Here is a 121343-nt window from a genome sequence, read left to right as displayed (position 1 = left end):
GGCAGCAGCCAAGAGCTTACAACTGGATCTCTGGTGGCTCAATAGAGCTTTCTATGGGTGCTTCCTTCCTTTGGTGGGTTCCTCATTGGGGTCCCTAGCCCAGGTGAGGGGTACAAGTTCTTCCAACCTTTACACCATCCACAGGGGTAGCCTCACTGAGCAGTCAGGCCCCATGAGTCAAGGCAGTAGGAGAGACTCAACAGAAGTTGTATGCAAGGAGGGAGAAGTCACCAGAGGTTTTGAAGGCTGATGGATACAGAGTCTGGGTTCACATTAGGGGATCGATAACACCATGGTTAGAGTCAGGGCTTAGAGCAGTGGTTCTCAACCTTCTTGATGGTGCGACCCTTTAATACAGTTTCTCATTATGGTGAACCTCAACCATACAATAATTTTTGTTGCTACTGTAAATATATAATATGCAGGATACCTGATACATGACTCCTGTGAAGGAGTGGGTGTTTTGACCCCCAAAGGAATCGCAACTCACAGGTTGAGAGCCACTGGCTTAGAGGTTAGTGGGTATATGGACTCCAGCATAGCGGGTACAGGATAGGATCTTAAGACATCTCTAGAGTCAACCTCAGGCTCCTGGTGCATACATAACTACAGCTATTTACACTTAGGGCCAGCATAGCCCTCACATCAATTTCTTGGCCCAGGAAATAAGGGCCACCAGGCGTGATGGAACCAGAGAGATGGCCTGTTCCATCTTCAGCCAAGAAAGTTAAGCTGGTTTTGTGTGTCAACTTGACACAAGCTGGCATTACCACAGAGAAAGGAGCCTCCCTTGAGAAAATGCCTCCATGAGATCCAGCTGTGAGGCATTTTCTCAATTAGTGATCAAGGGGGGAGGGCCCTTTGTGGGTGGTGCCATCCCTGGGTTGGTTGTCCTGGGTTCTATAAGAAAGCAGGCTGATCAAGCCAGTAAGCATCACCCTTCCATGGCCTCTGCATAAGCTCCTGCTTTGACGTTCCTGCCCTGTCCTGACTTCCTTTGGTGATGAACAGCAGTGTGGAAGTGTAAGCTGAATAAACCCCTTTCCTCCCCAACTTGCTTCTTGGTCATGATGTTTTGTGCAGGAATACAAACCCCAACTAAGTAAGACAAAGGCCATAGCCCATAAGAGACATACAAAATCTAGGACCACATCAAAGACTGAAAGGATGCAGGCTGTGGTCTTACTGCATCTCGACTGAGCTCTACTGTGTGGGATCTGATGAACCAGAATGGTCAGGTGTTAGATCATCCATCCCAGTGACAGATGATGATGGATCACCCAGGCTGGACCAATGGCAGATCACAATGGATTACCTGGCTTAGCTCAAAGGCAGGTGATGACAGATCACCCATCCTCGTCTAAATGGCAGACGATGAAGGATGACTCTGTCTACCCTAGAGGCAGGTGGTGGTGAGTAACCTGGTCTAGGCTAGCATCAGCTTCGACTCACCTGCTCTTGCAAGTGTGGTGCCCAACGGGACGAGGTCTCTGTATCCTTGCCCGTGGGCTTCCCAGACCCATCAACAGGAGAGCCAAATCTGTTGCTTTTCACTGTGAGCAACAGCAGTGAACGTAGCCTTGCTGGCATTCGCTCCTCTTTTCTGTTATTCTGTCCAGCCTCCGAGACCACTCCCGGTCTGCACAGAATCATATGAGTCAGCTACATGGAGCTTGACCTGGCAATGTTAGTGGTACCACAGTAGATTCAGAACTGTGTGATGTCATCAGTAGACCCTAGTGAGAGATGCCGAGCATGGTGCATTTAGGACCGGGAACAGTGTTCTGCTTCCCCACTGGAAATGGAAGGCTCTGGTCCACCGGGTCTGCCCAACACAGAAGTGATTGGTGTCCCCCTCAGAGCATAGCTGAGGGGATCCTCTCAGAGGCAGGGGTAACAACTGTCCACTTGTAGAGACAGCTTACAGGTTAGTGCCACAGACTAAGGGATGCTGGTGGCAGGCTCAAAGGACGGTGCAGGGGACTGGGAGAAACAGAGTTTATAAGGGTGGCTGCGAGATCTCAGTATGGGTACACAGTATGGGCCTTGAGTCTGTGCCTGCTGGAGAATACAGGCTGGCTGAGGGAGGAGGCAAACCAGGGTGCCAGAGGTCCTGGGACACACAAAGAGGGAAGATGTCTCCTTGTAACAGTGCTTACCTCCTTCCCCATCCAGCGCTTACCACCCAATGGGAGAGGGAAGAGGCCAAATGTGGGCTGGTTTTCTGGTCTCCCCAGGTCATAGGGTGGGTGCATAGCACAGGTAAGTCCTGCAGGAGGCCAGGCCAGGGGCAGCACAGGTGAGAGCCCAGGGAAGGAGGGAGGGCTGCAGGCACAGCCTAGAGCATCTTTCTGAGTTGAGAACCCCATCCTCAGAGCTGGTTTTGTTCTTGTCAGGTCCTATTTCTAATCTTACTAATAACGAAGTTGATTGGCTGTGCCAGGAATTTTCATCTCAGTCGAGCTCCCTGGCATCTCCAGTCTTTCTGTATGTCTGCAGCATACATAGCCAGTCAGGCCATTTCCACAGGAAAGGTAATTTAAAAAGTGGCCCGGGCAAGACCCCTCTGAGGGCCTCTGGGGAATAACAGTTGACAGTGACAGCCACCGAGAGGACTGTCTCCAGGCTGTAAAGGCTGCACAGGGAACAGTCAGGGCAAGATCCAGGAGCAGCAGGAAGAATTTGGTCCTGGGCAGAAGGTATAGACAGCTATGCAGGGCTTTGAGGCTAGGACATGGGGTGAGGCTGGGGGCAGGGACCTGGGCTACACTTCTGTCTGCTAGAAAAGGAGCTCTTCTACATGCTTTAGGAGAACTCTCTCTCTCTCTCTCTCTCTCTCTCTCTCTCTCTCTCTCTCTCTCTCTCTCTCTCTCTCTCTCTCTCTCTCTCTGAGACTGGCAGGCAAACCTGGGATCCTTTGTTGGATGTCACAGATGCTTCGCGGTGGTCTGCTTTGGGTCCCACATTCCCTGAGCTTCACACAGGGCTCGACTCTACTCACTTATAAAGTAGTACCCAGGTGTACTTATCTTTGGAGGCAGAACACAGGGGCAGCCTGAGGTAGGGTCACTTCGGACAGTGTTGTAGGCATCGTATCCATGTACATACAGGGTCCCATGGGAGTCACTTTAAGAGCTTCTTATGCAAGTCTAACTGAGCGGAGGGGGCTTGCTCCTTTATGAAATAGTCGTAAGTCCTCTTGGTGCACAGGGGAAGAACTCCAGATGCCAGTCAGACTCAGGACAGAACCACCGTCTTTGCTGGTGGCAACAGACAGGTATGGCACTGCAGCAGGTCTAGTGCATTTGCCAAGCTTGTAGCTGACAGGTGTACACACACTGCTTTATGCTGAGCTCACAGCTGCTTAGCAGGTTTCTCCTTGTTAGTGTGTCCTTCTTCCCAGGGTTGGGGGGGGGGAAGCCAAACGAGAGCAGGTTCAGGAGAGTGAGGACCTTGTGCCTCCTGCAGGTGTATGCACACCCAGGCAGAGCTGAGAGCAATGCTTGGCCCTTGTCTGATGCTCTGCAGGCAATAGGCTTTGGCCTCCAATTTGCAGGGCATTCGTTTTAGGGACCTGTGGGGGAGTGACCTCGAATAGTTATTCAGATTTCTGAGAATTAGATGATAGATTTGCTGGGGGAAGGGACTGAGGACTATGAGATCACTTGAGTGTGGGAAACACAGGGGAGATATCTAGATCAGGACACGTGCGTGGGCTGTCTGAAGAGTCTTTCCCAACCTGGCTCACCATGGCCCTCTGACCACATCTCTCTGGTCTCTCCTGGCTGTATGCTCTCCTGTGCCATGTTCATGCCCACTCTCCTTTGTGCAAAATGTCCACGTTATTCATCCTCTCAGATCCCTTCCTCCTACGCAGGTTTGAGGGGGTTCAGCAGTTCCGTGGACCAGGCATCCCTGAGCGGAGGTGTCCGCAGATGTTAGCTCCATCCTGCTTTCTAGCTCTGGCCTTTCCAGTCCATGGCACTAGTTCCCTACCCAGAGTTCCATGCTTCCATCCATGTCCTGGCCCCTGCTCAGGCTCTGTGTTGCATGAGGCAATGCTTGCCATATAAGCAGAGGCTACCCACCGCCTTTGGGTCTTCCATGTGGTGGAGGGAAGTGCCGGTGCCGGTCAGGTGACAGTTAACCTGCTTTCCCAGGTGCGCACCTTGCGGCCATCCTCTCAGTGGCTGACGTGGCCGGTGGGATCCCACTCACGCATGGCTGTGTCTGGAACAAAGCCTTCTCAGAGCACACGTGGAAAGAGTGGCTGACAGAGGGAGGAGTTATTTAAGCTCACGATTTCATAGGTTTTGGCCCATGCTACGCTTGTTCCACTGTGGTAGAGTCCGGTCTGAGTGTCACAGAGGAGAGGATGTGATGTGGCTGAGCCGTTCAGGTCACGGCAGCTGGGAACCAGAGACAGAGACAGGAGGGGGCATGGGAGAAGACATACTTCTTTCTCCAGCCAGGCTCTACTTGCTAATGTTCCCACCACCCTCAGTGGCACGTTACAGAGAAAGCGATTCGCCTTGGTGATTTAGTGACTCTTCATAACTATTCTCTGGGCTCTGCTTCATACATCTATAGAGAGAACTTCATATTCAAGCTACAGCAAAGTGTCCTTTAAACCCAAAACATCAGGACCCTGGACTACCTGGCAGGAATAGAGCCCTGCAATGTCCACTTTCTTTATCTCAGTGTTTTGACCACATGGTCATGAACCCACAAAGATCCTGTTAGAGCCAGGGGCTTCCTGGGTGCTGACTACACAAAAACCTAGGTTTCAGGAGCCTGAGAGCTGATGGCACTAATTAAGTTCTAGACTTTCTAGTTGCCAGAATAGGGACTATCATATAAAATCACCACTCCATGGGAACTGTGCACTGTCTGTGCAGAGTTGGCCGTAAACGCAGGCAAGGAGGGAAAGAGGCAGCTTGGAGTAAGTGTGTAAGGGGGAGTTTATAGCTCGCCATTTGAAAAAATAATGGAGTCATTAAGAAAAATACCTTTTCAGAGCACTAAAATTAGAGGTGGATTGATTCTGTGGTAAACGGCTGGGGTTCCCTTTTGGGGAGTTATTTAGCGCTTTAAGGCTGCACTCTCCATGTAATAGTGTCTAAAAGCCTAGCTGTTGTGAAACTGTCACCTTCCATAGCTGGCTCGTCCCTCTGGGAGGCAGGACCACGCTGTGGTGGTGGTGGAGTGGGCTGGAGGGAGAGAAGCCCAGGAATCCTGTCTCAGGTCCCGACAGGGATACGCAGGCTGTCCACTGGCATGCCCGTGCCCAAGGTCTCATAGAACCCTGGCAGATGGGGGCTGAGCCCAGGTAGGGCTGCTTCCTGAAGCGGCCTCCCACCTGTACACCTGCCTGGTACTCCTTCCTTGCAGGGTACACAAGCCCATTGAGTTGTACATCCATCCCACTTTGCCAGAGTGAGGCTGATACTATGAGGGAGGGGCAGTGTCACAGCTGCTGCAGTCATGACTGCCATAGCAAGGCGGGTCTATAGCGTGCAATGGGGGTACGCCCCAACTGTGAGCATGTAACTGAGTATGCAGCAGTGCTGGGTGGGCTTCTAGAATGTTCCCAGGGAAGCCGGTACCTGGGAGCTTAGTGCAGGTAGCACTTGTGAGCAACAAGGTCAAGTCTGGGTCTCCCTGGCCGCGTTTACCTTGTAGAGATCCTTGGCAGGGCCTGGGTGAACTTACCACGACCTCAAGTAACCTGCAGATTCTGTCTATACTCTGGGGTGGCAAGTACTGATGACTTCTGACCTGGCCAGCCTGTCCTTCTATGTCAGGCAAGTATACAGGTAGAAAGGCCTAGGAGAAACAGCACGGTGACCTGGCTTCCACCTACAAAGGTCTCAGTCTATAATGGGTGTAGTGGCTATTCCTGGTTGTCAACTTGACAATATTTGGAATGAACTACAATCCGGAATTGGAAGGCTCACCAGTGACCCTTATCTGGAGGCTTGGAGATCCTTATCTGGATCTTGGTTTGAAGATCTTGAGCCACAGTGGCTATGGATTCCAGAAGATTGAATCTCCGAGTTTAAGGAACACACCTTTAATCTGGGCTACACCTTTCATCTGGGATTAAAGGTGTGGTGGAACACACCTTTAATCTGAGCTACACCTTCTGCTGGAGACAATATAAGGACATTGGAAAAAGGGAGTCTAGCTCTTGCTCTTGCTCCTTTGCCTGCTTGCTGCGTGAGACTGAGTAACTGCTAGATCCTTGGACTTCCATTCACAGCTGCGACTGAACAATTGTTGGGAATTCGGCTGCCGACTGTAAGTCATCAATAAATTCCTTTACTATTTAGAGATTATCCATAAGTTCTGTGACTCTAGAGAACCCTGACTAATACAATGGGTGTCACTCAACAGCATCTTTGTCCAATCCCCTACCCTGACTCCAAGCAGGTTGTTAGAAATAAAACCCAGTGGAAGGCCGTAGTGGGTGTCCTGTCCCAATCTTACCCTCCTGCCCCCTGCACCCCCATTAGTCCGGTCCACAGCTGGGAGGATGCTGTGGTGGGCCGCTGCCTTCTGGCCCCACTCAGAGTTTATCTGGAGCTCATCTTCACTGAGTTATGGCTCATTTCTGCAGCGAGGGACGGCTCACTTTATTAGCCCCATATCGAAGGATCGTGCATTTTAATCTCCGTGGCGGTTGGGAAGGCCGCCTGATGGATTTCTCCTGTCCTATCTTTGTGTGTTTGCCTCCTTAAAGGGAGCGTTGCTCAGCTCCCACACACGCCATCATGAGGTGGCTTTTAAGGAACATGTGGATTCCAGGCTTCTTGCGGGAGGGAATTGGAGCCCAGGGAGGTAGACTTGAGTGGCTGCCCTGCCTCTCCCTTCCTTACCAGCCTTGGTTATCCCTCTGGTTCCTAAGCTGTCTCTATCTGCTCTACACCCTGGGCCTGGGCCACCTTACTTAACACTGACCCCCACCTCCAGGCTATCCCCCACCCCCACCCGATCCTGCTCACCCCACAGCAGCACTGCGGGGCCCGCTTTCCTCCAACTCTCTCCGTTCCACTTCCTTTTGGGACATCTTTTCCTGTAACCTTCCTCATCTGTACCCCAGCCCCAGCTCGGAAGAGTAGGCTGTGGAGTTTGGGGAATGCTGCGTGCTCAAGTGCCTTCGTTGTAGGAGCCCATCTGTGCTCAACTGGGGTGGAAGAAAGGAACTAGCAGGGGAGGCCAGCCAGGCACCTTAACACATGGCTGCTGGTCCACAGCTGGCTCTGTGTGACCCAGATCCCCATCACAGACCTTCTTAAACACGTTCCCCACCCCTACCTCAGGAAAGGCCATGCTCCACTCAGACTGCCCTCTTCCCATTCTGACATCAAAGCTTCCTGCATTTGCAGAGTACAGTAGTCCCTCTCTGAAGACTGCCCCCAGCTTGCCCCTTATAAGGGTATGCTGGCCCGTGAGCCCTGGGTCCGACAGGTAGGCATGCCTGGAAGATTTCTCTCTGTTTGGGGCTCCAGTTTGTGTGCACTCAGAATGGGTGTATGGGACAACTGGTCCCCTCTCAACAGTCACACAGAATGTCTGAGGGCCTTGTTTGTAAGATTGTGAGACCCAAAGAACACCTGCTAGTTTACATCCCACAGGGCCCTAAACACCAGCACGTTCACACCTTGTATTTCTGCAGTGGTAGTGGCAAATGAATGCAGATTGTGGTGGCCCTTCAGGGTCTGGGTGGAGGAGGAGGGTCCACACGTGCCCTGAGCATGCTGTTGGTTCTCTAGAGACACAGGTTTCATGGGCCCTAGGGGCCCATATACAGCAGTCAGAGGCTTTCCTTTCAAATAGCCACTGGCTGAACTACTGACTGATGCTAAGACTCTGGGTGGCTCAGCAGTCACTCTGAGACATCCTTCTCTTCCCAGTTATCTCAGATTTGCCTCTGCTTGAGGTGAGGAACAGCGTCTAGTCCCCAGTGGCTCTCTGGGTTGGACTTCCTGTCATCTGTGGTCTCCCTATCCACCTGCTCAGATCTGCTGCCCTGCAGTTGAGGTGCTCCAAGGCGGCGAAGATATGCTTGGCGGCCAGCAGTCTGTAGGGGGTGTCCTTAGCATCTGGGACAGAGCCAGGTTGTCTGTGGTGATATTGCTGCCCAGGGTGCCCACAGCTCTACCTGTGGCTGCTTCAAGGCATGTACAATTCTACCTGCTTTTCATACAGTTCCCTCCAGCAGCTGGGCTCTGTGGTGTGGGATCAAGGCTCATAGATGCCAAAAGACAGGTCAGGCAACGCTCAGGGCAGGACTACTGCCAGGAACTGACCTGAAACCCATTATTACCATCATGCTTCCTGTGAGGCCCTGAAGGAGAGGGCCTGCGCCAGCCAGCTTGGGTTTTGCTTTGGGCTGTGGTACTTGCTCAGGGACCCCATCAGCCGGTTTTCCCATGATCCTCTCAGCATTAGGTTTCTGCTCCTCACTGCAGGAAGCTAGACTCTCTGGAGGTTCCCTAAAGAGCTGCAGTGGGTGCTGGGTGTACCGTCACCTGAATGTCAGCCCCAGCCTGTGGCTGCCACCTGCCCACACCTGCATTCTCCTCTGTGAGCAGGTGGAACCCAGGTGAGAGCCTGACACAACGTTGACCTGGGACATAATGATTTGCCTTCAGGTAGTGTGGGTTCCTGAGATGGGCCAGGATGGACACCGGCCATGGGCTCTATGGTTTTCATGTCCTGAGCACAGCCTGCAGGCTGACTTGAGACCTCACTGCTGGGCCCTTAGCTGCTTGTTCAGTCATGTGTCCGCTGGCCTCCCAGCTGTGTTCCTGTCCTTCCAGGTGAAACAGGAAGCCTGGGTGAGCTAGGACAACAGCAAGTGCTGACATCAGGACACCCAACTTTTCAAGGGCCCCTGGTCCTGGCTGCCACAGTAGAAGAGTGTCTATCAATAACTACAGCCGCAGGCCTCATTTTTAGCACATCAATAGACAGCAAAAGCAATGAGGTTGAAAGGAGGCGGGCAGGGCCTCATAAAGGCCCCTCACTTCCCCTGGACCGCACAGGAGGAGGCAGGCAGCATGCGCGACATTGCTGTTTAAGACCAGTGTTGATTAGAATTTTTATAAGTTTTTTTTATAAGAGTAATAACAGCTCTTTGGAGACAATAACGTGGCTCAGGCAGGGTTTTAAAGAGCTTCAGGAATGAGGATGTGATTAGCAATCAGGGGCAGCTCTGCCTGGGCTGCTGATGTCTTGCATTTGTGTTTATTGTCATTTGCCCTCTGGGGACGGAGCTCCGGTGACAATCAGGACTCCTCAAGAATGAAGGTGATGCTTCAGAAACCAGCTCAGTGCCCGGGGTCCCTCGGTTTCCTCAAACGCTGGCCTCTGCCCATGTCTGCAAGGCCAGTGAGAAGGGTAGCCCAGCCTCGCAGGGGATGGACCTGCATCCCTTGGTGCTGCCTTTCTCATGTATGGAGTTCACCACCAGGTGGCGATGGAGGACTGGCCAGAGAAGGTCAGGCTGCATCCTTAGCTGGGCTGGCTGGAGGCAGCTGTCCCACAGCTGGTGGGGCTATTCTAGGCCATCCTATGGTCCAGGAACCCTTATATCAACAAGGAGAACCCTGTGGGGACAATACGTTACTCAGCGTCTGGGCCCCCAAGGGTGTCTTTCAGGGCTGAGGGGAGCCACACAGTTGCCTGGATCAGAGCAGTCTTTGCATTGGGAGAAACTACAAACTCCCAGGTACTATACTCTGGGGGCTTACAGCCTCTGGGTACAAGAGTGGCTTGGTGCCATGTGCTTTCTCAAAGGCTTAGGTCCTGCTCTGGAGTACCAGTATTCCTCCTACCTCATCTGAATGGCCTTACCTGGTTGGGATAAAAGGAATGAATAGTATAAAGCCAGGGGTCTCCCTAGCAGGGGGCTGCAGACACTTCTGGGAGCCCTGTGGGCACCTAGTCTGCAGGGTTCTGGTTGTTGTCCTGTGGAATCCAGTGTCAGAGAAAGCTGGGTTACACCCAAGCCCATGTTTGTTGGCCTGGGTCCTCCCTCTCATCACTAGCCAGGTATCAGGCAGAAGCAACAGAGCCCACACTTCCATATCTAGGCATCTGGGCTGGATCCCCTCCTGTCAGCTGACGAAGGCCACTGGGGTTTGGAGAACGCAGCAGCAGCCTTTCCACTGCCTGCATGACTGTAATAGTCACAGCACACCCTTCTGAGTCAAGGACTTTTGGCTCAGTTTGAGAATAGCCCTATATCCCAGCCCATGTGGATGCTTGATCTCAACTCAAAGCATTTGGATCTCAGCCTTATATTTGAATCCTCATTTTTTTTGTAAACTTGAGCCCTGATCCCACCACTAACTGAGCCCTGATCCCACCACTAACAGCCCTGATCCCACTATTAACTGAGCCCTGATCCCAGCCCTCCTGGAGCTCCACACTTAGCCCACAGAACCTGGCTCTAGGCAGAGATCTGAGGATCTGAGCGGAGAGACGGACATTGTGAGGTAACACATCTTTCTGCTGAAGGTGGTGGTGACCTTAAATGTGTCTGGAGGGGACATTTAGCTTCTTTCCTTGCTTTGCTCCTCGTGGATATGGGGCCGATGGCCTGTGACTCTCGGGGACAGAACACAGCTTGAGCTCTGGGCTCTTGTCTGGGTATTTGAATCCACCATTAGTATGTCCTCCCCATGCCAAGTGTTGCTTGCCCACAAGGACATCTGGGAAGGTGGGAGCTAGCCCCAGAGGTTGTGCTGGGGTTGTGTCTTGGCCTGTTACAGTATGAGGCTGGGTATTTGCATAATCTGCCATGTGGAGCCCCAGGAAGACCCCTGCAGGGACTCTCTGCACCCTAACATGGCCAGGCTGATCACCCACCACCAGCAGCCTCATTTCCAACTCCACAACTGTCCCCAAGATGACAGCACTGTTACACACTCACCCCATCTCAATTCACTCACTCTCCACCCCGTCCACGGTCCTGCATAACCACGCTGCTGACTGCGTGTGAGTGTGGGGGAGTTCTGAAAAATTACCTGCCACCAGCGCTTGTTTAAATCCCGGGTGATTTATGAGTGTGGACAGTTTTAAGGCCACCGTGGAGCAGGTCCTCAGCCAGACTGCTGAACTGACAGTTTCCAAAGTGAACGCAAAGGCACCGGTGGCCGCTTGCTGCCTGCCCCTGCAACACAGACCCAGCCCACTGCAGTCATGGCCGGGCCATGCCTCCTGCAAAGAACCAGCAGGTCTCAGCAGGGGACCTGAGAGTGTCCCCATAGAGCAGTCTGCCCCAGGAAGGAGGAGCAGGGGACACAACGTGACCCTACAATGTTGAATGGCAGGTTTGGGTAGGGGTTAGATTATTCCAAATCTGAGAAGGCTAATTTGGTGAGTCGGGACCCAGGTGAAGTGAACGGCTTTCTCTTTCCTTTCCTGAGGACATTGGTGGCAAAAACGGGTGTTTCATGGAAGCTGGGGTTTGGTATTTTCATGGGTCAGCCTGGGACACAGGGGTGGGTAAGGAAGGAAGACTTAGAAGTCTAAAATAAGGTTCAATGGCCATCAGGGACACAAACAGATCACCAAGGGTGGAAGAGGAGGGGAGGGAACCAAACAGGAGGGCTTATCTGAGCTTATAAAAGCCTGTCTGGTACACCCGGCTCTGCCCAGCCTTAGACTTAAGCCCATCCTACCCAACACTTAATCCTATATTTAGCAGTACATAAAACCTTAAACCTAATATAAACCTGTTTCTATTTCTACTTATAAGCCTAACCAAACTTTAACCTAGATCTACACATTGCCAGAAACCTAACCCCAGTCACAAGACTAATCCTAGTACTAGCTCCAAACCTTCTCATAACTGTAACCTTAACCCTAGCCCTAGCCCAAACTCTAGCCCTAACCCTGACCCTAGCTGTAGCCTTGATTCTGTCCTAGGCCAATTCGAGCCATAGACCACTAGGCTGGCCCTGATCCTGTTCTTAGCTCCAACTCTAGCTCTGACCCTAGCCTTAGTCCTATCCCTAACCCCACACTTCTCTCTAGTATGGATCCTAGACCATTCCATGGCCAGTGATCTCTCACTATGTCAAGTTGGGACCTCTGTTGCTGGGTGGGGAAGGTGGAAACCCCTCTCTGGCCAGGACACTGTGTGGTTAAAGCAGGAAGGCACAGTTGTCTGGCGCCCTGGGGACTCCTGCCTAGCCATCTCTTCTTTATATGTCAGGGCCAAATCAGAGAGTGTAGGTGGCCTAGGAACAAAAGAGGCTGCTAGGGGCTGTTAGGAGTGGGACCCAGGGTGAGCTGGGACTCCCTGCTGCAGGCAGGCAAGGTCTCCAGGCTGTGAGTCTGGACCATGGGGATACATGATGATTCAGCTCCCAAGGGTAGAGTAGAACCTGTGTTATCCTGGAGTGGGTCCTCATGACACCAGGGATAAGAAGTTCTTTGAGTGTGGATGGCACAAGAGTTCTGGCTGTTCATTGGAGTCAGGTCCACAGACCCCAGGGCAGCCAGCCTGGGGACAGTTTTAGTAAAGAAAGAGGCATTCGATGGCCTAGAGTCCTCTGGCTTCCTTTGAATAATCAATAGCAAGGACATGACCTGGACAGGGCATCTGAATTTTTGGAGGAGACATGAACAGTAGAAAGGAAGACCAAAAGGAAGACATGAACCTGGACGATCTTGGTCTTGGTTGCACGTCAGAGCAGAGAGCAGTGAGAAATTCTGGGACCTGGTCATTGGATGTGAACCCTTGGGGTAAGGATGGGAAATTGGGGTGGGGGCAGGGAGATGTTGGGTTAGCTGCTGCAGGTTAACTGGCATCTGGGAGCTCAGGAGGGTCCCAGACTTGCCTTACAGCTGCAGCAGCCCTAGACAGCATGAGCTGGACTGTGGTCCGTGTTGGTTCACTGCCTGGGAGGTAGGTAGCGCCCACTAGGCAGTGTGGAAGACCTTGGACAGTGCTCTCAAGACCAGCACCCCATGTGCCTGGACCTGGAGGGCCACAACTGCTGCCCTGCACAGAAATGAGCAGTGGGTCACAGCTAGTGAATATTTAACATCTCCTAACAAAAGCGCATGCATAATTAACCAGGCGGCAGAGGAGCTGGAATAATTTGTCTTCTTAAAGGGGATTTGGTAATTTGTTAAGCTGTTTTGAAATCTGCATTCTAGCTGCGGGAGCTGCTCTGATTTCTAAATTAATTTGTGTGATTTAGAAAGTGGGAGCCCCCTGGTTCTAGAGGGGTTGGAGGCGCGGGGCCATCTCTGCTGGGCTAGCTCTTGGGTTTGCTGTGTTGACCAAACGACCGATGCTTGTGTTGATGGAGAACCTTGCTGGGTTCTGCCCTGGGAGCCCCATTTCTGCTGCCCCTCTGGTTTCTATTATCAGGGCCCAGTGGCTGCCACTTCCCAGCGGGTTCCTGTGCAGGTGCAGAGGTGCTGTGGGAATGTGGTCTGGCTTCCCCCTTTCCTACTTTGTCACGTGCTTCTTGCTGTGTTGACTGGGCACCTCTTGGGCGTGAAAGGGAGAACTCTCTGTGCCCTGTAAGTAGCGAGCTGAGGTGGGTTGGCCCATCTGTGGGTTAAGGACCAAGCAGAGAGTGTCTACAAAGTGAGACCTGACTTAGGGAGTCATTGCAGGTAGCTAGGAGAAGCCTACCCATTTCTAGCCTTAGGTCCCAGACCAGGAATACTGGCTGTGGGCCAGAGCTGGGGGTCCTGCGTCACATTCTGCAGGTTCCTATTCACCCCTGTGTGGCATTTCTGCACAGTCACCATGAAGCTGGTCTTCAGAGGCCATGATGCTGTTTCATTGAGCGGGATGGTGGGGGAGGGGTGTATGTCTTAGTTCCTTTTTCTCATTGGGCTAAAGCACTCAGACAAAAGCAGCTTAAGGGAGAAAGGGTTTGTTCTGCCCAGAGTTCATGGCAGAAGTCAAGGCAGCAGGCGCTTGAAGCAGCAGATGACACTGCATCCAGAGACAGGAGAGGGGACAATTCGCGCACACCACTCATTTCTCTTTCTCGATGCCACGCAGTGTAGGATCCCACTCAGGAAACGGCACTACCCAAATTAAGATGAGTCTCCCACAGCAATTAACACAACCAACATAATCCCCCACAGGCAACGAGCCTGCATTTATTTATCTTTTCTAAGCCTGGCTCCACTTTTCCAGCTAAGGCTGAACTCATTGACCCTGCAGAGATCCTATGATAAACTTGGTTTTTCTCCTGTGCTGAGCCCCGGTTCATACCCTGTGTAGAGTTTGAGTCTGTGTCTCTTGCTGGGCCCCATGACAGTCCAAGTGAGAGGGGCCCTTGCTGATTCCCAAGCACAGCTGTAGAGAGCCAGGGTTTATTCTTTGGGGTTGTGGTAGCTCCTTAGGAGACCTCACACACCGAGTGAAGCACAGAGAGTTGGGCGACTCTCACCATCGAGTCTAGCTATGGGAGCAGTCCTCAGTCTTTATGGTCCACTCCATGCAGGCCTGAGACCCCCGATCTCTGGACTCCACCTGACGTCATCTTGGTGTACACTTGTCCCTGGAGGAAAAGTGTGGGTCCTTGGCCTCTGCATCACGTCCCTGACAAGGTCCAGGGATTATCAGGACCACCTTCCACCTGGCCTCTTCCAGGCAAGACACCAGGATTCAAGAAGAGGACGGCAAGCTCCCCAACTCTGCTAATGGAAGGAGTGTGGGGCAGGAACTCCCAGGGAGCTGATAGCTAGCTCTGGGTCAGAACTCATGGACACATTTGCATTTTTTGTTTGTTTTGTTTTTATTTTGTGAGATTCTTGGGGAGCCAAAGGGTCAGATGTCCTCTCTGTAGAGTAAGTGACCAGCCACAGTGAATAAAGTAACTACATCCTATTGTGACCTGCCTCCTGATGCTGGGCAGGGAGGTCATGCTTAGATTCCTGCACACTCTGGGATCCCATAGACCCTGGGCTCTGGTAGAGTCTGGGTTCCTGCAGACCCTCGATCCTGCAGACCCTCTGTGGCCCTTTATTCTGCAGACCCTGGGCTCCCACAGACCCTCGGTCCTGCAGCCCCTCCATCCTGCAGCCCCCCTCCTATTCTGTAGCCCCTTCATCCTGCAGCCTCCCCCCCACCCCCACCCCCACCCCCCCACCCCTGTTCTGCAGTCCCTCCATTCTGTAGCCCCTTTATTCTGCAGACCTGCCTTTCACAAGTTACCTTTCCTTCCTCCATTGTTACATCCTGTTCACTGTGGTTTGTGGTCATGTCTTAATGTGGGCTTTCTTATTACCTGGGTTGGGAAGCTCTTGAGGGAAACCTTTAGGCTTCTTCCTGTCCTTGAGAGAAAGACCTGGACACCTGCTGAGTGCCAAGAGCCCTTAGGGTCAAAAGTCAGTGGACCCAGGCAAAATAGCCACTTCCTCCAGTCTCTGAGGTGAGGCTAGGCAGGAATCTGCTTTGAAAACTGTGGCAAAGGCTGGGAAGTGGAACCCCAGCTTGTGCGTGGCACCTACCATTCCTGAGGTGACCTCCTCATCCCTCCTGGGACTCAGGACCTCCTGTAGGATCATAGATGAGGAATGGAAGCTGGCATGTCTTGGAAGCATCCTGCTGTAGCCAAGCCGTGGCAGTCTGTAGCTTTGAAACCATACCCCAGTGGATCCTGGATCTCTCACTACCAAGCACGCCGTTTTCAAGCCCTGGGATTCACGGGTCCTGGTCCTACTTCTTCTAGTCTGGTAATGATGAGGGGTGCCAGTGCGGGGACCTCAGGGAGGAGCCTCCCCAGCTGAGCATGTTCATCCAGGCAGACTCCGGACAGCACAGCAGCCTGGCCCTCTGAGAACAGGACTGGACACTTGCCACTGCCACGGGGAAGGGTGGGGCTCAAGGCAGAGCTGTGAGCCCAGGGCGGGGTACATTCCTCAGGGGAAGAGTAGAGGTGACCAGATCCCAGGAGCATCTCCCTCCTTAAAGCTTTGTGCAGCAGGGGAAACTGAGGCTGGGAGGATCTCCAGGCATCGGAGTAAGGGCTGTCATCACGGGCTGCCGCTTAGCCCTCTGTTACCCACCTCGGTAAACCCTCCCTGTTCTGGTAAGGGGTCTCCCCCTCAGATGCTCTTCACCGGAGCGGCCAAGCCTCTAGCCTCTCTTTGTTCCGCCCCCAGAGCCCTTCATGGCACTTTCTCCACGGCTGGGTGGGTCCTGAAATTCTCTTTCCATTAAGAATAAATGCCCCATTTTATCTGCCTGGAATGGCTCTGCTCTGATTGTCTTTTCCATGAGGCTGTATATGGAGAACTATAAAATCATAATACAACTATTAATCCCCTGTATCTGCTTGTACCTAATTTTTATTAAAAATATCCTGTGCTCCAGCTGTCTTGTAAATTACAGCAAGTGAAGGAGAGAGAGTTGAGCAGCCAGGCTCGTTCCAGTCCTAGGCTGTGCCCAGGTGACCTAGCATGGCCCCAGGACCTTCTTGGCTGGGCACCACTCAGACCCCTGAGACTCACGGTGCCTGTCCTCCTGCTCAGCATGATTCCCTGACTCCAAGGGGTCAGACAGGTATGGAATCCAGGAACTCAAGGGTCTGACAGGCCCAGCCTGATGCAAAGGGGTCCCATAGCCAGCTAAGGCGGGGGGGGGGTCTGGCAGAAAGCTGTTGTGTCATCTGACTCACAGTGGGCAGTCTGTCCACTGTAGGAGACACCATGGTGAGCAGGGACAGATGCACAGATCTTAGGGGTTCAGGAGTCATCATGGAGACTGGGATGACCCATGGCACCTACAGCCACCAGCAGCATGGGAAAGCAATCCCTGGGGGTCCAGGCCTTGGCTGCAGTGGCAGAATGGGGTTCAGGGGTAGAGGGTTGTTGAGCATGGGAGTCCTGAATGCCTTGTCCTGCATCCATATGTCCTTGCATACCCAGGATTCAGGAGAACACACACCGTGGCCTCCAGGTGAGGCACCACGACACACTCAGGATTCAGGTAATAACCAAAGCCCGGCTCATGGAGTCGTGTGGCTCCATGCTCTGTGTGTGCCCCCCCCAGAGTGAAGTCACACTATGTATGGTGCCCCTCATGGAGCAGCTGCACTTCCAGTCCACACCAACTGAGATTCACGTGTTCCACTTTGCTGTTGGCTAGGGGTGCTTTCTCTGAGGTACCTCATTTATGTTGTAATTTCAGTTGGCTCAAGGCGTCCGCCAGCTCTGCACCAGCAGGTTGGACTGGAACGGAAAGTACTGAAGACACACCGCGTTCGTAGGAACACCAGCAAATTTTCCTCATTGTCATTATCTCACATCGGTACAGAGAGATAACCCAGGACAGAGTTCGGACTTTGTGCCAGGTGCCCTAAGGCCTGAGGATATGATAACGTTCTAGAAGGTTAGGGGTGTGAGCAGACGCTCCACCGGAGGAAACTTGAGTTTCTGAGGTGCTTGTCCGGGCTACGGAAGGATCTCGCACTACCCGTAGGAAGCGTGGGCTACGAGAGGTCTTTGTTTGGGTCCAAAGCCTAATGTACCAGGCAAGCATGCCATGCTGTGGGCTTCTGTCCTCTACAGAGCCCTGGTCACTTTGTCACTTAAAAACCTCTCCCTTTAGGTGACAGGTGCATATCGCGTAGGTGTTTTTCACAGCTGGCTTCTCCATGGGATCTACATTTGTAGCAGAGCCCCAGCCGTGGGTGAGAAAACTTCTCTGGATCTCCAGCCTCACCACGGCTCTCTCTGAGAGACTCTTGGTGGCTACTACTGGCCCAGCTGGGCCCAGGAGAAAGAAGGTGATGAAGCCCACTGGGGTCTTCTTTGTCTTCAGCCAGGGCTTATGATGGAGGAGATTGTCCTAGTCAGCAGGCAACCGACTCTGCCCTCGGCAGCCCCTAGAATGCTCTGCATAATTGAAGGAGGGTTTTGTGCCCCCACAAGAGCCAGCCTGGTGGTCTCCCCACATGGAGGGTCCCTCAAGACCCCATTTAAGTGCAAACTTCTGAAATGAGGCCCCAAAGACAGGTACTGAGCCCAGACAGGTTTTTCTTCCCAGATTGCCCCCTTAGCCCCTGGGCACCATGCTCACAGTGAGGCCACTGGCTTTCCCAAGCCCCTGTAAGTGGGGCTGAGTAGGTGGTGAAGTGACGCGCAGTCTCCTTTCTCCCCATCTTTAGCTTTCCCTCGTTCCCTTGGCCTCTGGGCCTTGCCCAGGTTCCCAGAGAGAGGCTGTGCTGGTGAGGGCTAGACTTGGGAGCATGGGGGGCATTTGGGTTTCCTTGAAACTGCAACTTCTTCAAGGCTTTCAGCTGTGGGACACAGCCCCCTGCAAAGCCCCTGAGGCCTTGTGCCTGCCTGTCTCAGACTCACACAGGGACATAAAAAGCGATTTCCCGCAGAAGCGGAGCCTTTAATCGACATTTGCCTTTTATGAACAGTTTTATTACAAAGTAGATTTCCCGCAGCCTTCTCCATCAGCCGACCCTCGAGGCCTTGGCTGCCTGTGTCAGTGAGGGTTGCTAATTGCAGGGGAGGGGACCCGGGTAAGTTCCTTGTGTCAAGGCTGGTCCATCCCTGGCTCAGAAATCCCCTGGGTCCTGATCTCCTGGGCAGGTCCTCAGGACAGAGGCAGCCTGTGACACCATGGCACTCTGAGGACAAGAAGATGCAGGGGGCAGCGGCTGTGACTTCAGGCAATACCAGTCTGTATTACTGCAAGCGGTCCCTTGTGACCTTTGCCAGGTCACATGGTATGACACGTGTGCATGTCAAAGTCCTATCCACTCTCCTGCTCACACCAGCTTCATCACAGGCAAGGAGGACTCTTTGAGGCCTAGCAATTTTCTGGAGTCCTGAGTGGGGTGTGGTAGTGTAGGCAGGGTTGTCTCACCCCAGGACCTGAGTCCATGCCTCTGACCATCAGCCCCCAGCAGTAGAGCCCTGGCCTGCCTGTCTATGGATCTTGGGCAGTGGGATTTAGCATCAGTTACATGGGGGGGGGGGATGGGACACTTTGGCCTTGAGGGAAAGAGGGTTTTCAGGTCTGGCCTTGGATGGTATCAATTCCACAGAATATATCTGAGGAAACCAGGAGGGAATGTTCATTTTTTCTTCAGAGACTTCAGCCCTGTTGCTTGGGCCTGTGGTCTGCACAGCACTGTGGTGACTCTGCCCAATGGGGGAAGGTCTTTATCTCAAGGAAGCAGGGACAAGAAGGCATGGGGCTCCCTGTCAGATGATATGACTTCCTCCTGTGAGACTCCACTTTCTAAATTTCACACCACTTCCCTATAGGTGCATGTGTGACTGACCAGGCCTTTGTCACACAGGCCTTAGGAGAACATTCCTAAGTATGCAGATGACCACTGGGCTGAGGATACCTGGCTGCAGTCTGGGCTGCAGTCTTGGTGATTGACGTCATGGTCACCAAGTGTGCTCTCAGAACCCTGTTTGGGCAGAGTCTCTAAAGAGACCTGCATATTGTCAGAAAGGGGCAGGGACACCTGGTGGTTCCTCATTTCTGAGAGAGTCGCTGTAAACTGTGGGTGGACCTTCTCCAGAGCTGGGAAGGCATCAGGTAGACTTGAGGTCAGCAGGAAGGCAGGGGAACTGGCTGAGGGTGGCAAGCTGGGGCCTGGGGCCCGGGCTATGGGCTATAACCTAACCCTGACAAGGAGAGCCATTCCAGGTGAAACAGATCATGCCAGGTGAGAATCAAAAGACAACCTTTTGTTAAGTACAAGGAAAGAAAGATGCTTCAGGGAAGGTTCTGAAAATGAAGTACAGAGGGGCCACGTAAGCCTCAGAGTGGGCTGCAAGGGTGTTTTACTAAGAAAATGAATGAATAAAATCAAACAACACCCCCCCCTCCCCATGAACACTGAAAAAAACAACATAAATTATAGTTAAAACCTAACCTTGCCACTGGAGAGATGTCCCAAAGGTTAAGAGCACTGCCTGCTCTTACAGAGGACCCTTTTTTGATTCCCAGCATCCACATGGCTGCTTAGAATGCTAACTTTAGTTCCAGGAGTCCAGCGCCCTCTTTTGGCATCTGTGGGCATTGCATGCACATGACATAACATGCACGTGCAGACAAAACACATCCACACATAAAATAGATACAAATCTTACTCAAAACTCAAACTTCACCTGTTGTGAAATAAAACCTCTTTTGTTTCACTTTTCAGGATAACGAGCTGATTACCTATTTCCCAAGTGTGTTGATTTTAGTTATCAGTCACGATGATAAAAACCCCCAAACTCAGAGCCACAGCTTACTTTACACATGTTATAGCCTGAGAGGGGTCCCAGGGAGCTGCCTCCCCAAGATAAGATACAAAAGATGTCCTTGTGGGATGTATCTTGGCACCCTGGGCCCTTGGAATCTGTTGTCCCAGAAACTCCGTTGTTCTTGAAGCCATTATTTGGGCTTGCTGGCCTTGGTATATGGCGAATTTTCTCCATGGTGAGTGTGTAGCTGTTAGAAGGGACTGTTCCAGGAGTGTGGGAGCCATACCGTGATGGCCCGGCTGGTGAGTAGCATGCCCTGTGGAGACTACCATCCTGCCTGGAGCTGCCATCATGAGGGCCACACTACCTGTGTGGGACCACTCTGCTGCTCTCCTGCCCCCTCCACCCACCCGACCCCTTGAGTCGGGCTGTGTGGAATGCATGTCCCCTACTCCATGACTCCCTGTAATTAACACTACCACGAGCATGCTGGGAAGGCTGGCTGATTAGTTTTTTTATTAAAATAATGCCGCCTTCAAGGCAATCAGGGGCGAGCCCATGAAACTCAGCAGTTTTCCTGCTTATTTATGGGGCTTCTGCAGTGGACAGCCTCATTACCGTCTGTAAATACCCTGGGCCACGTCCTTGCACTGAGATATGGCCTTCCCGGCCCGAGGGGCGTGTCTGTGCCTCCTCCGGGACTATAAACCCCTGAAAGTGATTACCCTGTGCCTTCAAAGGGCGTTTGACAATCTCATTTGGCATGGGGCAGGCCTCTGAGGAGCCTGAAGGCCTGGACACCATCCATGGTGAGAGAGAGACAGATCAGAGATGGAGGTGAACAGTAGGAGTGGATGTAGGCTGGCCCCTCACTTTCCCAGGACTGAGTTTGAGCCGCTATTTTGCATTGCTGTCTTGTGTCGGGGTGGAGACAGGGCTATAGATCTCTGTAGCTCCCGTATCCTCCTGTCCTGTCTGGGGTTGTGTGGGTTCAGGGCAAGGCTGGGGCATCCCTTAGACACAGCTTGCTGCCTTCCTCCTCTCTCACCAACCCCCAGGTCAAAAGTGATGGTACAGATGGTGAGACCTTTGAGTTGTCGAATTCAGGCCAAGCATGGCTGTCTTTCCCGAAGCAGATAAGTGGCTGCTAAACCATCTAATGAACCAGTCACCTGGGAGGGGCCTTTGGAGCGGTCTTGTTGAGGGGAAGTGCTCCAGGCAGGCCAGCAGGCTCCACAGGGCATCCCACCCACCGGCTAATTCAGAGCACCCACCGCAGTGTGTTCCCACCAGGACTATTGCAGCAGATCTGGCCACCACTTTCTTTCTCTGACCTCTGTTCTCTGCCAGGTATCTCGTGCCTCCTCCAAGGCTAGCAGTTAGCCACCTCTGACAATACTTAGTCAGAGGCTTTGAGTTATCCCAGTTTATGGAAGAGTGGCTGTCATGATGCCTGACTCAAGTCTGCCTGTTGGGTGGTGTCTTCGTTGACTCTTCTTAATGCCACTATGGTAAGTTAGCCTTGGTGGCATGGAGGAAGCCACAGGCTTTGCAGTGGACAGATAGTAGCACTTTCAGGGCTGTCCCAAGGTGATGGGCCTGGGATGTTTCAATAGTCCCTGCCTGGAAGTGGACCAGGGTGGGTGGGCTGGTCATGTTCACACAACACCTGCATGGGTGTGGACCGGGGTGATGGGCTGGTCTTGTTCACACAGCCCCTATGTGGGGGTAGTGGGCTGGCCTTGCTCCACAGCCTTTGCATGAGGGTGGAGGGCACACTGTGAACACAACTTAGATTGGGTTGCACAAGGCATCAGCTGCCATGCAAGCCACTTTGACCATTTTTATATTTGTGCACAATATCAGATGGCCATGGCCACCTGGCTTGCCACCAGCCAGCTACTGTAACAGCCTCTGCACCCAGTTTCCTTCCAGCCCATTTTGGACACTGGTGATGGTCTTGGTTACCAGGGGCTGATGCTCCTGATTGTTTTGTCCCCCTGCTGTTTCCCAGCAGGGTGGGTTTCTCTTTCCCTGCTGTCTTCCCTGGCAGGCACCTGGGCTCCATCTACCCTTGGCACCCAGGACTCAGAGATCTGAGTATGGCCTCCATCTCAGACCCACACTCTGACAGAGGCAGTTATCTTCAGCTGGGATCACCCACATCTTACATGTCCTCTATCAGCACAGCCCAAACTTGGGGTGGGGAGGCCCTTCTGGATCACGCTAGCATCACCCCAGGGGAGAGCAGAGCTCTTTTGAGTAGGGGGCTCCACAGCCTGGCGCTGCTGCCAGGCCAACCACCCGCCCCCCACCCCCAGCCTATCTAGGCCCCACTCCATCTAGCACCAAGAGCTGAGCTTGTCTTGACCTGGTGGCAGGTCACTAGTCCCCCAGGCACCACTCAGCCAGAGGGGGATTTATTGTCCAAGTGTTAGGGAGCTTGAAGGAGAGAGAAGTTTGGGAGGAAGATTTGGCAACGGAGCAGTGGCTCAGGTCTGGCACAGGTCAGGGAAGCAGCCTCTTCATTGCCAGGGAGGCATTTGCTAAGGTCTACCTCTTAGGACAACGAGCACTGCCTCTGCTGCTGCTGCTGTCCAGGGTATTTCATTGCAGCCCAACACCACCCTCCCCTACAGGCTGCTGTCTGGATCAGTGGATGGGGTTCCTTCTAACAAGAAAACTGTGGTAGCGCCTGGGATTCAGGTCCACAACACACCCCCTTAGCTTCCTGAATTCAAAATGGAGCTGGGGAACAGAAATCAGGAAGGAAAAATAGATTCATTTATAGTTTAGCCAAGCGGGGGTAAAAACAACCCCGTTTCCTCTCTGTGGTGACCCGGACACTTGTAACTTACAGGAAACCTCCAGACAAAGGCAAGAACGTGAGAGTCCACTGAGGGTGATGAGGCTAAGGTCCCTCCCAGCAGGAGGGGGACGAGGTTGCAGGCTGCCTTCAGGATCTGATTCCCACATGGAAGGCGATGCCTCTCTTCTAGGTTTAGCATCTGTCCCATCGGAGCTGCAGCCCACTCTCTCTCAGCTGGGATCTTGGTGTCCAGGTGACCGCTGCCATTTGAAAATCTTCCTGGGGGTGCCCAATGCCTCTTCATGAAAGACTTTGTCACCTTGTGTGCTTGCTCAAGATCATCAGTAGTGTATATACAGCATGTTTAAGAAGTAGCACACATACATGCACACGCAGATGCACACACAAGGGAAGGAGAGAGTGTGGCTACTGTCTGTGATATAATTGCTTGAAACCATCTTTATGAAATCCATCAGTGTCCAATGAAACCAATAGGACAGTATGAAAGCTCTGTTTAAGAGGAAAATACTTTTCAAAGGCGTCCGGTGCCTCCAGGGACAGGAGGACTCCAGGATCAGGCTCTCTTGTCGATCCACGCTTGCCCAGAATCTGCGGCAACATCCCAGCCAGCCAGGTCTCGCTCCTGGTGCTCCTGCCCTTCCTATCAAGTGCACCTCAGAACACCCCCCCCCTTTTTAAATCATTTAATTTTATTTCTGTCTGAATTGATGTCTGTGTGAGACTGTCAGATCCCAGACAGTTGTGAGCTTCCATGTGGTTGTTGGGAATTGAACTCAGATTCTCTGGAAGTGCAGCTAGTACTTAATCCACTGAGCCAGCCCTTTAAGTGCAAATCCATCTCCAGAGATAGGAAGGCAGCATCTTGCAGCTCCATGCAACGCTCTGTTCAACAGAGACACTGGAGAGTAGGAAATGCTTCTAACAGTTTGCAGAAACCACAAGTGTTTCTTACAACTTCTTAGGTGAGCTATCGCTGAAGGCCACCTTTAGTCCAGGCTAGCCCTTTTCTGTCCAAATGCTGGGGACAGAGAACACGTTTGTTCTGGCATCTTCCTCCCCGTGCATGGAAGGCCAGATGTTCCTGAGAGACTCTTTACAACCCTGGAGCCTAGTACAGACAGGTGCTGGGAGTTCCCTGAGCTGTTAACAGATGCTGGGGACGCTGAGGAGCTGTAGGCAGATGTTAAAAAACTCTGGGCAGGAGCTGGAAGTGCTGAGGGTCTGTGGGCAGGACTGGGCTGTGAGCTGTGGACTGCATACACGGCTGACCATTCATCTTGTTACTCAATATATAAGTCAAGAATTCCTTTGGGGGTGCACATCTGGGAACTGTGATGCTGTATCCAGTCTGGGACAGAGACTCCAAGGTATGGAAGGGACAATGAGAGGCAGGACAGGAAGGGACAGGAAGGGGCATGGCCTGCTCTCTCTGTGGGCTGGGTGGGCAGCCTGGACCTGCATTTCAACTGCAACCTTTGCCACACTTAATATATACCCCCCAGCCTCCCTGAATCCAGATGTCACCAATTCACCAAGTTTTCCTAGTAAGATGGAGTCAAAAGTCAGAGGCTAGCTCCTCCATATTGCTGAGGGGAATCACCTTCCTTGGTCAGGGCGGAATGTATAGCCGTATACATTGGCAGTGACCTGAGACCTGCAAGAATGGTTGCTGAGGGTAGCGGGTGCATGTAGCATGGTGTTATCAGAGAGGTGGGCCGGGCAGGTTCACAGTTCCCCAGACATCACTTTAGGATGGCTTGCTTCAGAGGCATTAACTCTAGCACTGCCAGGTGGAGTCCCCAGGGTGGCCAGGAAATGTCTTGGGGCAATGTGGGTTGCCCGGGGAAGCTGGGTGGTCACACGCTCTGGGAAACTGACAGCAGGGACGCTTTTCTTCTGCTTAGCCATGTAACCACCAGGACTGGGATTGATCCATCGTGGGCCAGCGAGTCCAGTCACTTTAGGGGTGGAGCAGATGAGAGTCGGATTTGTGTGTGTCCCGAGGGTGCTGATATGGAAAGGGTGCTCACATGGTCACACACCCATGTCCCTGCCCTGGAAGATCTTTTCTATGGCAAAGCCATCAAGGGCGATGTCCACCAGGACTTCTCTGGCTACTGCTCTTGGTGGGTGTCTCAGTTGCATGTGGCACTCCTGTCACAGACTGATCCTGTGTTAGTGCTGCCAGGGCTCAAGGCTGACACCGGAGCCTGGTCCCCAGATGTTCCTCCCCTCCCCTTTATCCTCTACTATGTGACAGCTTCCCAGAGGAGCCCATTCCAGCTGGGAGTCATGGCCTCCAGGGGCCTGCTCTGGCACCGAGGTGCATGCCAGCCCTGCTGTGAGACAGCCAAGGCAGCCTGGATGAGTCAGAATAAATTAGCATGCTAACGAATGTGAACTGCACGGAACCATCTGGAACAAGGCAAGTTGTCATCTAGGAGCCAAATGGGTTCCAAAGCCATACTTAATGTTTCAAATTGATTGCTTCCCCCTCCCACAAGCTCAGAAAGTTTGGCACTTGATGGGACTGCTGCTTCTCCCTACAGCACCATGTCCCATGCTGGCTCCCATCTCTCTCTCTCTCTCTCTGGTGTCCGATGCTGGGTCCAGTCTCTCTCTGATTTTTGGTTTAGCAGAGAGGATGCTTAGCCAGGAGTGGTCAGGAGCCAGCTCTAGGGGCATCCAGGTGGGAGGCCTGCCTGAGCCTTCCCCTACCTAAAGGGGTTTCATGGGTGTGGAACAGGAGGGCAGGGACTTAGGTCTAAGACTCAGGTACTGCCAGAAAGTCAGCCAACCAGATGCCGGTAGACACATTCAGACACCTACAGACACATAGACACAGACATACAGAAATACAGAGATAGAAAGACATAAAAGCACATATATATACATACACGCACGTAGTTGTTCCCCTCCACATGAATGTACACATAGACACAAAGATATAAAGTCACATGTAGACACATGGCCACAGATAGTCATAGACCCAAGGACACATACACAAAGACATAAAGGCATGTACACAAACACACACACAGACACACACAGATTGCCACCCACATGAATACACAGATACAAAGACATAAACACACACACACACACACACACACACACACACACACACACAGACATAGATGCAAGGAATTATAGACCCATACAAAGACAGCCACAGACACTCGCAGGATGATAAGGTCAGACACACTCTCACACCTCCTTTCCCATTCAAGCTAGGCCTGTCTTCTTCTTCTTCTTCTTCTTCTTCTTCTTCTTCTTCTTCTTCTTCTTCTTCTTCTTCTTCTTCTTCTTCTTCTTCTTCTTCTTCTTCTTCTTCTTCTTCTTCTTCTCCTCCTCCTCCTCCTCCTCCTCCTCCTCCTCCTCCTCCTCCTCCTCCTCCTCCTTCTTTTTGTTTTTGTTTTTTTTTTCTTCTTCGAGACAAGGTTTCTCTGTATAGCCCTGGCTGTCCTAGAACTCACTTTGTAGACCAGGCTGGCCTCGAACTCAGAAATCCGCCTGCCTCTGCCTCCCGATTGCTGGGATTAAAGGCGGGTGCTACCACGCCCCGCTGGGCCTATCTTCTTATGCCAGGAGCAACTCAGAAGCAGGTGAGCAGCCATTGGCTTGGTGTGGGGCACTGTGGAGAGAGGAAGCTACACTTTAAACATGTTTCTCACTTGGTGGCAGCCTCCTGCTACTGTCTTTTGGATTCTGGTTCCATGTCTCCTGTCCATCTTACTCAGAACATTAGGCCTCTGCCCACCTCAGTTGTCCACTGGATTGGGGTGGGAGCTGTGTAGCTGGGCCCTGACTTCCTGGAGGAAGGCGGTGAAGGCGTGTCCCAAATCCCGTGGCAGCAGAGCCTTCCTCTAGGAAGGACACCCTGGAGTGAAGGGGCTGGAGAGACCAGGAAAGGCTAGTGAGTCTGAAGGAGATCAGGAGAGGAGGCGGAATCAACAGGAAAGCATCAGGCTCCAGGCCAGACATGCTTTGGGTCTCCTGTGAGGAAATTGGGCTGCTCCCCTTTCAAGCTGTAAACTCCTTCCTCCTCCCTCAGCTGTCCCAGCACACTCTGGGGTCTGAGGTCAGAGAGCGAGAGGAAGGTTCACTCCAGCTCCAATCTGGGTTCTGTGGACTCCTTGGCAATGTGCAACAGTGGAAACCTCAGATTGGACCAGGAGCCAGTGACCAGAAAGGTGTGACTCCCAGAGAGTTACAGAATCTTGAGAGGCAACGGGTGGTTTCTCAGGAGTGACGTCTTGGGCTTACAAGATGTCCTAGACTGGTGGGGCTGGGTGGATGTTTGTTCTTCGCCATGTCTGCTGGTACATTGTAGAAGCAGCGTTCATCTCTGAGTGCCTCCATGTAGACATCTATCTAAACAGAAAGGCAGGAGTTGGGGGATAAGCTAATTGCCCTTAAACATGTGTGTGACAGCTCTGGCTGCTGGCACCAAAATCTGCCAAGGGGCAGACACCAGCCCCTCACGGGATGATGTAGAGAGGAGGCTGTCAGGCTGGAGGCCCTAGAAGAATGAGCAGACTCTGGCTGGATTCAGGCCTTGTGTGAACATTCCTGCATACTCTCGGCCCTAAGCCCACAGAGTCCTCTCTGCCTGCCGCTGTCCCTGAGTTGCTGCACACACTGAAAGCAGAGAATAGCCACTATTGGAGAGTGTAAAATTTCCCTGCTCGTTCAAGCCAATCTTTGTATTAAAAAATCAAGACCTGACAGAATCAAACCAAATGTAATTTTATGTAACTTATGACCAAGGGGAACATTTACATGTGAGCTGTTAATTTGCTATGACATTTCTCATACTGTTTTGCTCTTGCTCTCTCTCTGTGTATGTATGTATGTGTGTGTGTGTGTGCATGTGTGTGTGTCTGTAAGTTATTGGATCTTGCGTAATTTCTCATTGTCAAGCTTTTTTGTTCCATTAAGGACTTTTAAAATTTTATCTGATATTAATTAGAACAGAGTTATCAACTCTTTTTCTACTGTTTCAATTTGTCTAATGTGATGATTCCTTTTGATTATCAGTGACTGGACTAAAATACTTCTGAGGGGGTGGAGAGATGGCACAGTGGTTAGGAGGGCCTGAGTCTGGTTCCTGTCCTTCATGTTGGTCACCTCTAGGGGACCGATGTCGTCTTCTGGCCTCTGTAAGCAACACACACACACAACACACACACACACACACACACACACACACACACACACACACACACACCCTTTGGGAGGGTCTGTGAAAGCGTTTCCAAAGGTTAACTGAGGAGGAACGACCCCTCGTGGTGGTTTGAATGAAGTGTCACTGTAGTCTTACGAGTTTGAACAATTGGTCCCTAGGAGGTGGCACTGTTTGGAGGCACACATGGCCTTGCTGGAAGTGTGTCACTGGGATGGACATTGAGAGCTTAAAGACTTGAACAGCTCCTCCCAGCCTGCTCCCTCTGCTCCATGCTTGGTTTGGTGTTTGAGTGCTTGGCTTCTGTTCCTGCTGCAGAGCCTTTTCTGCCGTTGGGCTCTCTTACCCCCTGGAACTCTGAGCCCAAGTAAACTCTTCCTTCTGTAAATTGCGTTGGTCCTGGTGTGCTATCACAGTGACAGCAATGTCACAAATATGCCCATCCTGAATGTGGATGCGGTCACCCAAGGGGGTGGGAACCCAGGATGAATCAAAGGAAGAAAAGGAGAGAAGGGTGCCAGCACCAGGGCTCCCTTCTTCTGCTTCTCACTCTGCTCAGATGTGAGCAAGATACTGTGACTCGCTCCCCAAGCACAGCCGCAGGGTGCTCCAACCACTGTGCATCCTCTCCATGACGCACGGAATCAACTCAAACCCCGAGTCGAAAACATTCCTTTCTTCCCTTAACTTTCTTAGCCGGTGCTGAGGAAAAGCAGCTCACACACCTAACACATCCTCATTTTCTTTCCTTCTGGACATCCAGCTATTTTATTTTAAACAAAGTGATTGTGTCAGAACGGCCATGTTTGTTGGCACATCTGTTATTTGTGCTTTGTTTTCCTCTCTGTCTGTGGCTCATGAGCTGTTTTCCTTATTATTTTATTTTATTTTATTTTTCTTTACTGAGTTGGAAGGCCTGGTTCTCATTTGTATTCCCTTGGTGGTAAATCATAAGTTTAAAATGTATTTTAAACAGCTTTGTTGAGGTATAATTGACATGCAATTAACTACACATATTTAAAATGGGTAATTTGATGCATTTTGATGTATGTAAAAGCCTGTGAAACCATGCCACAATCAGGATGAGCTAGCCAGCTAGCTCGCCAGTCCCCAGGTGCCGTCAAGCCTTGCATAACCTCCCTCTGTCCTGCCTTTCTCCCCTCACTCCTCCCAGGGCTCACTGCATCTGTCAACATAGGTTACTTTGTGTCTTCTGGAATTTGAGCGAAATACAATTACAAATCAGGTTCTCCTTTCCAAACCAGACTGCTTTCACTGAGGGTCCTTAACTCTGAGAGATGTGTCCTCATACAGACTCAACCTGCTCTTCCTGGCAAGCAGGGTCCCACTGCAGGATGAAGGGGCAAGCCATTCTCCTGTCAGTGGGCAAACCTGTTGTTTCTGGGCTAGTCATCGAAAGACTGATATGAACATCTGTGTGTTCATACAGCCTTGTTTCTCTTGGGTAGATGTTAGCAGTAGAATGGCTAGGCCACACTGGGGTGTGTGTTTAACTTTCTAAAACAAAACCTGCCAGGCTGTTCCTACAGGGTTCGTGCCCTGTGTTCTCAGTAGTGGTAGACAGCTCTGGGCCATCCCATCTGCACCAGCCCAATAAGGTGGCACATCAGCCATTCTAGCGAACGCTTGGGGAGGGGGTGGTATCTACTGTAGCGGTACTCATTTGCATGTTTGTAATAGTAAAACAAAGTAGAAAATATTTTCATGTGTTTATCTGCAACCTGAGTATCGTCTTGAACGGAGTGGTTATCCACCCCCTGTCCCATCTCTTTCAGTTGGATTTGGATGAATAGAAGCAAATATGCAGGCCCTTCCAGCATTCAAAGTACATAAAAATGGCTCACACATCCACATTAGGATGGCTATTATCCACATTAGGAGACAACATTCTCAGATTGGATAAAGAAGCAAGTGCAAGGATTGTTACAAGACACAACCTGTAGTTTAAAGACAGAAGGAAGCAGGCTGGGTATAGTGGCTTACATCTTCAGTTCTAGCATTTGGGAGGTAGAAGCAAGCCGATTTCTGAGTTCAAGGCCAACCTGGTCTACAGTATGACTCTGTCCCAAGGGCATACGCGGGGCCGGTGAAGACATAAGTTTAATGCGAATGTTAAAAGCAAAACTGGTTTCATTGTGAAGGTAGGTTCTCAGCAGCGAATGTTGAGACGCAGGTCATTCCAAGACAGAGTATCACTTCTGAAGACATCAAAATGGTGCATGCTTAGGAACCCAGTAGCCGAGATCTGAAATGCACAAAACAAAACCATGGGGGAAATAACACCACAGCTGAAATCATCTCTCATCAGCTGACAGGACCAATAGGAGACAGAAGTCCTGTGACACTATGTCACCATTTCCAGGACACAGTGCACAGAGCAAAGCGCATGCTCTTCTCAAGCAAACGAGGACATTTGTCAGGACATACTGTGTCATGACTGGCAGGTCAAATCCCCATTCATTGAAAAAAATATTCAAATTATACAGTTTTCTCTGACACCATAGGTTTAAGCAGGAACCTAACAATAAAAGGAAATCTATAGAGTGCAGAACCACTTAAGTGGATAGCATACTTACACTAACCAAGGGTCTGTTTTATTAAGTATTTTAAAACCTAGCAGGTCAGACTGCAACTTGGTGCTCAAGTTGCCCGTGAGAGAAACTGGGATCTCACGACTCTGTAAAAAGAAAGAATGTGTGAACCCAAGCGCCCCAGCCTGCCTTCCAAAACCAAACCGAACCAGACAAACAAGAGCCCGAACTCAGGGCTAGCAGCAGACAGAGACAGCAAAGGTCAGAGACCCACAGAGTAGAAAGCAACGGAGAAAACAGGAAGGCAGGCAGGACCCCTGATATGGCTGCATAACCCCATGGTGGGGAGCATAGCGGCACTTAGGTCACATCCGTCAGCAAGGAGCGAGAGGGAGAATTGTTCAGCTTAGGAATAAGGAAGGTGAGCTCACTGCAGGGTTTTTACAAATATTAAAAGGATAATGAAGACTGTTGAGAATTTTATGCCATTGTGTTTGGTAACTTTTATGAAATGAGCATATTCCTTGAAGGTACAGACTGCCAGAACGGAGTCAGCAACAGCAGGGGGCAGGGGAGATGTGTCCTAACAGAGTTCTATTGCCTGAAGACACACCATGACCACGGCAACGCTTATGAAGGAGCGAGCGCATGTAACTGGGCCCTGCTTGCGCTTTCAGAGGCTTTGTCCATTATCCTCATGGTAAGGAGCATAGCAGCGCCCAGACAGACGTGGAGCTGTATAAAATGAATTATTTGTAATATAGTGTGAGTAATGAATTAACCTGGCGACTGGGTTTCTTACCCCAATAACCACACAGAGAAATCAAGATTTGTTTCAATCTACACCTCAATACTGGGCAGATAAAAGATTTATAATAACCCTTAAGCTAATCTGGCTCCCTCCCAGCCCCATCCCAGGATACTTGCATATTATTATTGATCTGGATCTTTGGGCTTCAGATGTTTTTTCTCATGGTGTCTTTTCAGACCCTCTCCTCCTCAGGGCTGATCTGAATCTCCCTCCCCTTCCTCACTCTCTCTCCCTCCTCCCCCTGGCTGGCAGATAGCTACCCTTTTCTGTCTTCTGCCCAGCCATTGGGTCATCAACAGTTATTGACAGGTCAGAGAGCAAATGGTAAGAATTGTTTCACAAAGTGGAGACAGGGGATTCTTGGTATAAGCATTACAAGGCTGTGTTCAGCAAGAGACAATATATGGGGACAGAGAAATCGTCATTTGAGAAACTCAAGGACAACCTTGATACACTGTACCAAGCAGTGTGCTCACAGAGCTGGAGACGTAGCTGAGAGTTTTACATCTGGATCCTCAGGTAGCAGGCAGGGGGAGAGAGCCACTGGGCCTGGCTTGGGCTTCTGAAACCCTCAGCCCATCCTCAGGGACACTCTTCCTCCCACAAGGTCACACCTGCCCCAATAAGGCCACACCTTCTAATCCCTTCAAATAGTGCCATTCCCTAGTGACCAAGCATTTGAATCGATGAGCCTACGAGGGGCATTCATATTCAAACCACCACAAGGTGGCGCAGCGTTCAGAACACTGGCTGCTCTTGCTGAGGACCCTGTTCAGTTCCAAGAGCCCACGTGGCAGCCCACCACGTGTAACTTCAGTCCCAGGGATCCAGCACCACCTTCTGGCCCCTTCTGGCACTCAACACACAAGCAGTGTGCTTGCACACACATACAGTGGACACATACATGCAAGCAAGACATCCATACACATAAAATAAGCTTTAAAAAATTGGGGTGAACTATGAAGTTTCTCTTGCGCATGCGCGCATGCGTGTTTATTTTCTGTGCGGCTCCACGCAGCACTCCTTCCGTGTGACAACTAAGAGTGTCTGCAGGCACTACTGCCTGTCCTCAGAGCAGTCACTCTCAGATGAGAACAGTCTTGAAGATGCCAGGACAAGCTGGTGTTCAGTGACCCATGAGTGTGCTGTCCGTAGTCCCTGGCTCTGTCTGATTTGGGGACAGGAGAATGGTTTTGATGCTCCTGTCCACCGTGGTACCCCGACTCTGGCTGTTCTGTGTGCAGTGAGCTCAAGGAAGGACAGCTGCCCTGCCCCAAATCCGTGGCTTTCAGGAAAGCTCCTTGCTTCTGCGCAAGGATCCCCAGGTCTCTATGTTCCTGGGGATGGCTCCATTCTGTGTAAATGGAACTGCTGTGACCCTAACCCCAACAGAGCAACCTGATCCAGATTTGACCAAAAGGGAAACATCTCAGCCCAAACTCAGCCCATACGCTAATGCAAGATGCAGGACAGGGAGGCCACTGAGCCAGCAACAAGGTGGATACAGAATACTATGCAGTTACCATCCCGACACTTCCCCCAAAGCTTGACCCTCGAAGGAAAATGGGCTTTGAATAATGTAAATGTGCTCTTGGAAAACGAGAAGAGGGCATGGAAGGGTGTCCTGCTTGGGCTGCCCGCTCTGTGGGCAGGTCACCTCTGGAAGGCACTGTTGAAAAGTGAGGGCAGGTAATAACATGACTGGAGATGTCCCGTGGGGGCTGCCGGCCTGGGATGCATGCAGCCAGCCTCTGGGATGGGCCCTCTGTGGGAAGGCTGGTCCTGGGTTCTGGGCGGAAAGTGGGGAACAAGATCATGGAAGCTTCCATGTAATCGAGTCCGGCTGTCTGTACCGATAGTTACAGAGTCTATTGTGTGGCTTCCTGTTGCTGCTGACCTAATTTTCTGAAAGCCCAGCATACAGCAGGAGGCTTCCTGGCTGGTTGGAGTGGAAAGAGATCTGTTTTCCAGGCTGCTGGCCTCGGGCTGTGGGTTAAAGTGTTTATATACACGTCCTGTCCATTTTGTATATTCAACCTCTCATGTTGCACTTAGAAATTCTACAAAGAAACCTCGGCACGAAGCAATCAGAAAACAAACAGCCTGATTAACAATGGGGAGAGATCTGGAGAGACAGCTCACCACAGAGGACAGACAGATGGCGAGTGAGCACGTGAGAAGGCGTTCACAGCCGTTTGTTACGATGGAATTGCAAATTCAAACACAGAGATGCCACCACACACAGATTAAAAGGGAAAAAAAAAACCCAAACCCAAAACAAAACAAAAACTTAACAAAACTGCCAGCCCTGACTGAGCATGTCAAGCGACAGGAATGACTGGGCACGGCTGGTGAGGTGCAGCGTGGTACAGCCACTGTGGAAACTAGTTTGGCATTTTCTTACAAAGTACACACTCTCCTGCCAGAAGACCCAGCAACTGCTCTCTGTGTTCATCTGACTGATTTGAAAACTTACGTCAACACAAAGGGCTCCACATGAATGTTTACACCAGCTTTCTTCACAAGCGCTCCAACAGGAAGCAGCCTCAGGCCGCCAGCAGGTGCAGAGGTAAACACCCCCGCATCTATAGAGGGAGCACCCAGGAAAGAGCCAACACTAGTCCCCAGGGCACAGAAACACACAGCCGGGCACAGAAGCCAGTCTGAAGAGGCTGCGTGCGAGATCGTTCTGAGTGTGTCTTCTCCGCTTTTGAGGTGGAAGACTGGAGACTTGAGTTCAAGTCCCAGGACTCAGCTAAAGGTGGAGGGAGGGAGCTAGGCTGCCCTTTGACCTCTTCATGCACACTGTGGCATGTGTGCACATGCACACACATCAGGCACACACACACTAATCAAAAAACCCCAACTCTTTAAAGACTCCAACTTTGTCACTTTGCAAAAGGTGAAATCATGCTCAGAAGAGACCCGAGGCTTCCGAGAACTGAGGAGTGTGTTAGCTTTCTTATCACTGCGACAACACAGTTAAAAGACGAAGCTTGTATTCTAGGTTGGGGTCTATTACAGCAGGAAGGTATGGTGGAGCTCTTGGTTCTGTGTGCTGCAGACGCCTCTTGCTTCACAGTGGATCAGAAAGCAGAGAACTCAGCACAAGTGGGGGCCACCTTCAAAGGTGCACACCCCAGTTAACTACTTCTGCCAGTCAGGCCCCACCTCCTAAATGTTCCAGTCTCTCAAAAACGTTCTACCAACTGGGTAGCAGATGTTAAAAAACACAAGATTGTGGGGATTTCAGATTCAAACTGTACAAAGGAGAAGAGAGGGATCAAGATGGAAGCCAGCCATGAAGACGTTCTGTGCCCAGGGAAGCATGGTCTGCTACATTTTTCAAAATGCACAGGACTGACTCTGTAGCCAAGGGCAACTATTCAATGTGCGTGTTAAAATGTTACATAGGGGACTGAGAATAGTTCTCAGTGGTTAGGAGCCCTGGCTGCTCTTCCAGAGGACCCAGGTTCGATTCTCAGCATCCACATGGCAGTGCACAACTGTCTGTAAGTCCAGTTTCAGCGCATCCAGTATCATCTTCTAGCAAGCGCCAGACATGCACAGACAAACCTGCAGACAAAACGCTAATACACATGAAAATAACCGAGAGGGAGGGGGGAGAGGGAGAGGGAGAGGGAGAGGGAGAGGGAGAGGGAGAGGGAGAGGGAGAGGGAGAGGGAGAAGGAAGTGAGAGATGGGGGAGAGGAAGGAAGAGGGAGAGGGAGAGGGAGAGGGAGAGGGAGAGGGAGAGGGATCCCATTACTTAGGATATAAGGAATCTTAGGATGGGCCTAGCGCTGCACCTAGTGACATTGCTCATGTGTGTGTAGATCGGGTTCACTGCAGGAGCAGAGCAGGGACTGCCAAGGCCACTTGGGAAGTAAATAGAATCTGTAAAACTAAAGGCAAGAGGGCACCACACCCCCCGCAGATCATTTGGCAATGTGCTTCCACAGGAGTGGAGATTCCAGGGACACCAGTCCACCCCCCCCCCAACACACACACAAGTTGAAAGACTGAATGGACGGTACAGGTTGAGTCAGGCTTCTTTCTCCTGATGCAGCAGACAAAGAAAGGAGACAGAGTGATCCATGAGGCAGGGAACTGGCTGGAACATCAATATGAACTCGTGTTACTGCAATGTAGGGAAGTTCAGAAGAACAGATCTGATATCTGCATCTTACAAAAGGGAATTTATTACATTGCCTTACATGGTATGAGCTGAGTAGTCCTAGAATGGCCATTTGCATGCTGCAGAGGCCAAGGGCCTGGTGGCTCCTCAGTTCACAAGTCTGGATGCCTCGGCAGTTCCAGTGTCATGGTGAAGGTCTGGAGGATGTCTGGAGAGCAGCTGGTCTTTTTTATTGGGTGGAGCTTGAGCATATATATGACCTCAAAGCCCTCCTCCGCAGTGACACCCTCCAACAAGGCCACACCTCCTCCAGTGAGGCCACTCCTTCTAACTGTGTTACTCTCTATGGCCAGGCATTCAAATACATGAATCTATGGGGCCAAAGGTATTCAAACCACCACACCCTGTAAGTTTGTTTGTTTGTTTGTTACTTTTCCTGTGATTAAATGCTTGACAAAAAGCAACCCAAGGGAGGAAGGGTTTATTTTGGCTCACAGTTCACAGTTCAGTTGAATGAAGTCCATGATGGGGAGGAAGGCATGGTGGGTATGGCTAGGTCAAGCATGGTGACCAGGAAGTAGAGAAAGTGACCTTTGCTGCCTACATTCAGAGTGGGTCTTCCCTACCCAGTTTAACTTCTCAGAAAACACCTTCTGAGTCTCCTGGAGGTGTGTCTCCTAGGTGACTCCGAACCCCAGCAAGCTGACAGTCCAGATTAACCACACACTCGTCTCTCTTCGATTCTCTGTTTTACTAACTCGATTTGATTTCACGTCTTATCACCTCTCGTCTCTTTAACTCTCATGTCTCTCTTGGCTTCTCCTGTCACCTGTGTCATAACCAGACGGGCTCAAAGCCCGGCCCCTGCTCTGCTGTGTTTCTGCATCTCTGAGGTCTGTTGCTCCCGTGATTGTCTAGAAGCTCACAGCCTGGCAGACCATACCATTTGTCATCCAATCTGGAACATTTGCTTCCTTTGTTGTTTTTTTCCTAATAATTGGAAAGGATCTTAACTGTAACAAGAAGCCACAACAAATTATAAAGCAAGGAGCAGCCCTGTTGACTTTTCCTGGGCTTGCCTGTTGCTTGATGCCATCTGCTTTGGCAGGTGTGTTCTGAAGATGGGTCTGTCAGCAGGGACATACACCTCCTTGTTCACACACACTCTCTCTCTCAACCAGCATTGTAGCCATAATCAGATTCTGCCTGTTCCTTTCATCCTCAAAGCCTGCCTCGCCTCTGAGAGCAGAGAGTTTCTGAGAAGAGGAGTGTGCAATGGTGTGGGGGACAGTCTGAGCCCCAGGAGATCCCTGTTTGCTCTGGCTTTCTTTATACTTCAAGACACGTTTACTGTATAGCACATCCTTGGTCACAGTGTTTTTGGTTTTTGCCCTTGGACCTTTCTAATTTATGGATCCCACTAGTTTTTTGGATATTTACAGAAGGGGTGTAGGCCACCTATGAGCCCTTGCATTGGTGTGTCCTTGCAGAGTCAGCCTGTGGGTGGCTCGGTCTCACCCACAGAAGCGGAGGGTAAATTTACATTGTGCATATTTTCATTTTTCTCTGTGTGGTTTTCCTCCTGGGAAGTGTCCCCAGTGTTCTCTCTTGTTCCAGGTGGTGGCATCTCCAACATAATTTCCCTCATCAGGTCTTCACTGGCCTCGTCTGGCTCTCAGCCCAGATTATCTCCGGGGTCTCTTTGTGTCTTTTGAGCTCTCTTTTCTCCTTAGGACCAGGTGGTGATGAGGACAGAAATCCTGCCCATAGTGCCTCAGGAGCCTCTGGTGATGGGTGAGTCCTCTGGTGATGGGTGAGTCCTCTGGTGATGGGTGAGTCTTCTGGTGATGGGTGAGTCCTCTGGTGATGGGTGAGTCCTCTGGTGATGGGTGAGAGTCCTGTGGTGATGGGTGAGTCCTGTGGTGATGGGTGAGAGTCCTCTGGTGATGGGTGAGTCCTGTGGTGATGGGTGAGTCCTCTGGTGATGGGTGAGTCTTCTGGTGATGGGTGAGTCTTCTGGTGATGGGTTAGTCTTCTGGTGATGGGTGAGTCCTCTGGTGATGAGTGAGAGTCCTGTGGTGATGGGTGAGTCCTGTGGTGATGGGTGAGAGTTCTCTGGTGATGGATGAGTCCTCTGGTGATGGGTGAGTCCTCTGGTGATGGGTGAGTATTCTGGTGATGGGTGAGTCCTCTGGTGATGGGTGAGTCCTCTGGTGATGGGTGAGAGTCCTGTGGTGATGGGTGAGTCCTGTGGTGATGGGTGAGAGTTCTCTGGTGATGGATGAGTCCTCTGGTGATGGGTGAGTCCTCTGGTGATGGGTGAGTCTTCTGGTGATGGGTGAGTCCTCTGGTGATGGGTGAGTCCTCTGGTGATGGGTGAGAGTCCTGTGGTGATGGGTGAGTCCTGTGGTGATGGGTGAGAGTCCTCTGGTGATGGGTGAGTCCTGTGGTGATGGGTGAGTCCTCTGGTGATGGGTGAGTCCTGTGGTGATGGGTGAGTCCTCTGGTGATGGGTGAGTCCTCTGGTGATGGGTGAGTTCTCTGGTGATGGGTGAGTCCTCTGGTGATGGGTGAGTCTTCTGGTGATGGGTGAGTCCTCTGGTGATGGGTGAGTCCTCTGGTGATGGGTGAGTCCTCTGGTGATGGGTGAGTCCTCTGGTGATGGGTGAGAGTCCTGTGGTGATGGGTGAGTCCTGTGGTGATGGGTGAGAGTCCTCTGGTGATGGATGAGTCCTCTGGTGATGGGTGAGTCTTCTGGTGATGGATGAGTCCTGTGGTGATGGGTGAGTGTCCTCTGGTGATGGGTGAGTCCTGTGGTGATGGGTGAGAGTCCTCTGGTGATGGATGCTCATCGTTTGCCTTTTATGCAAAGGTGTGAGGTGACCTGCCTAAAGGTTATTAACCTTCAATAGAAGTGTGCTGGTGTGCGTGCTTGTGTGTGTGTGTGTATACACACACATATTTAAGTTGAAGTGAAATCATGAAACGGACAATTATCTTATCATTCTTTGTCTATATGTGCAGATGTGTGCATATTCATGTGTATGTGCACATGCATTTGTGTGTGTGTGCACACACGTGCGTATAAGCCAGAGGACCATCGTAGGTGCTCTAGGATCATCCACCTTATATTTTGAGATAAGGTCTCCCGCTAGGACTTGGTGCTCACTGACTAGGCTGGCTAGTGAGCCTCAGGGAATCTGCTTGTCACTAGATCCCCAGCACGGTGACATGCATGCACCGCCATACCTATCTTTTTACATGAATTCTGAGAATCAGCCTCAAGTCCTCACACCCGCGCTTTACCGACTGAGCCTTCTCCACAGCACCCAGAATGCACATGGCGAATCCCACTGTCTGGAGAGTTTTGATTGTGCAGCCCTCAGGGTCACGCATGCCTGTGAAGGGGTAGCCGACCTCCGACCTCCACTCCAGAAGCTTCTTTGGGTCTCCACACACAGGCATCCTTCCCTTCCAGGGCAACAACTGTGCCTTTGTGGCTCATGCTAGGACTGCACTCCAGGAAGCCATCTGCTGCCAGTGCCCCGCTGGGCAGGCTGTAGGTGCTCCCAAGTCTGTTTCCTGGGTCCTGGGCTCTTGCATGGCTGGTGGATAACTTCTGTCTAGAGCAGTGTTTCCTGAGCAAAGGCCACTAAGACTCCCTGTTCTCCTGCGGGTTCAGGTTTGGCTGTAAAGAGGAGAACGGTTGTGAATCCCCACACAGTTCTCTGTGTGGATGAGTCTCCTCTTGGTGAATTCCAGGGAAGGAGTGATGGGCACAGAGCTCCTCTGCTTCCCACTCAGGTGCTGCATAGGGACCGCTCATAGCTGTCATCTCCTGTGACATGGTTCTAGTTTCATTTTTGTCCCAGTGACAGAAGCAACTCAGGGGAGGAAAGGGTTAACTTGACTTGTGCTTCCATGCTGCTGGTCACTGTTTCAGGGACCCAAGCAGCCAGTCACATCACATCCACAGTCAAGAGGAGAAGAGGAACGCACCCTGATACCTGTTGGCTCTGGATTTTCTCCTGTTAAGTACATTCAGGACCTTCTGACTAGGGAATGGTGCTGCCCACAAGAGCAGTGGTCTTCCTATATCATTAATAATAGACAATGCTCCATAGACATGGCTGCAGACCAACCATTATTTTTCCCAAGTAATTCTAAACTGTAGCAAGATGACATTTACAACTAACTGTCATGGACATTTTAAAAGAATAACTCTCCACTCTCCTTTAACATGAAGCTCCCATTTGGATTTGGCTGACAGTCATGGAAGAAGACAGGGTGAGCCCAGCTCTGGTTGAAATCTGGATGCAATAAAGAGAAGCCCGAGTGCTGGCGTGCACTGGTGTGCACAGTTGGTCCTGTGCATCTGATCTGGGACTCCCTGGAGAGATAAGCTTTTTTCCCTTGGTCAATGGACACCTCTCCTGTGTCTGCCACACTCTGTCCTCCCATTGTCCCAACCAAATCTGCATGCCTCCATTATCATGAGCCTGGCACAGAATCCCATGCGGGTCCCATGACAGATGGGAGCCACAGGGCAGTGCCCAGTCTGAAGGCCCATAGCTAGTGGTCTGGCCTCTGGTACCCACCCATTAGCTTTTAAAATGGAGGTGGGGCTTGCTGCACCTGGCTTCCCTCAGCGTAGGCAGCTCTTTGGAGGGAGCTATGGCAGCCGAAGAGACAGAGAGGATCCTTTCCAGAGTTTTCAGAGGAAGCACTGGTCTCGCTCACAGGCACCTAGTTTGGGAGCCTGGCTTCCAGAACCCCAAGGAAATAAATGAATGAATGCCTCTCGTAAAGCTGACTGGAGCAGCCCTGCTGCCCGATCTGGCCTGCTTTGTCCTAAGCACTGGCCGCTGGACCTTCTAGGTGACTATGGGTCATTTCAGCCATTGGTGCAGAATGGATGTGAGAACAGGAGAAGCTGTTGCTGGGCAGAGTCTCCAGAAGGCAGTGGCTGTGGGCGCCAGCCACGCCACCCCAGGAGCCTGAGATGATGCTGGCCCCATCTCCACATGGTATATCTTCCTTGGCTGTGAGATGGATCTATAAAGGGAGCTAGCGGCCTTTCAAGCCTGTGTTTGTTTGTTTGGGGGGATCCCGCTGCCGTCTGAACCAACAGCTTGAAGCTATTTGAGTGTTTCTGTAGTTGATGTGGGTATGCAGTCTGCCTTCATTCTGGGAACAGCTCCTCTGCCAGTCTGATTTGTCTAGCTGGGGACCCTGCCATGCTGGCCACCAGCAGAAGCATCAAGCCTGTTCATACAAGGCCGATTGAGGACCCCAGACCTAGAAAAACCTCATAGTACAACACTCCCAGGGACACCTGCCTGCAGGAGGATAAAGGGTACCCATGGGGCTGGGCAAGCTAAGGCCATGATGGGAAGACAGGTGGGGACCTCAGAAAACCCTGGGGCTCTTTCAGGAGGGACAAGGTACCCAGAGGCTCACACAGCAGAGGCAGGGAGACCTGAAGCATATCCAATTGGGGTAAGTGACCCCATAGCCTCCTCCAGGCCCTGTATCCAGAAGTACCAGCCCGATACACAGAAGAACAGTAGTAGCAACAGCCGAGCAGAGGCACTGTAACATTGTGTTCCCAGGGTGGTGTCTGACTTCCAGGCACAGAATGGGGCAGGACAGGTCCTGGGGGTGCCAGACTTGCAGGTTGTGACAATAATTCCCAGTGTGAGCCTGCCTTTTCTGAAAGCACCTCGTGCATGAAACCACTGTCTCTGTGCATGTATACACACACACACACACACACACACACACACACACACACACACACACACACACATACACACTCGCGCGCGCATGTGTGCACACATGCACGTGCACACACGCATACACGTGTACATGGTGCTCTAAAGACATAGGAATAAGCTTTCAGCGCTCTCATGAACAGAGCTGAAATTGCAGCAATAAAGCACACTTAACGGATTTTAATCCAAAGCATAAAATTAATATCTGTGAATCCACCATGTTACAAACAAGTGATTAGATAAATAAGTCAATAAACAAGACAAGATACACGTCTCACGGAGACTCGGACTGTCAGTGAGGGTTCTTTGATCCTCCTCCCCAGTTGCCCAGAGGAGGAAAGAAAAGGTGGCTTTATGAAGGGGAATCCTGATAGACAGGACCTCAATGGGTGACTGAAATCTACTTCAGCAGAGGCAGGGCCTGTGAACAACATGTGCCCTTGTCCTATTGGGGGAAGAAGAGCACTTTGCTCTAAGATCTTCCCCAAGCCCACAAACTGGTTTAATTATGAGAAAAACGTCAGAGAAGACCAAAAGGAGGGCTATCGCTCAGCCCTCCTCCCCTGACAAGCAAGGCTCCTTCAAACTATTGAGGTCATGAAAAGCAAGGGGTCTGGGAAGGAAGAGCCCCATGTACTGGGCCATGAGAGGTCCCTGGGGCCCTGACTGGGATCCTGGAAGAGAGCGGACACCAGAGAAAGACTAGAAAATCTGAGGGAAACCTGGGCTTCCATGAACAATGTACCAATACTGGTTCACCAATGGACCACAGGGGCCAAAACCTCAACCTAGTGAAAGTCAGGGTGTGTGAAGCAAAGCCTAGGCAGGCCAAGGTTTCGTGAAGCAGAGACCTGTGAAGAGGGAGCAATGGGAGGCCAGCAACACAGTTCAGAGAGGCTTGGGCCCCTGGCCTGGAAGCATTGCCTCCAGAGTCAGCCCAGCCCTGGAAGAGCCTGCAGGATGGGCTCTAAGAGGCTCTGGGTAGCTCTAGGCTTAACAGTGCCACTTTGAAGGTCCTGAGGTTGCATATCCCTGCGACAACCTTGGAGGATTTAAAACAGAGTTTGTGTGGATTTTCCAAAGAAAGTATAACTAATCTCAGGCTATAAAGAATTGCTATCATCCCTGTCTCCCCCTCCTCCACTCTCCTGACCTGCTTCTAGATGCAAGAGATGAGAGGGAGGGTGTGGACCAGGGTACCGAGCCCCACCCATGCTCATGGATGGGGAGGGAAGCTGCTCCCCCATCTAAGTGCAGATGGACTCAGGGTCAAGCCAGGACACTGGGACCTGTTGCATCTCCCAGGTGAGGGCTGGATGTGGAGGACCCTGCATCCCACATGGCCATGTGGGATAGGCCCTAAGGGGATCCCAATACAGAGGGGAGGAAGAGGAGATAGAGAGAAATGGATGGGAAGGAAGAGGGGTAATAGGAACCGAGGGAGGGAGGGAGGGAATTAGGGAGGGAAGGAGGGAGGGAGGGAATTAGGGAGGGAAGGAGGGAGGGAGGGAATTAGGGAGGGAAGGAGGGAGGGAGGGAATTAGGGAGGGAAGGAGGGAGGGAGGGAAGGAGGGAGGGGAGAATAGGAATATGAGGAGGTGAGGGGAGAAAGGGGAAGAAAGAGAAAGCTTTTGAGGGGCCACCAGAGTCCTCTCTCACAAGTGGGAACAGGGTGGGGAAGCAGCTGCCCAGGGAGGGAGCGACTTTGTCTCCTGCAGGGTCTCCATCTGGTTCTCTGCAGGAGCCAGGCATTCTACTGTCCAGATGGGGCTGTGTGTGTATAACTCCAGACAGTACAGGATTGTGGGGGGTTGCCCAGGACCCCCACTTGAGAAAGCAGAAACCTGCCTCACCCAAGGGTGCCAAAAAGACAGATGCATGGTGAAGAATGTCCTGGGAGGGAAGTTGTTTAACACAGCTACACTCTAACTCTACCAGGTCCCATACACAAAAGCAAGGAACCTGGGGCTGCAGGCCCCTGATTGAATCAGCACCCACCCCTAGAGAAGGAGGGAGAGGACTACCAGCAAGAGGCTGGGGCCTCCCTTATATCTCTTTGATCTGCTTCATGTATGCTATGGCACTTTTAAAAAGTCCCTGTGGTTCTGTGTGAGGGTTAGGCGCCCTGGGCTTTCCTCTCTGTCCACGCTGGCATGTCTTTTGTCCTTGTCCAGCTCACGTTTGGGAAGTCACGTTGGTCAGACTGTACGGGTATAGCTTCTGACACAGTCTCACACTAACGCACCCCCATCCCCTGTTCCTTGGCTCTTATAGTCTTTCTTCCCCACCTTCTGCCATGGCTCCTGAGCCTTAGGTGGGAGCAGTTTGGTAAAGGCACCCATGGGACTGGGTGCCACAACTCTGCATTTTGATTGGTCATAGTTTTCTGTAATGGTCTCCATTTGTTGCAAAGGGAAGTTTTCTTGATGTGGGTTGAGAACTACATTTATCGTTGGGTTTAAGGACAAATATTTAGAATATAGTTAGGATTCACATTGACTTAATAAAGTGCTGGATCTCCTTCAAGACCTCCCAGGGAAGACCATACCAACTGGTTATCCAATAATGGTCACCCCTGAAAATACCATTAAACAGACTGAGCAGGCTGTACTTACGTATTTATGTGTATGTATGTATATATATACATATATACACACACATATATGTTATGTATAACAACAATTAATGAAGGAAGAGGTCATGAATTTGAAAAAGATCAAGGGAACATATGGGAGGAAACAGAAATGGGAAAGATATAATTATGTTATCATCTCAAAATAAAAGATAATCTTAAAATGGACAGGAGTTAGACGGGAGAGGGAGCCCCAGTCCAGCTCTCCTGACCTGCTCCCCCACTCCCCACCTACACTTGGCAGACTCGGCCTAAACGGATTATGTGTCCCAGCCTCGTCACCGCCACTGTCCTGTTTCTGGGTAATTCGCTGCGCAGAGCCACAGAAGCACCCTTTTGTTCAGCTTCCCCCCCGTGTCCCCATGTCTAGTTGTGCTTGTAAGGGGATCAGTTTTCCTTCCTCTTCTGCCTGTGTAACTTTCTGTTGTTGGGATGAGCCATGGTTTGCTTGTCTTTGATGAACACATGGCCCCCCGAAACAGTTTCTTAAGATACACACTGTGCACACCTCTTCTGCCTCCTGCCTCCTTCCCTTGCTCCATCTTGGGCTCCACTCAGTCAACCATCTTCCTTAACTCACCATGTTCCGTCTTGCCTCAGTTTCCAATATGTCTCAGACTGGCATTGAGTTTTTATGTAAATGTCACTTCATGGGGACACCCTCCTCAGTTCCTAGCCGAGTGCCACAGCTCCTTTGCTGACAATGCACTCTCTTGAGGCCTCCCCTGAACTCCAGGCCCTTGGGACAAGCCCCTATTCTTCTTTACTGCACCCCAGCTCATGAATGGAGTCTGATTATCGGGTAGCGCCCACTGAACCCCAGCCAGGATGCCTGTCTCAGCACCAGTGGTCACAGTCAGCTGTGCAGATTCCTGGAGAGGGTGAATATGGTCCTCTTAAGAAGCGCCAAGGAACAGCGCTTTGAGGTAGCGACAGGCAGCTCCTACTTGGCATCAGGGTGCAAGGCTGACATCTGGCAATGAGTCAGAAGCTCCCGTCGGCTGGCCTGTACACAGTGCTCTATACCCACAGCAAAAGATGTGAACGATTTTTATTTAAAAAGAATTAACAAATCATTTGTGTGGCTGCCACCAGTTACTCCATGACTAAATTAACTTCGTGTCTGCTGTAGGGACCCACCTTGCCTCACCTAACTTTAAGAAATAGCTGGCATGTTTGGGTACTGTTTTCTGGGTGATTCTGGTAACAACTGGGTAGGCACAAAGCTCAGGAGGACCCCCCCAGGGCTGAGACTCTGCCCACAGACATGCCGGCCAGTCCCCACTTTTTTGGTGCCTGGTGTAAACAGGATTCAGTCCGGGAAGGTAAGGGGAAGGCGACCTGGAACAAAACCACTTGGTGGCTCCCTGGCATCAGAACCCCAGAGTTGAGTTTGCTGGCTTGCAAAGGTGTCTAGAGTGTGGCTGCCCTCAAGGTGGGTACTTGGTAAAGTACCGTAAAGTATGGAGAGCCACCTTGGTCTGCTGGAGTTCTGTACCAAGACCACCTTCTCTGAAACCCTCAAGGTCTTAGGTCCTAGAATTCCCTGGAATAATCCAAACTCTAATCCGTTGCCTTCAACAGGGGCTGGTCCTAACCCCTGACTTATGTCCCCTGAGAAATTTCTGCCAGCTGCACAGGGTCTTCCTTCTCCCGAACCTTGGAGTTTTTAGAGAAATCCAACTGTCTTCTGTCTTTCTCTTAGGCCTGTTCGTGTGTGTGTGTGTGTGTGTGTGTGTGTGTGTGTGTGTGTGTGTGTGTGTGTGTGTGTGTTTCTCTTCATGTGTAATGTATGTCACATGTGATGCAAATTCTGCCCTCCAGAGGAAGATCAGGGTACAGGGTAGCCCCTGCTCACCTCCCTTGGCTGCTGGGCCTTTCCCTGCTGGGACTCGGGTACTGTATAGACTGACCCCTGACTGGTGCCTTGGACACATGTCACAAGTCTGCTTTCAATCAGTCGCCTTGTGGGGCCAACTTGTCACAAGCCACATGTTGTCCTTAAAGCACATACTTTTGGCTTTGAAACACAGTAGAGGTTTTGCCAACAGAATCACGTCCTTAAGCCTGCCTGTCCAGCTGGTACTCAGCTAGTTTGTATTGCATATGCATATGCCAGCCTCCAGAATGCCTCCATTTCCAGGGGCATCTTGGTGCCCTTCCATGCCAGGGCCCTGCCTGCTGTCTCTAGCTCCTGCCCTTCTGTTTCTGTTGCTTTCTCCCTTGGCATCCTCAGTTCCCAGAAGGGCCTTGTGGCTCTCTGAGTGCCCCTGAGTGTCCCCTATGGCCAGAGCAAGCCCCCATTCTCAGGGTGTCCCCTAGTCAGAGTTCCCTATGGCCTGAGCATGCCGCTGTCCTCAGGGTGTTCCTTAGAGTCTCCAGCTGTCTTTGTGTCACCAGAAGGTCATTCTTTGCAAGAAGGGTGGAAGGCTGTCCATTCCAACCCTGCAAGGTGGCTGGGACCTGTGCCCTCCCTGGGGCCATTTGCTTACAGGTATGCCTTATGAGCACACCAGAGAAACCTGGAGGAACTCAGGAGGATACTGTGACCTCTAATGGTTGAGCCTGTTTTGATAGAGCACTGGTATAATTTTAAGATAAGTACCTCTAGAAATAACAGTTTCTCCTTTAAAATAGCATATTGTACGTGTGTGCATGTGTGTGTATGTGTGTGTGTGTATGTGTGTTTGTGTGTGTGTGTGTGAGAGTGTGACTAAGTGTGTATGAGTATGTGTGAGTGTACGTGGTATGTGTGTGTGTGTGTGTGTGTGTGTGTGTGTGAGTGTGGCTAAGTGTGTATGAGTATGTGTGAGTGTACGTGGTATGTGTGTGTGTGTGAGAGTGTGGCTAAGTGTGTATGAGTATGTGTGAGTGTACGTGGTGTGTGTGTGTGTGTGTGTGTGAGTGTGGCTAAGTGTGTATGAGTATGTGTGAGTGTACATGGTATGTGTGTGTGTGTGTGTGTGTGTGTGGTGTGTAGAAATGTCAATGTTCTTTTGTCTTGTCCTTGTTTCCCACTTGCCTCTGTGTCTGCATTCCAGCATGAGGCTAGGGAGGTCTGCAGGGATCTCAGTACTTTCAGGCAGGTGTTAACATGTGCACCTACTGTGTGCTGGATGGGGAGACACTCCTGTGGGATATTCTAGTCTGCTTCTCTGTGTATATGTAGATGGTGCCAGGGGCGGGTATGAAGTAGCTCTGGGAGCCCACTAGAGTGAGGCGTGCAAGGATGAGGGTGGATGTGAGCTGGGAGACAGGCGAGGGTCTAGCAGCTTTGTGGGCAGGGCGGAGTGCAGCTGCTCTCCTGGCTGGGCCACTTCTCACCATGTCGCTGAGTCGCAAGGCAAGCACAAGCCTTGATTTTGGCTGGGTGTGAGGCTGGGTGTGCCAGGCACACTTGAGCCCTCCCCACACGAGGCCCCCAGGACATATTGCACATCAAATCCCTGGACCGAGGCCCTTCCCAGATGGCGTGGCTTGCCTGTGGGGAGCGGTGGAGGAATGCTGAGCTTGGCCAGTCCCTTTCTGGCTTCTGGCCCCACACCTCCCCTTTCCTGAGTGGGTTGTGGAGCAGCTTCTGGGACCTGAGACCCTGATAGTACCTGCACTGTTCCCTCCGAAGGGGTGCAGAAGCCAGCACTTTGAGGGGACCCTCTGCCGTCTCGCTACCCCTCCCTCTTTTGTCTATGACTATTGAGAAGAATCTGAGTCTGTGTTCAAGCCCGGAATCAAATCGCGTCTGCAATTTGTCAAATTATGCAGAGGAGACAGCGAAGAGAAAGGGAAGCAGTTTGATTCTATTATGTGGAAATTAGCCTGAAACAGAGGCTGTTCGCCTGTTAGAGCAATTTCTCTCCATTTGTTTCTGGGGAAAATTGCCTATGCGCCAGTCCTCCTCTGCTTCTGGCTGACGGTCCCCAGGCTGGAGGTGCAGTGAGGCAGGGCTGCAGGGTACCAGCCTGTGGGTGGGCGGCTCTCTTAGCCGCTCCAGAACAAGGGTGGGAAGTTTCCCCTGGTATGCTTGGGCATGAGGGGAAGGGGCATGTGTCAAGCCCTCTCTCTGCTCCTTGTCTGCCACTGAGACATTTCTTACATGCCTTTGGATTTCTTACATGCAGTTGGCTCCCTGCGAGAAGGGCCCAGCCACAGTAGGACAGAGTGTATGATGAAAGGCATCAGGCTGGCGTGGGAAGTTATAGGTGAATTGACCTAGGAAGGACAGCTCTGCTGGAGGGGACTTGGCAGCAGGAGGTACTGCCTCTGTCAAATGTCAGAAGATGGAGCTCTGATAATAGACTCCAGGGCTTGCAGGCTAGCTCTGTTTTATGGGGCAACGCTGTCTGGGAAAGCCTGGTGGGTGGGGCTTAATGCAGGCCCCTCCCCTTCACTGAGTCCCCTATGGCTCAAAGCTGCTAAGGTACCACACAGACCCTCTGCCTCCACACTGTGCTATGACCTGTGCTGTGGTTCCTGACTATGGGTGGAAGCCTAGGCTCATCAGGAAACTGCATCTCCCCAGATTAGCCTACTTCAACCCTCTGACTCCAGTCTATACCCAAGAGCCCTGAACAAAGCCAAGCAAGGTACAGATGGTTGAGGTCTGACCCTGGGGTGCTGGGGCAGAGATCCAAGGGCAGACTGCTTGGGTGGTGGGATCTTCATTGCCCAGTCGATTATGGGAAATTCCTATGGAATTAGTAAAGTATACCTCTGGGTTCGTCTGTGAGGACGTTTCTAGAGAGCAGTGGACTAGATACAGGGATCGATTATTGATTGATTGATTGATTGATTGATTGATTGATACAGGGTTTCATTACTGTAGCTTCATTGGTCTGGAACTTGCTACATATGTAGAGCAGGCTGGCCTCAAACTCACAGAGATCTACCTGCCTCTGCCTCCCGAGTGCACCACCATGCCCAGCCCGTGGACCATTTCTTGAGAGTGACATATTATGGCAAGGTAAGAAAATGTACAAAGTGACCCAATTGAAGGATGTTAGAAGAATTGTGTCACTAGGGACTGTGTCTTCTGTGTATGTGTGTGTACATGTGTCTGTCTGTCCACAGTGGTCAGGCATGGAGGTCGGAGGACAACCCCAAGCACTCTCATCGGGTGCCTTCCGCTATTGTGTTTGTGTGGGAGACTCGTTTCCTCACTAACCTGAAACTCATCAAGGCGGGTGAGACGGGTCAGCCAGTGAATGTGGGGTTTTGAGGGAAGTACCTTGACTCTACCCAGTCACAGCAAGTCCTCCCCTCATGACGCATGTGGTAGCGCTCTGTCAAGTGAGCCCCTTAATTTTTCTCAGCGGTATTTCTGCCATTCATGTGTACACTCATGGAGCGATGTAGGTAGAACACTGAGCTGCAATCTGGGTCAAGGTAGCTATGTGTCCCTGACCCTGAGGTCTGTGAAGATTCTGGGTGCTATCAGAGTCGCGGGCAGACGCTACAGCCCACAGCAGTGTGCCACAAGGCCCACATTTCTCCCCTGAAAACCCTAGTCCACTCTCTGGAGCATGCCAACTGTCCTTGTTCAGTGGGCTAGGAGAGGGGACGATCCTCAAATACTGATGATGCACTTGGGCCAACCCTGGCCCCTGTTTTTTGCTCTCCAGGTTTGGTTACAGGTTGACAAAGACTGGCCTGGAAAGTTGAGCAGGGCCGTTCTCATCTGTTGTTATGGTTACAGGAGGGAAAACAATTTCCTGTGAGGTATCTCCTGATCACTCCTGTCGGATGCTGGGGCAGATTAGCCAAGCTCCGTGGCGACGGCTCTCGGCTCTGCCGGAGACCAAACGACATTCATTTTGACCTCATACATGGGGTTACCGTCTGCCAGCTCAGTCAGGGGAGATAGACGGAATCTCATTAAAACCATCAGAGAAGCACGTGGCTGGTTTTATTGCACTGGTAAAATTGCCTTTGCCTTATTCTCTCCAAATGCCAGATCACAGACATCACAAACCGTGGAGGAACCTGGGTGCATTCAGAGCAGGTGGTAGGCAGCCACCATGGCTGGGAGTAGTCCAGTCACCAAGCTGATAGTAGTCCAGGCCACATGGTGGGTGTTCTTGCTGCAAGGAGTGGGCTCACTCAGTCTGAAGCAACCAACCTCCTGAGAAAGGGCATGTGGCCCCAAAGGAAGACACTCACCTCCCCAGGGACTGGAGTCCCAGAGAAGAAGAGAAGGCAGATGGAAATAAACTAAGAACAGCAGTAAGCTGTTTCAGACCTTGTACCTCAGAGTCAGGGGTGGCCACTGGTGGGCAGAGATGCAGACTAGGTTGGTTCCTTAGAGGGTGGGGACCAGTAGTCAGGGCCACTTCAATCCCTGCCCTGCCCTGCCCTGCCCTGCCCATGTTATGTCGTTCACAGGGTTGGCGGAAGCCATCCAGGCTGAGGTCATCAAGGATCGAGGGACAGCTCCTGCCTGGACCAATCACCCCTTTACTCTTTTTTTTTTTTCATTTCCCAAAGACCCAGAGTGACACAGTGGTCTCTTCTCACTTCAGTCAGACCATTGAAGTCCCCAGGAGACATACACCAGCCAGCCAGGTGATGCTCACCTGCTGGGACAGTGGCTTTCTGTGGGCTGGGGTGTGGAAAGAGAAAAGGGTTTGGATTTGGGGTGAAGGTCTGGACTGAGGGGGGCAGCAGGGAGCTGAGAAGGCAGTGGTCTCTAACAGGGACCACAGAGAGGTCACCAGGGGAGGGTGGGTGTGTTAATGGTGAAGAAGATGGTTCCTGGATTCCCACAGGGAAAGGCTGGCTAGAGGTGAACAGGAAGAGGGTCCCTTCCTGCTTCTTGGTGACCTTGAGGAGCGAGGGCTGAGCAGATGGGTGAAGGGACGCTCCACTGGCTGCAGAGGGAGAGCAACTGAGAAGGCTGTGTTCTGTGTGTTCCTCTTACTGCCTGCTGAACCCTGAGGAGGGTGGGATCAGGGCAAGAGGGATCTTCTCTCTATCCCAGTACGGGCTGCCTGACCCCTCTGGCCTCTCATTCCACAGTATGAGTCCGCCGTGGGCCTCCAATTCTCCCACCCAAGAGTCCTTTAGCTGAGCACTAGCTGAGAATAGTTCCTTCCTTGATCTCCAGCAGGTGTAACATCTGCATTGAGCAGGGATCTGGGTCTGAAGTTGCCCACACCCAAGTTGCTGTGGGCAGGGAGGGTGTGTGTGAGAGCCTTGTTCCGAGGACTGGCACTTGGGCTACCTGGACAGTTAAATGGGAAACTCTTTGGTGTGTCTGCATAGCCGGGCTGTGTCCTTAAGGGCTCCCTGGCCAGATAATGCCTGGTAAAGAATTGCTCTGTGTGTGTGTTGGAGTGTGGGGTTATAAGCAGAATCCAGAGCTATGAGCTGGCGCAGAGGCTTGAGGACCGGGTAGACAAGAGTGGAATGTGGTCCAGGAAGTAGGCAGAAGTCATGCCAAGAGGCTCCAACGTGCCATTTCTGGTCTATCTGAATTGTCCCAGTGGTTCCCAGACTGTACCACCTAGACTCCGGGTCACCAGTGATCTTACTGTGCGAGTCAAGTAGAGACTCTTTTCCAAGGCCTGTCAGCGGCATCCGGGTGGCTGTCGACTAGGTGGTAGGGGAACATATAAGACAGAGCCTAGGCAGGTCTGTTGGATTGAGTGAGGTACTTCCTGGGGCTGATGAGGTTCTGTGGGGCTGAGGCCTTTTCACTTCTTCCCTCTGTCATCCTAACGATGACCACTCTTTGTCTGGGGCCATAAGGAGCCCATGTGGCTTAGCGCTCTTGCTAATGTGCGGAGAGACAGACTCAGAGACTGAGAGGCTAAGATGGCTAGCTTTTGGAGGGGAGGACGCCAGCAAAGAAGGTGCAAAGAGCTTTAGTTATCTGTTCAGGGGACTGCACGGGAGTCTGCCTGAGCGCCAGTGTCCCATGGAGGCCGTGAACTTCAGGAGCCTGGAGAAAGGGTAATAAGCAGAGCGCTATAAGGTGGGCGTCTTAGACCATCTGAGTCCTCCAAACCATGTACAGAGTGCTCAAAGGGTACACAGTGTTCAGCAGAGACCTCAGGAGACTTCTGGCTGCACAGCTCACCCCACGCTGGAGAAAAGACCACCCTGGACCACTCCCAAAGCATCAAAAAAACCCTTTAGAGATCCGCCTTCTTTAGTAAACCCAGCCGCTGCCAGGTGAAGGCCAACACTCTTCCAAGGGATGTAAGTCAATACAGAGCCCAACACTCTTCCATGTGCTCCCTGGGGCAGTGCCCAGCATCAAACCGAGAATAGCAGACAACAAAGACATAAGAAGACATTACCAGAAACAGGAGAGAGGTCAGGAGCTGGAGGCACACCAGAAGTAACAGAGGTGGCCGAAACAGTAAATAAAGAATTAACTGGTTATGGGTGTGTCTGTGTTCCAGGATTTAAAGAATATATGAGAATATAAGGAGAATCAGGAACTTTGAAAACTGCAACTAGAAGCTGGAGTGGGGCTGGGACCGGATGTTACCGAGAAGGCACTGGGTCACGCTAACAGATCAATGAGGCCCTGACCTGGTTGGTGGTTCAACTTGGCCTCCTGCTCATTTCTTACAAATAAAGTTTTATTATGGTGCAGCCGCATTCCTCAGCTCGTGCTGTCGCCGCAGGACATCAGAGGAGAGCAGGAAGACTGGCATGTTCCTACTGGCCCTGCCGAGCCTTGCCCCCAGTCTTGACCTCTTGACTCTACACTGTGAACCGCCAAGCGGGCGCCTCAGCTATCAAAGAAAATGTGCGTGTTACACTTCTGCTGGTGGCTGGACTTGTTCCAAATCATCAGAACACGAATCCCCAAGGGTGAGATGTTACCGTGGTTTACTGCTTGGGCACGGAGGATATGAAGAAGAAAATACACAGAGAGAAGCAGGTCACTCTGAGCTGCCCTCAAAGGCTTAGTTTAGTAGCCTGGGTTTTCCATACTCCAAGGTTTACTTCAGTCGGGTGAGCTCTCCCTACAGGAGCTTGGGCTCCTCCTGGCAGGGGCATCTGTCGCATCCTCTGCCCCGTGGTCAGAGCAAGTTAGCCTCAGGTTGCTGAGATGTGGGAAGACCAAGACTTGGATCCAGAGGGCTGGGCTGAGGAGGGCCTGACAGTCCCCTGGTGCCCTCCCGTGGGAGGGGTCGCTCGGCCTTTCTTTTCGATGGCAGCTGTTGCCTCTTCTCAAGCTCTCTTTTTTTTGTTTTTTAGCTGACATCTATAATTTGGAAAGCCATAAAAATGAATACAGATGAAACATTAGAGGGCAGCGGTATGAGAAAAGCGGGAACAAAGAGGCGCTTGCTGCTTTAAACAGGTCTTAAAACTGCTTTCATCTGCGCGCTCGCCGCAGCCCAGTGAAATTGATTCATTGACCAAATTGGCCATTTAGATTCAAAAGGCTCAGCTTTCTGAGCGCAGCCCCCTCCCCTCTGGATTTATGGGGCTGTAGAGAGGCACCCACCAGTGGTTTCTTTTTTAAGGATGATCTACACTGAGGTATCAGCCCCCTTCTTTCTGGAGAGCACACACTTGCTGGTCACTGCAGCCTGAAGGGGGTGCTGTGCCAGTCTTGGCTCTCAGGAGGTCAGCGGGCACCTTGCAATGTCAGCCAGACCTTCTCTGGATGGCTGGTCCACTCCTAACTGCTGTCTAGATCAGTGTAAAGCTGCCATATCTGTTGGAAAGAGACTGAGGAACGCGACCACGGGAGAGGGCCTGCCTCAGCTCACCCAGCAGTCCCGAGCATAAGTGCAAACAGCATGGGGCTAGACCCTGAGCCTACAGGAAAGCACCACAGACAGCATGGCTGTTTCTCCTGGGTGACAGGCAGTTGTGAACCGGCCCCTGTGAGAGTTACTTCGAAGAGAACACCTGTCTGGCCATGCATCCTAGAGCCTGCCACCTAGAGCCAAGATGCTACCAGGAAGGAAGACATGACAGGGAAAAGGCAGCGGGGAATGGTTCCTGCAGAGCTCTGTTCTGGACATGGAGAATTCAGCAACCCAGTTAAAAACTTCCTGAGAAGAGCCACAGGTGCCATAAAAACGAGGGAACCTCTGGAAGTGCAGCAGCTAGGAACAGGGCTCAGCGTGAGACTGGGATTCAGGGTCTGTCTCAGATCAGGATTCCTGCTCGGCCTAAGACTGTGGTCAAGTCCAGGTGAGAGCGAGAGTTGTGTCAGTCTGAGAGGAGCAGAGATACTAGGGCTCAGTTTTGAGGTGCACAGCACAGCTTTCCCCATGTTAGGCAGTCTAGCGATGAACGATCCCTGGATCTATAGCTTTGCCCCGTGGAATGGCTCAACCTTCCCTGAACCTGCTCTCCTGCTAGATCACCCTTCTGGGCTGCACAGCAGCAGGCTGCTCCAGCCACAGCACAGCTGCTGTGTGACCGGTCTGCCTACTCCTGGACAAGATATGGACACCTGGGGCCCTGTACCTGGCACACCCCACCAGTTTAGGTGCCACACACACCCCACACACAACTGAGCAACCTTTGACCCGGAGAAATTAGGTCAATGAGTGAGAGGCACGTGGGGGGGCCTGGAGTTACCCACCCACAGGGCAGGGTCAGCAAGCTCCTGGGGATGTTTATTCATAGGCATTCTAGTCAGTAACAGAGCCAGCTTTTGGGGGAGGGGGGTTTGTAGGAACAAGAAATCAGAAGGTCAGCCATAACTGGCCAGGCCCCTGATGGAGACCATAGTTTGCAAAGGCCTCACGGCCTTTGCACATGGCCACTGTAAGTTGAGCTGGAACCTCCAGGCCCTCAACCCCCACATCGCTCCATTTTCATTATTTTGTCTTATATTTTGTAACTTTAATTACATATTAAGTGACATACTAAAAAACCATCGTTAAAATTTAAGCCTTTGGTAATACCGTTTTATTACATTTTGATGACTTTATAACTATGATACTTTATTATTCCTTCTATGTTATTCTATGAAGGCACAGTGAGGTTTTTAATATCTAATTACAGCACCGAGTGATCATTAAACCAGACGCATGGTGAGCTCCAACCTGGGTCCTCAGATTATTGGTGCGTGGAGGGCAAGGAAGGCTTCCTCTGTGGGTCAGGATGGGGAGGGCAGGACCCATGCGTGTTCTAATCCTGCCTGGAAAGCCACGAGGTTTAATTAGTACCAGACTATCTCTCAAAGAAGCTTTGGAAGGCCAATGATCTGGGTCTCTTGGTGGTGGCTCTGGGGTGGCCCAGCCTCCGATGTCACTATCACCGACAAGTCCCCTTTTCAGGGGAGCACTCCCTGAGAGATGACCAGCCTGTTAACCTCCTTCAGGAGTTTGGCAGAGTACTCCATGGATGTGTGGGAAGCATCTCTTCCCAGCCTTTCCTCCGCACTTCTGGTCTATCTCAGTCTCTCTCCCGGGCTAAACAGTCTTAAGATCATTAGAATGGGGGAGGGGCAGCTGGAAAGACAGCAGGTGTGGGGAGATCCACAGGGCCCTGCAGAGGTATAGAAGAGGCAGATAGTTGGGCCAGGGGGTTCTCCACCCTCTGTCTTCTCCAGAAAGAGACTCTCAGGGTGGGTGCCACAGATGGCCTTCCTGGGAGGCTGCTGCACAGAAACAAAGATTCCCTGAAGCCTTTCTCATCTCTGGAACTGCAGGAGAGCCCCTCAGAGCAGAGGGACCGCCCTAGCCATTGGGAAGAAGGATTCTAATACATTGTTGCTAGAAGGCACTTGGTCCAGCGGAGCTGCCTTCAAGGCCCAGTCTTTGCACCTGTGGTCACCTGCCTCCTTCTCTTCTGCCTTCCTGGGCTCCAGCAATGTGAGCTCTTCTCCTCGTTTGTGGTCTCTGCCTGTTTTCAGCCTTAGTCTCTCTGTAGACCTCAAGGCCTGAGAGAGCCTGTCCTCTCTAAGCCTTACACCTGCCAGTGAGTTCTTCATTTTCTCTGTTACCTGTTGAACCTGGGGTCAGCTGTAAGGAAGGGCAAGCCACTAGGCAGCTGATATCCCTGCACATAAGGACCACATGCCACCTGCTGCTGAGCTGAGCCCCACACTCCTGTTGGGAGTGTAATGGTCTGGGTCCCTCTAGACTATTACACACACACACACACACACACACACACACACACACACACACACACACATCCCCTTAGTAGACTCAGGAGACTCAGTCCCTGGGGACCAGGCGTAAATGTAACACAGTGGCTATCTGGAGGGTCCCTGGAAGCATTGGGGACCAGATGCTGATGATGGCCCTAAGTAGTTATTCTGCCTGGTTCCTTGGTCGGAATGGAGATGAGAGCCTACGCTGCCATATCCATGGCCCTTTGGGAAGTATGGCAGAGAGCAGGAGGCTTTCTCTGTGGATGTGGGTGGGTTAGGCTGCCCGTGAGCCGTGGCGGGATGGAGTGAGGTTTTCTCTGGGCTGTTGCCCAGCTGGTGAGTCAGAGGTAAAACTCACCTCAGCGGGGAGCAGGGGTACTTGAGATGCCTCATCAGCAGGACAGTGCCAGGGCCTCGGGGAACAATCTTCTTCAGACTCACCATGGCAGCAGAGCTCATTCCGAAATCCTACGACTCAGTAACTGTGCTCAGGCCCTGGCAGGGTTTGATCATCCTAGAAATTATATTGCTGGCTGGTCCCATGTGAGGGAAACTCAATTACATAGAATTGGGAGCAATCACCATTTCATTGGCTGTGGAGATGTGGGGTCCCTGAGCCGAGGCCAGCCTGCAGATCCCAGAATGCTGACGAGCAGAGCCGAGTGTGGCCCAGCTCCCAGGATCCTGTGAGTGTCACCTGTGGCGATTACAAGCCCTCAGGCTGATACCAGTGGCCTTTCCCAGGGCCTGAGGAGAAAGCTGTCTACACCACATAGCACCTTAACAAAGAGGCCCACGGACATAGCGTGGGCCATGGCTGTCCTGGGCTGAGGCTGAGGGCAGATTTAGATCATTCCAGGCAGTGACATATCTATCCATTCTAGGAAACCCAGCATGCCTGGCCAGCCCAGAATGTGGGGCCCTGACCTGGCAGGAGATGGCAGCTTTCCCATGTTGTGGCCCCAAACCCATTAGTGAGGATTCTATGCTTCTCAGACAGATGGGAGACTCGGCATCTCAGCTGAGTCTAGGAGAGTTGGGGCAGCCCGTGTCGTGTCTTTGACTGTCTGCAGACCCTCAGGGAAGTGTCAGGCCGGCTCTCTTGTATCTCTTTCTGTAGCAGCAGTTAAGTTCCCCTCTCTGTTGCTGCAGTGTGCCTACAGGCACTGCCAGTGTCTCCCAAATGCTCCTGGTGAGGACAGAGTCAGCTATGAGCACCCCATTGGCAGTGTTCTCTTCTGTATCTAACAGTACTTCCCCATACCCAGCAGCACCCCCCTTTCCTGCACCCACCAACACTGCCCCCTCTTGGCCCCATCTACCCACCCACTCACCGCCTGTCTCTGCAGACAGCATTATAGGACAGTGTCATTCGCAGCGGTGTGGCCTCTGTGAGTGGTTGTGGTCCTGAGTGTCTCAGTCCCTGCTCTCCTTTCCTTCCTTACTGTTGTGGACTATACACTGACTCCAGCACAGGAACACACTGTAGTCTCCCCAGACCCCACCATGAGACTCTTCATCTCCTGCTCCCATGTCCCAGTGGGTGTGGCGTGGTGACTGAGGCATTGACAACCTTTTCCATCCACACCTGCTGCGTTGAGGTTTTTAGGTGTTCTTGTAGCTCTCAGGAGTTTTATGTGGCTACAAGGAATGATCTTAGGAATTGTGCAGAGCTCACAAGGCACCTCCCCTGTGTGGGCTGCTGTCTGTGCGGTCTTCCTTCTCCTTGGTGGGTGAGGACCCTCCTCATCTGTCATTGTTTCTTTGTCTTTTGTCCCTCCCTCTGCCCTTCCGCTCAGGTCTCCCTCCCCTAGATTAGCCTCCCAGTGTGAACACTGTCTCATCTGGTCTCTGCTCTTGAGTCAGCAATCATCGTGGTGCCTCCTCCTCTGGGGAGCCTGAGGCCCTCAGCACACTGCAGTGTCCGAGCATGAGGGTGCCCTTCACTTTATCCATGTGTAACAAACAGCTTCTCGGTGGGCCTCCTGGTTTAGCGGTTTAAGGTTCCTCCTCTCGTGAACAAATGCCAGGGCTTGAAGCTTCCCTCTTGGATCTGTGTGTATCGGCTGCTTGCTCTCTGCCAAAGCAGATTGTTCCCTACTGAAGCAAGACTATATAGGCTGTTAGGAGCTGAGCTGGGCCACCTCCTGTGATGGATAGTTTTAAGCTGTCAACCTAGAATCACCTGGAAAGGGAATTGCAATGAAGAATTGTTGGGATCCGGTTTGCCTATGGAAGATAACCTTGACTAGTGAGAAGGTCTGCCCCCTGTGGGTGGCATCATTCCCTGGCAAGGAAACCTGGAGTGTAAGAGAGGAGATGATATGCTGAGAATTAGCATGCCTGGATAGGTTCTCTGCTCCCTCCAACATGGACATAGCCGAGAATTGGGAACCAAATAAGCCCTTCCTCCCATATGTCGTTTATTTTATCACAACAGGGAGTTAAACTAAGACACCTTCAGATCACAGGTTGATGTCCAAACCCCAGGGCCTTAGCACATGATTATATTTAGACCAAGGATCTTTAAGGAAGTAACGACAGTAAAATACAACCACTAGGGTGCTCCAATCCACCGAATTGGTGTCCTCATATAGAAGGAAGAGATCGGAACAAAGACATACCCAGAGAGATGACCCTGTGAGACTCGGGAAGAAAGCAGGAAGGTGAGTGGCCATGCCTGGCCACCTCAGGCCTCCAGGACTGCAGGCACGGAATGCCATCTGTGCAAACTTGCAGGCTGGGTGCTTCTCTAGCAGCAGAGCACAGCGAAGAGCCTAGGACCTGGGGCTTTGTGAGCCAAGATGGTTTTTCTTCAGATGGCGTTGGAATGCTGCTTTCTAGGATCACTGAGAGGCCCATTTCCCTGCCAGCATCCATGCTGGCCCCCTCCCCCAGAGCACTGTACCAGCCTGTCAGTTTGCCAAGGTGGGTTTCCAGTGAGAGCCCCTCCCTCGTCCATCTGTACTTTCCCAGATACTGGAGACTTCAAGCTCTTACACTGATGTCATACGTGCGATCCCAGGTTTTTCTTGTAGTACTTAAATTTTTATTTTACCATTACTATCCTTTAAAAAAAAGATTTACTTTTTATTTTACTTTATGTGTATGGCTGTGCACCACGTGCATGCCTGGTGCCTGAGGAAGTGAGAAGAGGATGTTGGCTCCCCTCAGATGGAGTTGTGGAGAGTTGTGAGCTGCCATGTGGGTGCTGGGAATTGAACTTGGGTCCTCTGAAAGATCAGCCAGTGCTCTTAACCCCTGAGCCATCTCTCCAGCTATTACTATTATTCTTAGTTATGTGCATTTGTGTGTGTGTGTGTGTGTGTGTGTGTGTGTGTATGGTGTGTGCTGTTGAGTCTCCTGGAGCTGGAGTTAGGCAGTTGTGAGCCACTTGGTGTGGGTGCTGGGAACCACACTCGGGTCTTCTGCAAAGGCAGTGTGTACTCCTTCCTTGTGAGCCGCTATTTTGTTTTACTTTATTCTATGTGAATCTTAAAGTCCACTTAAACTTCATCTTAAAGACATGAGTGGTCCTGCTTTTACTTCTTTTGGAGGGAGCTAGCCATTGTCACCTTATTTATGAATGGAATAAAGCCTGTGGTCCAGTATCAACTTCCTGCCTATCCCAAACTCATCTCCAGCCTTCCAGCCCATCCCACACCTGGTGCAAGCTGCTCTCTGCTCTGTCAGCTTTCCTTCCTCATCCTGGGCCACTTGTTCTTTAGGAGCCCTCCTTCTATGTGGACTTCATACGTGTCAACAAGACACGGACTGTCCCTGGGCTCTGTTGGGATTCTGTAGGGATATGATGCAGGGATGCTGGGAAAAAATTTTTTTTTTCTTTCTTAAAAGTGCCAGCCAGGAAGACCTCATGTATTTCTAGAGTTCTTCAATCAGATTTTGTCATTTTCTTCATTGTAACTGTGTCAGCTGGGCTGTTACCTGGAAACCACCCGCCACTCAGGTGACTCAAGCAGAGGGAATTCAACGCAGGAGCTGGTGATAGGTTGGGAGAAGGGAGGGCCATCTTGGGTGATGAGGCTCGGAGCAAGAGATGACTTCTGCTCCAAGCTTGGCTAGAGGAGTTACAACCACGGACAGAGCTCCTCAGGCCTGCCAGGGGTCAAGGAGAAAAGGGCTTTGAGTGAGAGCTGCAGCCACCAAGGGTCCTCACTGCTGCCAGAGGTAATACTGGGAAGTCTGGGGGCGCAGGGGAGGGACAGGGAGGAGGAGTCCCTGCCTTGCCTGGATTCCTTCCCATTGGCTGAGGGGTGTGTGAGGACCTGCAGAGCTCAGTGGGGACCCTAGGGAGACTTTTCCAAGCACAGACAGGGGCCGGGCACAGGGTTCCATGCCTGTCAATCATCCCTGAGTAGTTTATGATTTTCTCAATACTCATTTTCCCTCATTTTCCATTTTTATTATTTGAAACAGATGATATATTGATTTCTGTATAATTATATGACACACTCTCAGCCTACCATGCTTTCTTGTTAATTCTAATTTTAAATACAATATCTGGATGTGTAAGAAACCAAGCCTTTGAGGTCCGTGTGCAGCTCAGTAGCAATGTGCTTGCCCGGAGCGTCTCAGGCTCTGAGTTTGACGATTCCGAACAGTACAAAACAATAAAGAAGAAAGACCTACTAGTTTCCTGGCTTCCAAATTTCATGTTTTGTTTTCTCGTCTATTCGTGCCTGTCAGAACCCTGAACACCATGTTAAATCGTGTCCGTAGTGTCCCTGACTAATTCTGATTTGCACTGTCGTAGCTCCGTGTTTTGTGAGTGGGGTTTTGTTTCTGCCCAGTGAATACGCATTCTCTAAAGGCAGCTGGTGGCAGCTAGAGGGTTGGCTGACTCTCTTCTGTAGAGCAGTGGAAGGAGGCAGTGCTCGAGGGGGTCAGTCAGCGCCTTCCTTCTACAGGCAGCAAGCCAAGGTCTGCATGGCTTCAGCTTTAAGTCCCTGATCCCCCAGGATGACACCAGAGTGGAAGGGTCAGGAGATAGTTGCCATTGTGGTAGCACATGTGGCTGCCACTGTGGAGTCCCTGCGGTGGAACAACACATAAACTTCACATAGAAGCTTCGGCCATAGTGACAGGAAACCAAGAGAAGCCAGGGCCGGCCTGCCTTGACCCTTTCAGCCTATCTTCCAGCGCTGCAAAGGCCCACAAGCAGGACTCAGGTAAGATGCCATCAAGACAGGCGGACTTGAGGTAGACGTGCAAGTCTGAAGTGCCTTCTGCTGATGCCCTGTAGCCTGGGCTCCAAAGGCCCTCAATTGGCAGCCATGTTAGTGCTGTTTGGTTCAAGTTGCTTTTGTGAAACTGACTGCGGAGCTTTGTCAAAGGCCCTCTCTGCATCTTTGGATGGCTTGACCACTAGGTAGCTACGGTTTGGATGCACAATATTCTCCGCAGGTTGCTGCATTTGGATCTTTGGTCTGTAGCTGGGGGACTGTGTTGGGAGATTGTGGATCCTTTAAGAGGTGGGGCCTAGCTGCAGAGAGTGAGTTAGTAGGGGCCAAGCCTTGTGAGTCATAGCCTGGTCCTGCATGCCACCAAGTTTCTAATCTCCAAGCTCTGCCACACCCTCATGGCCTTGACCCTCTGGAACAGTGAGCCAAAATAAATCCTTCCTCCCTTAAGTTGCTTCTTTTGGGTATTTCATCAGAGCAGTGAGGAAAGTAACCAACACAGTTAGACACAGGGGATGAAGAAGCTGCGCCTCCAGGTACAGGACCACCCGACATTAGTGCTTAAATCTCCATTTGATGGTTTTTATTTGATTCTTCTAAAATTCTTCTTTCTTTCTTTTTTGTATAAACAATTTGACTTCTAATTATCTTTTTCTGTTCTCTTCTAATTATATATAACTATATATAACTACACACACTCACACACATATATATGTATATATGTGTGTATATATATATGTGTGTGTGTATGTGTATATATATATATATATATATATATATATATATATATATACACACACATACACACACACACACACACACATTTCCCTGGCCTCACAAATTATCCTAGAATTTTTTGTTCTTCCCCACATTCTAGAATTTTCAAAATAACTTTAGAATTGTTAGTACAGTTACAAATGTACATTAGTCTGGCCATACTGACTGAAAGAATAGTGTAACTAAGATATGGTGTATGTGCTATGTGCTCTACCCACTTAAAGCAGATAAGCGGATGTGCTTTGTGGTCTCCACAAGATTGTGTGGCAAGACCATAACCTAATTTATTTATTTATTTATTTATTTATTTATTTATTTATTTATTTTCAGCAAACAACTTTTATTGTTTTCTGAACTCTTTTTTTCCATTTTTTATTAGGTATTTAGCTCATTTACATTTCCAATGCTATACCAAAAGTCCCCCATACCCACCCACCCCCACCCCCCTACCCACCCACTCCCCCTTTTTGGCCCTGGTGTTCCCCTGTACTGGGGCATATAAAGTTTGCGTGTCCAATGGGCCTCTCTTTCCAGTGATGGCTGACTAGGCCATCTTTTGATACATATGCAGCTAGAGTCAAGAGCTCAGGGGTACTGGTTAGTTCATAATGTTGTTCCACCTATAGGGTTGCAGATCCCTTTAGCTCCTTGGGTACTTTCTCTAGCTCCTCCATTGGGAGCCCTGTGATCCATCCATTAGCTGACTGTGAGCATCCACTTCTGTGTTTGCTAGGCCCCGGCATAGTCTCACAAGAGACAGCTACATCTGGGTCCTTTCAATAAAATCTTGCTAGTGTATGCAATGGTGTCAGCGTTTGGATGCTGATTATGGGGTGGTTCCCTGGATATGGCAGTCTCTACATGGTCCATCCTTTCATCTCAGCTCCAAACTTTGTCTCTGTAACTCCTTCCATGGGTGTTTTGTTCCCAATTCTAAGGAGGGGCATAGTGTCCACACTTCAGTCTTCATTCTTCTTGAGTTTCATGTATAACCTAATTTATGAACACTTAGGTCACTCCCAAAGGAAACCCATCTATTGCGCTCACTCCGGTTCCTCCCCACCGAGCTCTATAAAGGAGGAAAAACCTCCTTTTCCTCTGCCTCCCCTCTCTTAGCACAGGAATGGGTCTCACACTCAAGTGCAGCACGGGTAAACACTTTCTCTCTTACAGCCATGCAGTCTCCATTGCATAGATGTAATATCTTCTACCCCCACCCCTGGGGGGCAGGAATCAATGGATGGAAAATTTGGCTGTTTCCATGTAAACCTTCTTAAGGAAGGAGCAGCAATGACTATACAGGTCAGTGAGGTGGTGGGCGTTTGGTTTCTCTTGAGTGGGATTATCAGGTCATATGGCAGATCTGTGTCTGGGGTTTAAAAACCAGCAGGCTGTCTTCCTCAGTGACTTTGGGGTTCTGCAGTGTCCCCGCCATGCCTTGGGGGTTCGGCCTCTGTGCTCCTCTGCTGGACCTGCTTTTCCCAGGCTGGCTGAGTCCAGCCGTGCTGGTAGTGTGGCACGGAGCCTCATTGTGAGTCTGATTTGTGGTTCCCTAGTGAGTAACGGCACAGAGCAGCTCTTCATATGCATGCTGTTTGTATATTTTCTTTGAAGAAATGTCTACTCAAGCCCCTTGACTACCTTTAAATTGTGTGATTTGTCTTGCCAGTGGATAAGGAATGTGTGTGTTTCACAAGTGTGTAATACAAGTGCTTTGCCACACAGCTGATTGGTAGGTATTTTCTCCTGGTCTGTGGGGCTGTGCCTCTCCCTCTCCCTCTCCCTCTCCCTCTCCCTCTCCCTCTCCCTCTCCCTCTCCCTCTCCCTCTCCCTCTCCCTCTCCCTCTCCCTCTCCCTCTCCCTCTCCCTCTCCCTCTCCCTCTCCCTCTCCCTCTCCCTCTCCCTCTCCCTCTCCCTCTCCCTCTCCCTCTCCCTCTCCCTTTCCCTCTGCCTCTTTCTAGGACGTTGTTGATAGCACATAACTTTATTTTTTAAGATTTATTTATTTATTTTATGTATATGAGTACACTGTAGCTGTACAGATGGTTGTGAGCCTTCATGTGGTTGTTGGGAATTGAATTTTAGGACCTCTGCTTGCTCCCGGTCAACTCTGCTTGCTCAGTCCCTGCTTGCTCCAGCCCAAAGATTTATTTATTATTATACATACATACACTGTAGCGGTCTTCAGATGCACCAGAAGAGGGTGTCAGATCTCATTACGGGTGGTTGTGAGTCACCATGTGGTTGCTGGATTTGAACTCAGGACCTTTGGAAGAGCAGTCAGTGCTCTTACCCGCTGAGCCGTCTCACCAGCCCCCCAGCATATAACTTTAAATCCTGACGTAGTTTATCCACCTCTTTGTGGCTCGAGCCCTTGGTGCCATATCTAAGAAGCGACTGTCTAACCCCAAGGTCAGGATGATTTATGCCGTCCTTTACAGCTTTATCTCCTGCCTTCAGGTCTCTCGCCTGCATTTGGCTCTGGAGCTCAGGGAGAGTGAACGTCCCTTGCTCATTCTCTCGTGTGGACACAGCTATCTTGACTCCCCATGCCAGCACCCCCGCCTCTGCCTCACTGTGCTGGGACCCTCCCGGAATCCAACTGACTATGGCTGGAGAGCTTAAGTTTGGGCTCCTCGGTTACATCCAGTGGAACTGGCCGCGGACTGTGCACCAACTGTTGTATTTTTACATATGATCTGGAACCAGAAATTCAAGTCTTCCCATTTTACTCATCATCTTTTTAGGTGCACCCGTCCCCGTTATTCAGATCCCCTAAGTTCTCATAGGCACATTGGAATCAGCTAGGCAGTGAAGCCAGCTGGGGATCCTACCGGAAGCTACCGGAAGCTACCGGATCCTGTTGGATTGGTAGAACAGTCTGAGGAGCAGAAGGTCCTGACGACATTTAGCATCTGGGCCAGGAGCTTGTGTTTCCATCAGCTCCGATTCTCTTCAGTTTCTTTCAACCCTGTTTATAATTCCCAGCGTGCAGCTCGTACCCTCCTTTCTACGTTTTTATCTAAGTGTTTTATTTTTCTGATGCTGTTGAAAATGAAAATTCCCTTAATTTAATTTCGCATTGCCTATCGCCTTTTGTGTATTAAGCTCACACCCTGCATCTTTGTGCAGCTCACACGCAGTTCTGATTGGCTTCCCTGAGTGCGGGTTCCCTGGGACTTCCTGTGTATAGAATAGCATCATGAGGAAATAGAGACGTCTGCCTTGTTATATCCCAGCCTCGGTGCCTGCCATCCTTTTGCCCACGGATTCCTGGCTAAACCTGCCAGCACCGAGCTAAACAGAGGTGGAGGGACTGAGTCCTCTCGTTCCCCATCTCAGGGAGGGAGGCAAGAAGTTAGCGATCACCTTTCTTAGATACCTTTACTAATGTTGAGTTTCCTTTTATTCCTAGAACTGAATAAACAACCACACACCTTTCTAGGGCGAACCCACTTTGGTCCTGCTACAGGACCCTTTTTATATGTTGCTAGAATTGGCTTGCCGGTGATTTTGGTTTTTTTAAGTTTTTAATTTTTTTTGTTTATATTTATAAGGGCATTCTCTAGTGATTCTGGCCCGTTTGTTTTCTTCCTTGTGACCTCTTGGTCAGGTTTCCCTTACAGGGCTAGTTCTAGCTCCATCCAGCGAGTGAGAACGTGTCTCCCCCCCCCCCCCCCCCGTCTCTCAGTGCTTAGATGATGGTAGGAAAGACCCTCTTGAACACCTGTTACACCCCTTCCCCAGTGAGTCCAGGATCTGGATGCTCTTCCTAGAAAATAGGCATTTTTGTTGTTGTTTGTTTTGAGATGGGGCTCTGTATGTAACCCTGCCTTGCTTGCAACTCACTATGTTGACAGAGTAGAGTGCCGTCCAATAGTGAGCCACTTGTCTGCCTCCCAAGCGCTGGATTAAAGATGTGCGCCACCAAGCCTGGCTATGGTTTGCTGTTGTTTTAAACCTCTAACTCGAGCTCCTGCTATAAGTCTGACAAGATTTTCCTAGGTCTTTTTGAACCAGGTCTGGTTAGTTTTCTCTTCCGGTGAGTGTGCCCACCTCCTCAAGTTCTCTGTGCCATTGGTACGTAACTATTCACAATATTCCTTTCAAGGCCAATAGCATAGATCCAGAGGTTCGAGCCTCTCTCTTTTCCTTGGTCTGCACAGCTCAAGATTTATTACTTTTGTTCATCTTTTCAAAGAACCCGGCTTGTGTTCACAGGGACGACACTTTCGGTGTTGGTTTTCCCGTGTTCGTTCTCTTGGTGGCTCCTCTCCCGTTTTTTACTGCTGCCTTCCTTCTGTTTGCGTTGCGCCTGCTTTGCTCCTCTTTTTCCAGTGTTTCAAGGTGGAAGAGCAGGTTACTGTTAGCGATCTACACGCTTCTGAGCGTTCTCGCGCCAGCTCCTGGGGGCTGGGCTTCCCATTTTCATTCTTGTGAAGGAACTCTCGAACTTTTGGTGAGATTTCCTCTTTGGTGTCCTGGTGTTTAGGAACGTTTTGTTTATTTCCTAGAATTTGTGAGTCTTACGTATTTCCTTTTAGCGTTGAGTTCTAACTGAATTTCCGTTGTGGAATGGAAAGAGACAACACTTGAAATCACGTCAAGCTTCTCAAATGTGTTGAGCTCTGTTTTCTTATCCAGCACACAGTCTATCCTGCCTGAAGAGTCTTAGGCGTTTTCTGGGGTGAGAGGATGCACAGTCCACTGCTGCTGGGGATGGTATTTTATCAAAATCCTCTAGATGTCATGGTACAGGTGTCGCCCCTTACTTAAAATGCGTGAGAGCAGCAGTATCAGCCCGAGGTCTTTCAGACTTTGGAATGTCCACACAGACTTTATTAGTTAAGCATCTTTAATCCAAAAATCTAAAATCTTCTGAAATTTCACAGTCATCTGCATAATTCCGTTTCTTCGTTCGCGTCCCGTGCACTAGCTGCTGTGTCCTTGCACTCTGAAGCACTCCCCGAGGTGCCTCTGGGAAGGCTGCTTCGCCAGCTGGCAACAGGTCGGCTTTGTCTCACCTTCAATTTAATGATAAGCTGCATGTAAGATTTTTTAGCTGACAGATTTTTCTTTTAACACTTTGAGCATGTCATCCTGTGGCCATCTGGCTTCCATCGCTTCTTACGAGGCTCCTTGGTAGCCTTATTGGGTCCCCTTTGTTTCTGAATTGCTTTTCTCTCGGTGTGTTCAGATTTTCCTGTTGGGCTCTGTCTTTGGTGTTTAGCGCACAGTGTGTCTGGCCGCGTTTCTCTCTATTCTGCCTGGATTCGGAGCCCCTTGGACAGCGGGCTTATGCTTTCCATTCAAGTTGAGGTGTTTTCGGTCATTGTTTATTCAAGTGCCCCCTTCCTCTCTCTCTCTTTCTCTCTCTCTCTCAGCTCCTGCCATCTCAGCTCCTGTGTGCTAGGTGCTAAGGGTGGGATTTGCTGGCCACCAAAAGTGCCCCCAGTAGCAAGCTGGACTAGTAAGACAACAGCAGCAAGCTGGCCCACGGATCTAATGCAGTCCCTGAAAGGAAGTGTCTGTGAGTCGTGTGGGTACAGATGACTGAAATACACACATTTGCAGAGGAAGAACAAGTGTCCCTTGCAGAGGAAGGACAAGTGTCCCGTGCAGAAGTTCAAGTGACTTGTGTAAGCACGGTGCTCTCCCTGGTCATCAGACACTCCTTCCAAAGGCAGCAGAAGGCAAGTGGGAGAGGAGACTCATTCACTGCAGACAGAAATCCGACAAGCTGGTTTCATTCGGTAATAGGAATGCCCTTGGACAGGTGGTGTTGCCGCGAGGTGGGAGGGGGCACTTACCTCTGTCTTTCCCTCTCCGAGCCACGGCTCATTAGTGGCTCTCCCACAATCCCCTACTTTCTTGTCTTTGAGAACCTGGGCTTATTTTCCAGGCTCCTCACCTGTCTCCTATGGTTTCCATCTCCCTATGCTTCTCTTGGTTTGTATTTCTGCAGCCCAGTCCACCAACTTGAGCATCATCTTCTGCTCCTATTCTTTCTATCTTCAGGAACGAAGTCTGAAACACATGTGACTCTCCTCAGATACTTATCGCAGTCACCCCTTTGGTCCAGCTTCTCCTCTGGGTCCTCCACAAGCTCCGAGCACCTCTGGTTGTTACTGTTTTCTTTTCATTTCGCCCCTGGTCCATGCCACTGTCTTTCCTTGGGTGACTGTGATCCAGAATTGTTTATCACACCGACTGCCAACAGCTGCTGTGTAGGTGGCAAAGGCCAGGTGGTAGCTAGCCCTTCTCAACCATGACTGGTACAGAGCAGGCATGGTACAGTCTTGGGTTCCCTAGGTTGCTGTATTGTCTAGCTTTTTTACTGTTGCCCCAAGATCCAGGCAGGAAGGACTTGGCCATCATGAAGCAAGCAAAAGAGTGAGTGACCTGAGGCCACAGCAGACCTCCCATGGCCATACTCCATACAGGCACGTACATGTCACACAGGAGGCCAGAAGGCACGTGCATGTCACACAGGAGGCCAGAAGGCACGTGCATGTCACACAGGAGGCCAGAAGGCACGTGCATGTCACACAGGAGGCCAGAAGGCACGTGCATGTCACACAGGAGGCCAGAAGGCACGTGCATGTCACACAGGAGGCCGGAAGGCACGTGCATGTCACACAGGAGGCCGGAAGGCGCGTGCATGTCACACAGGAGGCCAGAAGGCACGTGCATGTCACACAGGAGGCCAGAAGGCACGTGCATGTCACACAGGAGGCCAGAAGGCGCGTGCATGTCACACAGGAGGCCAGAAGGCACGTGCATGTCACACAGGAGGCCAGAAGGCACGTGCATGTCACACAGGAGGCCAGAAGGCTCGTGCATGTGAAGGCCCATGCTATCAGTCTCTCACATTCTCTGGAAGCAGATGTGTCTTACTTGCTTCACACGCTAGCCAGTTCTGTTCCACAAGCCACAAATCCTTTTCAAGGTGACAGAAACCAACAACTTTCTCTCTTATAGCAGGAAACTGTCAGGAACCACCAAGGCCTCCAAACAGCTGAGAGAGAGACTGGGGACTCATTCAGTGCTCCCCACCTCATCACTGACTCCTGGTGTCAAGGAGAAGCCAGAGATGCCCAGAGAAGAGCAACTGTCATAACACTGTGTGTAGCCTTGAGCCTAACTCCGTGAACCTTTCTTCTCTTCCAGCTGGCCCTTCAACCTGCCCATGCAGCAGGGCCTCCTTCAGCCATGTTCCCATTTAACTCTGAGCCCAGCAGGCACAAGCATCAAACGTTGTCCTGAGTCAGTTCCCTGATTCCTGGGTAAATGGTGGTTGTCATTTTTAAACTTTTAAAAGTCACATTTATTTATTTATCCATTCATTCATTCTGTATGCTTGTAGCTGTGTGTGTGTGTGTACATGTATGTTTGTAAGTGTTTGTGTGTGTGTGTGTGTGTGTGTACCATGATGTGTATATGGAGTGTCTTAGTCAGGGTTTCTATTCCTGCACAAAACATCATGACCAAGAAGTAAGTTGGGGAGGAAAGAGTTTATTCAGCTTACACTTCCACATTGCTGTTCATCACCAAAGGAAGTCAGGACAGGAATTCACACAGGGTAGGAACTTGGAGGCGGGAGCTGATGCAGGGGCCATGGAGGGGTGTTCCTTACTGGCTTGCTTTCCCTGGCTTGCTCAGCTTGCTCTCTTATAGAACCCAAGACTACCAACCCAGGGATGGCACCACCCACAAGGGGCCCTCCCACCCTTGATCACTAATTGAGAAAATGCCTTACAGCTGGATCTCATGGAGGCATTTCCTCAAGGGAGGCTCCTTTCTCTGTGATAACTCCAGCCTGTGTCAAGCTGACACACAAAACCGGCCAGTACATGGAAGTCAGAAGATAATTTGCAGGAATCACTTCTTTTCTTCTGCCACATGGGTGCTGGGGATCAAATGCAAACTGTCAGACTTGGAAGCAAGAACCCACACTGCCTGAGCCATCTTGCTGACCCTGGTGGCTATTTTTGATGGAAATTTCTGGTGTGAGAGCGTCTCTTGCAATGCATACCTGGTGGTGGCTCTATTCTTACCCAAGTCAGTTTGTCCACTAAACTGTGTGTAGATCACATCCAAAACCAGCAGGCAGCAGACAGAGGAACCCAGTCAGCCTGGCTGGTCATTTCGAGCGAGGTGTGGGAAATGTTCTAGAATCAGTCTTCTAGGAAGGTCTAGACCTGAGGTGGGGCGAGGACCATGCTCTCACTGTAAATCCATCAACGGATCCCAGGCAAAAACCAAGGGCTGCTCAGGAGGCTGCAGGTGGAATTGGCCTCCTGCTGCAGCCCAGATGCTGAGAGGAACATCCTTCTCTACTCAGACACAGAGCTGCTCGGCCTGGCACAGGACAGTGTAGCACTTGTATCCAGCCCCGGGCTGAGGTGCAAGACCATCGCAGGCAGAGTTGACAGCTCTAGTGGCCAGTTCTCACTACAGTCTGAGTGTCCAGTCAAGGTCACCAGACAAGGAGAGAGGAGAAAAGATCAGAAAAGAAGAGGTGCAGTTTGTTATTTGGGGGTTGGGCGATTTTCGTGTAAAACAATCCTAAGAAACTTTACAATTGGAATGGCTAGGTTTTGGTTTAGGGAGGTGTTAACCATCACATTAATATTCTCCAGTCAACACTAATTAGGGAACATAAAAGACAAAGACTTCCCTCTAGGAAGAAACCTCTGGGTATTTAGGAGCAAAGAGCACAGAAGGGTGGGACATCTCAATGAGGAAGTAAACTTTTCTGTCAGCCTGTTGAGGAGGTCTCACCAGCTGGACAGTTACACCATGGATAGTAAAGTCCAATTTTATGAGTACACTGATACATAATTTAAATATAATAATGTCACTTTAAATCCTAGCAGTTTCCCGTGGAACCTTCTCAGGAGGCTGGTGACTTTACCTGGACTCTCAAGGGACCAAGAAAAGCTTGGAGAGAAGCTGAGAGAGAGGGCTGTGCTCCACCCCCTGGCCAGGCCTCCCTGAGGAGACCCAGGAGATCAAAGGCTGACAGCACGTTGCAGAGGCTCAGCTGCATGCTGAGAGCTCAGTGTGCAAGGGGCTCCTCCCCACAGGCAGGATTCTGTGAAATAGCTGCTCTCTGCTCCGGCCGCATGGTAAAATGATTCACACCGTTATTGGAACCGTCAGAGAAGTACGTCCAGATGGGTCAAAGTTCCACCTTTGAGACGCAAAGCATTTAGATGGCACTCTGGCGAAATGGGAATTATGTCAAGATACAGAACAGCAAGATACAACCAGTTTGATAAAGGTGACTACTGTGTTATAGCTAATACTCTCCTCACTCAAGGCAACAGACAGTTAAAATTTAAACCACCAGCCACGCAGTAGATGGAGCACATAGAGAGCACACACAAGCAGATAACACAAATAACAGAACAATGGAAAAGTAGACACATGATAGGATCCTGCGGTTGATAGATGATGAAACCCAATGGCCAGGTAACGGGAAGAGCGCCCTCTCTCTACCAACCAGAGAAGTGCAGTTAATACAACTTTTACAATTGTCAGGCTCAGGGAGACCTTGCTGATAATGGGTAGGTTAGTTCCCGGCCACATTGCAAGGAATGTTTGCTTTCCAACCTTGAGAAAAAGCAATGTGGTGTTTCCTAACAAAGCTGGAGCTGGGCTTGCCCCTCTCCCTTCCAGACATTCTACAAAGTGACATCCAGGAATGTGCCCAGAGGAGCATGGGACCACGGAGACCGTCAGGCACAAAGGTGTCGTCCGAAGCTGCCTCTCAGCCCTGCGTGGAATGAGCAGTTGGCCATGGCATATCTCACTCGAGCAAATGATGGTGGCAAAGGTGCCAGCACCTGGCCCTGCACACTCAGATCACATAAAATGTAATGCTGACTATGAAACAACAACAACAACATATATATATATATATATATATATGCACAGAGTGATGTCATCTGTGCTAGTCTTTGCTACAGCCACGTGGCACATCACAGCAGAGGTCTCAGAAGAGAATGTGGGAGAGAGAGAGAGAGAGAGAGAGAAACACGGCTCATTTTATTTCTAATGTCTCACTCCTTAAAACAATTATCGGGTGACATGCTAGCATGCCTTAAGTCTGGGGTAAATTACACGTGATCCTATACAAAGGGTTCCAAATGTTTGCGCTGTCCCATAATGAAATGCCGGGACAAAGGACATAGATTCTGAAATAAAGAAAAATACACAGAAGAAATATAAGAAAACAAAAGATGTTCAGATAGCAGAATGGATGAGAAATGAGCCTGCAGAGCTGGGAAGAGAAAAATAAGCCATTTCAGGAATGAACGGAAGCAAAGGACACTGGGAACACAACATCAAGGACGTTCATTCATTCAACAAATAATAATTGAACACCTGCTGAGAGTCCAGCCCTGGGGACTTAAGAGGTCCCTTCCTTTCCGGAGCTGAGTGTGATTAGGGAGGGGGACAGACTGTCAGCAAGAAGCATGGGGCATCATCAGGAAGAGGTGACTGTGGGCCGAGGATGAGAGCGCCTGGCCAGGCAGCAGGGGCAGCAGAGCTGTATTCAAGAGCTGGAGGAAGCTCCGTGCTAGATCAGGAAGCCCTGAACTCAAGACAGTGTGCATGGGGGTGGGACATGGAGAGAGGAAGGAGAGCCCAGGTGAGGGAGGAGGCTCCTGAACCCCTCCAGGTAGGACATGGTTCATAAAGTCCCATTAGAGATAGGACAGACCACGTCTGTCTATCTTGGAGTGGAGACTAAGGGCCAGCCCTGGATTTATGGTGGAGCCCAGGGAGACACCAAGGTTTAGGGAAGCTGAAGCCCAGACAGGCTGAAACAGCATAAGGTAGTTACATTTATTTATTTTATTTGATGTGTATAAGTGTTCTGACTGTATGTATGTGCATTGTGTATGTGTGTGTGTATGTACATGGATGTGTGTATGTGCACCATGTGTGTACTATGTGTGTGTGTATGTGTGCACACTGTGTGTGTGTGTAGTGGCCTGAGAAGGTGTTGGATTCCCTGAAAATGGAGTTACAGGTAGTTGTGAGCTGCCGCATGAGTTCTGGGAACCGAACCTGTGTCCTCTGTAAGAGCAACAAGTACTCTTAACTGCTGAACCCTCTCTCCAGCCCCAAGCTTAAATCATGTAGAGACAGGCTGAGCATTCTGCGTCCTCCTTCAGAACAAAATGAGAAGGGAAGAACAATGAGACACATGGAAAGCCGGATCTATGGTGGGTCCAGGTAGGTTCAGAGTGGCAAGTCTCTCAGGGACCTGATTCAGGGACCAACTTTTACCCCACCAGCAGGTCAAGACTGGAAGAGATGTCAGAAGGTCCTGGGGACTGAGCCTGGGTTGCTCCAGTGTCCGTGTGACTACTATGAGCCCATAATTTCAGCACAGCACAGCACAGCACAGCACAGCACAGCACAGCACAGCACAGCACAGCACAGCACAGCACAGCACAGCACCACCTCTTCAGCAGCCAGGTGAGGGGTGGAGAAACAGAGAAGCTACCCCAGGTTGGGTCGGCTCCATAAGGGTCGGTCTCCCATGTGCCAAATTCACTTGGCCCCTCCTGGGATGGAGCATGGAGCCTCGGACACTCCTGCTGCCCTCTCTCCACTAAACTCACAGAAGAACCAGAGGTGAGGAGCCCTGAGTGATGGTCAGTGGTCCAAGGATGCGAGATATAGGGGTCCTCAGCAAAGGAAGCCCCGCCCGTGGTCAGCGAGAGGCCCTCACTAAGGTACACTCACCAAGCTGCTGCCAGGGTCAGGGCCTGGCATGGGGTAGGAGGAATGCCCAACTCTCACACACTGAGTCTGAGGGCTTGTGTCTTGTTTTCGGAACAAGATCTCACAACGTAGCCTAGGCTCCTCGCAAACGTACAATCTCCCCCCAAAGCCTCTCGAGTGCTAAGATTACAGATGTGCACCACTACGCCTGATGCTCGAGTTTGATCCTTGATGGGACCCAGGCGAGATGGTAGACTCGCTCCCAGGCTGAGCTCAGAGATGAAAGGATGCAGAACTGGTACAGTCCTGCCTAGAACTCATTTCTTGTAAAAAAAAAAAATTCAGTCCCATTGGCTGAAAGTGCCAAGAGCAGAACTCAATTGCTTGAGATCAAAGGACCGAGGCCCTGGGTCCCTGTGTGGCTCATTCATTGCTCTTCCCAGTTTTAAAGGCCTCACTCCGAGGGGGAAGGGCGGGGAGCGTGCTCAGAGTTTTCAGCCAGCAGGAACGGGCTGAGTCCCTGCCACACTCTGGACACCAACTGCTCTGAGGTCTTTGTTTTAATTTTATGTAAGTGCATGTCTTGCCTGAATGTACCTATTGTACCGTCCGTGTACCTGGTGCCCACAGAGGCCTGAAGATGGGGTCAGATCACCTGGAACGGGAGTGACCAATGGTTATGAGATACCTGCTAGGTGGGTGCCGGGGAATTGAACTCTTTTCAAGAGCAACAAGTGCTCTTAACCCTTGAGCCATTGCTCCAGACCCCCAACTGCTCTTTTGATCTGTGACCTCCCTCAGCACAGGCCCCCAACCCCCACAAGCATGTCTTCCTCTCCCCCAGCTCCTGTGTATTCAGCCACCTTCACCATCTTGTTTCTTTACTCTGATGTTTTCAGATGACGTCTCACTGTACAGTTCCAGTTGACTGGGTCTCAAGTTCACGAGGACTTGTGTCTTAGTTAGGGCTTTACTGCTGTGAACAGATGCCATGACCAAGGCAACTCTTATAAGAACAACATTTAATTGGGGCTGGCTTACAGGTTCAGAAATTCAGTCCATTATCATCAAGGTGGGAGCATGGCGGCATCCAGGCAGGCATGGTTCCGGAGGAGCTGAGAGTTCTACATCTTCATCTGAAGACGGCTAGTGGAAGACTCACTTTGAAGTAGCTAGGGTGAGGGTCTTAAGCCCATGCCTAGTGACACACCTACTCCAACAAGGCCATACCTCCTAATAGTGCTACTCCCTGGGCCAAGCATATTCAAACCATGACATCTTGTTTATACCGACCTGTGCCACACAGCTGTTGACCCAGGTCCCAATGGGCGTTCATCATTTGTGTCAGCCTGATGTGGGTCTCCCCGGCTGTCCTGGAGTCCCTTATGTTCCTTCATCTAGTTCTCCTGGGCTCTCTGCTGGGCAAGGCCTGAGTGACCTCAGCTCTAGTGGCTGCCATTGTGTCATGTGGATGACTCTTGGGACAAACAGCACACAGGGGCAGTGCAGGCTGGGAGAACTCTCAGGACAGCACACAGGGGCAGTGCAGGCTGGGAGAACTCTCAGGACAGCACACAGGGGCAATGCAGGCTGGGAGAACTCTCAGGACAGCACACAGGGGCAGTGCAGGCTGGGAGAACTCTCAGGACAGCACACAGGGGCAGTGCAGGCTGGGAGAAATCTCAGGACAGCACACAGGGGCAGTGCAGGCTGGGAGAACTCTCAGGACAGCACACAGGGGCAGTGCAGGCTGGGAGAACTCTCAGGACAGCACACAGGGTGAAGCTCCATAGCTGGCAGATTCACACTTTTAACTTTCAGGCCCATCAGCAACGCTGACCAGAGGGCAGGAAGCAGGAGCGAAGTCTCCTTGGTCTCTGACCTCCTTTCTGCTCTGAGTGTGGGAGTCTTGGCATTGAGGGTCCCTGCCTTGCTGCCCTGCTTGCTTGGTGTTTAGATTACAATCGAGTCTGTTAACCCGTTTCCAGTTCAATTCCGTTCAGCCCTCGGTCCCTTTCTCCCTCAATCCACTTTCAGCTCTGCGTAACTCATTCCATGTCACACAGTTCAATTCAAAATTCAGTCTCTATTTTGCTTAATCTGTGTTTGTGGGGTACTGCCATGCTTGCTTTGCTTGCCTGGCTTTCTGGAGCTGCTGGCAGGGCCAGGCCTGGCAAGACCGAGATGTGGGGTATAGGCAGGTATTGGGCAGGAGGCCTGGGAAAATAGTGAGGGTGTGGCTGTAGCAAGCCTTGATAGAGGGGTTAGCTGTCTGAGCTCATGTGACTGTAGCAAGCCTTGATAGATGGGTTAGCTGAGCTCCGTTTCTGCTTGGAACTCCCCTGAGTGCCTCTGAGATGCCCAGTCCTGGGAGATATGATTTACACATTGAGCCATTTCCCTCCTCTGCGTTCCCTCAATGCTCTTTGTACAACAGAAACTTCCAAGGAGGGAAATAAGTAGAACTTGTGAATAGAAGTTTCCTTCTGGTCCTGGGGATGAGCAGTCACATCAAGGCCAGGACTTCTAAGCTGAGCTCAGTTGCTACTTATGGGCAGGCCAACATCATGTTCTGCTCCCAGCATAGGGAGCTTGTGTCAGGATGGCCCATCTCCAGTGATCCTGAGCAGGGGTATCAGGTTCCAGTAGCCAGGCATGCTCCTTGCAGCTTTGTGTCCCCAGCCTCTCAGGGTAACCAGAAGCAATTCCCTATTCTGTGCATGCATGATGTATGAATGACTTAGGGAGTGTGCACGCATGAATCCTGTGTCTGGACAGGATGAGGAGGTAGAACATAAAATCTCATCTGAGCCTTGCATCAAATGCCCCTCAACACCCTATGCAGCTGCTGGGAAGTTGAGTTTGTCTAGAGCACGGCTCTCCTGGGAGGCAGCAGGCAGGACACAGCATCCTGAGAGAAGCCAGATCGCAAACCCTCACTTTTCTCTACCTAGGTGCGGGCTGATCTCTGTACCTCTGCAGAGCCACCCCGAAAGTACATCTGGGGCTCTGGGGCCCAGAGTGGCGTGCATGGGAAATTTGAGGGCGCAGATTCAATTCATCATTATTTATGAACCAACACGAGGTAGTTTATTACACTGATCACTCACTAATCATCTCCCATAAATGCAGGGACCGACAAAATCCCACCGAATCAATAAAGTGGTAAGTTCCATGTCTAAATCACGGCGCCCAGTGCTCTTGAGTAAACCTTTCGGTAATTTACAAAGGCTGTTGAATTTTATAGTAAGTGTTTTTCAAACCAAGCTGGATTCTAAACAATAATGACTTTTTAATGTGGCTCTGTGATTACATTGTCATAGTGAAATACGGGGGTCTTTGACTGCATCCGAAATGAGCCCGGTGTGAATTACTCCGAGGCATGGGCCAGAGCGGCCCCAGGTAAAGCAATCTCAATAAATCACCCTCCAATCCGGGTGGCCTGGCAGGCGAGGCCTGATGCCAATTTTTGCAACTCAAATTTCAACGGACAATTTGTAAACAAGTGCTTCCATTTGTTCTAAAGCAGTGGTCATGGTCAGGCGCCCTCACAGTGGTGGCGGCAGCCTTCCTAGTGTTGGCCCTCGACCTTGGATAGGAGTGGGATAGTGGCCGCTGGACCACATAGTTGTTTAAACAGAAACAAGTGTAAGATAACTGACTCAAGTGCCAGCCAAGTGTAGAGTGCTCAGTGTGTAACATTGTAACATTGAAGAGTAGTTTCTTGTCCCGGGAGGTCCTGCTGGGCAGTGCTGGGGCCAGGCCTGGGTTTCACTCTCCCTTGAAGGTTGTGATGATCCAGTCTGCTGGCAGAAAAGCTCCAACATGCTGGGCAGGCAGGGCTTCCAGAAGCTGCGTGCTGGCTACACTCTAGGCTGCGACACTCCTGATAATCCCAAAGCTACTGGATGAGAGGTGAGCTCGGACCATCTCTGAGTCCAAGTGTGACTGACGGCTGAGTGACTCCCATGGCTGAAGAAGTTGGGTTGGATGCTGCTGTGGCTGCCGGGCCTGTGGTCCAATCCTGGCCCCTCTCACTCCCACTTTTCAGGCCCCTTCTCGGACTGGCCTAGCTTTGGATGGGTGTGTGGGTTTCCTCAGATCCTGACCACTCCCAGGATGGGTGCATAGCTGGCTGGGTGGAGACTGGAGATTCTCTGCCAAGGGTCCCCCCATTGGCCTTCCCTGCCCCTTCAGGCAGGATAGATTCATCCTTCTCTCTCTGGGGGTTCAGATTCCTCTCTCCCTACAGAAATGAAGAAACCAAGTTTCTAGAAATCTTGAGATGACCTCAGTGAATACAGAAGTTTCCAGGGTGCCACATGCCTCCTTGGCGTCCCTGAGGCTTGTCTCCCAGAGTGGAGATTAGTGCCATGCCTTCCTTGGAGTCCCAGAGGGCAGTTAGAAGGCCTCTGAGGGCTTTCTGACCTCAGAGAGGGTGGTCATAAGGCAGTGAGGACTTGGAGGCAGGTACCCCAGGGAGAAGCGCAAGCATATGTCACACACACACACGCACACGCACACGCACACACACACACACACGCACGCACACGCACTCGCACACGTGCACACACACACACACACACACACACACACACACACACACTACTACCACAAGTGTCTTCCTGTGATCTGAACTTCTCTTCCAAGGCTCTTGGCATCTAATTCCCACTCAGTAGAGAGGGAAACAGAGGCCTAAATGGAGTGAGCACTTGCCTGGATCAGGAGGAAAACTGCACCAAGTTCTACCTGCACCTTAGTCCTCAGGGGCCTGGCCTCAATGTGTGCACACGGGATAGGTGAGCACTGCTAGGGACTTGGTAGGAAGGCCGAGGAAATTAAATGAGTTAATGAATCGCAGATGGTTAGGCCCAAGTAAGGCTTGTTATTAAGTTCCTTTCCAGTATTTAACGAAAGCGTTTGTTCACAGCCGGGGGACCGTTTTAGAGAGGGAAGGGGTTCGCAAAGAAGCCGAGCTCTGTAACTTACATCTCTTCTTCATAAAATTGGGGGGAGGAAGCAAGGAGCTGAACTGCCTCCCATCAAACACAAGACTCATTTAACTTCTGTAACGTGGGACTCGTGACTGGGAGGTCCCTGGGGAGAATAAATTCAGCCCTTTAAGGGAAGAACGGTTGTGCTGAGTATATCATGTCAAAAATTAGCATATGAACTTCAAATCCATGCCCCAATTCAAAATCTGATTTAACAAACTGCTCTTATTAAAGTCAATTGGCGAGCATTCCATTATCAAAACAAATGAAATCTTTCCCGTCTAGGAGATAAATAATTTTCTCCCCACACCTAAGCGGGAGGCATTAACTTAACGGGTAATGATCTAAATTATGTATTAAACTCAATTACTTTTTATTACCACTTTCCAATTAGGGTACCCTGATTGACTGCTAGGCACAGAGACTACTCCTGGGCTGTACCTGGGCCCCCCAGCCCTGGAGCTGGCTCCACGGGCCTGATTCACCCCCAGCTTAATTGAGTGTGTCTCTGCCTCACTCTAGAGAGAGTGTGAGGAGCAGCTTCTAACGGCGAATAAACAACCATGAGGCATGATTACCAGCTAAATTACCCATCGCCAGAATCGCTGCAATGACTGTTCCCCACGTGACAACACAGCACTGAGCCGGGCTTTGAGATGCCATGCCCAGGGCTGGCTCTGGGAAAGGGTATAGGTTGTGGTCCAAACTGAGTGCTGTTGCTACAGGGAATGTTTGAGTACCACAGGCTCCCACTCCGCTGGAATTTCACTGCTTGTAGTTTCAGTCATGTGAGGTCAATCTTGGTTTGACAACACAAAATGAAATAATTCAAAAATGAGCAAATCCAGACTCTATACACACATTTGTGAGTTGTGTGATGGGACTTCATCATTTCCCATCACCTACTGCAGCGTGTGAGCCATGCCTCAGTGCAGGTCTCCATCCCTCGGGGCAGCTATCCACACTGTATATACACGCACCCTGCCTGGTAGTTCCAGCCCAATTGTTGGATGGATGGTCACAACATATCAGTACTCTGTTCAAACCCTTGTTTTTATTTAATACTAGCATCAAAGTGTAAGAGTGCTACTTTTGGCGGTTTGGACGCCTGACACTGTCACATCACCCTGTCATTGACCCCACTTCACCCATCACACACTGTCACTCACACTACTGACAAGGAGGAGGATGTGGGCAGTGAGAGCTAAACCTTGGCCACCTACTACAGCGCATGTGTGAAACTGTTTGTTACTTTGACCTCTTGGTATTTCTACTTTGTAAATTATGCTCTGTAAGGAAAGACAGTGTGCACAGGGTTTGGTGCTAGCTACTGTTTCTGGCGCTTGCTGAGTGTTCAAGGAAGAGCTCTTTACAAAGTCCATTTAAGTTGAAAACTGCACCTACCCCAAGGAGCAAGGCCTCCCTTCAGAAGAACACTTTGTATCAACATGTTTGCAAACACGGACAGGATTACCACATTAGATAGCAGATGTTCTGGAATGTTCATTCCTCAAAGATTCCCAGAGCATGATGAGTTGATCACCATACAAAACAGGGACATTCTGGTACCATGGAATTGAATGTGTGGGTCAGAGCGGAGCTAGGGTGGCAACTGGCTCAGTAAATGCTTTAGTTAGGGTCTCTATTGCTGTGAAGAGACACAGTGACCACAGCAACTCTTATAAAGGAAAACATTTAACTGGGGCTGGCTCACAGCTCAGAGATTTAGTCCATTGTCATCGTGGCAGAAAGCGTGATGGCACGCAGGCAGATATGGCGCTGGAGAAGGAGCCGAGAGGTCTGCATCTGGACTTGGCAGACAGCAGGAAGAGGGGGAGACTTTTGGCTTGACTTAAGCATCTGAGACCTCAAGACCTACCGACCCCCAGTGACACCTTTCTCCACCTACTCCAGGAAAGTCACACCTCCTAATAGGGCCTCTCCCCATGAGCCTAAGGGGGCCATTTTAACTCAAACCACTGCAGTGAATACAGGGAATACACCATAACAATGCATTTGATGGTGCATGGTGCCTTGGGATAAAGGAGCAGGATGGGAGTGAGGTTGTGTTGGCCAGGGAGGGAAAGAGCATGACTTTCTACCCCGGGAATCAGGTGGGCCAATAAGAAGAGTCCTTTGAGAAGATTGTGGGGGGAGGCCAGGGACAAGTCTGGCTGTCATTAGGGGGCAAGGAGCCAGCAATCCAGGAGGGCAGTGCCAGGGTGCTAAGCACTTATTTCACTGTGGGAGCAGCTACAAGCAGGCTGCCCCCCAGGGCCTCAGACTGGTCCCTCTCTTCCTGTTTCCTCCTGGGAGGACGGGAGATGAACTCAGTCTGTAGAGGCTACTGTGGGAAAGGGTTTGAGAACACAGAGAAATGCCCATGAGGGAAGGGATACCCTACACTGGGCTGCTGCTCTGCTCCTGAGGCCTGGACCGGAGGGAACTTGGGCTTGCTCATCCACTAGGGTCTATGAGAGCAATGTGACTGAAGTCATACTTGACCCTTCGTGTATAGAGCAGAGGGCTCCCGTGAACATCTGGAAAGGCAGTGAGCTTCATCGGCTCATAGGCCTGAGCTGTCCTGATGATAAAGGTGTTCAAGCTGGGGCAGGCGAGGCTGACTGGACATCATTGAAGTACATCTCCATGTAGCCAGCTGTTATGTACCATGGCAATTGTCAGTGCCACCAGGCCAGTAAGGTAAGTTCCTGCCATTGCCCCAGGAAGACTGAGGTGGACAGGGACACCGAGGGGAGCCAGGCAGGTATTCTAAATGTCCATTCCAGCTCATGAGCCCCAACATCCAAAGGATGAATGGCCATCATTTTCCACTGAACTCGGGGTCTGCAAAGCCTCTCTGAGTGGTGCTGGCTGATTGGGGTCTCAGTCCTCAATGTGCCTTCCTTGAAAAGTCTCTCATAGGAGGGAACCCAGGAGATGCTCTGAGAGGATGTGCCCTCTGGGCAGCTCAGTGTGAGACTGGCAGAGTGGTGACTCTAGTTGGGGTGGTGGTATCTGCTGATGGACTTCCAGCCCAACTGCAGGGCTCTGTAGTGGGTCTTAGCAGGGCGGCTCTGAGGACCTGGTGGGATAATAAAAAGGAACAGAGCAGGCCAGTATGGAACACAGGTAGGTGCTAGCCAGGCACCAATGGCCACCCATTAAATCAAAGCCTGACAGATAAGGATGGGAAAGGCAGACAGGTGTGTGTGTGTGTGTGTGTGTGTGTGTGTGTGTGTGTGTGTGTGTGTGTGTGTGTGTGATGAGTCTGTGCACAGATGGTATTTGAATAAGCAATGTCCCCCATAATCTCACTTAAATATAAGACTATTTCAAGAATAGGGTCCCCAGTTGATAACGCTGTTTGGGAGGTGTAGGAGGTGTGGCCTTGGTGGAGGAAGTATGTCGAGGCAAGCTTTAAGAGATTGAAAACTCGCACTATTTTGAGTCTTCTCTTTGTGGGTGCTTGAGGTTCAAGGTGAGAGCTCAGTTTGCTACTCCAGCTACGACGCCTGTGAACCCTTGTCCCTGTGGAGTCGTACACCAAATAAACCCTTGTCCCTGGGCTGGCTGCCTTGGTCATGGTGTTTTTATCACAGCAGCAGAAAGTAACTAGGACAGGCAGCAGCTGTGAGTGTGTACAAGATGGGGGGGGGGAGATGACAGGTGGGTGACAGCTGGGAGTGTGTGCAGCCAGATGGGAAGGGTGAATACAGACAGGTGAGCAGCCTTGCACATTGTCAAAGTTCTCAGGTTTGTTCTAAAACCCTATGAGCTCAGAGGTCTTCATCACTTAGTTCTATCCAAAGGAACACCCAGGTTCCATGCTGTGGAGTCAAGCAGGTGGCGACATCTCTAGGTACTTCCTCTTCTTCCTCCTAAGTCATGTTCAAGTCCTTTTGTCACAACTGCCTGGCTGGGATGCCCACATCCTCAGAGCCAGGCAGGCTTCCCCATACTCAGTAACCGCCCTTCAAACCTCACCCTCAGCTCTATGACTGAGCCGCAACTTCACCAGCGCCTCTCACGGTGCCAAGATGCTCCTCATGAGTGCTTCAGGCCGCGCAAACCAGCATCAGGTGCGAGACTCCCACATAGTCCTGAGTTCAGCTGTCAGCCTGAGATGCAGCCCTGGCCTCTTCAGGACCGCTCTGTGTGCTGACCCTGAGGAGTCACTTTTCACAAGATTTCAGCTCAGTGATGGTGGCCTCACCTTTACTGCAGCCTGTTCCTCAGCCCTGCCTTACCAGCATCAGTTGTCCCAGTATAGTTAGTTTCACTTCCACAGTCTTTTTTTTCAATTTTTATTAATTCTTTCTGATGAACCCCAATCCCACCCATCCCCCTTCATTGTTCTCTGCCCTTGCAACCTCCCCTGACCATTCATAGGGTCTCAATTCAAGTAAATCACATTGATACTGTCTTAGTCATGGTTCTCTTCCTGCACAAACCTCATGACCAAGAAGCAAGTTGGGGAGGAAAGGGTTTATTCAGCTTACACTTCCACACTACTGTTCATCACCAAAGGAAGTCAGGGCTGGAACTCAAGCAGGTCAGGAAGCAGGAGATGATGCAGAGGCCATGGAGGGATATTCTTTACTGGCTTGCTTCCCCTGGCTTGCTCAGCCTGCTCTCTTATAGAACACAAGACTACCAGCCCAGGGATGGCACCACCCACAATGGGCCCTCCCCCCTTGATCACTAATTGAGAAAATGCCTTACAGCTGGATCTCATGGAGGCATTTCCTCAAGTGAGGCTCCGTTCTCTGTGATAACTAGAGCTTGTGTGAAGTTGACACACAACACCAGCCAGCACGGGTCCCCCCCACAGAGCTTTTGAGGGACTCTCAAACTTCTCTTTAAATTTAATAAGGCAGGCTTCCATCCTCAGTGTTATCTTCCAAGTTCCCACTACAGCTCTTTAAGCTCTGAGCACTCACTGGCTTTTCCAATCCAAAGCTCCTAAACATTCCACCTTCCTCTGCATAGCAGCCCAAGGCATACATTCTGGTCAGCACGGCCACACCCCACCCTCTGGTTCCAATTTCAGTCCTAGATTGGTTTCTGTTGCTGTGATAGATTTCATGACCAAAAGTTACCAGGGGGAGGAAAGGGTTAATTTAAAGGTTTACCACCTCAAGCATTGAGGGAAGCAAAGGCAGAAACTCAGGCAGGAGCGGAAGCAGGAACTATGGGGGAATGCTGCTCACTGGCTTGCTCCCCACGGCTTGCTTTACTTGTGCAATCTAGGAACGCCTACTCACTCAGGGTTGGCACTGCCCACAGGGGGTTGCCCCCCCCAACACCAATCATCAATCAAGAGAATGTCCCAATGACAAAGCCACAGGCTAGTCTGATGGATGACAATTCCTCAGCTGAGGGTCCTTCTTCCCAAGTGACTCTAGCTTTTATAACGTTGTCAAAAATAACTATTATAATGACTAACCCTGGAGGTCCCCCCTAGCCCTTTTACCAGCTGTGGTTCATCCAGAGACAGTATGTGCCCACAGACTGGACACTGTATGCTCAAGGCAGGCTGAGCACCGCCTAGTATGCGGCTAAAGAAGGTGGCCTAGGAGTTCCCTTTCTGAAAGGAGATGGGATGGGACCCCAAGTTTAGAACCCCAGACTCCCTGGTTACAGGGGAAAGCTCTGACTATAGCAGTGAAAGCTGCCTGGAGAAGGGGGGACCTGTACCCCATTCACCACTGTGGACGCCTGGATCTTAACACGCATGGCAGATGCCTCGCCTCGAAGCGCCGAAGCCACAGCCACCGCCCCATCTTGCACGGACCTGGAATTTGCTTTTTGTTTGTGTGATGAATTCTTAGGATGCTCGAGACAGAAATTAATTTTACTTATTCCTCCAAGCGGTCATTAGAAAAGCTTTTAATGAACACAGTAAAAACCAACTAATTATCGCAATGGCATTTTACTCTAAATAAAATTGACAGGAACCAAGAATATGATGCATATAATTCTCCTTAGTTTATTAAAACCCATTTATCACATTTTATCCTAGAGGAAACTGATCATATTAGTCTGTGATAATTTAGCTAATATTTTCTCGGTGCATCTAATATTTAAGGGGAGTTGATATTAAAGCCATTGCACATTATGTGGTGATGGCCCGCGTTCTGATTTCTCTTCCCGTTGAAGGATGGACACTGACAAATCTCATCCTGCATGGCACTTTCCGGTCTGAAGAACTTCCCTCTCAGCTGGTGGAGTCAACTGACTGTCAGTACCAGCCTGGGGCCCAGACAGCCCCCATTTCTTACGCACACCACCATCACCACCACCACCGCCCTTGTGCCTCCCAGTGTGTGACAGACAATTCTTGAGTACAGTGAAAAGAATTTATTTCTGATATTTTGTTTTTAAAGCTTGAGGTTGGACACAGCTTTTCATTACCCATTTTACCCTCCGTTGTTCTTGAGTTTGGGCCACGAGACATAACTGGATTCAGAAGATGGGATGCCTAATCCACTTACTGAGTGCAGGTTGCTCTGTGGGCTTTGGGAATGGCTTGAGCGTTCCTGAGAAATGCCATCCTCCACCTACAGACACACACTTCTTCCCCTGGCCTCCTCCATCCTCTCTATAAGGATGGCGATTGTATGCGTGGATTTGCCTGGATTAAGAATATCCAGGTTCTTAGATGCCTTTGTATCTGGACACCTGAGTGAGCTCTTACTTTGATGAAAAGGTAAGTCACATGGTTTAATGGCAATGGGCTGTGGATGAAATGAAAGTGATGGCTGCATGCTCACATGACAGTTTCTTTGGGTCAGTGAGGGTCCCAGGCAGACCCTGGCCACGGAACCCTCTATGTTCTTCTCTTGCCAAGTCTCTGGGTCCAACCTGTTGTCCAAGGACTTTGCTCATTCCTTGGCTTGGAAACACCCAACTCATGTGGCCCAGCCTTCACTGCATGGAGGCTCCATCCCTGTACTGGCTGGTTTTGTGTGTCAACTTCACACCAGCTGGAGTTATCACAGAGAAAGGAGCCTCCCTTGAGGAAATGCCTCCATGAGATCCAGCTATAAGGCATTTTCTCAATTAGTGATCAAGGGTGGGAGGGCCCATTGTGGGTGGTGCCATCCCTGGGCTGATAGATAGTCTTGGGTTCTATAAGAGAGCAGGCTGAGCGAGCCAGGGGAAGCAAGCCAGTAAGTAACATCCCTTCATGGCCTCTACATAAGCTCCTGCTTCCTGACCTGCTGGAGTTCCTGTCCCGACTTCCTTTGGGGATGAACAGCAATGTGGAAGTGTAAGCTGAATTAACCCTTTCCTCCCCAACTTGCTTCTTGATCATGACATTTTGTGCAGGAACAGAAACCCTGACTAAGACAATTCCCAACTTGGGTGGCCCCAGCCTTCACTGGATGGAGGTTCCATATTAGTCTTCGGTATCTCTCCTGTCCTCCAGTTCCCAGCCAGGGCAACCAGAACATTCCACAAGGATGGGCAGGCATCCCTGCCTCCCCTGGCCCCAAGCATTGCTTAGCCATCCTACCATGTTAAAGAACATCTGGCCTTGACTGTAGGACAGGACTGATCTCATTGAATGGTGCAAGTCCTCCTGGCTTCTCCCTCTCCTCCTTGCCCTCATAGGAAAGCCCACATCTAAGCTGGGAGTGCCAAGATTCACCTTACCAACTCCTGTGAGTACACAGGATGTGGCCATGGATTGGAAAAGTCCCTTGCCTCGTCTGGCTGCCCATGGCCAGCTCCTCTCCCTCTGTGGGAGCCCTTCCTGGTCTCCACTGGTCTGCCTGACCATTCCCAGTCTCTCCCTACGCATGCACCTCCCTCCTCTCCTGCCCACTCCCTGCCTTCCTGCTATCTCTACCTGCAATAGCGAGATTTGTTCTCCAAAACCACAACTGGTGGACTCCGTCTCCTCCACCTCTGAGCACCACCATCTCCTTCAGTCTGGCTCTTCCTTAAGGTTCCCTATCTCACAGTGGGGTTCAGCTGCCCCCCTGGTCTCCATGCCCCAGCTCACCTGACCAATTTTCGCCTATTCTGTGGAGCAGCTCTCCGGGGCTCATCCTGTTCAGGTGATACCTTCTGTCCCCGGCTTCAAGCATCGTCCATCCATCTCTGACACTGGACTCTCAACCTTCAGTTTCTTCCTTCCTAAGCTTGCAATCTGTACACCTAGTGGCCCATTTTTAATTTCTTTTTATTGTCTTCAGTCATTTGTTAAATCATGCCCACCGCACATGGACGGGAGCATGGGGAACACTCAGCCCACTGCCTTTTGTGGTACTGAGCGCTGCTCCTGAGCGGGGCCCCTCCCGGCAGCGGGAATGGCTATCTTCTTCCCTGTGGCCAGCGCACATGCGCTCGTAGGGAGGGAAATATACAGTTTTGTCTGGCGATTTTGCTGTCACACAAATGGAGTCATACATATTTCATGGGTTGTCTGCAGCTTGCTTTTTATATTTAACACAGTGTCTCGGGAGCTCTCCCTGTTGGCACATGCAGCCTGACCTCGTTTTTTTTGATAGCTGTAGATTCTTCTCTCTTATGGGTGATACTGCTGTGTGGCAGGCTCTCTCGCTAGGAAAAAAAAATGGACTTGTTTCTTCTTCTCTCCTTTAATCATTTTTTCCTATTTCCCAAGTGCAGGCATGTGTCATAATCAGGACTCCCCACCGGCCACGCGGGCCAACTCTGCCTTTGCTATGTCTGCCACTGCAAGAAGTCATCTGTCTGCTTTTACAGTTTCCTCCCAGTTTTAGGGAAGAAAAGTAATATCTCATGGTCGCGTTCACCAACGTCCCCCTGATTAATGGTGAAGCCAGTACCGGTTTTCAAGCTTGTCTATCTTCAGATGACTTTCTTTACCTCACAGAATGTTCCCGGTGTTTGTGACACACCTCAGCCTGTCCCAGGGGACAGCCTGTCTCCTGACTCCCAGCCCCCGACTGCTTGTGTTTTCTGTCTCCCGAGTGTCTCCACTGCTCTGCCGAGCAGTCTCCTTGTCACATGTAACTTGTGTCTGCAAGTCCAATTGCCATCACTCTCCATTGTCAAACACCAATGTTTAAAACTGTTCTCTGTTCCCAGGGAGTTTCACACGGCCTGTCAAATCCACGGGAGATTGGATTGCCACCTGATTGGGATTCCGCTGTGTGGACAGATCGCTGTGGAAGACTGTGGTGGTTCACAGCCTTTCCTCACAGAAGAACCGGGCATCTCTGTCTCCACTTGCTCAGATCTTCTTTTATGCCGCAGTAGAGTTTACAGCCATCCACAGCATGGGTTCTGTCTGCGTGTCTGTTGGATTTATTTTCCTTAGGGGGCTTCAGCTTCTCTGGCCACTGTCAACAGGCAGCTGCTTTTACATGGTAGATTTGTAGGCCTGCCCTGCCCTGACTGCATCAGTAAGCTCTCTTGAGTTTTCCTTGCTCCCCACACCCTCTGGTTCTCTAGACCTCATTGTATTCTCAGTGAGCCACAATATCATTTGACCCGGTACCTGCAGTTTTTTTTTTTTAATACTGTACTGACCTAGCTCCTTGTGAGGATTAGAAGTGGGGTGTGGGTATCCTCATGTTGCTCCAACTTTAACGAGGTCCTCAGATGCCGCTCAGAGCACAGCTTTCTCTGTTCCTACTTCCTAAGGAATCCCCAGGCCGGCTGGGGTGAGTTATCAAATGCTACTTGGGTGTGTCCTAAACCTCTGCCTTTTCTACCTGAGTGAATTATAGCAACGACCTCAGTGGATTCCGAACATCAGGTGCCCATGTAGTAATTTCTGTCGTCATCCTCCTCCCTCAGGGTCCTGGCTTCTCCAGGCTGACCCTACTTTCCCAAGCTCGTATCTCCTTCTTACAAATGTCTCAGCTTCGGCAGGTAGAGGGTGGTCCCTGCTCTGCCCGTGGTGCCTGGTTGCCTTTCTGGTGTCTAGATGTATACTTTCTACGATGTGCACATATCCACTCACACGAGTTCATGGGTTTGAAAGTTTACCCACGTGGCAAAGTGGCAGCGATAGTGGCAGCTTCCTTTTTTTTTTTTTTTTCAAGCAACATCCAACTTTCTTAGTGTGGTGGTTGATGGCAATCCAGCTAGCTTTAGCTGACTGGGTCAAGAAGGCATGGCGTCTCATCTCTTCCCAGGGATGGGACTCTCAGCCTGTCTCTTCTGCCTGACGGGCAGCAATGTCTGATGCCCCGCTGCGTGTTTGCCACCTGGAGTCTGCGAATGCAGGCCCTCAGGACAACACCCTCTGGCTGGGAGGGCAACCTTGGACCCTTGGGGTTCGTATGGACAGAGCTCCGAACAGTTCTTGGTAGGTGACAGGTGTTTGGTGAACCCAACCCGCGAGCGTGCTGAACGATCATGATTAAGAAGCGAGCGGGCTGTCTCGATGGTAATGTCAATTTACCCTCCAGCCAGAACTTCTCAGAGCTTCCGGTTCCACGGATTCACAGCAGCACTTGGTGAGATCAGATTTCCTAATTCTTTATACTCTAATGGGTGAAAGATGGCATCTTGTTGTTTTAATTTGTGCTTCTCTGTGTTAGGCCTGAAGCTGAACACGAGTTCACATATTTATGGCGAGGCGTCCTCTCCCCATATTTATTGTTTCTTATCATTTCTTCATTCTTCCATCGCCCGCTTGCTGTTCCCTTATTGATTTCGAGGAATTATTTATGTATCTGGGTAGTGATACTTTATTGGTTATACGGGTTATAAATATATCCTCCCCGACCAAGGCTTGTATTTTTCTCTTTGTTGATGGTGTCTTCTGCTGAACAGAACTTTAAATTTTCATGCGTCTGCTGCATCAGACGCTCCCTTCCATTTTGTGGTGTCCACGTAAACCCGTCCGTTAGCTTCTCAGTTCCCTGTCCTCATGTTCAGACTTTGACCCACTTGAGACTGGTTTTAGTTTATGGTGCAAACTGGGTTTTTGTGTCCTGTAATAGCAGTACTGTGGATCTAATGAATTCACCCTTTCTTCACAGGGAACCCACGTATCTCACGCCACCGCCATGTGTGCTGACAGCCTTGTTCTGGCTCTCCCTCCTGCTGCATGTCTCCATCCCTGAACCGTAACTTGTTCCCTTTAGAGACCTGAGCTTTACAACTGTGCCGTGCCAAGTGCTGCTCAGAGCTCTGTTGACATGGACCTCAAGAGACCACAACACCTCCTTCCAAGCTTCTGTCCCACCTACAGGGTCTTGACATCCAGAAGGGAAGATCTCATTTGTCTTCAGGCATATCTTGACTATTTTCGGACCACGGCTATTCAATAATCTAAGAGAGAAAGAGAGAGTCAACTACACTGACTAAGCCAGTTAAGTGTATATATGAGCCCTTTAATTTTGACTGGCAACCAAGAGTGGGCTAATGTCTCAGAGTCTTTTCATGCTGAATATCAGGGGCACAGAATTTTTAAAAGACAAAACCCATGAGGATCAGGGTGACTTTAAAGCATTCATTCTTGACAGAGCATAAGCGATTGTTTCAGACAAAAATAATGGCAACTATTTTTGATGTATACCTTCTTCATTTATCCTAGTTGATATTGTTTGTATAAATGTTATTTTAGTTACTATATCTGACCACGGTCAAGGTCATGGAAATCTCAAGTGTTGCCAAGGCAGAGGGGAGAAGAGGGCTGAGAACTAAGCAAACACAAATGGAGTCAGAACAAGATGGCCTTACCTTGGTCACTTCACTATGATCTATTAATTTTATGAACTAGCTTGGACTAGATTGAAAACTCATTTAATCTTTGTATTAACTTAAAGAGAATTTTCATTAGCAGTGACTCTTTCCATCCGTGGAGATGGTTTATCTGTTCCTATATTAAAGTCTTCCTTCAAGCCTTCCACCACAGTCTAGCTGTTCCCTTCCAAGCCAACATTGCTACTGTAACCTTGGGAACGGTGATTTGTTCTCACATCTGGCTTCTTATTACATCACCTTTACTATCTATCTCTCATTTTTGCTATTTCTTATGCTGAATTTATTTTCTTCAACTCACTGGACTCCGGTGGATTCTAATTGTTTTCAGTAGATTACATTGAAAATTGCACAGCTTGGGATAAGGCAGGAGAGATGTCTCAGTGACTAAGAATGCTGACTGCTCTTGTAGAAGATCTGGGTTCAGTTCCCAGCATCTGCATGGTGGCTCACAACCCTCTGTAACTCCAGTACCAAGGGATCCAATACTCTCTTTGGCCTCTGCATGCACCAAACATGCGCATGGTACACAAACGTACACGCAGGCAGAACATTTGTACACATAAGACAAAAATAAATGTTTTTAAAATGCCCTTTCTTTTCGTTGCCACCCTTTGCTGCTGGGCTCTCCAGCACACCGAAGGCAGAGGGCAGAGTCAATGTGAAAGGGCAGTGCTGGATTGTATCATGATAGATACTGTTCTCATGTCCATCTAAGGAAATGCTCTGTGTTCTTTGGTTGCTCCCCTCAGACCCTGGGTTAGCATCCGTGGGCCCTCGTGCTTGCGTGCACCATCTTATGCTGCTATTATCAGCGCTCAGCACTGCGGTCCACAGTCTCCCTTTGCTGTTATTCGGTCCTCAGTCTCTCTCTGAGGTCAACCAGAGCGCTCAGCACTGCGGTCCACAGTCTCCCTCCGAGGTCACTCAGAACAACTTGCATTGTCTCATGCACACAGCCTGGCCCTGCATTCTTCATGTGTTCAGTTTTGTTTCCTTCTGGTCCACGCATACCTCTCACCAGTGCATTGTGGGAAAGCTCCCAGGATGCTCAGGATCTGACTATTGTTTTCCTCTTCTCACTTGAGATGTTGTGTTGCACTGTGTGTTGTCTGGACTGTGTATTTGTGAGCACACTGGCACCTGCCTCACCACAGTGCCTTTATAGTCTTTCTCTTCCAGACTGCTTTTACAATGTGTACTTTAATGATAGTATTGTTAAAAGGCAGTGTTGGATGATTGACACAAAATAAACTGCACAGGGCGGCACAGGGTGCGTGTGTGTGGCGTGGGGGGATGCGCGCATGTGTGCATGCATTATTGCTCACACATGTGCATGAATGGCTGTGCTTGCCTATGCATGGGTACAGAAACCAGAGGTCAACAATCATGTCTTTCTCTGATATTCTCCACTGAGTCTCTCACTGAATCTGGAGCTGACTGGTTTTCTAGCTGGCCTGCTTGACTAGAACTCCTGTAATCTTCCTGCTTCCATCCCACAGCACCTGAGTAACAGGTGTTTGCTACCTTGCCCAGGTCTTATGTGGGTGCTGGGGCGTCCAAGCTCAGCCTCCGATGCTTGCACAGGATGCGCCGCCCATACTCTCCTGCACATGATGGAAGTATAAAATGTGATGCATTTGTACTGTTGAACGTGTAAGGTCATTGCTACCATGGCAGAAACAGGGACACAGGGACATTAACCCCCTCCTCCTTCTCTTCCTCTTCCTCCTCCTCCTCCTCCTCCTCCTCCTCCTCCTCCTCCTCCTAGTTCTGTATCCTTGGCTTTGTCCCTAGGAAAACACTGCCAAGTTGCCAGTCACTCCAGCTTAGTTCAAGTTCTCCATAATTTATACAAATAGAGGCATAGAGTATATCTCACTACTTGGGGGTAGGTGGAGGGAACTAGCTTCTTTCCCTTAGCAAATTATTCCGAACCATCCGCATGCATTTACGAACAGAGAATGAATGTGCCCGATGTGTTAACACATTCACCAGCTGAACATTTGAGTTGTCTCCAGCTTTTGTATATTTCACACAAAGCTGGGTAAGAATTCATACACAGATCTTTTGGAGGCAAGCTCTTGTTGCCTACAAGTAAAACGGTGGTACCATAGAATGGGCAAGAACCCAGCATTATCTACCAAAGAATTGTGTTTTCTCTGTGGTTGAATAGTCTCTATAGATTTGGCACAAATCGGTTGACCATGTATATTTGAATCTATTTCTGAATTCTCTGTTATGTCAATATTTGAGACTCCAAATGTCAGTGTTTACTGAGAAGGAACAGGACAGCATTTTGGTTGCGATCCATTGACTTATGAATAAACATGGATAGGCAGCCTCCAGCTCCCCATCCATGAACGTGGTCCACAGCCCACTTGATTTGGCCTTCTTTATACTTCACGCTGCATTTTTGAATATATATATGTGTGTGTGTGTGTGTGTATATATATATATATATATATATACACACATATATATTTTTTTTCTAATCAATTCTTTGAGAACTTCATGAATGCAAACAATGTATTTTGGTAATATTCACACCCACTTCCCCTCCTAGAACTACCCCCAAACCCCTTCAATTTTTTGTCTTCTTTTTATAACCTGCTGCGTCTGTTTTTATTGCTTTAATATACAAATGCCACATATCTTTTGTTAGCACTATGACTAAGCATCTAATGTGTCAGTGGCCTGTAAACGTTTATCAACGTCGGTCTCTTATTTGAGTACAGAAGGTGCTGCTGCTCTGTGTGCGTTGATACACTTTGACGCTTTTGCTTACTTACTAATCCCAGCAGTTTCTTGGGAATTTCATACAACGTGTGTCAGTGACAGTCATCTCCCCCTCCCCCACCCTCTCCTCCCCTTACGCATCCAACTGTGTCTTATTTCAAAGAAAAACCCATTAGGTCCAACCTGATCTGTCCACGTTCTCTTGGGTGTGGGGCCATCCCCTGGAATATGGTGACCCAGGGACTAATCTCTTAAACCAAACTCTCTCTCCCTCTCCCCCTCCCCTTCCCCCTCCCCCTCCCTCTCCCTCTCCCAACAGTTAGTTGCCATGTCCTAAGCTAGAACTGCAACTTCCTGTCCCCTCCATGCTTCCATTCGAAGGCTCAGTCTGGCTTGAGCTTCTGATGACCCTGTGCATGCTTTGCTGAGTTTATATATTTGGAAAACACAGAGATCATTGTGGGAGAGGAGGCAGAGAGATGTAGGAGGGAGTGGTGGCTGACTACACTTCTAGTAGCTTTTGTCCTTGGATTTCATGAGCTGGTCTACACAGACGAGAAAAAAAGTGTTAACTCACTTTCCCCGGGGATGTCACGCCTTACTCCCCACGCCTTATTAAACAGAACCTTTCAGCGCAATGTTTCGGATATGTGTGTGTGTGTGTGTGTGTGTTGTTTTCATAGCTGGTCTTGACCAGATGAAGTTGTTTCCAAGTTTACTAAGAATATTTTTATTATGAATCAAAGGTGGATTTTTATCAAGTAGGTTTCCTATTGAATGAGGTTTTGATTTTCAGTTCATTATTCTGATGGAGTTGATTGGTTCCGGAATGTTAAAGCAACTTTGCCTTGCTAGGATAAAGCTGCTTTGTCACAATTAGAATGAGACGGATTAAAATTCCTAAAATTCTGGTAATCGGATTTGCACTTTTGTTCATGAGGCAAGTTGTTCTCTGCTGTTCTCTATGATGTCTTTATTGGACTCAAGAGTGGGCAATGCTGCCTGCCTGGATAGGGTGAGCCTTCTTCTGTTGTCTGGAAACTATGTAGCGTAGATTCCACTTCTGTTAGATGTGAGTGCACTTTAACACTGGATCCATCTGGGTCTGTCTGAAATTCATCTTTCACAAGGCTTTTACTTGCAAATTAAATTTTGCTGGCAGGTATAGGCAATACAGACATGAAGTTTATTGATTTCTTTGTGCTGAACTTGCCGAATTGCCTCATTTCATCCGAGTTGTTGAACCTGTCAACAAGTGTTCTCAACAAACACTTGCTTGTGAGAACAGCAGGGTGTTTGCTGGTATTCTTCTCTTCCTCACATCCATGATGCACATCTTTCTTTCTTGGATCAGGTGGGCTGGCTTCTTAAGTTTTAAATGATGTCTTTAAAAAAAAAGACAACCATCTTTTTGCTGCTTTGATTTTTCTTTTGTCAAGTCTCTTCTAGTTCATCAATTTATACTTAATATTGTTGTTGTTTTGTTTTGTTTTTCCAAGACAGGGACTCTCTGTGTAGCCCTGACTGTTTCTGTAAGTCACTATGTAAACTAGGCTGTCCTTGAACTCAGAGATCCTCCTGCCTCCTCCCCCCACCCCCCAAGTGCTGGGGTTAAAGGCATGTGCCACTACTGCCTGGCAGTTTATTTTGTATTATTTTCTTCATCTTTTTTGGACTCAATTTGTCCTTTTCCTAGTACCTAAACTTGCAAGCTCAGGCTATTGTCTTGAGACCTCTCTTTTTGAGCTTGCTGTAGTCTGTAGTTTGTTTCTCAAAGGCTCCTCTGCTAGAAACCTTGCCCCGGTGCTGTGGTGCTGAAGGGCTGTGGACGGTGGAAGATGTGGAGCAGAAGTCACGGGTGCAGCACCTTTGGAAGGATGTGATTTTCCCGAGACCCTGGGGAGGCCCCATGAGAGCGAGTTGTTATGAATGGCAAGTCTGTCTCCTGAATCTCTGCCTTCTTGTCTCGCCTGCCACTGTACCTACTGTGTATCATCAGGCCATGATGCTGTCCGCCAGGAGGCGCTTTATCAGACAACGGAGCTGCCTGGTAGTGAGTGCTCAATCTCCAAAATAAATTATTCATCTATACGTCTATATATAAACATATAGATAGATAATATAGAGATTATATATAAATCTATGTATATAGCACATTTATAGAATGTCTATATATATTATATCTTGTATGTATAATGTATATGTACACATACACATGTATGAATATAGCTATATTATGCACACACATTAATATATAGTGTTGCACATGTGTGTAAAAAGTTCCCAGCCTCCATTATTTTGTTATAGGGATGGAAATTGAACTAATACATCAGCTATGTTCCCTCCAAGCATATGTGGGCCACATCACCTCTGTCTTGGTAGGTTGGGTTTTCACTTTCATTTGAAAGGATGACATAAACCCTCCATCTGTCTCTATTTAAGGACCAGGCCTGATTCTGAAAAGGTCATAAGGTACCAGCTCCAGGAACTCGGCCGTAAGACACGGCTAGAAAATCCAGAAACAAGATCATAAACCCCTTCCCCAAGAACAGCCCGGGGAGAACCGCAGAAGTGGGGAAGTATCTTATTTCAGAATGGGCCATCTGCGGTGGGCAGCCTTATTTCATCACATGGTTGAACGTTCATGACAGGAATGCAGTCCACTGACCACCTGTGACCCCCACCCCAGCACTCACCAATGAAATTTTAGTTACCTAATCGTTCTAGAGAGTTCCTTTGGTCTTCTATAAGAAGGCCTGCTCGCCTTTGTCTGGGGTCACCATTTCAAAGAATACTTGACCCCCCATACACTGGTCATTTTTGCGGAATAAATGGTCTCTGTCTTTGCATACTATCTGAGTCTGGGGTCTTCCTTTAGAGATTTTAAGACCTTTGGACATTTGGCTCAAAAAAGTTCCCAGTTTCCCTCTGATTTCTTATTTCAAGTCATGAAGAACATTATTCAGTTTCCAAATATTTTGGCTCTTCTGATACCGTTCTGCTGTTGATTTCTAACTTACTTCCCCTGAAACCATGACTGGTACAGTTTGACCTTGCGCACTCATGGGGACTTGTCTTATGGCCCATCGTGGTAAGCTTGCTGGGAGCCCTTGAGATGACATATGCTGTTGCTTTGGGGGAAGTGGTCAGAACATGCCTGAGAGGTCAGGCTGGCTGGTAGTCTCCTGCATTTCCAATCTGCTTGTCTAGTAATTACTGAGAGTCAGGGTTGAGATCTGTCTGGAGCTGAGATCATATTTCTGCTTGCTGTTTAATCCATTTGTCCTGTCTGCACTGTGAGTCCCAGTTGCTCTAAATGTGTACATTAGGGTGACAACGTCATTGTGGCCCTCTAGTCGTGTAAAGTGACTCTCTGTCCTGCAGTTTCTTCTCACAGACTGTTTTAGTGTTTGTGTTCATCAACACCATATTCCCCAGCTTCAGACATTCACCATGGGTGAGTCCAGGTAGCATTCAGATGGTTACTGTCCTCACAAGACGATTTTTGGCTTTAATTGCTGGAGTTTTTAGGCTTCTAGTGACACAATAGCTATGCTTTCCACCTTGATTTTTGCTTCCTGTTTCTCTCATCTGACTTTTTGTTTATTTTTTATATATATTTATTGTTGGAAGTTCCTGCTGTTTATTTAAAGATTATATATATATATATATATATATATATATATATATATAAAGAGAGAGAGAGAGAACACTGTACCTGTCTTCACACACACCAGAAGAGGGCATCAGATCCCATTACAGATGGTTGTGAGCCACCATGTGGTTGCTGGGACTTGAACTCAGGACCTCTGGAAGAGCAGTCTTAACAACTTAGCCATCTCTCCCTCCCAGACCCTGCTATTTCAATGTCGTAGTCTCCCATGTCTGGACAGATCCCCTGGCAAAATGGATGGCTCTCTTTCCCATCTTGGGCTTCTTCTTCTCTACTTTACCTGGGGAGCCCAACCCCCACCCTCAACCTGAGGAATGTCTGTAATCCTTGGAAATTATAGGTTCAACTTCCTGGAATGCCTCTTCATGCAAATGAGGTGTTCCCAGCATCTAAAGCTTCAGGCAGTGGAACTTCATACTAAGAAGACCCCCTTCCCACTTCCAAGGTGTCTATAGTCCTTGTTCACCCCCAATAAACAAGCTCTTTTGTTGACTATAGTCTAAGAGAGCTGTTTTCTAAAACAGCTGTAACTCTGAAGAGCCATGTAACATGGAGGAGACCTCCTCTTCCCAGGAGTCCTGGCTGGACTGGGGTCCTGCTGACCCAGTCACTCTGGACTTCATTTCATCCTTCCCTCACAGGCCCAGTGTGCATCCGTCCCAGACACACGAGGGGAAGAGGACAAAAATGGAGCCACAATTTATATCCTATCCTTTGTGTATATATATTTCTCTGTTCGTTGGATTGAATATTTGTTATAACTTTTATTTCCCTCAGCGGCTACTTGGCTACATGTCACTCCATGAGTTCTCATTCAGCTTTTGCAGAATTTCCCAGCATTCCCAACACTCTAGCCGCCAGGGATGTCTCCCTCCCTCTTTGTGGATAGCTTGAAAACCTGTAGAGCTTGTCCTTCAGTTGATTCCCCTAGAAACCCCACGGTGCTGGCCAACTTCTGGTCTGTAATCTATTAAAGAACCTTACTATATATGAAGCATTTTTCTTCTTTAAAAATTTATGTATTTTTATTATATACATACACATGTATGTGTACACATACACAGGCGTACACACATACACATACACACATACACACACACACACACACACACACACACACACACACACACACAGAGTGTTGTGCCTGAATGTATGAATGTATACCACGTGTGTGCCTAGTGCCCTAAGAAGCCAGAAGAGGATGTTGGATCCCCTGGACCTAGAGTTACAGACAATCATGAGTGCTATATGGGTGCTGGGAACTGAGCCTGGATCCTGGAAGAGCAGCCAGTGCCCCTAACCATTGAGCCACCCCTCCGGCCCTACTAAAAGCAGACTTCTGCATTAACTCGCATTACTGTCCTGGAGCTCTGTGTTCATTTATATAGATCCAGATTTCTCCATCCAGTTTTTTGATCGCTTCTGCCTGAGGGCTTCATTTAGCATTTGTTTTAATGCAAGGCTTTAAAAAATGAATCTGTATATTCATTAAATATATTAAATCCATTAAGTAGATTTATGGACACACACACACACACACACACACACACACACACACACACACACACACACACACCTTGCTTTTGCCTTAGTTTTTGAAAGATTTTCTTTCTGAGTGTAGAGTTCCAAGCTGATCATGTGCGTCTGTCCTTGACCCCATAGCCCACTGCATACTTTAAAGATGTTTCTCATGACTGTTAAGACATTTAGCATCACTTACAGATATTTCATGTATGCAGTATATTTTTAAACACAACCGCTTTTTGTGCTGGGACTTGAGCTTTGGGCCTGCATTCACTAGGCAAGTCCTCTATCATTGACTTCTATTCCTGGTCAGTGGTTTGGTTTCGTCTGTGCCTGCTTTTACTGTTTCCCCTTTGTGGTGTGTGAATGAGAACAGCCCCGTAGTAGGCTCATACATTTGAGTCTTTGCTCCCTAGTTGGTGAAACTGTTTGGGAAGAATTGGGGGGTGTGGCTTTGTTGGTGGAGGTGTGTCGATGGGGGTGGCACTGAAGTCTCAAAGACTCATGTCATCCTTCTCCCTGTTCCCGACTCCTGGATTGAGATGGGAGCTCTCAGCTACTGCTCCAGTGCCATGGCTGCCTTTCTGATGCCGTGCTTCTTGTGTGCCATGATGGCCAGGGACTCCAGTATCTCTAAAACTGCAAGGCCCACACAAAACCTTCTGTAAGTTGCCTGCTCCATAGTGTTTTGTCACAGCAATAGAAAAGTGATCAATATAGCCCCACATCTCTGCTTATGAGTAACCAGACTACACTGTCCTGCTTCATGCTTCTCTTCTCGGGGCTTTTCCAGCTTTCTGGGAATAATTCAGCCGCTGTGTTTTCAAGGGCCACATCCTGAGGAAGTCTATACAGACGTTAACTCCACGGGTCACTCTTCGCTCTTTTCTTCTGTGTTCCACCATGGAAACGTCCTCTGCTGACGCCTTCCCATTCACTAATCTTTTCTTTGGCAGTATCTCTCTAACAGGCCCCCAAGACCCCAGCGCATTCACCACCACAGTGGATGCAGCCCATCAGGGGGAACTGTGTAACAATCCTTCCCAGCTTCCTCCATCTTCTTAGTGTGGTCACCTTTGCCCACCTTTTTTAACGTGTGGACTGTGTTTCTCTGTGACTGTGTGGTGACTCCTAGTCCCTTTCTATGGACTGGCTTTGCTCTCCTTTGACCTATCTGTTCCCGTTTCTTCATGTCCGGTGGCTTCGGCAGGGTGCCAGACACTGTGACTCTTCTGTCACTGGCTGCTGAGTATTTTTCTGCTATTTTATTTTATTGTATTATTTTATTATTTTATTTTATTTTATTTTATTTTATTTTATTTTATTTTATTTTATTTTACTGGTTTTAGACTTTGTTCTGGGACAATTATTTTCATTTAGCGCTCTTAGCAGCTTGCGTGTGAGCTCTGACAGTTGGGACAGGAACAGCCTTTCAAACAGACGAGTTCTGTCCCTCTGCTGCTGACACAGGCCTCTAGGGCTCATGGCTGTGATACCTGCAGAGTTGGGGCTCATGCTCCAGGCCTCAGCTGTCCTTCACACAGTCACTATGGCCAGGGCTACAGAGATGGCTGTCCTCAGCTGCATCTCCTATGCCCTGGTTCCTCTTCCTATGGGCGTCCCCATCAATACTCCTCCATTCGGAATCTGGAGCCATTTCTCTGTGCAGCTTCCCCATTCTGTGTGTTTCCCCCAAATGCTCAAGCACTGTGTCAACTCGGAGCCACTGCTCCTTCGGATCCCAAGGCAGCAAGCCAGGGCATCGCCAGACTTGCCTCTTTATTTCCCTCCCTAGGAACCACCGTCATGAACAACAATGACGTTGTTTCATGTGCTTCTAACCTGTGTTGCTAGGATGAGCCGCTGAGTGCCTCTCTGTCCCAGCTGGAAGCAAAGCCTGTGCTACATTGTATCCATGCGGAATGCTACTTACTGCTTTTCAAATTTTAAAATCATCCAAGTGACAAACTGTATAAGAGTGACTGTATCACAAAGTTAGGTACAGTTAGCCACATAAACCCTTTCTTCCCCAAGTTGCTATGGTCATGACATTTCATCATATCAATAATCATGCTAACTAAGACAGAGGACTTATGTGACACGTGTCCAATATCCACACCTGTTTTCATTGTGTTCCTGTGCACTTCATGCATGTGTTTCTACACTTATGTGCATGTGTGTGAGCACTGCAGACTTGTGTAGATTTGGGTGCCTACTAATTCCATCCTTAGCTTGGTTTAGAAGCTCCCCAGTCAGCACGCGATGCCTAGAAGAATCATCAGGCTCCTTCTGGTGTAGACAAGGGAGTGTAAAAGGGTGATGGAGAGGAGGGAGGGGAGACATGGCTGCATCAGCCAGAGCTCTCAGAAGAGTTTGATGAGTGGATAGATGAACATGGATGGAGATTGGAAAAGTGATGGGAAGCCCACCCAGGGCTCCACCTCCCAAATCCCAGTGACAGCCAGGGCCCAAGAGGGGTTTAGGGATAGATAAGATAGTATCTGAAGGGACCCAGAGTGTGCATCTGGGGACAGTTATGGGAAGTAGAACCTGGCTAGATGCAGAACCAAGGCTCCTGAGGAAGTGCCAACCCCTGCAGAATGGCTGGTTCCCTGCAAGGCTACCTGGCCACTCAGTCTCTTCTCTCATTCAGTCACACACACGCTCTTGACCGTGGTGAGCTCTTTTGTCCATTTGTTCACTCGCTCATGACCCCCCCCCCGACACTGCACATAATAAGGAGGTGCTGTCTCTGTAGAGGTGTCTGCCAGGCACAGTGCTAGCCACGTGTGCTTCCATTTCATTTCCTAATCACAACCCTAGGTGCAGATCTGATCACTTTCCAATACAAATGTGGAAACCGAGTTCAGTGGGTGCCTGCTCTGTCTGCTTCTCCCGAGTCTTCTCTTGGCACCGAGCACTGGATGAAGGAGCAGGGCCCTAAGATCCTGCTGTTGTTCCAGTGTGACAAGTGTTAGGACATGCGAGAATCAAGCCAGAGCTCCTGCGAGCCTTAGAGCCAGCGCCTTTCCAGATGGGTTAGCCAGCGGCTGGTGGCCAGAATCAAGCTTACGTGACCTTAAGTTGGAGTGGCCTGCCCATGGGGGTGGTACGCTGCCCTGAGGTATCTCTGACCCTGTGGAAGAGCATCCAGGCAGGAACTTGGAGGCCAAAAGGAACCCAGGAGGAGTCTGGAGAGTCAGACTGAGGACAAATGCTATTCCTCCACATACCTAAATCCTGGGGCTGCCCAGTGCCTGCAGTGCACCCGACTGTACAGAGATCCACAGAGATGTCCCAGGTGCCAGGACAGGAGAGGGTTAAGACTATGCCAAACAAATCTAATTTACATGCAAGGCTTCTCCATCCGTACTCCTCACAACCTAAGGCTTGTGCAAGCCAATCAATATTTTATGAAGACCTTTCCTTCCTTCCCATACGGAGAGAGGCAGGTGCGCCAGGCTTCCTCTGTGGAAGGAAGAGGAAGGGCCTAGGTCTGCATGCCTTTGGGGCCTCTCTGTTGCTTTCTTCTGAGTTAGCCCCTCCTATATTGTTGGAGGCCCTGGGCTCATCTAATTCTCAGTTGATTTTTCTCTCCTCACTGATGAATCTAAGTTGACTCTGTGGCACATCCTTTGCTAAGTGACACAGTGTAGAATATGCTTGTGTCTCAGCAGCCAGCAGAGGCATCAACCCTCTGTAGGAAGGGCAAAAGTCCTACCCTATCAATCCCAGGGTGCACTGTCTCCTAGAAGAGGCCAAAGTGCCTGTACTTTGCTGGCTCTTCTCTGGGCCCCCAGGAGATGGGAGAATCATGAGGAGATGAGGAAACCTGAAGAGATGTGGTACCCTGAGGATCTGAGGTACCCTGAGGAGATGAGGGGTCCTGAGGAGATGAGGGGTCCTGAGGAAGTGAGAGCTTTGAGGATCTGAGGTACCCTGAGGAGACGAGGGGTCCTGAGGAGATGAGGGGTCCTGAGGAGATAAGGAATCCTGAGTATCTGAGGTACCTTGAGGAGATGAGGTACCCTGAGGAAGTGAGAGCTTTAAGGATCTGAGGTACCCTGAAGAGATGAGGTACCCTGAGGAGATGAGGGGTCCTGAGGAGATGAGCTACCCCAAGGAGCTAAGGTACCCTGGAGAAGTGAGACACGGTGTATCTCCCACACCCCTGGGGATTTTCTTGGGTCAGTGTCTAGGTCTGTGCCAGATTTGGGTCAGAATACCTGGTTCTTCTTAGAGAAGCCCTGAGACAAGTTAGGGCTGGCCCTCAGTTTCCTCAGCTCAGACTTGCTCATTTAGAACAGCCCTTTCTCAAGAACTGACCAGGCTCCTGGAGAACTACATCAGCTCCCTGTTGTGGGTACAGACTGGCAAGGATTAATGAGCAGCCCTTTGCCCCAGGCCTGAGGATGCTCAACCCCACCCCCATTGCCTGGCAGGAAGTCAATGCCAGGGTCTTAGATCAGGTGAGAGCTCGCACTGCAGTCAGGCAAATAATTGCATCAAGCCAGCGATTGGGTTCCTGGCCCCTCTCTGACTGCGGCTCTCCTCATGCTGACCTCAGCAGAAGGGGACTTCTTGGGGATTTGTTTCACCCCTGGTCCTACAGGTTGTGTGTGATTCCTGAGTAGTAATAAATCAAACTCTCTTACCCGTGCAATGGTGTGTGAGAGCAGCCCTCACCAAGACTCAGTGTCCGGTCCTTTCCAGGTCCCTACCTTCTCCTGTCCTATTATGTCCTCTGGGGTGGGGAGCAGCAGGAGACAGGAAGGGAAGGCACTCATCTTTCATTCTCCTATTGCCCATCTCATTCATTTGTTCATCCATTCGTTCATTCATTCATTCATTCATTTGTCCATTCATTTGTTCATCCATTCCTTCATTCATTCATTTATTCATTAATTCATTCATTAGACATTCTCAGTGCTTCCAGAATGCGGAGTTGGCCCTATGTGTGTTCTGGACAGAGACAGACAAGTCCTGTGCCTGCTCTTGGAGAAGGAAACACAGGTTCCAAGAATATTTCCTTGACAGAGTTAGAAGGCATGTGGTATGTTGGAACCCCAGACATGCCTGACCCCCAGAATGTCCATAATTTTGCCTGACCTTTCAAACTTTGCATCAAGCTGTACCAAGTGTGGGGTGTGTAAGTAGTTCCCAGGAGGCCTCATGGAGGCTGGCTATGCTCCAGGCCCTGTGACAGCCTGGCTTCCCTGTGGTTAGCGAGGCTGAGGAGAAGCTGAACACTGGGAAATGCAAGGGTCTGCGGGGGTGAAAGGTCAGCTTCCAGCCTGGGTCTCATGCAGCAGCTCTTGTGTTTGCATGGGACCTCGCATCAGTCTATACTCTGCCACTGTAACAAAATGCCCAAGTCTGGGCACTTTGTGAAGAAGAGAGATTAGCTCCCAGCTCCGAAGGTTCAGAGGCATAAGGCTGTCACCATCTCAAACTCTGATGGGCACTTGTGGTGGCTTATTGATGCTGTACGTGTAAGGGGGAGACATCTTATGATGAGATGGAGAGAGCCAGGAAGAGGTTGGGAGGAAGGGAGAGGGGAGGGCAGAACACACTTGCTTTTAAGCAGCCCTTTCTCAAGAACTCCAAAGGCCCCAGGAGAACTGCACTGGTCCCTTCCAAGGGAGCCCTGATCTCAAATACTTTCACTTAGAAGTTCTATTCTTTTCCCACTTCCCACATGGGGACCATGCTCCCAGTATGTGGATGTTGGGGCATAAACCATACCCAAGCCACAGCAGGCCTGCCCGGCCCCTGGAAAGAGCATGCTGGGTGTGGAGAGCTCCAGGGTCGTGGCTCCAGCCTGTCAGGGAAAAGCGAGGGACAATGGAGCCCACTCTACATTGTGTTAAAATGCCATTTCTTGTGGAGACAAGCACACAGGGATAAAGAAAGCTTCCCCGAGAGTATCAGCCTTTGTGGAGAGCAGAAAGGCTCCATTTGCGGCCTGAGTGGATTCCCAGGGTATTGATGGCTCCGGGCTACGCTTCACTTCATAGGATGGGCTTCAGCAAATGGTTCCTCGTTTTCATGTGAAGCAAGCTGTTGATAATGTGCCCCGTTTTCTGTAATTAAAACCTGAATGGCAGGTCCTTGGGCATTCAGTATGTCAGGAGCTGAAGTGCTGGGCTGGGCCATGTACAGTAGCCAGCCTCCTAGCTAGAGTCTGGAGTCTCCATGGTAGACAGAGAGTACAGCTAGACACTGCCATTCTGCTACCTGACTACCACATGTCGGACCACGCAGATGTAAGTGAGTGCCAGGCCTCTTTGCGGGCACTGCTCCTGCATACAGCCCCTACTGCCTGGCCCACCCACCCAGTCCTGGACTCTCTCGTCCACCTGTCCAGCAGCTATCCTCAAGGCTGCCTGGTCCATGCCGACTGCCTGCAGGGTCCATGCAGCCCATTGCAGGGTTGGGCTGTCTCCCTGTTGGTGTGGGTTGCCGGACTCGGCACTTCTTCCAGACAGTGGGGAAACAGTCCTTCTGGGCAAGTGAAGAAAAGGATGGGGCTTGGGGGCGGGGAAGGAAGAGGAGGGGAAGATCCTGGGCCAACCCCATCATGGATTTTTGAGTGTTACGAGTGAAATCTCTTCTGGTATCGATGCCTCAGTGTCCCCATCTGTCACTGAAACCTTGTGTCATCAGATAGGGGCGGACTAGTGTGTAGTCTAAACAACCCTGTCTGGAATCCCACCATCCACTTTTCATGCTTATCTTGCTTACATCCTGGGGACACCATGGCGAAGCTCGCAGTCAGGGTGCTTTGAGCAATAGCAGTGCATTCTGTCTGGGAGAGGGAGGAGCCAGGTCAAGAGACAGGTGTCTCCTTCTGAAGGGACCATCAGACCCAGCCTCATTTCTGTGGGGGTGGCCATCTATCTTTGATGTTCCTCAGTCTGTAGAAATATTTCACGGAGCTGACCTTCAAATGGACAGCATCCATGTCCGAGTCTCCCTGCCAACAGAGATGCTGCCCCACGGGAGATGGTGCCATATTCTCAAAGACTTGGTTTTAATTTAATAGAGATAGCTCCACCTGCAATGAGCCTATTTCCCAGTAAGGTCACATTCTAAGGGCATCTTTAGGGGAACAATACTGAGCCCTGAACATCTGTGGATGAGGTAAGGGCTAAGCATCAGGCTTAGTTCTCCCTCCTCCTGTCCCCCTGTCTGGTTAGGCTAATCGCAGCTTTCCCGCACCAGGGACTCTCTGCTCTTTCCCCTCAGCTGTGGGAGCTCTTGTCTCCTCATTAGGCACAGAGTTGGTCTATTATGCTGATGCTTCAACTGGCCAGACAGGCAGGCTGGTACCACCTCTCCAGTCATGGCTGCATAATAAGGTGTTCTATAATGAAAGGCTCCGTGGTGTTGCTTGGGTACAGGGCTGTGGTGGTGTGGAGAGGACCCATGTGTGACAATGGTGCTCACCCAGGCAGGCAGGTGAGTGTGGCCATCGACCACCAAAGGGTCCTGGGTTAGAGAGAAGGGCACACAGGTGCTACCAGGTAGCTGATGGTGACCTCTGTCCCAAGACCGACCAGTTGGATGATGGGAGAGGTCACACCCCTGAGACCCAGGAAATTTGTTTGAGAAATCAAGTTACAGGTTAGTGTGGGAGGTAGCCTGCAGGGTGGCGGCTCCTAACTGATGGCCTCTCTGTGTACCTACGCCGGCAGATGGACAGGCGGCCCCACCCCTGCCCTCTGACGCACTACTTCAACACTCTAGCTCTGTCTGCCGATGGCCTTGAGGGCCGCTGAGACCACCAAATCATCGGAGTTAGTTACACAGAGGCAAAGCTCACGAAGGCCTACAAGTCCTGTGGCAGCCACAAGTGAAGCTGTGTCCCTCTCCTACCCTTCACTCTCCAAACCAGGTGGTGGCAGGCCCTGGATAAAGTACAGAAGAAAACATCCCGGCCCACATTCCCATATGTCAGTCCACCAGAAACTGCCACACAATACAGTCTCCCACACAGCTCCACCGCCCTCACCAGACGAGAGTCACGACTTGTGTGTGATCTCAGACACCTCCCTAAGGTACAGGCCCAGTGTCCCCAATCCCTCCCTAGACCTCAACCCCTACCTCTATACTCTGGTTCCCACACTCCCAGCCCCCAGCCCTTAGCTGTTCCCTCTGAGCGCAAGAACCATTCAAATAGATCCTTTAGGAACTCTGCTGGGCAGAGCAAAGGCTCTGAGCCCAAGACAGCACAGGCCTCCCACATCTCCACTGGAGAGACCCAGAGCCCTTTTCTTCCCAAGAATGAGTCCGTGCCAGGACCCCAGGCCCCCCTCCATGCTAACGACACTGGTCCCAGAGGTACAGAGAGTCAGCTCTGGGCCTTGACTTCAGGTTCAGGTTGAGCTTTCCCCAGACTTGCACCTGCCTTCCAGGAGTAGCAGACTGCCTGGAGCTGAGCCAGGACAGTAAGGCACTCAGCCAGCCATACCATGTTGTAGCTGTGGTGTGAGGCTTGGTCTCCGCCTGACCTGTGATCCCTGCGATCTGGGAGATGCTTAGGAAATGAGGCTGCGCCTTCTCCCCTGAGTCACATTTGGGGACTACTTGCTCAGCTGGGGTTTGCTATGAGCCACATGGCTGGCTGACAACTCCATGGGAGAGGGGCAGTGCCTGAGAAATGGCGGAAGTGCTCATGGTCTGGGCCTGTACTAGGCTCTCTGAGGAGTAGCTCTAGTGGGGAGGGGGGTCCTGCTCCAAAGGAATAGGTCCTGGCTGCATGATACAGGACTCTCAGACCAATGGGACAGAGCTACTCCCGTGGGGATCGGCTGAGATGGCCAGGTGCACTTAGTGACTGGCAAAAACCTAAACAGGACACGCTGTGTGGCAAGAACTCGTTAGCAGCTATGGAGAAGCTGGAGCCCACAGGCTGCACCCTCCGCTCAGCATCACCACCACACAAGTTTCTGGGGCCACGTCAGACCCAGAGAGCTGTCTAGGCAGAAGCTCCAGCAGGCAGGCTCATGCTGTTCCTAAGACTCGGCAGAGGTTGAAAAGTGACTTCTTCGGGACTTGTGCTGTTTGGGGTTGCCACTCTCCTGGGGACTTGGATTCACCTGGCCTACTGAAGGTTGTCCCTTAGTGTGGCAATCTGAGGGAGACAAGATAGCCCCCTGTTCATTCAGCTCACTGAGCTTCAAGTCCTTGCTCTGAAAAGGAAAGCCTGGACTGCTTACCACCACTCCACTGTTCTATGAACAGATGCCCTGCCCTCCGGGAGAAGATGGGAACCCCACAGACCTGTGACAAAGTTCTTTCTTCCAAAGAGCAACATTGCCCGAGCCCAGATACCTCCTTGCTGGAACTCACATCTGAGACACACACTCACAATCCAGCACGAAGGGACTGCAGGAACTGCACCACGCAGCAGAGCAGAGGGCTCACAGTACCCAGAGCTTAGGGATCTCACAAGCAGGTAGGCAGGAGCCATCGAGGATAGTGTGCTGGAGTGGTACGGCAGCCAGGAGTAAAAGGGACATCTGGGCCAGTAACGCCTGACTCCACCTGGGCGGAGTCACCCAAGGGTGCTAATGTGGAAACGCACTGCTACTCAGATGGATATCGGGAAACTTGATGTAGACATGTCACCCAGCCGCTAGGCACTGCTGATGGTGTGTGTGGCCAGGATGAGAGGGAGGCTTTAGTAGTCACTCTTCTTGTTGTGACCAAATACTTGACAAAAAGCAAGTTATAGTAGAACATGTGCATCTGGGCTCACATTTTGCAGGTGTGATCTTTCATGAGGATGGCATGGGTCATTCATGATAGGGAGGCGTGGAGACAGGAGCATGAGGTGGCTGTCACTGTGTCTGCAGAGAGAGACAAATGCTGGTGCCCAGTCTGCATTCTCCTTTCCCCTTCAATCCAGAGGCCTAGTCCATAGCACAGTGCTTCCATCACCCAGTGTGGGTATCCTTCAGTGAAACCTCTCTGGAGACCTCCTTGTGTGCACACCTAGGGATGTGTCTCCTGCATGACTCCAAACGGGTCAACTTGATGGTGAAGGTAACCTTCGCAGACACTTGCCTCTGTGGGCTACCTCCCCCCTCCCCCACCACCACCCAGGTCCAATAGCACCCCCCAGTGGAAGGTTGCTCTGCAAAACTTTGACCAAGAGCTGCAACTGTGAGCAAAGCAAAGATGAGAATGTCACGCCAAGAAGTGTCTGAAAGAATGTGATCACCAAATGTCATCCAGAGTGGGTCCTGGAGCAGAAAATAGGCATTAGGGGAAACTAGAAAATCCTCATGAACCATGGACTTCATTAATGATGTGCAAACGTACATCTGAGATGCCAACATAGGGAGCGGGGTGGATAATAGGAGGGGCGTCATGAACTTGACTGGAACTTTCCTAGAGACCTCCAACTGTCTAAAGGACTACCTTAAAGTGTTTTCCTGGCAGAGAGCAGACCCGGGGTGATGCTGATTAGCTGACCGAGGGGGGAGAGGGTTGGCTGTACCGTACCAGCTGCTTTTATGGGTATCTGAAATTTGCATATAAACATGGGTTTGGTGCTCATAGGCAGAAACCAAGAGACAATGCTTGGGGATCTGTCTGCCAGGCTTGCAGCCGCACCCAAGGCCTTGTTGAGACAGGTAGTGTGAATCCACCCAGCACACCTTGGCTTCCATCCCCTGACCCTGGAGTGGTTCCCAGCCTACAGATGGTACTGCCAGGGCTTGGCTAAAGGGCAGGGCTGTGCAGTCGCACGAGGTGATTCTGAGGCCACTGCTTGCAGGGTCGGGATGAACCGTCCCATGTGATGGCTCTGAAAGGCTACCTCTCGGGCTTGCTTTTTTATTTTTTTAGATTTATTTATGTCTGAGTCCACTGTAGTTGTCTTCAGACACACCAGAAGAGGGCATCGGATCCCATTTACAGATGGTTGCTGGGAATTGAACTCAGGACCTCTGGAAGAGCAGTCAGTGCTCTTAACCGCTGAGCCACCCCTCCAGCCCCCTCTTGGAGTTTCTAAATGGCCACTTCATGCAGAGTCTGGAGCCCTGGGTGGGCCTGCACTCCTCATTTCGAAGCTGGGGAAACGGGCATGGGAAGCTAAGTAGAAGAGGGAGAATGGAGCGGAAGTGAGGCTCTTGGAAGGGCTTTGCCCCGACAGGTCTTGGCTGGTCTTCATTTATCCCATGGGGGCAGAGGAGCTGAGATGCTGAGTGGTGGGCTTGCCCCCAGACAGGATTGCTGTCTCCAAAATTTAGGAGAAATAGGCAGAGACTTGGGCACACCAGATCAGGTGTCCTGAGCATCCAGGGAGAGGAATCATGGCAGTCGAACAACCTGAAGGAATTGAATTCTGCCAACATCTTCATCCCCTGAGAGGAAGTCTCCTGAGACCCAGCTGAGAATGGAGGTTGGACACCACGTGTGAGACACTGGACCAAACACTCCGTCCTGACCTGAAAAGCCAAGATGGATGCTGTTTAGACCATCGGCTGGCTGATGGCCACTTGTTATACATACAGTCATCGGAAATTAGTGTCCCCCTCTGTCCCCTCCACACCCACCCTGCACAGGCTGTGTGCTCCCACAAATGACAAATGTGATCATATAGGTGTGTGCACATGTAAGGCATAGCTGTGTGTGTGTGTACACACATATGCATCCTAGAGTGTAATACATGTGTGTGTATGCACACATGTATACACACACACACACACACACACATACACACACCACACACCACACAGAGGACTGGCACCTGTATACAGAGACCCCTTCACCAATTTTGAGGCCTTGCAGAGCTGCAAACATACAGACTTACATCGAAATACACCACGCAGGCAAACCATGGGGGAGCAAAGGCTCTAGAATCCCAGATTTGCAGAAAGCTTTACCTTCACGCTGCAGGCCAGGTCACGAGTCCTGGTGCCACTAGAGCCGAGCCACTGCTCCCAGAGCAGGGGGCAGGGCTGGACCCCTTCCAAACCTGCATCCTTAACACATTCTGGCTCCATGCAGAATTCAACAGCGTGAGCTGTGTAGCTTGTGTGGTGGGGGTGGGGGAGTTGGTTTCCCTGTGTCCCTGTAGATTCCAGTTGCTCAGCTGACCATGTGAGGGCTGACTTTCAGAACAAAGACCCTGATCACAAGGGAGAGCCACATGGACACATGGCTGCCCATGCCCACTATCTGCAGAGCCCATTCCACTTTTGAGACTGTAAAGGCCTGTGTGCTTGAGTCTTAGAAACGGCCTAGGGAGACAGATACTGAGAAAGGTCTCAGGATGACCCTCGGAAGGGAGGGGGCTCTGGCATGTCAAGGTGGTCGGTTGAGCAGGACAAGGAAAGGAGGGGACCTCGCAAAGGGAGGGAGTTGAGGTCCATAGAGGGCATAGTTGCTTACCAATGGGCATGAGCAGTCCCCACAAGGGGCAGTCTCCTGCATGCCTTGCTCCAGTGAGGAGGAAAATGAAAGCGGGCACCTCCCTCCCTCTCTCCCTCCTTCCAGCTTCCGGGGTGGGGGTGGGGGTATAGTGAGCAAAGAGAGAAACTTACTTTCTGCCACCGTCTGTGAGTAAGAGAGGGTTAACCCACGGCAAACCCATATACCCTTTAATCTCCTGCCCGAAAGCTCTTAAATATTTAAGCAGTGCTTTCTGGGCTGTGTTCTGATGCTCCCAGGCGGGCAAGGTTGAGACAGACAGAAGGCAAGTGGACCGGTGGCCAGCCGTGTCTGTCTGCCCAGTCTCATCTCGTCCAGCTGTCCCGAAGCCCAGCTGTAGTCCAGGAGCTTTTCTGGACACCAGCTGCCTGCCCCCTCTGCCCAGAGCTGCCTTAGCCTCCAGCCATACTGCCCCATGGGAGCCTTTGCCTGTGGCCACAGATGCTTTTCTGCTCCTAAGGCAAGCCAGGTACACTAGGTTCTTCCCTCTTTCTCTGCTTTGCCCCTCACTAGGGTCTCTCCAGTGGCTCCTACTCCGTGGATCCTTTCCCAGATGACCTTCCTTGAAGCCTTGGCTTACCTGTCCTGACCTAGGTGGCTGGGCTCAAACCTGCCTTACCAACAGGGACCATCCTCAAACTTCCTATGTGAACTTGAGGTGGGCGATCCATCTGTCCTGGGTGTTTGGCAATAGAGCCAGGATAGGTTCAGGCATGAAGAGCAATTTGTACATCCAACTTTGCGATTTGGATTCAGTAAGGGTGGTCTGAGTGTCAGTCAGGGTCAGGAACAAGTGGCCTGGGGCTTTACCAAGAATTCTTAGGTGGAGAACAGCTGTGAAGAGCAGGCAGGCATTTATGCAGCAGGACAGGAGCCCAACAGACTCTTCAGGGAGATGGGGGGCATAGGGACCCCAGATCCGCAGCAAAGTAGGGGCTGCTTTGTGGGACAGATAGATTCCTGCTTTAAGGGCAGAGAGAGAGAGAAGATACCTCCCCACCAGGTACTCAGAAGACATCTGTGGCTGTGACTCTCCAGCCATCCTCTACCACGGACCTACACTCAGACACAGCCTCTTCTCCAACTTGCTGCTACTCATAGTACCTGCCTCACTGGGCCTCACAGAGCAGGACCGTGGGAAGGTAGTAGAAAGCAGTGCTTTGCTGAGGGTTCAGTCTCCATCCCAGGCCTCTGAGAAGGCAGAGTTCCTGATTGGGCTTCTAACCAGGATCCTTTCTGCCTCTCACATCTCTTAGCCACCGCCCCGTGGCTGCAGGCTTTGGCGTGCTAGATGAGCATTATCAGGCGTGCCTGAGGAGACCAAGATGGCTTCTCAATGGACAGGCCATCACTGCAGAAATATTCTAGGTCGCCAGCCATCAAGGGAGGCGAAGGTTGAAGCTCTCCAGAGCTGTACAAAACCAAGGCTCTGAGAGAGGAGGCTTGTTAATTCCACTGCCAGCTGGGAACTGTGCACAGGGTCACTTGACAAAGGTCACACTACTGATTGAAGGGTTCTCAGTCAGAGAGAGGTGGTATTTGCCCAGGGATACAGAAGAGTAGATGCCACCATGCTGGGACGCTCTCCGAGGAGCAGCAGAGTCCTGAGACAGAGGGGACATTGCTCTCAAGTCTGGCTCTTGGTCACATGCATAACTCCAGGAGTTCTGTGTGAAAAACTGAAGAAGTTTGACCTCATTCAGGGATGGCCTATGTCGTGACATCATGACACGTGATGTCACCATGTCGCTCTGAGCAGCCTTGTGGGCCCTGGGCTTGAGTGGCCGCTGCTTGGGCTGTCGGGGAGGCCATTGTGTAAGCACAGAGCACACTTTACAGCTGGGTAGGTCTAAACATTGAGGGCAGAGCCTCCCAGTCTCTACTCCCCTAATTCTGTTGTTTTTTTTTTTTCCAGTCAATTGACCCAGCTCAGCACGTTGGTCCAGCATCCACACTTGGCACACCAGGAATGGGGATGCTGAGAACAGTCTGTTCTGTTTGGGGACCCTTGCTACCTATCAGATCCTTATAGTTAACTTGATAAGTCCAGGTTTGGGCTCTAATAGCCACTGGATGCCTTTCCCAGCAGGAAACCGTGAGTCCCTCCAGGCCACTGAATCCAATCCACTCACTCAATAAAATTTTATGGAGTCTTAGTCTGGTCCTTGAGCAGGACCTGGAAGGACACTGTGGATCTTTTGCCCTCCCCCTAACCGTGGGAGAGAAAGCCCTCTGTTCTTCCTCCTGTCAGGCAGCTCCGCTTCAGCAGTCAGCTGTGTTCTCCTGCTCTCCCGGGAGCCTGGCAATTAGGCACTTGTCCTGGGCTAAGGAACACCTTGACAGAGCTGTCCTGCCATTGCCGAGAGGGGCCTAGTGCTTGCCTGATGCTTTCCGGGGAGCAGGCTGTTCTCTCACCAGGGCCCTTTTCTCAATGAGCCCAGGAAGATGAACTGCACACCCCACAGCCCGAAAACAGCCCCGTCCAGGGCGCACAAGCTTAATCATCTAATTTGGGACCACAGGGAAAGGGAACTTTGAGACTGAGTCTAGCACTTGAGTGCCTGGCAACGCCACTTCCATCAGGGAGATGAGAGAGGGACTGGCAGGTAGCCAGCCACCAGGTCTCTAGGCTGAGCTCCAAATGGGCAACAGAGCCGGTCTGTGTCTAAGAGGCAAATGTCAGGTCACAGAGGGTAGGTAAGCTTGGGAGATGATGAACTGTGCACTGTGGTCCTGGCCACGCAGAGAGAGGTGATCTGTCACACTTTCAACTACTCCCGAGTAGTGTAAGTCTCTGCCATGTGTGTCTGAGGTCTAGGGCGCACCGCTGCTCTATGGGGATATGTCTCAGTGCCCAATACCTGGGGACACGTTTGGGAATCTGTATTTCTTCTGGGATGTGTGTGCTCTGACACCCTGGCCTGGCTAACTGGTGGTATGATGGTGCAGCCTTTGAGAGACCTTGAGGAGGGAGCAATCAGTGTTTACATCAGAGGGAAACTGAGGTGCTGGGTTAATCCCTTAGGAGATAGGACTTTTTCTAGGAACTGATCATAGCCTCAAACCATAGCTACGAGAAAGTTTTTCCTCTACGTTTCTGGGAAGGGCAATCACCAAGCAACCATTATAGTTGCTATTAACCCAACACACTGACTGCATCAAGATGCTGCAGAGGTGGGACTAAGGTCCCATTCTTCAGTCCAGAATTCCCTTCCCCTGATGTTCAGCTGTGTCTGCACAGGCCAAAGCCTGCAGCTAGCGAGCCCAGGTTTGAGAACTCCAGCTCCCCCTGGGTCTTCCTCAATGTACCCAAAGCCCAGAGTGAAGGGCAGTCCCTCCACACAGGTGACACTTTTACTCTGGCATCCTCATCCTCCCGCTTCCCAGGTCTGCCTCATTCCTGGACCCCCGAGGCAGCTTTCCATCCCTAGTGCTGTGGCTCAGAACTTGGGGTTCTGCAGGGAAACTATGAGCATATTGTGACTCACTTTCTCAAAGTTTGAAACGTGGCTCATACCATCTGTAAAACATCTACTATTTTCCTCAATCCTAGAAGTTGCTACTAGAAAAAAAAAGCAACCTATGAATGAGAGGTCCTTATTGTTTGGGGTGAGAAAGAGAGGTGGAGGGAGGGAAAGAAAGAAAGGGAGATGAAGAGACAGGGACTGAGCATATGGAGGAGAGAGGAAGAAGATGATGAAAAGGATGCCGGATGCCTCTGTGGCTCACATGGACTTCCAGGAGAGCATCTGATGGCATCATACACACCCATCACCTTAATAAAGACAGAATCACCTCACACACCTGATGTCCCTTAGTCTCCCTGCTTCTGGTAATCCCAGCCCCAGGCCACCATGGTTCTGATGGTCATCACCGTGGGTCTGTTTGGGAGCTTCATGTGTGTGGCCACCATGTGTGCTTTGGTACCTGGCTCCTTGTGATCAACAGACTTATTGTGTGAGCAGGCAGCCACTGGGTGGATCTGAACTCCACCTTCACGGTCCATGCTCCACTCCGTTTACTATGCTCCTGCCGACGGACACCTGGGTTCTTTCCAGGTTCCGCTGTTATGAAAGGCTGTTGAAGACTCCCACACAAGTCTTTGCAGACTCCTGTAATTCTTTCTCTTGGGCATGGGGAAATATCTAGGAGTAGCTTGGCTGAGTTACTAATCTCGTGTTTTCTTTTTACTTCTTTCTGGATCTTTTGTATCAGTGACTGCAGGATTTGCATGCAAAGGTGCCCAACCCACTGCCCAAGGAATCCTGGGAATGTAGCCCCAAATAAAACCATGAACTTACTTAAAACATTGTAGCTTAGTTTTTATTTTGTTCTGTTTTTGCAACTTTGTTTTTTAACCTCAATTGCATGTTGTCAAGTGGTGACAATGTGTCTCAGGGAAGCCAGTATAACTTGATCACAAGCCACCAAACTCTTTTTCAAAAGGACCTTCCCAGTGTGGCACTTCCATATGGGCATGGGCGTGGGAGCTCTGTTATCCACCAGCTGTGCTTAGCATCTTATCTTTCTAGTCTCTAGTACCCTCAAGAGTGATGAGTAGCATCGCCCATCACTGTGGGTCCTACTCTAAGCTCCTCCTGGTTTCTGGTGTCCACTAACTCTGCATGTGAAGAGTGTCAGACAGTATTATGTCTGTTCGTTGTTCCTTGTGCCTTTGCTCCTGGTTTGTAGGTCTTTGTTCTTCTGGCAGTGGGATCTGTGGGCTGCGGGCACTTCCTCGACCGTGTCTTCTGAAGACTAGAAGAGGGTTTTTGTTTGTCCATTTGCTTTTCTCTTTAAGAAGTCGTTCCCTGTCCCAGATCAAGATGCTTGCTGCTCCTCTGCTCCTGAGCTGGGGAGATGGCTCAGTGCAGTGGACAAGGCCCTTGCTTTACAAACATGAGGACAGAATTCAGATCCCTGGAACTCTCACGGAAAAACTGAGCAAGTATAAAGGTCTCCTGTAACCCCTGTCCTCCATAGGCAGAGGCAGGATTGCTCAAGCAAGCTGGCTAGCTAGATTACTTGGAGCAAAGAAGCTCAATAAATACAGTGATTGAGAAAGACACCAAACAGAAACCGTGGATGGACCTCCAACACACACACACACACACACACACACACACACACACACACACACGTACTCTTATACACACACATGCAGGCATGCCATACACATATACTCAGGAAAAAAAATTTAAATCTCCATCTCTGTTACTATTGAAACATTCTCTTCTGGAGAGAGGGAGAAAAGAGACTCACGGGATTCAGGAAGTAAACAAAACCAGGAGGCTCAGGAAGCTCCTGAAACTTGGAAGCTTTATCAGGCCCCTCCCTAGTTACAGAAGCAGCAAACATTTGCTAAGTAGACTCTTTAGGAAGCCACCTGCATCTGATCTGTGCAGAAAGTCTCAGATGCAGATTTCTGAGTTTTCACCCAAGTTGGAATGAACATTTTCATGATGTAACTGCCTTTAAGTCATCCATGCTCCTATAATCCCAGAAAACTCGTGATTCACTAAGCTAGACCTGGGTGCAATTATTTCTTTGGTCTGTTGCCAATGTCCTACCTGGAATGAACAGACATTTGTTTCTGTGTCCCCAGAAAGGTCAAATAATACATATTTCCCCTCCCTGGAAACTCTACATAATTAGCGCTGAGGTTAACATATAAAATCCATCTCAGAACACTGCAGGCCAGGGCTTGTTCTCACTCCACATTTGGCTCAGCACCACTGGTGATCTGATGGGCTTTCCATTCAACAGCGAGAAGCAGGGGCGTCAGTCTCAACACCAACTGATGGCATGAATGTGGGTCTATTTCTGGACTGTGATTCTGCTCCACTCAGCAGTGCCCGTGCTTGAACCTAAACACACTCTGCTGGATGCTGGGGCTGTGGGTTGTGTTCTGATATCGGACAATTTCCTCCAACTCTATTCTCTCTCAGAATTCTTTGCTTTTCCTACTTTGGAGTCTTTGTATTTCCAGATAAAATTTAGACTAATCTGAAAGTTCCTGCACAGACATGTCCTACAACTTTGATTAAGTGACATTGGATCTGAAGTTCAATTAGCGAGAAATTGACTCCTCACCAACATCAGCTCTGTAACAGTATTGATCTGTTGCCATGCCAACCTTGCCTTCAGTGGTACCTTCCCATTTATTTACATCTTCAGGTTCTCTTGTAATGACGTTTAAAATAATAAAACCTCCTTTAATTAAATTTAATGAATCCAGCATAACTTTTCATACATTCCAAAAATTTAATTTTCAGTGTTATCATAATTGTTTGTTGACTTTCATGTTTCTGTTGTTTCCCCCACATGGTGAGAAGCTCGATCTTCTATATTGATGTTGAATTCAGCATCCCACAAAACCCACTCCTTACTTCCAGTAATTGTTTCATAGATTCCTTACGATTTTCTACATTAAAGGCCATATCCGACAGGAGAAAGGAATGGGGTCCATGATAAGATCGTGTGCATCATACACACGGATAATATCCAAATATTATTTGGGATTGCAGAGGTGGCTCAGTGGCGAACACTGGCTGCGCTGGCAGAGGACCTGGGTTTGGTTCCCAGCACCTACATGGCAGCTCACAACATCTGTAACTCAATTTCTAGGTCTGACACCCTTTTTTGGCCTCCTTGGGTACTGCATGAATATGGTGTCGCATAAGCATAAGGTTGTGGACCCATGTAACGTCAGGCTGTGGTAACATGCATCTGTAATCCAAGTGCTCCTGCAGTGAAATGGGAGGCAGAGAGGAGAGAATTCCCAGAAGCCCACAGGGCAGCTAGCATGCCATCTGCAGAAGTGAAAACAAAATGACTCTCCTCAGACAAGGTGGAAGGCAAGGGCCAGTGTCTAAGGTTATCTCCTGAGCTCTACACATGCACTGGACCACATTTGTACCAACAATCTCACACACACACACATGCATGCACACACACATGTACACACAATCATATACACACACTCACACACATGCACACAGCCATATACATGCACACACACATACACACTCACACACTCACACAAACATGTACACATTATATACACAACATACATACACACACACATACATTCAGACACATGCATGCGTCATATACACACACAAGCATGCACACACACATGCACACATAATCACATGCATCATATAAACACATAAGAAAAATATAAAAATATATACTAGACATCCTTTGGAGTATTTCCTGTCAACCTGGTGGCTCTCCTGGGTGTATAATGCATGCCTACCTGCCAAGGAAGAATCATCTAGGCTCATTTTCCTGAAAGTTTCTTGATTTTTGCCTCTGTTCTGATGGATAGTTCTGCTGGGTATAAAATCCTAGTGTGATTTCTCCTCTCTTCAGCCCTTGAAGATGTTGATCTATTGTTTCAGGAACCACCACTTCCCAGCACAGGTCAGCTCCCATGCCTTCTGTCCTCCCTACCTGGTCTCAGGATCAGCTTTTAGTGGTTTTTTGTTTGTTGGTTTTTGGTTTTTGTTATTGTTTTGTTTTGTTTGTTTGTTTGGATGGTTGGTTGGTTTAGTTTGTATTACCCACTTGTATGTTTTCTTGGGTTTCATCATGCTTGAAATTTTGTAAGCTTCTTGAGTCTTTATTGATCTTTGTGTCAGGTCCAGGAATTTTTATCATTATAAACGAAAGTCATCATTTTACATGATTCTGTCTTCACTCTCTGTGATTGTAAATCTTGATTGTCAACCTTTCAGGACTTAGATCCCCATGGAAACACTTTGGATGTGTCCATGAGGCTTTTTCCAGAAAAGTTGAACTTCACAGAGAAGATACACTTTGCAGTGGCCATCTTTCTGTAGGCTAGGGTCCCACACTGAATCCTGTGAACACCAGTTTCTGTCTTCCTCTGCTTCCCGGCTGTAGATGTACTGTGACAGCCACCTCCAGCTGCACCTGCCTTGCCATCATGGACCAGACCCTCAAACCATGATGCAGATTAGACTCCTTTTCTGATGTTTCTTTTGTGGGTCATCTTGTCACAGCAGTGAGAAAGTGAGGGGCACACACTCTTGGACATTAACTGCCTCTTCATCAGAACACACTGCCCCACCTGTCACATTCTTACAAACTCAAATTTGCTGACTTTTGTGTTCTCTGTTCCAGATCACACCAGAGTGATCTCAGGCACTGTGTTATTCACCTCCTGCCCCTCCGCTTAGTTCTTTTGCATATCTTTCACTTCCCAGTGGAGGTTCCCATCCATTTAATCATTCGGGCTATGGTTTCTTTCTTCTTTTAATGTGTGAGCCACCATTTCTGCTATCATGTTTCTTTCTGTCCTTAAAACATCCTGGACTCCTTCAGGATGGCTTCCCCCTCTGTGGTCCCCGAACTGTTGTGGTTTCTACATAGCATTATTTCTGACAGTGAGGCCTCACTTCTGTCTTCTGAATGGATCAGTGTTTTCTACCTGTGAACTTCAAACTGTCGCGCCACAGGATTTAGCTCCAGTAACTGCTTCACTGTTTCCACCTCTCTGCTGTGGTTCAATAGTTATGTGATCGGTGTTCCAAGGCATTAAACAGCCTTTACCACGTGTCTAAGTATCTTAAAAGAAACGATCTTTTTTAATGTCCTGCGTAACACACAACCTGTTTAGATGCTATGTTAGGACCTATTGAAGTTCTGTGTTATAAATGAGCACATTACATTGTACTAATCACCTTTCCTGTTTTCAATAACCCTATCATATTTCTTCCTTGCCACGCTAACCCTAACTGAACACACAGCTGGGTTTTAATTGCTGGTGTTTCTGGTTGGGCTTTGCATACATTTGAATGTTCTAAGGCAGAACTTGCCAGGGCCCATTCCCCAGGGCCCCACTTCCAGAAATGCTTCCAGGTAGAAATTCTTCTTTGTTCAGACAAACCAGGTTGGGAGCCTCACAGATTGGGGTCCTCTTACAAGACCCACAGTGCACATCAGGATGGGACAGTCTTCAGGTCTTGGAGTGAGGACGATGCCGGATCCCTTCAATCTCCTTTGCAAGCTGACTGGAACAGTGGAGCCACTTCTTTTTTTTTCCTCACAATGTCTGTTGCTGCTCTTTGAAGAACGCACAGTGAGTCACAATGCATGGTCAGCTTTTGGTTTCAGATTTTCCTTTCTCTTATAAAATTAATTAGCCAATATTCCAAGTTAAAAACAACAAACAAACAAACAAACAAACAAACAAAAACTGCATTCAGAGAAAGGAACACAGCTCAGTCCAAAGAGTGTTGAGCTAACATAAGGCCTTCGACTTGACACCCCTCCCCCAGCGTGGCATAAACCAGATGTGACACTGTGTTCCTGCAAATCTAGCACTTGGGGGCTAGAAGCAGGAGGACTAACAGTTGAAGTCCGTTGTTGTATCTATAGCAAGTTCAGGGCCAGCCTGGGCTAGCAGACTCCTGTCTTTAAAACAAACAAACAAAAAACCAACATCGTTTTCAAACTGCTCATCCTTCCGTGTTCCCGATGCTCACCAGAAAGAGCCTGACCCCAGAAGCTCTTTGAGTGGAAATTCATTTCTACTTAAAAAAAATTTATTTTCCAGCAATAAGAGTTTCTTCACGCTGTTCAGTTTTTTTGGACGCCAACTTATACAATTTATGTGCTTTTATTCAGATTTATTAGCATACAACCATGAAAGTAATTCCTTGCTCATTTCCTAAATTGCCTTCTTCGTGTCTTACGCAATTTAGCATTTTGTTTAATGGCTGTTTCGTGTGGTAACTGGATCGGCCAGGGTCTGAATGCTGGTGGGCTCCTCATCTACTTAGCTCTCGATTTATTATTCAGGACTCAGTTTTGTTTTTTCCTAATTTAATAACTTCTGTTATCTGCTCTCCTTTGGACTTCTTTAGAACTACATTTTAAAACCTTCATTGACTTGAAGACCGTGACTTTTTTTTTCCTGTGTTTGATAATGAATGCCTTTGAAGACAGTGTTTCATCTCAGAGGAGCATTCTGGAGAAACTCCTTTCTTTATTTTCATGATTTTTCTACTAGTCTAGAGTTTAAATATTATTTCTCTTTCCATTTCCCTCCCATGTTTGTAGGAATACTTTTTAATTACTAGTTGGGAAGGATTTTTAACTTAGACCTTTGTTAATAATTTATAATTTTGTTGCTTTGAGATGAAAGGCATTCGTACAAATTTATCTCTTTGTACATATTACAATTATATGTATAATGTACACATTCATTTGCCTGAAATCTGCCACCATTTGAAATATTATTTTAATTATCCAAACAAATACAAGCGTATCTATGTAAACCT

At 50.0% G+C, this 121343-nt stretch overlaps 3 long non-coding RNA genes across 3 annotated transcripts; all 3 read left to right on the top strand.

The window, feature by feature from the left end:
- Window positions 1–48105: 48105 nt before the first annotated feature.
- On the top strand, window positions 48106–55160 carry B020018J22Rik (Riken cDNA B020018J22 gene). Its single transcript, NR_045950.1, has 3 exons — window positions 48106–49099; window positions 52542–52959; window positions 53350–55160. It is a non-coding gene; the product is annotated as a Riken cDNA B020018J22 gene (long non-coding RNA).
- A 5085-nt stretch (window positions 55161–60245) lies between these two features.
- Window positions 60246–72421, top strand: A730018C14Rik (RIKEN cDNA A730018C14 gene). Its single transcript, NR_036459.1, has 4 exons — window positions 60246–60406; window positions 63370–63498; window positions 69367–69482; window positions 71076–72421. It is a non-coding gene; the product is annotated as an RIKEN cDNA A730018C14 gene (long non-coding RNA).
- A 5210-nt stretch (window positions 72422–77631) lies between these two features.
- Window positions 77632–91918, top strand: E330035G20Rik (RIKEN cDNA E330035G20 gene). The gene is made up of 3 exons (NR_166919.1): window positions 77632–77856; window positions 88020–89398; window positions 89927–91918. It is a non-coding gene; the product is annotated as an RIKEN cDNA E330035G20 gene (long non-coding RNA).
- The last annotated feature ends 29425 nt before the right edge of the window (window positions 91919–121343 follow it).

This window comes from Mus musculus, chromosome 12, assembly GCF_000001635.26.
Source record: "Mus musculus strain C57BL/6J chromosome 12, GRCm38.p6 C57BL/6J".
Taxonomy (NCBI): Eukaryota; Metazoa; Chordata; class Mammalia; order Rodentia; family Muridae; genus Mus; species Mus musculus.
Note: the sequence above shows the minus strand (reverse complement) of the source record. Positions and strands in the feature narration are given on the sequence as shown.